The 137236-nt window shown below is 42.7% G+C and overlaps 21 protein-coding genes across 27 annotated transcripts in view; 10 read left to right on the top strand and 11 right to left on the bottom strand.

The window, feature by feature from the left end:
• Nucleotides 1–6583, top strand: part of LOC134192375 (MAU2 chromatid cohesion factor homolog) — a 7058-nt gene extending 475 nt beyond the window's left edge. The window contains exons 3-18 of the mRNA XM_062661115.1: nucleotides 1–93; nucleotides 204–298; nucleotides 357–384; nucleotides 444–593; nucleotides 657–812; nucleotides 864–954; nucleotides 1024–1121; nucleotides 1183–1260; nucleotides 4487–4552; nucleotides 4616–4693; nucleotides 4956–5080; nucleotides 5135–5246; nucleotides 5302–5392; nucleotides 5447–5530; nucleotides 5591–5634; nucleotides 5694–6583. The exon at nucleotides 1–93 is cut by the window's left edge and continues 3 nt beyond it. Of these exons, the coding sequence (XP_062517099.1) occupies nucleotides 1–93; nucleotides 204–298; nucleotides 357–384; nucleotides 444–593; nucleotides 657–812; nucleotides 864–954; nucleotides 1024–1121; nucleotides 1183–1260; nucleotides 4487–4552; nucleotides 4616–4693; nucleotides 4956–5080; nucleotides 5135–5246; nucleotides 5302–5392; nucleotides 5447–5530; nucleotides 5591–5634; nucleotides 5694–6413 (2109 nt within the window). The 3' untranslated portion in view covers nucleotides 6414–6583. The remainder of the gene's footprint in view (nucleotides 94–203; nucleotides 299–356; nucleotides 385–443; nucleotides 594–656; nucleotides 813–863; nucleotides 955–1023; nucleotides 1122–1182; nucleotides 1261–4486; nucleotides 4553–4615; nucleotides 4694–4955; nucleotides 5081–5134; nucleotides 5247–5301; nucleotides 5393–5446; nucleotides 5531–5590; nucleotides 5635–5693) is intronic.
• Nucleotides 6584–6750: 167 nt separating this feature from the next.
• Nucleotides 6751–8536, top strand: LOC134192376 (transcriptional repressor p66-alpha-like). Its single transcript, XM_062661116.1, has 2 exons — nucleotides 6751–7104; nucleotides 7159–8536. Exons 1-2 carry the CDS (start codon nucleotides 7031–7033, stop codon nucleotides 8294–8296), a joined length of 1212 nt encoding a protein of 403 aa, XP_062517100.1. The 5' UTR covers nucleotides 6751–7030; the 3' UTR covers nucleotides 8297–8536.
• Nucleotides 8537–10750: 2214 nt separating this feature from the next.
• Nucleotides 10751–15976, bottom strand: LOC134192003 (uncharacterized). 2 transcript variants are annotated; one of them, XM_062660669.1, is made up of 5 exons: nucleotides 15963–15976; nucleotides 15837–15904; nucleotides 15597–15729; nucleotides 14977–15082; nucleotides 10751–12697 (listed from the first exon to the last, which is right to left on the bottom strand). In XM_062660669.1, the coding sequence occupies exon 5, from the start codon at nucleotides 12298–12300 to the stop codon at nucleotides 10999–11001; it is 1302 nt and encodes a 433-aa protein (XP_062516653.1). In that variant the 5' UTR covers nucleotides 12301–12697; nucleotides 14977–15082; nucleotides 15597–15729; nucleotides 15837–15904; nucleotides 15963–15976; the 3' UTR covers nucleotides 10751–10998. The 2 variants fall into 2 exon arrangements, with proteins under 2 accessions (XP_062516653.1, XP_062516654.1); XM_062660670.1 differs by having other exon boundaries at nucleotides 14977–15729.
• A 385-nt stretch (nucleotides 15977–16361) lies between these two features.
• Nucleotides 16362–17799, bottom strand: LOC134192505 (uncharacterized). The gene is made up of 2 exons (XM_062661242.1): nucleotides 17604–17799; nucleotides 16362–17369 (listed from the first exon to the last, which is right to left on the bottom strand). The coding sequence occupies exons 1-2, from the start codon at nucleotides 17797–17799 to the stop codon at nucleotides 16540–16542; spliced, it is 1026 nt and encodes a 341-aa protein (XP_062517226.1). The 3' UTR covers nucleotides 16362–16539.
• A 3673-nt stretch (nucleotides 17800–21472) lies between these two features.
• On the bottom strand, nucleotides 21473–24891 carry LOC134192149 (uncharacterized). Its single transcript, XM_062660844.1, has 2 exons — nucleotides 23233–24891; nucleotides 21473–22951 (listed from the first exon to the last, which is right to left on the bottom strand). The coding sequence occupies exon 2, from the start codon at nucleotides 22910–22912 to the stop codon at nucleotides 21719–21721; it is 1194 nt and encodes a 397-aa protein (XP_062516828.1). The 5' UTR covers nucleotides 22913–22951; nucleotides 23233–24891; the 3' UTR covers nucleotides 21473–21718.
• Nucleotides 24892–25049: 158 nt separating this feature from the next.
• On the bottom strand, nucleotides 25050–41650 carry LOC134192147 (ras GTPase-activating-like protein IQGAP2). 2 transcript variants are annotated; one of them, XM_062660843.1, is made up of 29 exons: nucleotides 41086–41650; nucleotides 40865–40964; nucleotides 40498–40809; nucleotides 36240–36615; nucleotides 36068–36179; nucleotides 35226–35389; nucleotides 34988–35075; nucleotides 34764–34927; nucleotides 34468–34558; nucleotides 33826–34391; nucleotides 33600–33671; nucleotides 33474–33543; nucleotides 33331–33417; nucleotides 32865–33100; nucleotides 32532–32800; nucleotides 31986–32276; nucleotides 31065–31149; nucleotides 30899–31006; nucleotides 30175–30231; nucleotides 30049–30116; nucleotides 29809–29941; nucleotides 29194–29299; nucleotides 28818–29080; nucleotides 28555–28661; nucleotides 28153–28267; nucleotides 27812–27978; nucleotides 27480–27614; nucleotides 27197–27302; nucleotides 25050–25378 (listed from the first exon to the last, which is right to left on the bottom strand). In XM_062660843.1, the coding sequence occupies exons 1-29, from the start codon at nucleotides 41111–41113 to the stop codon at nucleotides 25265–25267; spliced, it is 4590 nt and encodes a 1529-aa protein (XP_062516827.1). In that variant the 5' UTR covers nucleotides 41114–41650; the 3' UTR covers nucleotides 25050–25264. The 2 variants fall into 2 exon arrangements, with proteins under 2 accessions (XP_062516827.1, XP_062516826.1); XM_062660842.1 differs by lacking the exon at nucleotides 41086–41650 and having other exon boundaries at nucleotides 40865–41040.
• Nucleotides 41651–43035: 1385 nt separating this feature from the next.
• Nucleotides 43036–58499, bottom strand: LOC134191860 (uncharacterized). 3 transcript variants are annotated; one of them, XM_062660490.1, is made up of 33 exons: nucleotides 57644–58499; nucleotides 57237–57584; nucleotides 56051–56275; nucleotides 55922–55999; nucleotides 55774–55856; nucleotides 55572–55717; nucleotides 55365–55513; nucleotides 55162–55305; nucleotides 53781–53941; nucleotides 53553–53709; nucleotides 53348–53494; nucleotides 52573–52661; nucleotides 52363–52510; nucleotides 52175–52298; nucleotides 52009–52115; nucleotides 51835–51948; nucleotides 50008–50448; nucleotides 48769–49058; nucleotides 48559–48703; nucleotides 48380–48493; nucleotides 47063–47257; nucleotides 46666–46979; nucleotides 46440–46612; nucleotides 46290–46385; nucleotides 46169–46229; nucleotides 45882–46029; nucleotides 45618–45822; nucleotides 45406–45561; nucleotides 45107–45259; nucleotides 44977–45046; nucleotides 44789–44914; nucleotides 43527–43674; nucleotides 43036–43453 (listed from the first exon to the last, which is right to left on the bottom strand). In XM_062660490.1, exons 1-33 carry the CDS (start codon nucleotides 57678–57680, stop codon nucleotides 43215–43217), a joined length of 5331 nt encoding a protein of 1776 aa, XP_062516474.1. In that variant the 5' UTR covers nucleotides 57681–58499; the 3' UTR covers nucleotides 43036–43214. The 3 variants fall into 3 exon arrangements, with proteins under 3 accessions (XP_062516474.1, XP_062516473.1, XP_062516472.1); XM_062660489.1 differs by having other exon boundaries at nucleotides 55922–56275; nucleotides 57644–57809; nucleotides 58216–58499; XM_062660488.1 differs by having other exon boundaries at nucleotides 55922–56275.
• A 1420-nt stretch (nucleotides 58500–59919) lies between these two features.
• LOC134191861 (uncharacterized) lies at nucleotides 59920–64956 on the top strand. The gene has a single exon (XM_062660491.1). The coding sequence runs from the start codon at nucleotides 59968–59970 to the stop codon at nucleotides 63166–63168; it is 3201 nt and encodes a 1066-aa protein (XP_062516475.1). The 5' UTR covers nucleotides 59920–59967; the 3' UTR covers nucleotides 63169–64956.
• A 5274-nt stretch (nucleotides 64957–70230) lies between these two features.
• Nucleotides 70231–72984, top strand: LOC134191851 (uncharacterized). Of its 2 annotated transcripts, XM_062660478.1 has the most exons (8): nucleotides 70231–70397; nucleotides 70456–70693; nucleotides 70764–70802; nucleotides 70992–71046; nucleotides 71463–71623; nucleotides 71683–71736; nucleotides 71797–71905; nucleotides 72791–72984. In XM_062660478.1, exons 1-8 carry the CDS (start codon nucleotides 70276–70278, stop codon nucleotides 72916–72918), a joined length of 906 nt encoding a protein of 301 aa, XP_062516462.1. In that variant the 5' UTR covers nucleotides 70231–70275; the 3' UTR covers nucleotides 72919–72984. The 2 variants fall into 2 exon arrangements, with proteins under 2 accessions (XP_062516462.1, XP_062516463.1); XM_062660479.1 differs by lacking the exon at nucleotides 70764–70802.
• On the bottom strand, nucleotides 72932–76417 carry LOC134191850 (uncharacterized). The gene is made up of 3 exons (XM_062660477.1): nucleotides 75187–76417; nucleotides 74893–75128; nucleotides 72932–73216 (listed from the first exon to the last, which is right to left on the bottom strand). The coding sequence occupies exons 1-3, from the start codon at nucleotides 76375–76377 to the stop codon at nucleotides 72988–72990; spliced, it is 1656 nt and encodes a 551-aa protein (XP_062516461.1). The 5' UTR covers nucleotides 76378–76417; the 3' UTR covers nucleotides 72932–72987.
• A 24-nt stretch (nucleotides 76418–76441) lies between these two features.
• On the top strand, nucleotides 76442–79150 carry LOC134191852 (nuclear receptor 2C2-associated protein-like). The gene is made up of 4 exons (XM_062660480.1): nucleotides 76442–76619; nucleotides 76682–76772; nucleotides 78008–78184; nucleotides 78247–79150. The coding sequence occupies exons 1-4, from the start codon at nucleotides 76459–76461 to the stop codon at nucleotides 78364–78366; spliced, it is 549 nt and encodes a 182-aa protein (XP_062516464.1). The 5' UTR covers nucleotides 76442–76458; the 3' UTR covers nucleotides 78367–79150.
• Nucleotides 79151–79327: 177 nt separating this feature from the next.
• Nucleotides 79328–80774, top strand: LOC134192278 (countin-1-like). Its single transcript, XM_062660999.1, has one exon. It carries the CDS (start codon nucleotides 79852–79854, stop codon nucleotides 80590–80592), a length of 741 nt encoding a protein of 246 aa, XP_062516983.1. The 5' UTR covers nucleotides 79328–79851; the 3' UTR covers nucleotides 80593–80774.
• A 241-nt stretch (nucleotides 80775–81015) lies between these two features.
• Nucleotides 81016–82838, top strand: LOC134192277 (uncharacterized). The gene is made up of 3 exons (XM_062660998.1): nucleotides 81016–81348; nucleotides 81604–81966; nucleotides 82079–82838. The coding sequence occupies exons 1-3, from the start codon at nucleotides 81108–81110 to the stop codon at nucleotides 82735–82737; spliced, it is 1263 nt and encodes a 420-aa protein (XP_062516982.1). The 5' UTR covers nucleotides 81016–81107; the 3' UTR covers nucleotides 82738–82838.
• A 980-nt stretch (nucleotides 82839–83818) lies between these two features.
• On the bottom strand, nucleotides 83819–97180 carry LOC134192504 (dmX-like protein 2). Its single transcript, XM_062661241.1, has 24 exons — nucleotides 97094–97180; nucleotides 96900–97031; nucleotides 96466–96528; nucleotides 96323–96401; nucleotides 95827–95977; nucleotides 95705–95771; nucleotides 95598–95637; nucleotides 95431–95542; nucleotides 91417–95326; nucleotides 91264–91361; nucleotides 88693–91126; nucleotides 87979–88234; nucleotides 87104–87302; nucleotides 86948–87050; nucleotides 86787–86888; nucleotides 86566–86717; nucleotides 86044–86146; nucleotides 85921–85981; nucleotides 85711–85835; nucleotides 85514–85588; nucleotides 85368–85459; nucleotides 84595–84647; nucleotides 84451–84540; nucleotides 83819–84391 (listed from the first exon to the last, which is right to left on the bottom strand). The coding sequence occupies exons 1-24, from the start codon at nucleotides 97178–97180 to the stop codon at nucleotides 84081–84083; spliced, it is 8895 nt and encodes a 2964-aa protein (XP_062517225.1). The 3' UTR covers nucleotides 83819–84080.
• A 43-nt stretch (nucleotides 97181–97223) lies between these two features.
• LOC134192324 (tRNA-uridine aminocarboxypropyltransferase 2-like) lies at nucleotides 97224–100017 on the top strand. Of its 2 annotated transcripts, none has more exons than XM_062661050.1 (7): nucleotides 97224–97341; nucleotides 97413–97503; nucleotides 99077–99171; nucleotides 99231–99298; nucleotides 99358–99491; nucleotides 99558–99686; nucleotides 99747–100017. In XM_062661050.1, exons 1-7 carry the CDS (start codon nucleotides 97253–97255, stop codon nucleotides 99930–99932), a joined length of 792 nt encoding a protein of 263 aa, XP_062517034.1. In that variant the 5' UTR covers nucleotides 97224–97252; the 3' UTR covers nucleotides 99933–100017. The 2 variants fall into 2 exon arrangements, with proteins under 2 accessions (XP_062517034.1, XP_062517035.1); XM_062661051.1 differs by having other exon boundaries at nucleotides 97232–97358.
• Nucleotides 100018–101077: 1060 nt separating this feature from the next.
• LOC134192325 (lysoplasmalogenase TMEM86A-like) lies at nucleotides 101078–102019 on the bottom strand. Its single transcript, XM_062661052.1, has one exon. It carries the CDS (start codon nucleotides 102011–102013, stop codon nucleotides 101261–101263), a length of 753 nt encoding a protein of 250 aa, XP_062517036.1. The 5' UTR covers nucleotides 102014–102019; the 3' UTR covers nucleotides 101078–101260.
• A 471-nt stretch (nucleotides 102020–102490) lies between these two features.
• Nucleotides 102491–103390, top strand: LOC134192315 (uncharacterized). Its single transcript, XM_062661036.1, has one exon. It carries the CDS (start codon nucleotides 102558–102560, stop codon nucleotides 103104–103106), a length of 549 nt encoding a protein of 182 aa, XP_062517020.1. The 5' UTR covers nucleotides 102491–102557; the 3' UTR covers nucleotides 103107–103390.
• A 1105-nt stretch (nucleotides 103391–104495) lies between these two features.
• Nucleotides 104496–105583, bottom strand: LOC134192130 (uncharacterized). Its single transcript, XM_062660822.1, has 4 exons — nucleotides 105274–105583; nucleotides 105182–105210; nucleotides 104959–105030; nucleotides 104496–104888 (listed from the first exon to the last, which is right to left on the bottom strand). Exons 1-4 carry the CDS (start codon nucleotides 105325–105327, stop codon nucleotides 104612–104614), a joined length of 432 nt encoding a protein of 143 aa, XP_062516806.1. The 5' UTR covers nucleotides 105328–105583; the 3' UTR covers nucleotides 104496–104611.
• A 1144-nt stretch (nucleotides 105584–106727) lies between these two features.
• On the top strand, nucleotides 106728–108443 carry LOC134192129 (uncharacterized). Its single transcript, XM_062660821.1, has one exon. It carries the CDS (start codon nucleotides 107244–107246, stop codon nucleotides 108282–108284), a length of 1041 nt encoding a protein of 346 aa, XP_062516805.1. The 5' UTR covers nucleotides 106728–107243; the 3' UTR covers nucleotides 108285–108443.
• A 3097-nt stretch (nucleotides 108444–111540) lies between these two features.
• LOC134192159 (solute carrier family 49 member A3-like) lies at nucleotides 111541–117449 on the bottom strand. Its single transcript, XM_062660857.1, has 9 exons — nucleotides 117257–117449; nucleotides 117036–117197; nucleotides 115133–115337; nucleotides 115001–115071; nucleotides 114556–114696; nucleotides 114383–114499; nucleotides 114167–114319; nucleotides 113946–114106; nucleotides 111541–112039 (listed from the first exon to the last, which is right to left on the bottom strand). Exons 1-9 carry the CDS (start codon nucleotides 117413–117415, stop codon nucleotides 111709–111711), a joined length of 1500 nt encoding a protein of 499 aa, XP_062516841.1. The 5' UTR covers nucleotides 117416–117449; the 3' UTR covers nucleotides 111541–111708.
• Nucleotides 117450–118299: 850 nt separating this feature from the next.
• LOC134191822 (protein patched homolog 1-like) lies at nucleotides 118300–124569 on the bottom strand. Its single transcript, XM_062660443.1, has 10 exons — nucleotides 124066–124569; nucleotides 122838–123114; nucleotides 122288–122359; nucleotides 122128–122215; nucleotides 121902–122065; nucleotides 121633–121833; nucleotides 121487–121576; nucleotides 120338–120571; nucleotides 118697–120274; nucleotides 118300–118637 (listed from the first exon to the last, which is right to left on the bottom strand). The coding sequence occupies exons 1-10, from the start codon at nucleotides 124524–124526 to the stop codon at nucleotides 118518–118520; spliced, it is 3285 nt and encodes a 1094-aa protein (XP_062516427.1). The 5' UTR covers nucleotides 124527–124569; the 3' UTR covers nucleotides 118300–118517.
• Nucleotides 124570–137236: the final 12667 nt, after the last annotated feature.

Raw genomic sequence — 137236 nt, 5'->3', positions numbered from 1 at the left:
AATTCCTCACTTGCTGAGTCTTTGTTAAGGAAAGGGCTAAGTGCATTGAAGGGCTTCCCCAGATCTCATTTCCAGCTTCTGTTTCAGCTGGCTGTAAGTGCAAGTACTGACTTTGTATATGTATTTATGTTCGTCTGTAGATAAGGTGTTGACTAATAAGCAATGAGGGCCAGGTTGACATCTATATTGTGTGTCTATCTCAGGAGTTGCTTTCATACAGAGGAGACTGTGTGGGCGTAGCTACTCTTTTGGCTAGTGGAGCGCAGTATGCTGCTCAAACAGGAACACAGCATTCGCAGTGAGTTTTATGTTTCTCGTGTTTTCGTATGTGACTCTACGTGTGTGGTGCGATGTAGGATCCTGCTGCTGTTGAATCAGGCAAAGGTTCCATTCTGACATGATAATATAAACTTTGGTTTAAAAATTCATGAATTGACTTTCAGTGGCTGATGTTGAGTTCTCAATACTCAGAAGCAAAACATGTTTTAGATGTTTGTGGCCAGCTTGTTGTCAATTATTCAGGATGCAGTCGTAATCGATTGGTCGCACTCTATCTTATCTTTGTAGTAATCCATTTACTGGAACTTGGGCATGTATGTTGTCTATTGTCTAGTGCCGGCCAGATGTAACTGTTAGTATTACTGACACTGTGGCAGGTGAAAGAGGCAAGAGTGCCTCTGAAGGAGCTACAGCACCGAGTAAAACTGATGGTGGAAAAGAAAAATGCCAGCGGCATGGGCTCTGATGCTGTCGTACGTGGAGAAATGCTTGATTGGATTTCTGATAAACAGTTGTTTGCTTTCGTATATTTGGTGAGATTGTGTCAAACTTTGTTGATACGAGTATGATTATGGTTATTGTAGATATGCATATTGCATTCGCTTATGGCTGGCTCAAGTGAGAAAGCCATTTCGTACGCTTCTCGGGCATTAAGTCTAATTGATCAAAACACAAGTTAGTTCTAACTCAATATCGTATCTATGGTTTTATTCAGTAACTGCTAGAATTGTCTGTATGTGTTAGGTGGTGACCCGCTGCTTGTTAGACTAAAGGCGAGCGTGCTGGAGAATGTGGTTGTGTGTCGACTGATTCAGGGCCAGTTTTCTACAGCAATTCAGGAGGTGCTCTAGTGTCGTATATCGGTTGTAGTTGTAGTTGCAGCAAAGATGTTGTGTTACTTAGGTGGAACAAATTATTGTCGTATGTAATAGTTGTTCCCCTGTGCTGAAATCCCACCAATCAACAATTCATAGTTTGCTGGTAAGTATTGTTCCTTCGGTCTTGTGTTGATCTACGGAATGTCTTGAACAGTACAGTACGGTGTGTACAGTACAGTACAGTACAGTACAGCAGTGTTCTAGCCAGGATATTTTGCCAACCGTCAATATGACGTCATCAAATATAATGACGTCATCAAATGTTTAATGCTGACATATTTGGTAGTAACATCATATTGTTACTTTACCTTTCCCTAGTTGTACTACGTAGAGTCTTATGCATGTATATTAGTTACTGCATGATTGGTAGACTATTCAATATAATAGCCACTCTGGACTTGCCGAGTAAACCTCATTGAACATAACCTTGTTGAACATAACACAGCTAGACATAATTATAATACACTAGATTATTACAATGACAAGTTGACTTAATTAACTTAAACCTGGGATTGTGAGCTGAGCTTTACAAGAGTAAGTTGTGCATATACGTTGGCTACTGTGACGTCAATAGTATTAATGATTAGTATAGGGATACTACTATGCCTTCTGACCATTTATTCTCCTTTTGACCATAACTAGCTAATACGCTACGTTTCTAGCGGTCTAGTGTAATCATGTGTAAAATCCATACAAAAAGCTTTGAGAATTTGTAGCTGCAAGCGTGCTTTGTGAGAGAGGATCAGCATGCTTTGTGAGGGAGGATCATTATGTTTTTATAACCATAATGATTTAGCGAATTGATACATCCATTTGAGTGGTTATGCTCTAAAGAGATCTGCAAAGGTACTTACTAAACCTGGGATTGAAGATACACAGTAATTAGTAGAACATCTGCTGCAACAACAGTCTGCAACACCTGCTGCAACAAAGAGACCACGCCCAAAGATTTTAGATGTTATGAGATTGTTCTTTAGGAATGTGGGGACCATCAAGACCAATAGAGGTAAATGGCTTTAAATCCACAATGGATCTTGAAGGAAGACGTCCCACACTACGTGTGGTAGGCTGTTCATTTTTTCCCCAACCGTCAAAAATTGCTGTTTTCCCTCCCCAAACGTCCCTTCCTTGTTCCAACCATCAAAACGACGGTGCAGACGGTACTGGCGAGAACACTGGTATAGTATGGTACACTACAGTACAGTGCAGTACAGTACAGTACAGTACAGTACAGTATAGTACAGTGTACAGTACAGTACAGTACTGTACAGTATCATACAGTATACAGTACAGTACAGTACTAGTACAGTACAGTACAGTACAGTACACTACAGTATGGTACAGTACACTACAGTACAGTACAGTACAGTACAGTACAGTACAGTGCAGTACTAGTACAGTACGGTACAGTATAGTATGGTACAGTACAGTACTAGTACAGTATGGTACAGTATAGTACACTACAGTACAGAACTACAGTATTTCCCGCCCAATTATCCGGTTGGGGCAACCAATTATCCGGTTGGGGCAACCAATTATCCGCTTCAGACAACCAATTATCCGGTTGGGGCAACCAATTATCTGATGTCGCTCTGGCAAGCTGTACACTTCGCGAATGAAACTCTCACCTTGCATCGCTGGTTAGTTGTTCAGTGCTTTGGGTCTCAGTCAGATTGATAGCATCATGGGAAACGCTATGACAATTAAGCTACTACACATATGAATGTGAGGATCCAGCTGCAGTGCGCTGCAACTGAACAGCTCTGCTGTCTTTCTTTCGCATCAGTCTCATTGATTTGAGAGAAAAGACCACTGCACCACCGACACTCTCAGCTTTGCGCCCTCATCCAATTCTGAGTGAAACAAATTCACAATCGCCTAGCAATCGACCTGGAGAGTTTAGAGCTACCTAGACTGTAGACGTAACATGTACTTTATCAACGTGTGTTTGAGTAGCGTGGTTGTTAATTCTGCTGAGTTCTACAGTACGTATTTTCTCTAATTTTGCTTGCATGTGCAGCTTTACGGTGAGTACATGTTAGTTAGAAAGCGCGTTGAGGCCTAGAGCACCTGCTAAGTCCTTTAGTGCGTCAGGACACAAATCTAGCAGAAGTTGCCGTCTGGCTGTGACAAGAGTCTGACCCTTGCTGCAACAACTGCAACTGCCCCATGTCTCTGTGTGGTCATCCGCGCTGGTGGGCAATAATTAATTACCAGACAATTACTGATGGTTTTTCCTCCGTGATTTAATTAATAGCGAAAACCAGTATTACCCTGTATACTGGTGCAGCAGTATGGCAACAACATCCGTCAGTAGGCGCTATTATTCCTTTAACCAGCGCTTCCATATATCTACACTTCTCATAATTGAAACCATGAGTCGGATAATTGGTTGCCCCAATCGGATAATTGATTGACTGAGTCGGATAATTGGTTGCCCCAACCGGATAATTGGGCGGGAAATACTGTAGTACAGTATAGTACAGTACAGTACAGTACAGTACAGTACAACCCCGATTATCCGGACTTTTTCGGCGGAAGCCATATTGTCGGGATAATTGAAACGATGCTGTAGTGGTTTAGTCATACATTGACAGTCAAGTACACAACGTACAAATAATTAATTAATTAATTAATATACAGCAATATATTAGATCAACAACAACTCAACGTGTTTACACATTTAACTGTTAGATATAAAAAGTCCTCTATGGTTACAATTTCGGAGTCAGTTCACACGTTTTCATGTTGGAACGATGTCACATGTGAAAGGCACGTGCTTTTTAGGTGGAAATAAATTTGTCCGGATAATCAAGGTTGTACTGTAACGTATATGATGTGTGTTAATAAATTTATCGAGATAACTACCGAGACACTAGATGATGAGTAGGCCGATGGAGGGATGGATAGACTGACAGATGAGTAGACTGACGGATAGATGGGCAGGTAGACTAATGGGTTGATGGCGAATTGGCAGACATTCACACAGAAGCTTAGAAATAGATCCCTACTAGAGTCCATGATTGTGATCGCTCATCACATCCTTTATCTCTTCAAACACCAAACTCATTCATATGTAACAATACTAACTGCTTGCTCGCACAATTAGTGACTGTAGTAATGGTAAAGGCCAGCATGTATGTATCAGACTCAGTGGCAAGGCATCACACAGCATGGGCATGAAACATATACTGAGCCTCTGCTGATCAAGTCACTGCATTGTTGGTACTTGTACTCGGGTAGTTTGGATGTAATGGGTTGGGTATTGTAACCTATAGGAAATGCTACGTGTATCAATATCAATATAAAATCTGAATAATTTATTTCAGGGCTTGTACTCGATGACATGTGGAAGTATAGAGTCAACGAATCACCAGTTCGCGATGGCACTACAGGTAGTGTACCATATGGTGGCATCTAATGATGATAAAATGAGAATGTCTGATGTCGGTCTGTAGACAGCCGATGCTGGACTCCAGATCTTTGTGTGGCTCAACCAAGCCCTTGTATCCTTATCGGCGGGAAACCATGCTCAGGTACACTTGAAACGGTGTGATTGGTTAATTTGCCTTTGAAAATGTACAATGTACCACATTGATGCCAACTTGATTTGTTGGTTGGGTTTGCTTTGTTGGTGTGTGTGTGTGTGTGTGTGTGTGTGTGTGTGTGTGTGTGTGTGTGTGTGTGTGTGTGTGTGTGGTGTGTGTGTGGTGTGTGTGTGTGTGTGTGTGTGTGTGTGTGTGTGTGTGTGTGTGTGTGTGGTGTGTGTATGTGTGTGACATTTCAGTATGGTTTTAGTTTCGTAGTATTCTGGAAAGTATTGCTGGCTCGTCGCTTCCCGAATTATCAATAAACCTGAAAACTGCCGTTTGCTTCATTCGAGGCGTCCACTCTCTTCTCGCAAGCAAACACACTGAAGCAAAGTTTGTTGAGAACGTTGGCCGACACATTAAATGTGTTCATGGTTGTTGTTTTAGGCGTTATCTCAGGGAAGCACTCTTATTGGCCAACGAACACGACTTGAACAGACTGACGACGTCGATACTTCTGTTGCTCGGACAAATGTTTCTTACGTTTGGCAGTGTGATGGTGTGTGGGTCGTGATGATTGTTTCGTCTGTCTGTTCAACGAGTGTTTGTTACAGGAGGCCAGCGACATGATCTTGCCGGCATTTCAGCTCGCTTCTAGAATTCCAGACATCCATCTGCAGTTGTGGTCTGCAAGGCAGATGGCAGGTGGAGTGTAATAGTCGGGGTTAGCGACTCCGTTTGTTAGAGAGTTTGTTGTAGGGCTGTACCATGTTCTTAATGACGAGCCGAAAATGATCGAAGCAAGCAGCAATCATGATCAATTTATGCAGACTATGTTGTCGGGTATGGGTATGCTAATGCACACACTGAGCCTCGGTGTCTCACTGCCGTTTGTGTGACTAGAAAAAGCGGCAGCTCAGCAGTCAAAGCACCATCGACTCATTCATGTTCGTGACTCGTGTCTCTATGTTACTCGTAATTGTTCTCATTTGTGTTCCTTGTCCAGTGGGCCGGAGGATCGGTCGACAACTGTGTGATTCCTTCCAGTGGTGGCCAGAGTCTTCATCACAGCCCTCGAAAGAGACCTCAGAGTAATGAATACAATCAATTTCGGTATCCAAAGAGAAGCAAGAGTGATGGACAAGTTGTGCAGCAGCAGCAGCAGCAGCAGCAGCAACAACAACAGCAGCAGCAGCAGCAGCAGCAGCAACAGCAACAGCAGCAACAGCAACAGCAGCAGCAGCAAGGTTTGTTGCGTTCGAGCCATGCTCGTCATTATGTTTCACAAATGTTGCCCGGTCTGCCTGTTCCTACTGTGACGACGATGCAGAGCCAGGGAGCTCAACCGAAACATCATCACAGTGTGGAGAATTTGCTTGCTTGCTCGAGTGAGAGCCAAACGACGATGCAACGTCTATCGAGACCGCTGACGCATTATGGCGATCCTCAACTGACTCATTCTCAGGGACACAACGTTGTATCCACGAGTCGAGTTGATCCTCACACTCAGACTTCCTATCTCTATCATCCTCCTCTTTCTCACTCGATGGTTCAATCGTCTATGACTGTGCCACAGCAGTATCAGCTGCTCGGTCATTCATATCAACACATGATGCAGCAACCTCTAACAAGACCCGTCTATAGTCAGTCTGCTGGTGTTCAGGGAGGAGGGATGCATGTGGAATCTCACCATCCTCACTATAATTTCAGGCACAGATTTAATTAATTTGGCAGCGAAAGCAGTAGAGGGAGTCGAATCATGAAATGATGTGAATTGAGGCGATTTGGGTGTAAATGTGTGAAAGTGAATAGAGAAATAGACAGAATAGAGAAAATAGCAGTCGAAATGATAGTTGCATCATCGCAATTTGTGATATCAATGATTTATACAATTAATTTGTCTCCTAATTCTTGACATCTGGGTGTTTACATAATTGTTGTCAGCTGACGTCACAAACAGGAAGAACAGGTTTGACCACCTTATCAGTCCAAACAGTTAGCTGTAAGAAAGCTGATTGGATAAGACGTTGTGACGTCACTTTACCATCCGGAGTCACAGAAAAGCCAGTTGGAGCCAGTTTCCCAGTCCTCACTGAACTACTGAAGGTAGGACGTTCACTTCACTTGATATTAACATCGGGACCCTTTCTAACCGAACAGCCACTGTGTCGTTGTCGAATTCGTTCTCGAAAATCGTTCGGAAGTGATCCAAAGAACGCGAGGCCCCCTTTACGGGACACCGGCTCCGTCAGAAGAGATTAGTGACGTCATCGCGACAGTCAGTCGTGTCGCCACGTGACCAGCAAACCGGCGCGGGAGACTCAACCTTCCGTCCCAACAGGGATGGCAGCCGCTCACGTTATCGTCAGCAGTTCGAGCGAAACGACGGAGCGTGTCGACATCTTCAACAAGAAAAGGTGAGGACCCCGTATGGAGACACACGTGTTCGTTACCCATTTCTCTCTTTCCAGTGCCGCCTCGATGACTGAAAATGCCGGCCTCGACAACAAGGACGTCGAGAGCTCTCTGGACGACACTGAGCTGCAGACGTTAGAAGAGCAGCTGCAGGCCGAAGAAGCGAAGCTGAGTGCACTGCGTCACAACGTGTCGAAGCTCCGCGAGAAGCGAAAACGGTTGTATCGAGTACAGCCGCCCCCACTGGTACATGCCGGGGGCGTCGCGCATACAACGTACTCATTGGCTGCCGGGAATAGCGACGTTCTACCTCCTCTGCCGCCGTTGAAGGCAAGCAGTATGAACCACGTGGCACAGCAGCCACGACTGGTGCAGAATCACGGATTGTCGTCGCATCATGTTGGTATGTCGACTGGCAATGTGAATCAGATCGATGAGGGACGGTCGTTGGTGCGGGGCGACTACGTTCAGATGTCGCATCCCGTTCTGTATCAGGATAGCAAGCAGTTGCAGGGGTCGGTTGGTGAGGAGCACGTGAGGTTGGCTAAACGGCGTTTGAAAGCGACGCAGGAGTCTGCCCGGCAGATGTTCATTCATCAAATTGAGAGGTCTCTGTCGGGCATCCCTGTGCCACGACCACCACCTGATCAGTGGCCTCTGTGTCCTTGGGCGGTTGGATCGCACTTCAATGCGCTTGTCGGGCTCGAATCGATTGTGACATTTATTCAGACCGGTAAATTGCCGGATCAGGAGTTTGCTAATCCGTCTCGTACACACATGAAGTGTTCAAGCTGTCATACCGACTTTTCGCCCGTTTGGCGGTTAGTTAGAGATTCCCAGAGGCCGTGTATAGTTTGCGAACGATGTGAGAATGTTCGTATAAAGCAAGCTCTTGGATCGCATTACTCTCGTCGTCTTCATAATGCATTCGCTCAAGCAGAGCAGCAAGAGAAAGACTTCGAAGCCCAAATGGAGCAACAGGTAATGGAAGAGGCGCAGCGTGTCAGACACGAGCAATACGTCTACAATCATAACGAGCAGATGGCTAGACAACACCAACGGCATTCAAACTCTACATTGCAGCATCAAGTACAAGATCCCGATGCCGATATGCTTCGACTAATGGTCCAACAGCAGAAAGACATCGAAAAGAGATTGACATTGACAGGTACCACGTCTCACATTACCGTATAGTTTTCACTGGAATTCTCGAGAAGTTGGGGTTGGGTTTATTGCGAACTCTAAGTCTATGACAGGTGGTAAAGAGCACAGAATTTAATTTGTGTGAAACTTGTGGCTTTATCACAGCAGACTTCATTACTCTTGCACATAGTCAGCAGCGTTTTTAGGAGATTTGTGCAAACAGAAATGGTGAAATAATTTATTATTACTATTGCTATTTTAATGTAGTCCTATTGTGTTGAATTCATATCACATTAGTGCATCTCCTGCTGCATGCTGGTGTAACTACGTTTACCACTAATGGCTTGATTTAGTCTAGTAACTAGAGTAGAATGGTAGTGCAAGATATAGGGTTGGGAGCTTTTAAAATATATGGAACCCAACAACAGCAGTGATAAGATAATCACAACCATTGCTTCTCTGGGGCTGCGGAAGCTCTTTAGATTGGTGTGTGTGTGTGTGTGTGTGTGCGTGTGTGTGTTTGTGTGTGTGTGTGTGTTTGTGTGTGTGTGTGAATTTCAGAACAGACTGCGGCTATTTTGTATGTTTGGTTTGTCATTGATTAGTCTTGACAGAAGTAGCCAGAGCGGCATGCATACAAATGATTATGACGTGTATCAAGCGAGTCAACTGCAACACCATCCAATATTATCATTTCTACTTGCAGGCAACAAAACTTTCAAAGTCTTGTCTTTGATCTTGTTTGGTGACACAAAGTTCCATTACAAAGCGTCCAGATTGGGGGGGGGATATGGAGGGACAATGCCCTCAATCTTGATATTGGAGGGTATCCCCCTCTTCCTGGTTTTTGCACCTGCTCCTGCTGTTACCATAGCATCAATGGTGTGATTGTTGATGTGAGGGGAGATGAGTTGACTTCTCCAATGTTTTTGGGATGGAAGTGCTTGTAAACGTAGGTGCCAGCGTTGTTATTGAGAAGCAAGATCTGCATTTGCTTTGTTGTTGCAAGGCTTTCACTTCAGTATGCTGCATGGTAGCCACCCTTTGAAGTACCAGCAGTGTAATAAACATTGACTTAAAAATTATGGTGCACTAACGTAATACATGCATGTGCTTCAACACATGCATAGGGAATTTCAGTAACATTAGTTGGTGGGTTCTAGACATGCAGCTTAATCTGATCAAGTTATTTATCTTCCGAATGGATCTGGACATGGAGACCTTGCCAAAATCATTTTCTGTCTTGGTAACTACTGCTACTGTCTCAGACACTAATTAATTGAAACTACATCTAACAGTGACTTCAAATCATGATATTTTTAATATGGTTCCTCTCCACTTTCATTACCCACCCACTACACTTACATTTCCCTACAGTTATAGAATTCAACTAGCTGAGTTATGTTGTCAGTCTTTCTAATTTGAAATTATAGTGCATTTTTCATTCCAAGATTGTACACATTTATTGTAACAATAGTTTCCTTGATACTACACTAGTCCAGCAATTAGTAGAAAGCACAAATTTTGTACAAGGTTTCACCCACTAGCAAATGTGGGAGTGTTTCTTTTATCTTAGCTAAGTAGACAGCTAGAGACAACTGAACTGCTCAAGTAAAAATCATTAATTAACTCACAACAATTTCTTATTGCTCACAACTACTTTTGTGGATAAACGAAAAGATGAATAGTATGACACCTAGAACTACCTACGTTTTCTTGCCTTACAGGCTGTACAGTTTCTCCTCAGTTTTCCAAATTCTTAGTTTTGCGTAGCTACAGACTGGAAAGCAGCAGGCCCATTTCTTTGCTGCAATCAAGCGGATAGTAGATGGCTGTGGCTATAAATAAAGCGGAAACGAAACGTGACGGACTCAACATGCAAAAATAAATTTGCTGAATGTAGGATTTGCATAAATAACAGTGTGCAGCGGGCGTCCGGTGCACGTGCGACGTTTTGCTTCGTTTTAGCTGACGCCAAGAATTGATTGTCTCTACGTTTCGCTTAACTTAACGTAAGTCCTACATTCTATACTTCTGTAGTGTACAGCCCAGGGGCGCGTTCGATTGGGCTCGTACAGTCTGGAAGACACGCCCCTATTTAACCTCTACCAGCAGGAGCTCCTATATCGAGCAGCAGAGTCGGTAGAGTTGGCTCTTTCGACTATAGCGGCAGAACTGTAGAAGTTGGAAGAGGAGTGTGCACACAGAGCCTCTTCTGGAAGAGGCTGGAAGAGCCCAATCGAAGGCCCCCCAAATGAATATGGTACAGAACACGCCCTACAGGCCCGGATAATGACGTAACAAGTGTCGCTAACCAATTCAAAACGCACTCAACATAGCTTAACGGCAAAGAAGTGCATGGGAACTTCTAAGAATACGATGACACACTGGCAAACATCAAACACGACAGGCTTTGCCCATTTCTATTTGAATGTTTGCGCAGGCGCAAGAACCAAGGGTAGGCATGCAATGGGGCAATAATTTTCTTGCCTCACTCGCATTACATGTACTCACAAAAATGATTTAATGAATAAGTGTGTGCCCCCAAACTTACACAATTTCTTACGCCTATGATATGTCAAGTCAAGTGTAAAAGTTTTAGTATAGCAATGTAGCAAACAAGTACTGTAGCTAGATATGAGTCTTCCTGTACGAGCAGACAATCACAAGAAACAAATCTAGACAATACAACTGTAAGTACCAATCAAATACAACTGTCACTTGACCAGACTGTCCCAGACATATGACTGTAGCTAAGGGTCAATGAGATCTGCAATCTCATGTTGGCCTTCTACATCTCGAAGTGTTGCACAGAACTTCCAGAAGGCATCGTCTCCTTTCTTCATCAGAATGTCTCTCAGCAATTCTGTTGCGATATCCTGCCCACTCTGTTTGCTGCCAGACAAACTGCTGAACTCGTTGCGATCAATTAACTTGTTGCTATAGAGCTTAGGAAGGATCTTTTTGGGAGACAAAGTTGTAATAATGTGATCAAAGTGAGGTCTTACTCTCTGCTCCCAAAAAGACTCGTGCTGTTGTGATACACGGTGTAATACAGTTACTGTACCAGATAACTTTGGTGTTCTTGCATCTGCAACAACATGTGGCTGCATCTGAGAATGCTTTTCATGTTGGATTTCTAATGGTTCGCATGTTTTCTGCCCTACAACTTTGTCGCGGAGATTCTCTTGCTTTTGAAAAAAGGTTGTCATGGATTTTTTCATTTCCTTGATGTTTTGGTTTGTTTCAGTTTCCACTTCAATTAATTTGTTGTTCTCCTCTTTCGCAGACGCCAATTCTTCAGTCAGCCATTGTACCTCAAGCCCACTTTTGTCTAGATCTGCCTGTGCCTTGTCACCTCGTGCTTTCTCTTTCTTCACCAATACCTTGAGGTCGCTGATTTCCGTTGCTTGTTGCTGAATTTGCCTTCTTGCACTTATTAGCTGAGACTGCAGGCTCGCACATTCATTTCTTGCTTTCTTAATTTCATGGCGAGCTTCGTTCGTCAGACTAGCAATTTCATCTTCTTTTTTCTTCAGCAAGGCATCTTGTTGAGAAATCTTCGTTTCAAGCTGTTCGACTTTCGAACGGTACTGGGTCACTAATTTGTCTTCAGTCGCAGATCTCCTCTGCAACACTGACATCACATGTTGGAAGTCATCGTCAAACGTCTTCAGTTCTGCTTCTAGCGTCAAGATGTCGTCTGTAACATTGCAGTCGTTTTCGTTGTGTTCAGTTACAACTGAGGCTCCATCAGCTTGATGTCGAAATGATTCAGCTACGCTTGTAGTGTCAATTGTCAAGTCGCTTGTGCTTGCTCCAAGTTCTGTTAGCGTTTGTACAGAAGTGAACGAAGCAGTCGCTCCATAAGCACCAGAATCCTTTTCTAACGACGTAGAAAGCTCAGTGAAGTCGTTTGTGCTTGCCGCAAATCCTGTTACTATTTTTGCCGGGGTGACCGGAATGTTGGGTCTACGCCTATGTAGAGGCCTTCTTCCTCTAAACGCCATAGAACGACTGAAATTTGTTTTCGAAGACTCTAAATGAGGCTCCATCTAGAAATGTTGAGATGAGAGGATTCAAAACTGAAACGGGAGTAAGGTGAAGTCGCCTAGACGTAGACATGCACCGCCTAGAGGTGCACAGTTGAGGTTTCACTTCTTACCACGGAACGAATTAATCATCACCCGCGACGCGGTTTCTTGTAGTAGCAAGCACTCCGTCGTACCTTCTCGGGAGTCCTTATCACGTTCCCCCGTATGTTTAGACAGTAGCCGCCAATTCGAAATCATAACAATCGTGCTGCATTACATATTCAACGCAAGCAATCCCGTTGTACGTTGTTTGCACGGCCTATGTCTTACTCTACTGTACTGTACCATGCAGATTTCTTTATTCATCTCTATGAGCAGCGGCTAGAATCAGGCAACTTGTAATCAAAAGTGGGCGGGCCTGGAAAAGTGTACAGTGTACTCGGTCCGTGACGGTCCGTGACGGTCCGTGACCCTTCCAGCCATTTCAATTTTCAAATTTTAATTTTTAATATTCAAGTTTCAATTTTTATTTTTCATTTTTCTTTTTTCAATTTTTTGTCAAAAAAGGTTTTCAATTATTTTGTTGAAAAAATTAATTCGGCAAGCAAATTTTTATTTTTAATTTTTGATTTTCAATTTTTTTATCTTTCATTTTTCTTTGTTCTATTTTCAAGTTTCTTTGATTACATTTGGTCAAGTTGAATGTCAAAAGAATTGAACGCGGAAAGAACGAAAAATGAACGCAGCAAGAATAAAAATTGAACGCAGCAAGAACGAAAAATGAAACAGCCTTGTGCGAATTACGCAGCAGGGGGAGTCTGGTGGAACACGTGCCCTAGTCATAGCTCAACGCAGGAGGGAGTCGTGTTTTTCATTCCAACACGTGCTGCTGATTGGAAGGGGCGGAGTAAATCTTCGACGACTGCCTTTTAGGACGATCTCTTGCAATTTCCGCTCGAGAAGGAATCTCCCTCTCCCCAAAAAAATAATCAATCTCAGGTGCGATCAGCCATTGCTGATGAGCACAGTACATATGCATGGTACAGTGTATATGAATTTATCTATTACCACATAGAATTCTAACAATTGCAACAGTCTAGCTAAATCTAAAACTCAACAAATTTAGTAACTATACTGAAACTCGTTCAAACTCTTCTAGGCTACTCTAGATTAACTACCATTTATACACGCAGTACACAGCAACTAAAAACAATGATGCCTGGTTTGCTGTTCTACACATGCGCGCGTACGTGCCTCCATCACCTCGGGAATTGAATCTTGAGCTTCCATCCTTGCGGATGGCTCTCTTGTCACTGCAGACCTGCTTAAGCCGGACGACGTCGTGTGCTGCTGGCCAAGTACCTCGGGTATAGCTATATAGCTCATGCAGACTCGGTTGACTCTGCGCCGTCATGATCGCACCGTCGCTGTGAACGAGGCTGCTACCTTAGACGCATGAGAAGACTGGCAGAAACGACAGCGAAGCTTCTCCCAGTGCCAAATATGCCACCGCTGTACAAGACCTCCAGCAAACATCACAACCTGCTGTCGGCAGTGGCTTGCAATTTGGTGTCAGCAGTGCGTAGAGCGGTGGCGAGTTACAAGTGGCCGACGTTGCCCTCTACAACATGAAGGTCCAGTGAGGACCACTCTGCGTGACTCTCCGTATACGTAGCTTGGACGAATTGACAAAGCTGGGCGAGCAAGTAAGTCATGTATTGCATACCCGAGGTACCTGGCCAGCATACGACGTCGTTCGGCTTACGGCAGGTCTGCAGTGACAAGAGAGCCATCCGCATGGACAGAAGCTCAAGATTCAAGTCCAGAGGTGATGGAGGCACGTACGTACGCGCGCATGTGTAGAACAGCAAACCAGGCATCATTGTTTTTTGTTGCTGTGTACTGCGTGTATAAATGGTAGTTAATCTAGAGTAGCCTAGAAGAGTTTCAACGAGTTTCAGTATAGTTACCAAATTTGTTGAGTTTTAGATTTAACTAGACTGTTGCAATTGTTAGAATTCTGTGTGGTAATAGATAAAGTTAGATAACATGCATATGTACTGTGCTCATCAGCAATGGCTGATCGAACCTGAGATTGATTATTTTTTGGGGAGAGGGAGATTCCCTTCTCGTTAGAGCGGAAATTGCAAGAGATCGCCTTAAAGCGCAGTCGTGGAAGATTCACTTCTCCCCTTCCAATCAGCAGCACGCGTTGGAATGAAAACCGACTCCCTCCTGCGTTGAGTTATGACTAGGGCACGCGTTCGACCAGACTCCCTGTTGCGTAATTCGCACAAGGCTATTTCATTTTTCGTTCTTGCTGCGTTCGTTTTTCGTTTTTGCTGCGTTCAATTTTCATTCTTGCTGTGTTCATTTTTCGTTTTTTCCGCGTTCAATTCTTTTGACATTCAACTCAACCAAATATAATCAAAGATAGAAACTTGAAAATAGAACAACGAAAATTGAAAAATGAAAAACGAAAATCAAAATTGAAAAATAAAATTTGCTTGCCGATTTAAGTTTTTTAGCAAAATGATTGAAAACCTTTGACAAAAAATTGAAAAATAAAATATAAAATAAAAATTGAAATTTAAAAATTAAAAATTGAAATTTGAAAATTGAAAATTGAAATGGCCGGAAGGGTCACGGACCAGTGATACTCAGTTTCTACACTCAGTGACTGTCTAAACGTTGTACCTCCAAATAATGTTTGAGCATCCGGAACGGATCCCAGATCTCGAAGGACGTCATGAATGGGATCATCTTGTTCAGCAGCAACTGCTGTCTCGTGTTCTAGTAACAGCTACATAGAAATTTAAAATAAAATTAAATAAATGCGACCATTGAAACACGCTTGCCAATTGCAGTGAAACAGAAGTACTAAAATGATCACTGCAACCTGTGTAGTAGACTATTGTTGTCATAGCTACCTGCTTGTTCTGCTTGCCACTACATTGTCACTTTCTTTGGTGTGCCTTTTGTTTGTCTGTCTGTCTGTTTGTTTGTCTGTCCTTCTGTCTGTCTGTTTGTCTGTCCTTCCATCTGCCTGCCTGTCTGCCTACCTGCCTCTCTGTCTGTCTGTCTGTCTGCTCACCTTTCTGTCTGTCTGTCTGTCCTTCCGTCTGTCTGTCTGTCTGCCCACCTCTCTGTCTGTCTGTCTGTCTGTCTGTCTGTCTCGTTTTACCTGACCAAGTGTTCATTAGCATGCTTGTCTGTCTGCCTCGGTATTTATTAGTTTACTGTATACCGAAAAGATCCGATAAGCTCAGAAACAGTTAATCAAAGTAACATGTTACAGTAGAGACATCATGCAATACCGAATGAGTTGAAATCATTTCTTTAACCGAGATGTAGATGGTCGGCTTTGTGAGTGTCACCACATCCGTATACTCATCAATACTGAAATGGATTTCAGCATCTTCCACTGTCGATGCTCGCAAGAAGAATGACCTAAACATTGTGATCAAACATTCATCATGGCAAACTATTTTAAAACTACCAACAATCACAAACGGTTTCCACATCAAATTACAAGTGTGTTTTGCAAACATACTAACTTAAATTTGACGAATGCTTCCTGGATGTATGGATTGATAGCTACTAGTGCTGCATTCTCGCCTTCAAACTAAATGACAATTTGGCTGTTGCTCATAAGCAATTAATTCAAGGCTAAGTTACCGTACCAATTTGTTAGCAGCCGTATACTGTAGAACTTCTGCAATAGAGCCAAGGTTTCGCCGCTAAAGACAACAACTATAAGTTGCAGAAAGCATGTACAATCAAATGGACAGACAGACAGACAGACAAACAAACTTTAGTTTCACATGTATTAGCTTTAAGTGAGGTTGTTTGTGTGTAAGTTAGTGTTAGAGGAATGTATCATGTCTTTGGATCAGAATTGTCTTTGTGTGATGCTTGGCTTTGATTGAACTTATCTATAGATTTGTCTGTCTATCCATCGTTTGTGTTTTTGTTGTTCTTATTGGTTTGTTTGTTTGTTGTTAGTGATTTTGTTTGTATGTGTATATATGTTATGTTTGAGTCGTCTTGTTTGTCTGTCTACTGCCTGTTTGTCAGTCTGTCTGTTTGTCTGTCCATCTGTCTGTCAAATTTTCATATATTTTTATACATCAAAGCTAATACAGGTGAAACTAAAGTAACAGCTAATGAACAACAAGTGTCACAACTACAATTACAATTACACAAATAACAATTAGCATTAAAAAGCTCCCCTACGGAGCCTACAAACCGAAATTTAGTTTACTGAATTGAAAGTTGAACAACATCTAAACTCTGGTCAGTATTCTGTCCATATGTTACCCTGATCATCTTTCTAGCCAACACCGAGGCATTGCAACGCTGAAGTTGTACTGACAAGCGTCTTCTCCAATGTGTTTTAAAATCTGAGGGATTGTTTCTTCCTTCTTCATCTCTATATAGTTTGGAAAGTTTATTGAGGAACGTTGATGCTTCTTCTCCCCACCCACCAAAGTGCTCGAAAACTAGTGGAATAAGGGTAGGAGTGTACCCTCCAGGCAACTGCTCTTGAGAATATTTGTTATGTTTGATGTCTTCTCTTCTTCTTGCTGCAGCTCCATCCGTAGTTGCTGCACTTCGCAGAATGTCCTGGCTCCAGGGGTGAGCAAGGGCCACATCAAGCTCGACATTTCCCCCACATGTTGAGTCAAACACAACAATGTCTGCTCTATTGTTGGATGTTGTATATCTATCTTTTGGTTCAATTTGATGCCGGCATTGTAGACTGCTCATGCATTCAGACCAGCACAAAACAACAGAATTGTGAGACCAAACTGAGCCTCCACCCATTTTGCATGTTAGTAAATGGTACCCTTCAACATCTAGTGACTTTCCACATTCACATTTAGTGGCCCAAGGTGGTAAAGACAAAGGTAGACCCAATCTGAGAGAAGCCGCCAAGACAAAATTGCCAGATGAAAGTGCAAACTTCTCTGAAGATGGAATGGAATCTAACCATGCTCCTGCTCCTTTACCTCTAATTGAACGCAATCGTGCTGCATCTCGGTTAGAACCAGTTTCAATCAACTGATCTGCTTTCGATTGTACAAGTTCTGTTGTTAGACGATGTTGCAACTTTTTTGTGTTAGGCAACAAATCCGACAACGTTGAAATATCTTTGAGATGGTGTTCTAAAGTTAGCCCAATATCACTCGCATGATTAGATGATGTCACTAAAGAGTTGACTTGATCTTGAAGAGCAGGAAAGCGATCAGGCAATAGCTTAAGAGAATGTGCCCAGCTGGCAACAAAAGCAAAGGGTGCCACTTCGTTTAGGGAAGTCATACCAAAACCTCCTAGTCTTACTGGCAATGTTGCTTGCTTCCACATATTTCCAGTGATGTCAACATTTCCTAGCAAACAAGAGAAGGTAGATTTTGTTTGCTTGTCGTGGATAGTAGCTGCCTGTGCCAGTGTTTCTGGACACGTTCCTCTTGCTAACTGATTTAGCCGTGTGGTATGACAGTATCTAAGAAGCAACATGGATGCTTGCACATTATCCAAGTCGACAAGCTGTCTACAAAGATCATTCCCTTTTTCTGCAATAGTGGAACATGCTCGTGCAACATATTCACGTTTCCCAATTGGTGTTCCTAGTATCACAATGCCTTCACTCGAAACAGGTATGGTATATTCAGAAGAGAAGGTGTCTTCTTTGTCGTATGAACAGTATATTTCACATTTTGTTTCCTGTATTTCCAATCCTATTTTGAAAAATTCAGGTTGAAGAGTGGAAAAAGCATCAAGGACATGTTTTGCTGGTCCAACTAAGAAAACACCATCAAGATAAGCTAGCACTCTTATTGCTTGGAAATTGCTTTGCAAATCAACCAGGGTTTGTTGTATGCCTAAAGAAAACAGAACTGGTCCTAGAGGATCTCCCTGATGGATGCCTTCTTGAGATGACTGTATGTATGTCTGTCTGTCTCTTTGTCTGTTTCTCTCTGTCTGTTCGTCTGTCCATCTGTTTCTCTGTCTGTCTGTCTGTCTGTTTCTGTCTGTGTGTCTGTCTGTCTGTCTGTCTGTCGTCTGTCTGTCTGTCTGTCTGTCTGTCTGTCTGTCTGTCTGTCTGTCTGTCTCTCTCTCTCTCCTGTTTGTCTGTCTGTCTGTCAATAATAGTATATTGTCTGTCTGTTTGTCTGTCTGTCTGTCTGTTAAACCTTCAAATATTTTTTTACATTAATGTCACACCTACAGCCGAATGCTGCTATCCTAACCTGATCAGGAGTAAGTCCCTTATCAGCAGACAACGACACAATATGTGCAAACAAAAATGGTGAAATAATTTATTATTACTATTGCTATTTCAATGCAGTCGTTCTATTGTGTTGAATTCATATCACATTAGTGCATCTCCTGCTGCATGCTCTTATAACTACGTTTACCACTAATGGCTTGATTTAGTCTAGTAACTAAAGTGGAATGGTAGAGCAAGATATAGGGTGGGAGCTTTTAAAATATGGAACACACAACAACAACAGCGGCAAGATAGAAATATCACAACCATTGCTTCTCTGGGGCAGTGGAAGCTCCTTTAGACTGGGAGGATGAGAATTTCGGAACAGACTGCCGCCATTTTGATTAACTGGATATGTTTGGTTTGTCATTGATTAGTCTTGACAGAAGTAGCCAGAGCAGCATGCACACAAATGATTATTTATGACAACGTGTATCAAGCGAGTCAACTGCAACACCATCCAAAATTATCATTTCTACGTGATCTTGTCTGGTGATCCAAAGTCCCATTACATAGCATCCAGATTGGGGGGATATGGTGGGACAATGCCCCAATCTCGATATTGGAGGGGTATACGCCCCTCCTTCCCCCCGGTTCCTCTGCCCCTGCTCGTGCTGTTACCATGGCATCAATGGTGTGATTATATGAACAATGGTATGATTTTTGATGTGAGGGGAGATGAGTTGACTTCCTCCAATGTTTTTGGGATGAGAAGTGCTTGTAAACGTAGGTGACAGCGTTGTTATTGTGAAGCAAGGTCTGTGTTTGCTTTGTTCTTGCAAGGATTTCACTTCAGTTCATGCTAGTGACCCTTCGAAGTACCAACATTGTAATAAACATTGACTTAAAAATCATGGTGCACTAACGTGATACATGCATGTGCTTCACACGTGCATAGGGAATTTCAGTAACATCAGTTGGTGGGTTTTATACATGCAGCTTAATATGACCAAGTTATTTATCTTCCAAATGGATCTAGACATGGAGACCTGCCAAGATCATTTCTGTCTTGGTAACTACTGTTACTGTCTCAGACACTAATTAATTGAAACTACATCTAACAGTGACTTCAAATCATGATATTTTTAAGATGGTTTCTCTCCACTTTCATTACCCACCTACTACACTTACATTTCCCTACAGTTATAGAATTCAACTAGCTGAGTTGTGTTGTCTGTCTTCCTAATTTGAACCTTGCTTAATTAAAATTATAGTGCATTTTTGTTACAAGATTGTACACATTCATTGTAACAATAGTTTCCTTGATACTACAGTAGTCCAACAACTAGTAGAAAGCACAAATTTTGTACAAGGTCTCACCCAGTTAGATGGCAAAGGTGGGAGAGTTTCTTTATGCTTAGGATCTAGACAGCTAGAGACAACTGAACTGCTCACGTAAAAATCATGAACTCACAACAATTTCTTATTGCTTACAACTACTTTTTGTGAATAAACGAAAAGATGAATAGCATGACACCTAGAACCATCTATGGGACTACGTTTCTTACCTGAAGAGTTTCTCCTCAGTCGGAAAGCTGCAATCAAGCGGATAGCAGATGGCTGTAGCTAGAAATAAAGCGGAAACGAAACGTGACGTACTCGACATGCAAAAACAAATTTGTTGAATGTAGAGATTTGCGTAATTACCAGTGAGAGCCTCGCCCCAGACGCGGTGTGGATTGCAGCCCCGGATGCGCTGCCATCACCACTATGTCTGGTATGGTACCGCCTTTCTGGGCGGGAGTAAGTATGTAATCAAATTTCTTCAGCGCGTGTGATACTAATGTTATTAGCTAGGAACTGAGCTTTCGATTGGACTTTGACGTTGTTCTAGCCTCTGTACTTGTCGATATTGCGATTTTAGGTCGCTGTCAAGCGTTAGTAAGAGATTGCAGCTACTCTAGAGAGTGGTGAAATGGAAGATCAGAAATGGCACTTGCAGTATGGCGCGCCATTTGTGCCGTAATTCGCTATTTCTACTTAAGTAGAAATAATTCTACTTAAGTGAAATTCAATTCTACTTAAGTGGAATTCATTTCCACTTAAGTGGAATTCATTTCTACTGAAGTAGAATTCATTTCCACTTAAGTAGAATTCATTTCTACTTAAGTAGTAATCAGTTGACTTCAGTAAAAATGATTCTACTTAAGTAGAATTCAGTGGTCTATTTTCACTAAAGTAGAATTCATTTCCACTTAAGTGGAATTCAATTCAACTGAAGTGGAAATAACAAATTTCACTTAAGTAGAAATGGATTTCTACTTCAGTAGAAGTGCTGATTTCTACTTCAGTAGAAATGAATTCCACTTAAGTGAAAATGAATTCCACTTAAGTAGAATTGAATTTCACTTAAGTAGAATTATTTCTACTTAAGTATTACGGCACAAATGCCGTGCCGTACACCATACCAGACATAGTGGTGATGGCAGCGCATCCGGGGCTGCAATCCACACTGCGTCTGGGCGAGGCTAGGCGGACGGCCGGTGCACGGTTTGCTTCGTTCTAACTGACGCCAAGAGTTGCTTGTCTCTACGTTTCGCTTAGCATACGTTAACGTAAGTCCTACATTCAAAAATCCGCGTCTAGACTTCTGTAGTGTAAAGTTAGACAGTACACGCGGAGCTCTACAGACCCGGATGATGACATAACAAGAGTCCTGGCCAAAAACGCACGTTACATAGCCTTAGCGGCAAAAAAGTGCATGGGAACACCCACTATTTCTGAGAATACGATGACACACTGTCAAACATCTAATACGACAGGCCTAGGCTTCGTCCATTTCTATCTAGATGTTTGTACGCAGGCGCAAGAACCAGGGAGAGCCAATGGGGCAACGCAGAGCCGTATACACGGCTCTGGGGCAACGTAGTTTTTAACCCCGTCTTCATGCCGCGCGGAGACAAGAGACTGCAATGGGGCAATGGGGCATTAAATTTTCCTGCCTCACTCGCGTTACATGTACTCCCAAAAGTTTAGTGTCTAGGTTTCCCTCCAAACAACTCTTGCGCCTATGATATGTCAAGTGCCATACTATAGCATAATGTAGCAAACATGCAAGTACAGTATACTCTAGATATAAGGACAGACAATCGCAAAAACAATTAAATCTAGACAATACAACTGCAAGTACCAATCAAATACAACTGTCACTTGACCAGACTGCCCTCAGACAGTTGGCCGAGGGTCAATGAAATCTGCAATCTCACGTTGGCCTTCTACATCTCGAAGTGTTGCACAGAACTTCCCGAAGGCGTCGTCTCCTTTCTTTATCAGAATGTCTCTCAACAATTCTGTTGCGATATCCTGCTCACTCTGTTTGCTGCCAGACAAACTGCTGAACTCGTTGTGATCAATTAACTTGTTGCTGTAGAGCTTAGGAAGGATCTTTTTGGGAGACAAAGCTCTAGTAATGCTATCGAAGTGAGGTCTTACTCTCTGCTCCCAAAGAGACTCGGTCTGTTGTGATAGTACACGGTGTACAGTTACTGTACCAGCTAGTCCTGGTGTTGTCGCGTCTGCAACAACAACGTGTGGTTGCATGATTTGTAATGATTCGTGTGTTTTCTGCTCTACAACTTTGTGGCGGAGATTCTCTTGCTTTTGAAAAAAGGTTGTCGTAAATTTTTTCATTTCTTCGATGTTTTGGTTCATTTCAGTTTCCACTTCAATTAATTTATTGTTCTCCTCTTTCGCGGACGCCAATTCTTCAGTCAGCCGTTGTACCTCAAGCCCACGTTTGTCTAGATCTGCCTGTGCCTTGTCACCTCGTGCTTTCTCTTTCTTCACCAATACCTTGAGGTCGCTGATTTCCGTTGCTTGTTGCTGAATTTGCTTTCTTGCAATTATTAGCTGAGACTGCAGGCTCGCACATTCATTTCTTGCTTTCTTAATTGCATGGCGAGCTTCGTTCCTCAGACGAGCAATTTCATCTTCTTTTTTCTTCAGCAAGGCATCTTGTTGAGAAATCTTCGTTTCAAGCTGTTCGACTTTCGAACGGTACTGGGTCACTAATTTGTCTTTAGTCGCAGATCTCCTCTGCAACACTGACATCATATGTTGGAGGTCATCGTCATACGTCTTCAGTTCTGCTTCTGTTGTCAAGATGTCGTCTGTAACATTGCAGTCTTTTTCGTTGTGTTCGGTTACAACCGAGGCTCCATCAGCTTGATGTCGAAATGACTCAGCTACGCTTGTAGTGTCAATTGTCAAGTCGCTTGTGCTTGCCGCGAGTTCTATTGTTGTTTGTGGCCGGCTGACCCCAGCGATCGATCTACTCACAGACCTTCCTTTGCCTAACGTTAGCAATGCAGAATGCTTAGGTCTTGTTCTCGAAGACTGTAAAGGATTAACAAATTCCATCTTTAGAGCTAGAGATGTTGAGATGAGAGGTATTCAAAACTGAAACGGAAATCAAGTACTCAAAACATCACTATAGCTAAATGCTGTCATTGTTTTCTTGCTCCATGCAGAGAAGCAGTGGGATATAGGTTGTAAGAGCTCTAGAACGCCTCTAGACCAGCTAGACGGCTAGGGCGACTACCGTCTAAATACACGCAAGACAACACATTAAGCATGCATGCCTGCATATATGTATATTATATATATTACAAACACTCACATTTCCGACAGGTTGCAAGCTGCACAAGCCTATCTAGACAAAGCAAACGCAGTTCACTTACCGTATAGCAGCCGTTTCCGTCCCTTTTATAGTAAAAGCAACTGCTGCTCTCACAGAGAAACTGAAATGGACGTACGTTGTGGGGACTGCCCACCCAAACTGGTTTGCCGCAATCTAGAGAGCTGCAACCTTGTACAAATAGCGGGAACGTCACACACTTGGAAGAAACGTGCACAATTCGTCAGTCAAGTTATTGAAACTCTTGAAGGCGTGGTCAAGATGTGTTATCCGGACAATTTTTGTTTGTGGGTGGGGTCGTGGCTCTACTGTCCATACACGCAGTTCATTAGCTGGAAGAAACCAGAAATCCTGATCAGAAAGAATTATTGAAATTACTTTTTTCGGACAGAAGTCTCATATGCATCCGGTCTAGCGAGACTTGTCCATTATCTAGCTACTAGGGCTTTGTGGGGTAGGTAACGTCATACGAATTTGCCCAGCTTCACGTGCCAGAAGGAAGATTGCGAGACAAACATGTATTCATTATAGCAGCTTGGAGTAATGCAAGTGAAGTAAAAAATTATTGGTTCAGAAGGGCCATGGCACCTTTTTGGGTTTACTACCCCAACTCACTATCTACGTAGTGTAAACGAGCCCCAGGCTACTTCGAATACTGATACTCTCATCGCTCCGACAACTTGAATTTTTGGCGAACACACTGCACCAAATCTATGTTCATTCACCCTATATGGGGATACATGCATGTACAACCATTCCTTGCTTGCAGTGCACAGGCGCAGGCAGGCAGGCAGATAGGTACGGATGCACGGACGCAAGCGCGCGCGCGCGCGCGCGCACACACACACACACACACACACACACACACACACACACACACACACACACACACTGCTTTTTTTCGCTACTCAATAATGAGTTCATGACTTCCATTCAGCAGTTGTTTACAATTTGTCTTTGATGAGCACATTCATGTGCAAAATGTCCAAATCTGAAACAACATACTCGATGACAGATATTACAAACATTCTTTGTACCAGTAGTCAAATTTTGTGGTGTATAGTTGTGCCGCATTAGTCTCTTTTCTTCAATTTTGTCAATTCTACCTTCCTCGTAATGATCTAAACCTAATATCATATTTTTCTTCCACATTAAACGGTCACATGCTATCATTTCCCAATTTTGTGATCAATATCAACATTCTGTAGATTGTGTCCTAGAGTGTCTTTGAACTTCAACTTCTGACCACCAGCTTTTTCTTGGTGCATGTAACAACGGACCTTATAGAACTTGCTTTGGTAAACGTCTCTCATCTATTCTTGCGACATGACCTACCCACTTTAGTTGTTGAGTCAACATGTAGTCAGTTCCTGTCATTTCAGCTCTTTGCAGAACTTCTATGTTTGTCACTCTTCCCGACCAATAAAGTTTCATTATTCGACGCAGACAGCGAAAAACACACACACACACACACACACACACACACACACACACACACACACACACACACACACACGCGCACGCACGCACGCACGCACGCATGCACACACGTGACACAAGCGCGCGCATGCAGGTTGGAAAATATCTGCAAGGACAGACACAGTTCAAGTCATAAGATCACTAAATTCAGTGTCACTATTTGCATATTCAAGTATTTCTACCTAAGAGACTGCTTATTAAATTTCAAACAAGTCAGTTTGCCACCACCACAGAACTAAGTCTGTAGTACACTCTCCAGCCACAAATCTTTGTTCCCAGATATCAACAAACGAGCCATCAACCTAACTGACAGTTTCCTATCCCGGCCAATTGATTATGACCTCAACCAAGTTGAAACATTTACCATAGCAACGACAGTAATACAACAAACGCTTTCAACGTTCACACATCAAAGCTTTGCTAAATGCATCAGGCAACCCTAAACCAAAGTTGGTGTAGAAACCAAAAAACTCACTGTTTGATACACTGGCATTACTGCACTACTGAGCGACTAACTTCTGATAGAAAATAACGCAAAAATCATGCACACAAGTCAATGCAGCGGCAGCACTTCACAATGGCTTACTACGTCCCTTTTACTTCCCATAGAATTTCTTGTTGATAAGAAAGATCAGCAGGTTCACGTTTATCTTAGCCTTGCCAAACATCTTCATGACGGTGACTCCCTCGTATTGCAACTGAAGTAGATCCTACACACAAACGTAACACGAGTTAGTTTCATGCTCATACTGGCAGTAGCAACTCAAGTGGGCACCGTTCGGGTATATTCTGAACAGATAGATTACATAGGTAAATGACATTTTTTCGCAAATTTACAGGCTGCAGGTCATGTAAAATGATGCCATGCTTCAATGCAGGACCGACGGAGCACTCCTGATGTTGGGTGACCAAGCTCTGCCCACAGTAAAGGTAAAATATCTAATTTATTTAATCACTTGAACCAACATTTCCGGAAGTTCTTGCCAGAAGCTGGTTTGCTGAAGTCCTGTTTTCAAAGTTGGGTAAGTCATGGCCCACCTAGACCACCTAGCCCACCCTGCTCCTACGGGCCCTATAATGTGATGTGGGCAAAAGCAATAAAATGACAACTACAAGTTGTCACACTATCTACTGCATGTGCTGGTTTGTAGGAACAGCACAGCAACAACAAAAACACAACACGTATTTGATTTTTTATTCCTAAGGCTATCAACTTGATTTATTGGTTCACAGGCCCGACCAACCTACTAGTAGAATCTTATCGCCAACAAAAAATAAAAATTACGTCATTAATTAAGTCACGTGGCTTAGGTAACCTATGCATCTCTCAAGCACATGGCTTCTTCCTTGTTTGCTTGGCCAAGTGTCACTATCAAAAAAAGTGAGAAGATTTAAGTGCCACACAAGATAGTCAAGTGTGAATAGGAAGCTTCATTTGGTGACTTGCTGCACAACATTTACTCTATGTCTACAGCTGCTACGACTAGTGTCAAAGGCAGTAAAGGTCTGTTACGTCCTAAAGTTTGTGCACGGTGCATGTGTCACATAGAATTTACATGAACAGCTGTTTTTGTTTTTCTACAAGCCGACCAAACGACCCTAAAACAGACTACAGTGGGCCCGTGAAACAACAAATCAAACTGACGTGGCCTAACAATGTCCATCAAATATATAATCAAAAACTGCTGATTCTGATCAAAGTTGACTGATTTGTTATTTAGTAATTTTACAAACTTGTCAGAGTGTAAGTACAAAAATTAAAAGAACATTTCGGCCACATGCGCTAGTACGTTGCGCCCCGCATACACACTTTAGATTGTTGGTTACCAACAATCAAATTGAAAGATTTGATGCATTTGCAGAACGAGATATGCTTAAATATGCTTTAAACTAATTGAATGATAAATTCTATAAGATGCGTCTGTAACTTGTTTGATCGGGACTCCAACTTCTGGAATACCTACCTTAGATCGCAATTTGCGAAGTGTGCTCTTTGGTTCAGTAGCTGAAACACTCATGCGCAACTTACTCATACTTATCAGGCGGGCAACGCTTTTATATCGTGATGCTGAAGAGGGTTTTCTCGCCATCACGTGTAACATCACGTGACATCAACAGCATGTCCGTGATTCCATGGAAGAGCGGTGGACGCTGAAACAGATCCGGACTGCGGATGTCGATACTGCTCGCCTCCTTATCCTTTAGTAGTGTTCATGTGCGATAGACCACGCATAAACAGCTGTTTTACCACACACCTAAGGGGGCCCTGTCGTAAAAACTGGACTCAACTGTAACTTTGCGTTGCAGTTCTGGTCACTTCCATCAGTCATGATCAGCGCATGCATCCATTGCTTTTTTGCCGCAATGTATGTTAGCGTGCGTCTCTGAAATGTTGCGTTACCACAAATCTCCAAAATGTCTCTTTAATGATAAATGTGTTGTACTACAGTCTACTAGTCTAGACTGTCTCTGCAACACATCTATCACTAACTACAATTAAGACCCCGCTTGTGTACATGGTACGATACCTGAAATACGAGTTCTACTTTCTCCATTGAGACTCCCAAGAATTTGGCTGAAACGTCAAACACCCCGACATCAGTTGCAGTGATTTCAAATGACACGTTCTTCAACCTACAGAGAAAGACCCAATGAGCAATACAAAACAACATTCACACCTACATACATCAACCGACAAAGTTACAATCGATACTAGTGCAACATAAGTTGATCAGATTGCCAGCAGTACTCAAAGTGTTTGCAAAAATCTAAATGAATTTAGTTGTACGTTGCCACAATTTCATTGCTTACTGGTGTGGTGGCAGTCCTTCTATGTCTTGTATCACTCCCTTGTCGTAAAGCTTCTGTCCGCTGTAACGAATCGACTTCCTAACAGCTTGCTGAGCATCGGAATGCTGTTTTGAAAATAATCGCCCACTTGCTTTCCTACACACAACACATCCAGACTTCAGGTAACAAATCATGTGACACACATAGCTGCTCAAGACATCTGTCTACTGGTGTGTGTGTGTGTGTGTGTGTGTGTGTGTGTGTGTGTGTGTGTGTGTGTGTGTGTGTGTGTGTGTGTGTGTGTGTGTGTGTGTGAACATAGATAGGGTTTAGTTTTAGAAACATGTTCTGACCCTTTCGCTTTCGCAAGGTTGGCAAGACACATCTTGATATACTGCTGATAGTAGTTGATTTGATCCTCAAAGAACTTCGCTTTCCCATTCAAATGACCAATTGTTTGATAAAGTCGTGCCAGTTCCCGCTTACGTTGCTGTCTGTAACGATGCTGATTACGAATATCCTACATGAACAGACATACCTGGTACATCACTATGGCAACAAACAACAACACGTACTTTAAATCATGACAACACAGTCATATGTATTAACTCTGACTGTAGATATCTACTATGATATGCTGCAAATTATTCACACAGCCGTGCTCAATTATCATAAACTACATACAAATACTCACCCTTGCAATTGCATTGACGATCTCTTGATAGTTATTTTCACTTGATACAAGGCCGTCGCCTTCTAATAGCCGTAAATTCCTTTGAATCTTTCTCTTCATTCCTTCTAATGGTAATCTAACATGACAAACAAACAATGGACACTGCAATAAATCTAGTAACTAAGCCATGTACCCTAGAACATCTCACAACTATTTCTACAACAATCTATTTGTGATGTATCCTAAAGCCATGACGCTGCTGAAGACTGTCACCCATGCACTCACGCACGCACACAAGCACACATGCACACACACACACACGTGCACACACACACATACACACACACACACACACACACACACACACACACACACACACATCTAGATACCTACCTAACTACAAAACACTAGCATTGAACTTACTGGGCATCTCCATGTACTGAATGCGATCTCTTCAAATCTGAATCTCTATGTTTAGCCTCATCCTGTCGCAAAGATCGTTTTTTGATTCGCTGCTGGTGTTCATCCTCCTATTAAACAGCAGCACACCATTACAGAACAACGACGAAACTCTGTCATTTAACACAAATAGTTCAAACAAGAACTTCAAGGATGTAACCAGATTACTTTGTGTGATGCATTTAGGTATTGTTTATTAGCACAACATATCTGTTGTGTTGACCAACCTGCTCTTCGGTAGCTGGTGTGTAAAGTATTGTGTTGAGATTGTCTCCCGTCTGAGTCCGTAATACATCGACAACGAGTCTCTTGGTACGCACAAACAGAGCCTTCATGTCAGTGTCGTCGTCTTCAAACCGTTCAAACTTGCTCGTCAGCGTTAGCGACATTTCCGTCTTCCCTTGTTCTTCCAATTTCGCTTGATTGACTCTAATCTGCTCCTCTGTCAAAGGCCGACCTCCTGCAGGAGGTTCTGCATACACAGGGTCCACTAAAATATAGTACATGTATGTGGTTACACAGACGAACACCAACATTTCAAATTCCAACTATACAGCAAGTGATACTCAGTTTCTACACTCAGTGACTGTCCAAATGTTGTACCTCCAAGTAATGTTTGAGCATCCGGAACGGGTCCCAGATCTCGAAGGACGTCATGAATGGGATCATCTTGTTCAGCAGCAACCGCTGTCTCGTGTTCTAGTAACAGCTACATAGAAATTTAAATTAAATTAAATAAATGCGACCATTGAAACACGCTTGCCAATTGCAGTGAAACAGAAGTACTAAAATGATCACTGTAACCTGTGTAGTAGACTATTGTTGTCATAGCTACCCGCTTGTTGTGTTTGCCACTACATTGTCACTTTCTTTGTGTGTGCCTTTTGTTTGTCTGTCTGTCTGGCTGTTTTCCTCCCGTCTATCTGTCTGTCTGTCCGTCCTTCTGTCTGTTTGTCTGTCCTTCCATCTGTCTGCCTGTCTGCCTACCTGCCTCTTTGTCTGTCTGTCTGCCTGCCTCTCTGTCTGTCTGTCTGTCTGTCTGTCTGCCTGCCTGCCTCTCTGTCTGCCTGCCTGTCTTGTTTTACCTGACCACGTGTCCACTAGCATGCTTGTCCGTCTGCCTTGGTATTTATTAGTTTACTGTATACCGAAAAGATCCGATAAGCTCAGAAACAGTTAATCAAAGTAACATGTTACAGTAGAGACATCATGCCATACCGAATGAGTTGAAATCATTTCTTTAACCGAGATGTAGATGGTTGGCTTTGTGAGTGTCACCACATCCGTATACTCATCAATACTGAAATGGATTTCAGCATCTTCCACTGTCGATGCTCGCAAGAAGAATGACCTAAACATTGTGATCAAACATTCATCATGGCAAACTATTTCAAAACTACCAACAATCACAAACGATTTCCACATCAAATTACAAGTGTGTTTTGCAAACATACTAACTTAAATTTGACGAATGCTTCCTGGATGTATGGATTGATAGCTACTAGTGCTGCATTCTCGCCTTCAAACTAAATGACAATTTGGCTGTTGCTCATAAGCAATTAATTCAAGGCTAAGTTACCGTACCAATTTGTTAGCAGCCGCATACTGTAGAACTTTTGCAATAGAGCCAAGGTTTCGCCGCTAAAGACAACAACTATAAGTTGCAGAAAGCATGTACAATCAAATGGACAGACAGACAAACTTTATTTTCACATGTATTAGCTTTAATGTACAAAATATTTGAAGATTTAACAGACAGACAGACAGACAGACAAATATACTACCATTGACAGACAGACAGACAAACAGACAGACAGACAGACAGACAGACAGACAGGAGGCAGGCAAGCAGAAACAGACAGACAAAGAGACAGAAACAGACAGACAGAGAGACAGAAACAGACAGACAGAGAGAGACAGAAACAGACAGACACAGAGACAGACGGACAGACAGAGAGACAGACACACGGACAGACAGAGAGACAAACAAACAGACAGATGGACAGACAGATGGACAGACAAACAGACACACTGACAAACAGGCAGTAGACAGACAAACAAGATGACTCAAACATAAATATATATCCACATACAAACAAAATCACCAACAAACAAACAAACAAACCAATAAGAACAACAAAACACAAACGATGGATAGACAGACAAATCTGTACATAAGTTCAATCAAAGCCAAGCATCACACAAAGACAATTCTGATCCAAAGACATGCTACATTCCTCTAACACTAACTTACACACAAACAACCTCACTTAATGTCACACCTACAGCTGAATGCTGCTATCCTAACCTGATCAGGAGTAAGTCCCTTATCAGCAGACAATGACACAATATCAAAAGCATCAGGAGCTACAATGGCTGGATTCATATACCGATAGTAGATAAGGTTTCCTACAACCTACAAAACGTTTATTGAGAAGAAAGTTCAAACATACATATACAACAGAGATATATACCTTGAGAATTTCATCTTCTGAGGCATCAGGAAATTTCTCAGCTAAAGCCAGTCGAAGTTGCATTGCAACGTATCTCATGCCATACCTGTTACACAGACGGCAGTGAACACAACCACATATGCATAACACTAAACAAACAAGATAAACAATAACAGAAAACTAAAAATTCAAGTGATGATTTAAATCATGCAAATTGTGCGACCAAAATACCATCGCACGAATTGAATTCGCACTGTGCATAGCATGCACATGCTGCATGATGTGTATTGCTATGATCCCAGACTGTCTCAATCGCTCAATATTACATGTAAGGCATTTTCTCCCCACACCAATAAATGAGTTTGAACAGACAGCAATCGTCTATGTATAATAAAGGCTTTCTTTCTTGTTGTAGTTGTTGTTAAGACAGTTATTGATTGGTCAATATAAAACGGTTACTAGTATATATGAGTAGATGTTCGAGCTGTCTTGATATCACACAAATTAAATCCACATAGCATTTTTGAAGCACTTGTTTGGGGAAAATTCACACAATAGTAGGATTGCACGAATTTCTGGTTTTACAGTAATCAACGTACAAAGAAGATGAAAGGTTAAATTAATGGAGATACAACAAAAACTAATTCGGAATCTACAAACAACTGACTGTCTGTCTGTCTGTTTGTCCATGTGTCTGTCTGTCTGTCTGTCTGTCTGTCTGTAAGTATGTGTGTCTGTCTGTCTGTCTGTCTGTCTGTATGTATGTATGTATGTATGTATGTACATATGTGTGTATGAGACAATCTCAAGCTACTTTCCCCTAAAACAATGCAGCGCACACTGTCTTTGTCAGGTACAACATCAGACACAAATGTCAATTGACAAGTTGATTGACCATACTAACTCATACGTCCATGCGTTTCTATAAGACGTCTGACTTACGGTATTTTGCTGACAGATTGCAGAATAGAATTTAGAAACTTAGTAACCACTCTCTTTAATGCCTGTATTGTGTCTGCCATCCTTTCTTTGACCTCAATGTGGGACAGAGCTTGGTCGTTCGATACTTCGTATGGAAGTTTTGATGGCTGACCGGTCTCTTGTTCCATCTGATTAATCCATGCTTTGTAAACATCAACTGGACTTGTGTGGATGACAAGTGAACGATCTCCAATGATGTCACTGACAAGCGGTTCTAGTAAATCTCGCAGTTGGCTTTGACCGCGTGCTCCTCTAACAAACACACAACAATGCTTACAGTATGTATACAACAGGCAATCCAGACTAGAAGGTGCACAACACTAGAAAGTGACTGGCTACACAATCAGCTTGATCTGACAACAAATTGTTTGCAAATGTGTGTGTGTGTGTGTGTGTGTGTGTGTGTGTGTGTGTGTGTGTGTGTGTGTGTGTGTGTGTGTGTGTGTTGCTTCAATCAATGCAAAATGTCTGGTATGCAAAAACAAACTGACAAAAAGACTTGCTAACCTGTTGAAGTGTACGACCATCTTTATCACAGTCGGATTGCCCGTAATGATTTCTTTCAACTCGTCTACTTTGCTTGCCACCTCTTCCTTCAGAGCCGTCTCAAACAACTTCAGCATCAGATATTCTTCTCGTTGATTACTGGCATAGTTAAACACTGTCAGAATAACATTCTCCATAAACTTTGTCGTCTTGCTCTGTGGCATCTCAAATATCAGTTTAGCAAAGTAATTCGGGTTTGTTTGCAGAAGATAGAACAGATGCTGATACGCCTGAAAAAGAAAGTAAGTGTTAATTAAACACTAACAAACACTTAAAAATTGCCAAACTCTTTACCTCCAATCTTTGCCTACTTTCCTTATCCAGGGTTTTTAATCCCTTCGGGTGGGTAATCTGAGACACATCGTCTCGTCTCCTCCTCTTTAACCGTCTTCCATGGTTCACTACATCTTGCAGCTCGAGTCGATTTCTCACCAAGAGTCCTATTTTGATGTCCATGACATTCAAGTCAGACTCCAGCTGTTGATTGCCACGTATCTCAGTCACCACTTGAGCCTTTAGTTTTTGCAACTCTTGACAAAACAAAAGAAAAACTTACTGCGCAATTTTCCGGGTTTGTAAATTTTTACAGACAAACAAAAATTACTTTTGGGTTTGTGTGTTACTTTAATGTTATTATACACAGCGAGTAATCAGATCATGCAAACAGCAAGTTCCACACGTTTTCTCTTATTTTAAAATTAACTATAGATGCTAAAGTCTTGCAGAAATATTCAATTAATTGACCTTGTTATATACTCACCGAGTTCCTCTGAGAAATCAATATCACTTTGTTCGAGAAGATGCAAAAAGCGCCGAACTGTTTCTACCGGTGGCTTGTCTGCACCCACTGTGAACAGCAAACAAGTTGCAAAGCGAATGATGTAAACCAGTTAGCGCTCTAACTCAGTTTCTTGTATAGCTGCCTTCCTCGATAGCCTCGAAACCAAGACTGGATCTTCACAACAGCTGCAACCTGTTCGAATAGAGCATTTGTATGTCTGAAAGTAAACGAAATCGAAGGCATCTCACATTGTCATTCATGTATTTGAGACGTCGTTGATATTGACGTCTGGCCAACCACCCTCTTACATATGATTGAATCTAAAACAGACACTACGATAACAAACAAAGCAACAATGTGATAATGTTGATACAAACATGATACAGCTCAACACTCTGCACACTAACAGTTTGTAACATTACAAACAAATCTTCACTACACACTGACTATTATCATCATGTCAGTTGGTCTTACCTTGATAATAGCAGCAAGGTTATCATGCATGTACTCTTTCCTGGCCTTGAACTTTTTTCGTTGTTTCTGTCCCTTCCAGTGTGCCTGGAGCTTGACAACACTCGCCTCTTGACCTCTCATGTAACGAAGCCGATCCTTAAATCGTCGCCGCAGAAGAACACCTCGTACGCGTGCCTGCAACTGAACAATTAGAGGCTCTTTCGACTTCAACAATGTCTCACGATCGAAATCGGCGGTAGCCATAGACACAATAGACTGAATTTCACTGTGTGATAAATCGGTTGTCGTTCCATCGTATCCTTCGGGCCTACTCCACGATGATTCTCCGGTTGTCGGATTGTGGTAGAACGAATGGCCTTCGGATGTTTGATATTCGCTCCAACTGGACGCCGAAACAACGCTGTCTACCTTCTCATCCTTTGCAGCTTTCAGTCGTTCTTGATACAAGTCGGCACATTCCTCGGTGATGTTTTTCACTTTCAGTGATTTGGAGCCAAGTGCAGCAAGTGTGGCTGCAGCGTCACCAGCATCTATAGCCGCGTTAACTGTAGCAACAGAAGTAGCAACTGCAAGCACACCAAACAAAAACAGATATCTAATGGTCAGCAACAAAAAACCAAAATTTGAAAATTTGGGTTATACATTGAAATGTGACGTCTGCGTGACTGTTTGCTCTGTTCACGCCGTCTTGAATTTCATGTTGATCAAGAGCAGCATCTTTGTCATCAAATATCTAGGTAAAATGTGAAATTCCTCAACTGCGTGCCACAACTGCCGACTACTTCAACACATGATCAAAACACGGTTACACTAGTGGTAACAACGAGCACTCAAACAACCTTGTGGAACACTAATTAAGTGCCCCATCCTAGTTATTACCAAAAGATATCAACTGCAAGCTCGTAAAGAGCTCAGTTATACAATAATCATATCATCACCTCTCTCTTGTTCGTTTTTGCTGCTGCAAGAACAGCCAAGTAATGTACTGCCTGTTTGTCTTGAACATCAGTCAGTCGTGCTCCCGGCAACTTGAGTGCAGTCAGAAGAGCAACCGAGTCATTCTTATCAATAGTTACATTGACAAATGCAACAGCAGCCGCCACTATCGAATCAACCATTAGAGATAAAACAGTGCACTCACTGAGCAAGATGGTATTATTACGCTCTCGATCCTCTTGAGCTAGAACGTTGAAAACAAGAAGAGCCGACTGTATTTCTTCATGAGTAAGAGCAACTTGCTGTTCAGCAGTCTATGATGGTACACACACATCGATTACGATTTTGCCACTTTGTTGCTAACTATGCAACTGTCACATAAATAACATGCTGGCTTTTGCATTGCTATCTTGTTTGTACCTATTACTTTGAATATTTTCAGTACAATAGTCAACAGATCTTACCGCCGATTTCTCAGCTTTCCGTGCCACTAATCCATCCATATAATAGTTGGCGTTAAGTTCTTCCACTTGAGCCAATGATGCATTAGGATTCAAAAAGGCGTCCATCAAAGCATCCAAGTCTTGGCAATCTATTGCTTCATTGATAGCATCGATAGCAACCTCAACTGTAACAGTACACAGATATTGAAACGGATGCACAATTTATCACATGACTTCAAGTTGTCTACGCTACACTTGCAATAGTTCTTATCAAAATGCTTTATACACCAAGTTGTCTAAACTACGCTTGCTTTAGTTCTGATCAAAATGCTCTATACATAAATCCAAACAGTCAAACAGATAGATGAGTACGTGGACAGACAGACAAATTGACAAATAGATAAGACAGACATATGGACAGACACAAGGACGAACAGACAGACAGACAGACAGACAGACAGACAGACAGACAGACAGACACAAGGACGGACAGACAGATAGACGAACAGACAGACAGACAGGCAGACAGACAGTACTTATGTATTTGTGTAATCTATTGTTGTAGTTGTGACACTTATTGTTCATTAGCTGTTACTTTAGTTTCCCATGTATTAGCTTTGATGTATAAAAATACATGAAAATTTGACAGACAGACAAACGGACAGACAGACAGATAGACAAATACACAGGCAGACAAACGGACAGACAGATGGACGAACATAAGGATGAATGGACAAACACAGAGAGAGAGACACACAGACAGACAGACAGACAGAAAGAGAACAAATGAAATCGGCCAAGCATACAAACAAACTGATGTGCTAAAACTATAGAAACAAAAATATTGTACTACTGGGTCTTACATCTTCGTTTTGCAACCTCCTGCTTCACCGTCTCATTGACACCTGACAACGCTTCCTGGATTTCTGCTTTCGTCAGTATATGGTCATAGACATCTCCATTCTCACCCTCCACCTAAACATTAGACAAAACTAATAAAACACTCTAACAGACAAATAGTACATACAACTTTACCTGTGATGCTGCCTTCAACGTTTCGGCTTTCTCTTCTTTAGCCGCTTTAGCTGCTGTTAAAAGCTCTTGATATCGTTCACTGTTTGAAGCTTCAATACCCAGCAACCCAGCAGCAGGATTGTTCAGAGCAAGCAGAGTCTCAGAAGCTACACCCTTGACTATAGCCTCATTGATGGCCAGAATAGCAGCGTGAACTGCTGCCTCATCAACACTGAGTTCGTTGGCTAATAGCCCACCTATTTTGCCAAACGCAGGCATTTGAATGCCATACTTTTCGAGCTCGCGTTGCATGGCGCTTATTTCTTCTTCTGTAAACTCGGCAATGCCGTGGAGATCCTGAATTTGAGGAGCCTTACCCAGCTTATACAAATAGATGCTGAAACAGAAACATAATAGGCCTAAACATTAGTTGATGTTGAAATAAATATTAGAAATTTTGCTCTTCCTATATAACAGTGTTCTCGCCAGTACGGTCAGTACTGTCAAAATGATGTTGGCAGAGGGAAGGAACGTTTGGAGTGGGGAAAACAGCATTTATTGACGGTTGGGACAGAATTGGAAAGCCGTAGCAAACATAGTGTGGGATCACGCATCTAAAAATATTAGTGGTCTTGATGGTCCCAAAGTTGCTACAGAACAATACATATTCTCATGTCATCTGGTAATGGTCTCGTTGTTGGTGTTTGAGGTGAATTCCTGTTGACCTTTCACACAAGAAGTGCTAATGAGTGACTGTGACTGCAGCAGGTGTTCTACTAATTACTGTTTATCTTCAATCTCATGTTTTGTACTGTACACCTTTGCTCTTTTAGGTCAGCTCATAATTCCGGTTTTAAGTCAACTTGTCATTGTAATAATCTACTGTATTATCTGTCTCTCTGTCTGTTATGTTGCATTTGATTCTAATACAACTAGAGAACAGATAAAATAATTTTATGATGTCATCTATATATATATATATATATATATATATATATATATATATATATATAAAAGGAGAGGTGTCTGTCTGTCTGTCTGTGTGTCCGTCTGTTGGAGCGTTTCTCAAAAACAGCGAGTCAGCTCTAAGCCAAATTTGGCTCACGCACGCCAAATTCATTCGGGTCGAAAGTGAGATTGTGGTCGTCTTCCTGACTTCTCCCACGACGACGCGATTTCCCGCCGATTGCACTTGCTTCCGCTCGCATGCGAATATCTCTGGAACGGCGCATCGTATCTCCACCGAATTTAGACTGCCCATTCCTGACGTTGAACGGTAGGCGCCGATCGTGTTGTTTATTGCGGGCGACGCTGGGAAACGGAAGATATTTTGCTGATATCCGAGTCTTGAAAAAATACGCCCACAGTCATTTGCCAGTCTACGACCATCAAAGAGCTGCCGTGTTTAATGCACCTGTTACCCAAAACGCCAGCAACATCTTCGAAGAGACGACGTTCAACGGGACTGTCGAAACAAGCGCGAAGAGCAAGATTCGAATTCATTCAGCACATCCAGGACCTATCTTATAATTACGTTATCAAGACGTCACAGATGTCAACGCACTTAGCCATTGTCTAATTTGAACTAAACGTACTGACAAAACATTACAGTCTACTGCGCCAAAACATTACAGTCTACTAGCTGCGCAATATCCGGGAGTACTATACAATTGCAAGTGTATACGCGGCATTTTTCGTTGTTTTTACAATGCCTCCGAAGAGACGGAAGAAAGTTGTTTCATCCGCAGCTGCAGCCAGTAAAAATGAAGACGTTTAGAAGAAGACGAAGTAGCGAGACGGCAATGTTTGGATGGAGACAGAGACAGAGCCAGTATATGCCCTGACCCCACGTGGTTTGGCTCGGGTTGCGCTGACAAGGGCATAAGTTAGTGTAATTGGTTTGTGCTGTGATTGGAACTGTTTTTGCACAGAGATGATAACCAACACTATACAGCAGAGAGTTTGGAAATCTACAAAGATCTCTCTATACAAACTGTACGTGACCTGGCTACACCCCCTCTACCTCTCCAACCACCAAATGCATTTTTAGATACTTTCTGCTATAATCTCTACCTATAAAGGCAACCTATCTCTCTGTTTGTCTGTCTGTCCTGTCTGTCTGTCATTAATAGCAAACAGTGTCTGCAAATCAATAATTTGTGTGATTAAACTATTACCCGGGCGAAGCCGGGCATTGGAGCTCGTTATCAAATATGTCAACATCAAACATTTGATGACGTCATTATATTTAATGACATCATATCGACGGTTGGCAAAAAATCCTGGCTAGAACACTGTATAATATGAGTGCACTGTGCATCATTCATGAAATATAAGATAATGTCAACCACGGTTGTTATTTACTTACTTCTAGGGGTCATCCATAATTATCAGCATTTAACTCAAGTGTACAAAGCATATGTTAGAAGAGGAAGTAATCTCTGTTGTATGGTCTAAAGGTGACAATGAAATGTCAGTTGCAGTGTGGAAAATAACGGTAGGACATCAAATGTGTTGTTTGTCCGACCAAATACTGCACAGTGTTGGGACGTGTTTGGACAAAACATCCACCTGTACGCTTAAATGATAGTGTAAACCTTGTCTCTTAGCACATGATGACCTTTCCAATGGTTTAACTGTTTATTTCATGAACTTAGGTGCCTCCTAGCATGCTTTATCCAGAGAAAACGTCAGCTGCCTTTAACGCCATTTCTCTCTTGGAAGTTGCTAATCAAAAATTACATGCAAATGGCTGCAGTAGGGCACCATACAAGTATGTCCTACCTAGGCTCAGTCTGTCCGAGCCAAAATAATTCAAAGCTATGCGTTCTTGGCATTTTTTGGTGAGAGCTGTTTGGATTAGTGAGGTTTGACTGTATTTCGTATTTGCTCTACTACAGCACAGACAAAAAGCACCACAGGAAAAGGAAAAATGTTACCACACCACACCCACTATAAAATCACATGACTCCATATATAGTCCCTTGTAACAGCACATTGACCACTTTGCAGCCAAAACCTTCTAAGAAATTCTCACAGCAAAACCACAAAAATTATCATCTGCTTTCATTGCAGCTGGAGTAATTTTAAACAAAGTCCCATTTACAGCAGATTCAAAGAACAACCTCAAATCACATCATTTCAAGCTGGACTTGTGGTTACAATCAAATACAAATAGTCATAGTGGGAAAGTAAGGTATCTGATCACTGTTGATCTTTGTTCATAAATTATCACCAATGATTGCATGCCATTTCCAATTAGTCAATAAGTTAATAGAAATCATTTTTCTACTCATGGTACTAAACAATTCCCACTAAAACACTAAACGAAGACCCTTTTAAATACTATTGGTTGAAGCCACATACCCAAAGACCTGGTATGCAAAAGAATCAACCATAACATCATGTGACACATGCACACACACACACACACACTCACACACACACACACACACACACACACACACACACACTCACACACAAACAAACAAAAACACACTCACACACAAAACAAACAAAACACACACACACACACACAAAACAAACAAAACACACACACACACACACACACACACACACACACACACACACACAAAAATGGCAAATGACAAATGGATAAAGGAGCTGCCGTTAAACGGTAATGACCCCAGCCAGATGGCTGGGTTCCTGTGCACTAAGTAGGAGCTATGGGCCACACACAAACACACACACACGCACGCACGCACGCACGCACGCACGCACACACACACACACACACACACACACACACACACTAATAAGTGACAAGAAAAACCAATGTTTATCAAACTCTCACTAGTGTCCTAGTCAACAAGTATCTCTATTCAAATTAACTTAACATGACTTTGTCTTAATAGTTTGGTTGGATCGTTAGCTAGAGTTGATGCCACAACTTCTCTTACAGTACAACACCTACAATACCCTTGCTACCACAGCTCAATCACCTTCATGCATTGTGAAACCAAATGATGTAACCATCCTATTTTACTGCAAATATCCCTCACAAAGTTTACATCACTATAACCCTGTCTCAGTCGACAAACTAACTCAGTCATCCCTTCGACCACTCAATTTGCCGCTCTCACGTACCCCAACACTCTGACTGCATGCATTACCTAGAGCCCAACGACGTGCCCAGAAATCCTACATGACAACTAGCATCCAACAAAGGAAAGCCCTACAATAAGCCCAATGTCGTAATATTCTTACTCGACAAACCACACCCTTACACACCCATCTTACGACTCTGCACTACACATACCTCAACGCATGGATGCAGTAGACACACTTTGGCATGTTCTTCCTATCGTAAATGTCCGTCGTCGTCGGAAAGAATATCTGCGGCATACCGACGGATGTCATAGCCGTCACCCAGTAGTTGATATTGTCCGTGTGCTTGAAGTGCAGGCCCTTCTTCTCGAATCGTGCGCCGTCCAGGTCGTAGACTCTCTTCAGCGGAACGCGCTCGGGCGCGAAGAAATTCGCCAGACGCGCCAGAATGACGCCGGTGCGAAGAGCCTCCTCCATTTCGGTCGTCGCGGGAAGTTCGTCTTTCAAACATGCTTCCATCCACCTAAACGCAGAGATTCCAGGCCAGAAGACACACCCACACGTTGTGGACAACTTACTGTTTCGCCTCTTCTAGCCGGCAGAGATACTCATACGCTATCTGCTCTTTCCTTTTCATGTCCATCTCGGCGCCTGAAGCACGCCCGGTGCCTGGTATCTCTAGCACAGATACAGAAGCACATCTTAAACGTCGACCGTCGGTCGTGGACGCCATGGACCAGAACATGCGTGCGCAGTAGGGATTACTCGCGAGTAACACTGCGCACTGTGTTGTTCTCACCTCCAACAAACCCCGAATCATCCGCCATGGCTCGATTTGCGAGGCAAGCGAACGCCGAGGTGTGGAAATTCGATGGACGTCCGACGAGCAAGAAAAGCAGCTCTCAACGACTCAAACAATCTCCGACAGTCGTGTGCCACCCAATAACGGCACGTATTTCCTGCAATTGAGCAGAAATCTCGCAGAACGTAGAAGAACGGTAAGGTGATAACCTCGGCAAATGACGTCACAGGATATAGCACGTTAGGTCCCTCCTACCAAGCAAACTCAATAACTCGATTTTTGGACAACGGACGCAACGGACTTAGAACTGACTGAACGAGTGGGGTTTCCTGGTTCTTGGTTCGTCTGTGTAAATATGCAAGCCACGTCAGTGCATGTTCCGGGGCGGTTGTTCGCACCGAATGAAGCAAGTTCCGGAGTTCCAATTAGGTCTATTACACGAGCGTTTGCTGGAGGCGTTAACCAGAACTGACAGAACAAAACGGACGAAGTCGGGAGAATGAGGTGGGCTGGAGAAACCGCTCATTGCAAGTCACGTGTCGTTTACACAGACTACAGTACGCACGTGACTATACACGGACTACATGTGAAGTAAATATTTATGAATCTGGTGCATAGTTACAAACATAGAAACATAGGTACAGACATACCGACAGACAGACCGGAAGTCAATTCAACCCGTTTAGAGTGAGCTTCTCGCGAAGCAGTCCACCACTTATTGTGGTGTCCTTTACGCTCGTAGCTTAATTATTTAAATATCTAATTCTTTTATTATTATTTATTTACAAATTTTAAATAGTTTAGTTTTGTGACGTAATTCAATTATATCAAGACAGACATTTTACTCCATTATTATGTCACATTGTGTGGCATTACGTAACTTTCTTCCCTCCATGACGGGCAAATAAGACCCTCACTCCGCCCTCGATTCCCCGTATTGTCAATCCTCGACGTCCCGCCAACCCACCTGTGCACATGATAATTATTGTAAAGGTGTTTGTCCGTGTGTCTGTCTGTTTGTGCGTTTCTCTGTAATTACCATTGAACGGTCTAACCTAAAGCTCGCAATATGAATTCGGATATAGTCGAAAAATCTTACTTTTATTCATGTCACTGGTAATTAAAATTAACTAGTTGTACGGCATCCGTAGGCGCCTCACATTCGTGAGTAACACGTCCAACGGAGTTTTCAGACCGTCTACCAAAACGCTAGTCTACACTAGGCCTCCCTTTGCTTTCGGTGGTCCGACCGCGCGAGGATAGCAACGGGAGAGAACATCACGTGATACAGTCCCGTTGCTATCCTCGCGCGGTCGGACCACCAAAAGCAAAGGAAGACCTAGTGTCGAGGCTACTGAAACGCCGAGTCCTAACTAGACAATACGTATTTGTTAAAACTCTAGCTGTCATGGAAGTAAACATGCAAACTACCTAGTAGTTCAGAGTACGTCAGCTCGATATCGGACCACGCCCCTTTCTGTTGTGCGACCCGGATTAGAAGCCTCGCTACGCTCGGCAATTAATTAAACGACACGCTCCATGTTCCGTACGCGTTACACACCGTCCGAGGTCAAGAATGGGATTTTTTGATATTTGGTGGAGATCCGATGCGCCGTTGTAGAGAAATTCGAGCGAGAGGGGAGACGGGTTCGATCAACAGGAAATCGCATCGTCCTGGAAGACAACGACTTCACTGTCTCCCTTGATCGGTTCAGCGTGCGCGAGCAAAATTCCGTGGAGCTGCGACCCGCTGTTTGGAGATACGCTTGTACACACAGGCACACACACACACACACACTCACACGCACACACACACACACTCACACGCACACACACGCACACACACACACCACACACACACACACACACACACACACACACACACACACACACACACACACACACACACCAGTCTCATTTATCTATACAGGTAGATTAGTTCGGTTGTTGCATAGCTGAAGCAAAAGACATGGGAAACTATTTATCTCTAAATTACTAATAGTCATTCAATTTCAATAGTGAGTAAAAGTCACATAAAGTATAGTGAACACATACAAGCATACAAACCACCTTCCTGGCATTACACTTTAGTCCTACAGAACTCAATAAGTAATGCAACTTGCTTACTACCCACACAGCTCAGTGAGTTGCTCTTTCAATTGTGCAAAGTCAGGCCGATCGTTTGGATCATACTGCCAACAGGCGTTCATTATTCTCCACACGTCTTCACAGCACGCTTGGTCGTTATAAATTCCTCGAGGCTGTTCCAGACGTTTTCCAGACTCGAGCATCATCACCAGGTCGGTCGTCGCAACACCCGCCCAAGGCATTGCACCTCCGCACCACATCTCCCACATAGTGACTCCTAAAGATTACAATACACTCGATGTGTTATGAATTTCTATAGTAATGTTATGCTAATATATTTATATTATTACCAAAACTCCACACGTCGCTTTTATTGCTGAATTTGAAGTAGAGAATAGACTCGGGGGCGACCCATCTGATGGGAATTTTGTCAGGACCCGATACTCTGTAGTACTCCTGGGTCATTCCTAATGCTTTTGACATGCCAAAATCACTGACCTGAAAATATATAGTCATTAGCCATTCAACAAGCATATTCCTGCCAGTTCACTGTACACTGAAACTGGGCTATTTGCTAAATAATTTGATCTTATAAATTTTACAAAAATTGTGTCTTGGTATAAATAGATTTTTATATTAACTAACTGTATATGCTACATAGCGTATAGGCCAAAGTCGAGTACACATTTGTCTGTCTGTCTGTCTGTCTGTCTGTCTGTTTGTCAAAGAACATTTATTGAAAACTTCAACGCTAATACAGAAAAGGCTACATATAACACTAGGAGTTCAAGATAAACGGCCATAGTGTTCATAGAAGAAAAACTCTAACGAACAGCCATCTGATGTTTGCAGCTATCATCTACAGAGTCATTACTATAAACTATTCTGTCAATCTTTATAGCTAAAACACTACTTTGCAACGTTGTCTGTCTGTCTGTCTGTCCGTCAATGGTAGTATATTTCATAAATTTGACACTAAAACATCCACATATCATAAACTAAAAGAATGTCCAGTGACCAACAAGGTCTATCTGTCTGTCTGTCTGTCTGTCGAATACGTATCTTTCCATATATTGGCAGAAAATCATGTGACTTCAAGTCATCAGAACTATTGAACAGGAGTTTAAGGTACAGGAGTTTGAATGTGTGAGCACTCAGACACACACACACACACACACACACACACACACACACACACACACACACACACACATTCATGCACGCACGCACGCACGCACACACCCACACACCCATACACCCACCCACCCATGCACCCACCCACACACCCACCCATGCACCCACCCACACACCCACCCATGCACACACGCACGCACTCATGCACGCACACGCACACACACACACACACACACACACACACACACACACACACACACACACACACACACACACACAGTCCTGTGCTCATACAATAGCAGTTGTTTGTTTCGGCTTTTTGTATTCATGGACAAAAAACAAACAAGAAGACCTCAACAAAGCAACTGCTCTATACACTTGAAATTCGAATAATTTCTACTCTCACAGTATATACATGCAATCTATTCTTTATTCAATTATTTAAATAGTTGTCAAGGATTATAAGACAAATGCTTACTTTGACTATATCAGAAGCTGCAACAAGGACATTTCGAGCCGCTAGATCTCTGTGTATAATACGAGCTTCTTCTAGGTATGCCATCCCAGAGGCAATTTGTTGTGCAAACATCTTCAGTTTTGAGTCCTTAATTAACATGAGCGCAACATCAAATCACAAGCTGCAGCTTTTAGACTTTTGACAATCACCTGCAATTGGTTGCGCTTCAAGTAATCCAGTAGATTGCCGAGTGGGATCAGCTCGGAGACAACCAACAGGCTGCATATTTCAATCCACATGTTGCAGACATCGCTGTCTATGATGACCCACGTCACTTACCTTTTTGTGCCTGGAGGTAGACTGATGCCTAGCATTTGAACAATATTTCTGTGCCGTAGTGAGACCATCATGGACGCTTCTTTCAAAAAAGCGTCTCGATCGTTTGGTCTGGCCTCTTGACTAATGCTCTTTACGGCTACTTCTTTGTTTGTCCTAGATGTTGAAATAGTAATGTGTGAGTGTGTGTGTGTGTGTGTGTGTGTGTGTGCGTGCGTGCGTGCGTGCGTGTGTGTGTGTGTGTGTGTGTGTGTGTGTGTGTGTGTGTGTGTGTGTGTGTGTGTGTCCACATGTCTGTGTACCCATCCGGTTGTTTCCACGATGCCTGCATCACAGAACCAAAAGCTCCTTCGCCGAGATCCTTTCCCATAGTCAGTGCACTATAATCAATCATCACCGGACCTGCCACTCCACGCGATCGCCTACTCTGAGTTGCAACATCAACATATTGCTCCGATCTACAACATCTCTATATACCATACCATCACCAATTCTCGGTCGCCAACACACATACCCTAGTTTCTGACTCAACTCTTCGAACGTGATGCGCTCGTGTGGATCAAATTTCCAGCAAGACTGCATGATCTTGTATACAGCGTCTGGACAACTATCAGGCTTTGCAAGGCATTTCCCAGCCTCCACATATGCAATAACATCTTGTGGCTGCAATCCATAATATGGACGAGCAGCGTAAGACATAATTTCCCACAGAGTGACACCTAGTTTGTTACCACCATTGTGCAACACGAACATGACTTAGTTAATGTAGCATTCATACCAAAACTCCACACGTCTGATAATGGCGTGAATTTGCCTTTGTTCCAGCATTCTGGAGCCATCCACTTTAGTGGTAACTTAGTCGTCTGGATGGTTGTGTAGTAGTCACGATCGGTTTCCAACGTACGAGACAGACCGAAATCGGCCACCTTGTAATTACAAAAAATGTTTGCTTAAAATCTTTACACACACAGTGACACACACACACACACACACACACACACACACACACACACACACACACACACACACACACACACACACACACCGACACAATGTGGCTCTTACCTTGACTACATTGGGAGAAAAAACGAGGACATTTCGTGCTGCCAGATCTCGATGAACTAAACTGTGTAAACAACAGACATCACCAGTAGAGCAATACAAGCATCAATGTATGCCATCAAACCGTTTTTTTGCCAAAAAATTCATGGCCCTAGCAATCTGTCCCGCATACTTCAACTGTTGATCCAAATGGACAGCGTCCATTGGAGTCAGTTCCATCCTGAACACCAAAGAAAATGATACAAACAAAGACATCAAAATGGAATCACCTTACCGAGGATTTCTCTTTCTCAAGTAGTCTTGCAAGGCACCATAGATTGCAAACTCAGTTACAATCAGCAGAGGTTGCTCGAGTGATACACCGAGCAAAGCGACCAGGTAGGGATGATCCAAGCTGCACATCACTGATGCCTCCCGCAGAAAGTCTTCCCTCGCGTTCATACTCACCTACAAACACGGTCACCCAACAAACATTTTCTGCCTCAACGTTTTTCTCATACTTCGGCTTTTAGAGCCTTGACAGCCACTTCGGCTCCATTGGTCTTCCACTTTCCTCTGTAAACGTTGCCGAATTCGCCTGATCCCATCAGCTCACCTAATTCCAAGTCCTGACGGCTTATGATTTGTGCCGATTGTGTGCCGGCTGCAAACTGTTTGATTGCGACGACGTCATCCAAGTCGATGTAACTGTCATTGATGTCGGCTGCTGGATTCTCCATTACTGTGAGGTATGCATCACTCCGATCGACTGGCTTTGTTTGAGACGTGTCACGAACATATCGGACTACTGAATCAGCACCTTGCTGATTTGAATCTGCAGAAATCGGCATGCCAAACAAACACTCATTGACTTCAATTCTTATCAAATAACAATTATGTGATCTTAAAACTGGAAACCTTGACTATGCTTGATGAGAAGCTCGTCACTGGTAACTGAGACTCGTTTTGGTGTATAAGGCTTGGATATGTCTTCTGAGCCATGGCTGTTACGTTGATAGTAGCAGCAGCATAGCAGTATACATACAACAACAACAAGGATAACAACGCCTCCAACACCAGCACCGATGTAGATCACAGTGTTTGAGTCAGAACCTATAAACAATAGCCAGGAAAATGAGTTAGCAGTGATAAGCATGCATGGACAGTACCCTATACCAAAAAACAAGCAAACCTGCTGGAATTCAATCTAGACTTGACCCAGTCTCACTCCGCCCTCGTCATTCCGCCGAGGATTAACAATCTGGGGAATGACGATGGTGGAGTGAGACTGGGTCGAGTTTAGCTGGGATCTGCCTGACCTGCCTGCCTGCCTGCCTTCTTAATCTTCCAGCTCGAGGCTATCTCACGTGATTACTGGAGGTGTGTATGCAACTCTAGCTACTCGTTTGGTGCGTCGGCTCTAGTTCACCAGTTAGATCGTCTCATTTCTATCTGCTATTTCTTTCTTTCTTCAACTTGCTCCTCTAGTCTCTCTCATGTAGCAGTGTGGAAAATAAGGAAATATTTTGGCTTGAACAAACTGAGTCTAAGTTCTTTCTAAACAAACACAGGTTCATTACAAACTTCTGGACCCAAAACCTTCCGGACCCAAAGTGAGAGCGAAACGACAAGTTGACTTAGTACAGCTATAGTACTTTCCAGCTGAGGATTTCTATGGATAAATCATGCTAGGAGGCACCTATGCTCATGAAATTAACACCATTGGAAAGCCCATCATGTGCTGAGAGAAAGACTCTACACTAGGAGTGGACGTTTTATCCAACACTCCAACACTGGTGTAGTATTTGGTTGGACAAACAACACAGTTGGTGGGACATTGTCCGATGTCCGACTACTATTTTCCACAGTTTGGTATCTACTGCTTACTGGAGGTGTGTTCGCAACTTTAGCTACTCGTTTGGCATGACTGCACTCGTCAACCAGTTGGATCATCGCGTTTCTTCTCGCTCATTTCTTCTTTCATCATCTTCCATCCTATGCAGCTGTCTGTTACCTTCTGTTCAATTGTGGTGATTTGGAAACTGTGTCTGTTTCGAGTTAGTTATTGTTGCAATTAGAAGAGACAGATACATTCAGTGCTTCACATATTGAAATAATTGAACTTGATTCATGAAGCACTACATTTTAATAAAAACTCCTGTATTCTAGAATGTTGAGATGTTGTATCCTAATAAAAACTTGCCTGCCTGTTTGCCTGTCTAAACCCAGTAGTACCTTTCTTAGGGGGTCTGGTGGTTGCTTTGCCAATTGGACTTCCTGGCAAACTGTTTGCTGTAGCACTTGTTGGAGGCATCGTATTAGTAGTGAAAGATGCCAGAGCATCAGACACTAGAAACAAACAAACAACACATCACATCAACATCTCAAGATTTGGCCACAAGATAAAACTCCACCATTGCATCCATAGAGTTCCATACGAAGTCCGGGACCTCTGCTCTTGCCCCAATCATCAGCAACCAACCGGAGGGCAACTGCTTCAATTGGGTATGGCAGCTTATTGTATACAATATCTTTTCCATTTACATTACCATCAAAAACCTGAAACGCAACAACAAAAATCTAACAAGCTGAACAAGGAATAGCAGTTATCTCTTGAAACACACCACGAGTTTCCCATTTCTGTTGTACGGTGTCAATCCACTGCTGACATAGAGCAAATGAAAACGAGATATCCAACGCTCTACAACTTCATCGACACCTTGTGTGGCCACTGCTGATATGATTACTGGAGAGGAGAAAGAGATCTCTACATAATAAGGTTCAGCTCCTATACTTGGTTTCCAGCCACTCATTGAGTTCAGTCTGAGGTCGGTGCTTGTGGGTACACTAGAAGAAGCTTTGATTTGACTGTCGGAAATTTGACCATCTTCTGGTCCAAGAGAGTCGTTGCACACTAAAATAAATGTATACATATCACAAAGTACGAAGGGCCTTTCACATGCATTTCAGAATGTTTGCATTTCTGGCAATAAAAATTAGAACAAGACTGACACAATCAGAACAGATGCAAATATGACAAGATAGAGGCATGTGTGCAATAAACCAGCCAACCACATAACACCATAAAAACAAATAGACACACAGATAGGCTAACAGGTATTGACATCAAGTAGACAGATAGACAAACATACAGATAGAAGACAGACAGAAAAACAGATAGACAGACAAATGACATTGACCGCACTGTAGATTGCTCTACCCAGTTTTTCAGCCACTAAGTTGGCTCTGAGTAGTCTGCATTGTTCTCTTTTAAGTGTTACATGTTTGTTTGTTTTTAAAATCTAGTCCTAGTAAACTCTTGTAGTTGCAGAACTTTATATAGTTACCTTGCTAGCATTGTATTATAGATGTATGTTTGAAATAAATGTTATTTGACAGACAAACAGACAGACAAACACACAGACAGACAGACAGACACACGGACAGACTGATAGACAGACAGACAGACAGACAGACACATGGAAAGACTGATAGACAGACAGACAGACAGACAGACAGACAGACAGACAGACTGATAGACAGACAGACATATAGACAGACAGACAGACAGAATAACACATAGACAGACAGACTGACTGACAGACAAACAGAGACAGACAGACAGACAGACAGACAGACAGAATGACACACAAACAGATAGACAGACGGACAGACACACAGAGACAGACAGATAGACCGTCACTGACAGATAGACAGAACAAAAACAGACAGACAGACACACGAACAGACAGACAGGTAAAAACAGAGACGAGAAAAAGACAAACAATCGTACAGAAAATAGAACAAGTCAAAAAGGTAAAAAAACCACAATCTTATTCCTCAAGTCACAAATTTTTGCTCACGATTTGTTAGAGTTATGCTAGCTGTGCCCCATGAGTACATAAACTGTGGCCGAGACACCACCACAACAGCATAACTCTCTGCTTGAAGAACTCCTACTGACAATAAGTCAACACCAACAGCAGCATTCCAGGCATTACTATCTGACGTGATTCCATTTGCCAGCTGTAAGCAATGACATGATTGACTATCAGGTGTACGAAATGAGTACATCAAATCATAGTGATCTCCTGTGTAGAACTCATTGACATTGATCCATGAAGCCACACCATTGTTTCCTATCCAAGTTATATTGACTGGCTGAGGGCTCCAGTATAGGAATATGTCCACCACAGAGTTGGGACCACCAGAAGCAGACATGTACTTCCAGGTCATTGACCCGCGTAACTTCTTTGCGACATAATCATATTCCAGTGCAGTTGGACGAATAAGTTCAAGACGACCTTCATTAGAATGACCATCAACACAACAAACGGTTAAAAATATTGTCAATAAATACCTTTTGTATAAATGGCAATCAGACAGACAGACAGACATACAGACAAACAGACAGACAGACAGACAGACAGACAGACAGACAACATCGTCTAACAATAGAATATGTACAATCAAAAGCAGATCAGTTGATTGAAACTGATTCTAAACGAGATGCAGCACAATTGCGTTCAATTAGAGGTAAAGGAGCAGGAGCATGGTTAGATTCCATTCCATCTTCAGAGAAGTTTGCACTTTCATCTGGCAACTTTGTTTTGGCAGCTTCTCTCAGATTGGGTCTACCTTTGTCTTTACCACCTTGGGCCACTAAATGTGAATGTGGAAAGTCACTAGATGTTGAAGGGTACCATTTACTAACATGCAAAGTGGGTGGAGGCCCAGTTTGGTCTCACAATTCTGTTGTTTTGTGCTGGTCTGAATGCCTGAGCAGTCTACAATGTCAACATCAAATTGAACCAAAAGATAGATATACCACATCCAACAATAGAGCAAACATTGTTGTGTTTGACTCAACATGCATATGTGGGGGAAATGTTGAGCTTGATGTGGCCCAGACATTCTGCGAAGTGCAGCAACTATGGATGGGGCCGCAGCAAGTAGGAGAGAAGACATCAAACATAGCAAATATTCTAAAGAGCAGTTGCCTGGAGGGTACACTCCTACCCTTATTCCACTAGTTTTCGAACACTTTGGTGGGTGGGGAGAAGAAGCATCAACGTTCCTCAATAAACTTTCCAATCTATATAGAGATGAAAAAGGAAGAAACAATTCCTCAGATTTTAAGACACATTGGAGAAGACGCTTGTCAGTACAACTTCAGCATTGCAATGCCTCGGTGTTGGCTAGAAAGATGATCAGAGTAACATATGGACAGAAAGCTGGACAGAGTCTAGATGTTGTTCAACTTTCAATTCAGTAAACTAAATTTTGGTTTGTAGGCTTCGTAGGGGAGCTTTTTAATGCTACTTGTTATTTGTGTAATTGTAATTGTAGTTGTGACACTTGTTGTTCAGTAGCTGCTACTTTAGTTTCACCTGTATTAGCTTTGATGTATAAAAATTTATGAAAATTTGATAGACAGACAGACAGACAGACAGACAGACAGACAGACAGACAGACAGACAGACAGACAGACAGACAGACAGACAGACACACACACACACACACACACACACACACACACACACACACACAACACAAGACACAGACACAGACACAGACACAGACACACACAGACACAGACAGACACAGACACACACACACACACACACACACACACACACACACACACACACACACACACACACACACACACATTGCATGTACATGCTCACCAGCGTGGATCCTAAATAAGTCACTAGTAGCTGGTGGCTTTCCCGGTACAAGTACCTCAACCTGCAACAACTCGTTGCCTGCAGACATCTCTCGACTCTCGAAGCCGTAGAATCCTGCAGACAAAAGCATAGATCACATAATGCCACCAAGCAGTCTGTTTCAAGTTTGCATACCACTGTTACGGTGACTCTGAGACAGCACTGAGCGTCCAATAGCCGTCGTTGTTGGAGACTGCATACTATTCATCTCGTACACAAGACTAATCCAAACCTCCAAGTCACTGTTCAAACAAAGAAAGTTATAAGACCAACAAATCATGCTAACTCAACAACGTCTGACCTCTCTGTATTGGCTGCATCCCATGAAACAAATCCTGCTACTGCACCAGTAGCACTGTTGACGAACCACTCGCGAGAAGCCCGTGGTGCCATCACACGAATAGCATTTTGAACCGAGACAGAACCTACACAACAACATGAAACACACTGTTGTATATTTGTCAAAATATGGTGGACCTAAAATGATACCATAAAATGCAAAACTGTACATGACGATGTCTCTATCATCTCGCACGTTGATACCCAAACAGTTGTGATTGCCTAGTCCATTAGTACCGCGGGCATCTAAGCACTTGAGCACTGTCCCATCACCAGAAATAACTGCAACCTGTGCTGTCTATGGAAAATGTACTAGAATAACCACTTCAATACACTAAGTATAAAGTAATGACTTCTTACTAATGGATCATAAACAAACTTTCTGGCAGGTTTGTCGCAGGCAGCAACTCTGAGTGAAAATGAATCAACACACAATGTGCTTGTGCCATCTGAATGAGATAAGACAGTGATTACAAATTAAGTAATAAACACACACACACACACACACACACACACACACACACACACACACACACACACACACACACACACACACACACATGCACACACACGCACACACACACACACCTTCAACCTTCAACAGCCCATCCACATGGATGATGGCAAAATGTAAAAAGCGTAAGAAAAAGGACAAGTAAATACGTCACAAATCTAAATAAATTGATGACATTTATGTCTTTTCTTGTCACTCTCTCGTGTGAATAAACGACCGCATCTGTCGCACTTGATTCCGGCCTTTGCTCATTCCCGGGGATTTAGGCGATTTTGTCCTCTGTTGCAATTGTGTTTTTTCCCTGTTTGTGACTTAAAACAGTTGCTTGCAGGTAGTGCACAGCAGACGCTGTTGGTCTTGACATCTGCTGGGATCGGCTCTGTCACAAGCCTTCTGACTACTTTGGGCATTTTCTAATTCTATTCTTGAAGTGACGATTGAGTTAATTTTGCTAGCACAGACGTCCTTCCACTTCTGCCTGTCCTGCGTAAGCTGAGACCAGGTGCTTGTTAGACCAACCATTTTAAGGTATTTTACAATCCCGTCTTTCCACCTTGCACACACACACACACACACACACACACACACACACACACTAGTAATGCATAGCAAAGTACAGACCTGACACTTGTAGTATGCGGTTGCGACTATATGTGAATTTCTGGGTTATCTTTGATGCATGGCATGTAGCTAGTTTGACTGCTTGAGAGACGACAGTCCAGCACAAACTGTATTCTGGTGTTCTCACACCAATATCACGTCCACCACCTAAACATCATAATAAAAATATCGCCATAAATCCACCAACGATTGCATCCTCGCTAACCTGGAAACCCTGCAGATATCCAATAATTGCAAATCGAAAATAACCCTGTTGTTAGTCTCATCATTGGCTTTGAGTTAAGGAACACCAGGCAGCGTGTTTTCATAGTAGAGCTTCCGGGTACCAAAGTAGCTTCTGTTCTGTTTTGGTAAACGACGTACTATAAACCACAATACAAATACTAGCGTCACACGTTGATGAGTTACTACAATACAAAAGAATTAGTCAAACTTGGCAACTCTTTGTTGAACAAGATCTGAAGTTTGTGTGAAAGATCTGGTCTTGGTCTTGAGCATTGCAGGGAGACACCTTCAATTCTACAGGTGAACTTGCTAATTTAAATCCAGATGGCTGTAGAGTTCGAAGACACATGCCACCTTGTGATGCTACACCTAGTGAGTACCAGATATATAACGTTAAATAATGGCTACTTGTCCAACTAGGTTTTGTCAAATTCCTGGAATGTTAATAGTCCAACTGTGTGATGACCTGCGTATCCTCTACCTGCTGGTGCATCAAATGATCTGTTCGTTTGTATATCGTATATATGTAAGCTGTCAGTCTATCCACTTGTCCACATCTTTGAGGTCTACAGTTTAAAAGTAAAACAAACAAATCTGTCTGTCTGTCTGTCTGTCTGTTTTTCTTATATTCATAAATCGACACTATAAACATCCACATATCATAAACTAAAAGAATGTCTAGCGACCACCAAGGCCACAAACAGTACACTAAACTATCTAGCTAACAACTGCTCAGAATACGAGTCAAACTCTACATGTCTACGACTAGAGAGTCTACTCAGTTTTCTTGCAATCGCTCTAGTGTTGCAACACTGAAGAGCAACTGAGAAGCACCGTCTCCAGAAACCTTTGAAGTCTCTGCTGTGTTTCTACCCATTTTCATCCACAGATAGCTCACACAACTCCTGAAGAAACTAGTGAGCTTGCCACCAGGCGCCTCAACGGCCAAAATGCTCAAAGACTAGTGAGATGCAGTTGGAGATATTGCCAAAGACATCTATTTCATTGTTGTATTTTGTCTGTCTGTCTGTCTGTCTGTCTGCATGTCTGCCTGTGAAAATACGTATATCTATAGATCAACATTAAAACATCCACACATCATAGACTAAAGAAATGTCCAGGGTCTGTCTGTCTGTCGTCTGTCTGTCTGTCATATTTCACCATTGAACACAAAAAGAAAATTTTACCAGAACACAAAAACCAAAATATTACAAGAACACTATAGGTACAAACTGCTCAGCTAAATGTCCATCTACTGAGACATACAGCTCGAACACACAAAGATAAAGGAACATAGATGTCCCTGTCTAGATTTAGTTGACTTGACTGTGACAGTAACTTCAGGAAGTGGTAAGGAAAGGCGGGTAGGCGAGTAGACGAGAATTTTGAACAGCATACGATAGAAATGTCTGTCTGTCTGTCTGTCTGTCTGTCTGTCTATCTGTCCATTGCATATTTAGCAGCTACCCACTTCGTCACCAATTTTCCTGCTTATGCATGTTATCTTCTTGAGTACCCTGGTCCCATCACATGGTATATACATGTATACATCCCATTATAATGTACATAACTAGAAATTTGATCCTTACCCACATATTTGATAAGATGGCTGACAGGATCGTATTCAAATCTTTGCTTAATATCAGTAGCATTACAACCCCTGATAATGACTGTGAGATTCACGCTATCGTAACTAAGACAAATTCCCTTGTCTGCCAATTGCAATAGATAACCTACAAACCAACACTGACACAAAAAGATGCTTAAAGCAACCAAATAAGATTAACAGTACCTGGCAACCACTCAAAAGCGTTACTAACAGCAAAATATTGAGATTGAGAGTACGATGAAGAACCAGCATTCTTAAAGGACCTTGACATGATGTGGACGTAAAAGAGGAACGACCGATCATACTCAAAGTCACTAGTCAGAAGTGGCAAACTGCAACAACAACAATGTCAATATCTGTCCAACAAGAAGTCAAGTATACACATCTTACTTGACAATCCAGCCTTTGACAGTTGGAGGAACAGCAGTCAAAACACGAAGCGAGTGCGAACCGTCATTCCAACAAAGATTAATGTCTAAGCCATAGACGGTATTCTGTAGAGCATTGTTGAAAGCACCAGGATCGTCTATTTTTATCTGCAAAAGACATCATATGCAAATGTCATTTTCAATCCAACTGAAAGCAGACAAACTGTAAGAGTTTCAAGGAAGTCGCCATCGTCCACATCTAAATATGAAGGTGGGCCAGCATGTGCAGAAATGCGTGTGAACCCCTCTATATACAACAATGTTAACAAATTAAATGTGAGCACAGCGATATTGCATCAGTAAGAAACAAACCACTATTTGATGCTGAAACAAGTTTGAGGTGGTCAGAAATTAGAGCTAATGGTTCCTCTTCAATTGTCAGCGCTACAACTCTGTAGTACTGGTTAAAATCAACAAAATTTTTATCCATGTAGAATGAACCTCTCCACTCAGTTTTTGCTGGAATTTCTAAATCAATTGTGGTTGCACTAGAATCTAGTGCTGCTTCTTTACTAAGGTCCCAATCTTGAGAAAGATATAATGAAACTCCTGATCGTCTGACGGAATTGTAGACATCAGAAACAATGATTGAAAGATTGTGAACATAGCCACATGGATCAATTAATGGTCTGCCTGAAGTGATAGTTACTGGCTTGGTAATAATAACTACAACAAAAATAAACAAATAATTTTATAGATTGGTACAAATAGATGACAAGTGATGTGCACATTTGCATCACACACACACACACACACACACACACACACACACACACACACACACACACACACACACACGCGCGCGCGCGCGCGCGCGAGTCTACTAGTAAGACTCTCAATGCATGATTTTAATTAAAATGCTTACCAAGACCTCATTTACTCAAGATGTTAACAGTTATCAGCAAAGTTTCTGATACTGTCACAAACACCAAATACTGCTCAAGGAGCCTCGTCCCCAGACTCTCTCGCGCTAGTCTTGGTATGACAATCTCGCGCCTGGAATTGTCATACGGGCACCGGACAAGACTAGCACGAGAGAGTCTGGGGACGAGGCTACTGCTCAAGCAGTTACCTAAGTGCATCAATCTAAACTCAAACTTGATCTATATAATATTTATATTGATGTAAGAATAATATTAATTAATATTGTCTGCACGTCACTGCCTAGCAGATTTCCCAAAATTCAACAAATCTGACCGATAAAAAGTTTTGCATTTTACTATTAAGTCCCTTGCTGCTTTTCAAACTAAATAGAAAAAGATTTCATTATCATTATATCATCTCAGCATCACACCTGTTAAAGTATTATCTTGACATAGTTAATTGAGTGTTGCTAAAAATTTATATTTTAGTAATTAAATGTGGAGAACACAGCAAATCTACTAAATAGTCGTATTACAGTGTGCAATTGATATGATAGCGTCAACATTTTATGTAGACAACCATGAACAGCGAAATTCTATTTCTATCATTAGTTGATATTTATATAATAAAAGAACTGCAATCTTGATAAATACACGAGACAGCCAGAAACCAGAGACGAGTACATGGGCAATATCAAGCACACAACAATTCACTAGCTAGTTGACATGTCAATTACTCAAAATGACTAGAACTGAAATCATACCAACATTCGGTAGAGCCACCTTCAGAGTCGAATCATTGCCAACTGTCGAACCAGCTCTTACCAAGCTTGCACTCCACATGTACTCACTGTCTGAGATGTCCAGCATGAACAGCACTGGTGAACTTGTCACATTGCCGCTTACGCGACGAAGCTCCAGCGGCAAAGGCAACATCGACCGTCGAATAGAAATAACAACTTGGTAGTCAGCACCAGGAGCTGCAGCCCATTGCACCAACCCGTACACGAGGCACACAGACGCCTGAGTACTCTCACAAACGGGAGTAAGAGCTGTCGGGCCTGTCAGATTAAGTGTCGGCGTCTGCGACGCGCATACGAGTATAACAACGGCTGCAACACGCAAAGCTAGACACCAAACGCGCTACAAAATCGCAGCCATTGTGCGGTACCGTAGATGACACAAACAGCGCAGACGGGACGCGGCATATTTAATCCCGTCAGCAGTGAGACGGAACACAAATATGGCACACGAGGTTGACAACTTGCACACGAGGTTGACAACTTGCACACAAAGACTCGCAGCGTTCGCTTTCTACTTTGTCCAGCAAACAGCAACTACAAATTAAATAATTTGCATAGCGGGCAGGGGCGTGCATTTTATCAAATTCCAAAGGTTGATGACACCGCTAAAGATAGCATATACACATGAAACTTAATGAATAAATAAGTTAGCTATTAGACACTAGAAAGTACGTCTAAAAGTGCCGGTCTTCACACACTAAATCGAGGCAAGAGACAATACTGTACTGTACACTAGCATCCATGCATGCGCACACCCACCGGGATGCTACAGAGCTACAAGGTCATTCACAATGACCGCGCATGCACTAGCTCTAGGTACTGTACCCATTCGCATGCACTGTAGGTACGTACCCATTCGCATGCACTGTAGGTACCCATTCGCATGTACTGTAGGTACTCATTCACATGCACTAGACCTAGTCGTCGTCGTTATCCTGACCTAACAGGAAGACAGATGTATATGAACGCCGGCATCTCCACGTACAAACATGAGAACAAAATCCACTGACGCCTCTCTAATTGCCCGTCTGACAAAACTTACTAAGAAATTGTGGTTTACTCCCACCTTGTTATCTATGTTGCTTTCATTGCAGGCAAGAGGATAGGCGTCCTTGTAGAATGGTCTGCCACATGTCCTACAGTGACCGGCTGGATCGAGTACAGGTATCAAGCTCAATGGCACTGGAGGCAGCAATTTTCCTTTGCCTGTATAGAGTTCTAAATACGAATCTAAGCATATCATTTTAGCTGTGTGTAATATATATGCGAGTAGAAGAACATATTAGCGTACATCTGGTCACCTCTGGTACCTTCCTGTTAGCAAGCTCAAGAAGGGATAGAACGCGGCACTTCTTTGACTTCTCGATAAGCCTTGCTAAGCCGTCGTTAGTCCGTTTTTCGGATGCAACGTTGCATCTATAAGAAAGCCACTGAACTACTCCAGTAAACCAGGCATGAAGCTATCCTTGCAAACACACACACACACACACACACACACACACACACACACACACACACACACACACACACACACACACACACACACTGACAAAATGACAAACAGCAAACAAGCAAGCTATTTAAATTAAAATATGCAGCTACAAACAGAGTATGTTCGATACGGTTTCTGCAATTTTTAGTGTAAAAATATTTCAATAGTCTAAATAATCTATTTGGCATTTGACAAACAGACAATCAGACAAACAACCAGACAGACAGACCAACCGACGGACAGACAAACAGACAAACTGACAGAAACAAAGCAACAAACAAACAGACAGACAAACAGAGACAGACAGACAGACATGCCTCGGTGTTGGCTAGAGAGATGATCAGAGTAACATATGGACAGAAAGCTAGCCAGAGTCTACATGTTGTTCAACTTTCAACTCAGTAAACTAAATTTTGGTTTGTAGGCTCCGTAGGGAAGCTTTTTAATGCTACTTGTTATTTGTGTAATTGTAATTGTAGTTGTGACACTTGTTGTTCATTAGCTGTTACTTTAGTTTCACCTGTATTAGCTTTGATGTATAAATATATATAAAAATTTGACAAACAGACAGACAGACAGACTGGAGACGACAATTTTCGATCAAGCTGCAGCAATGCAATTCAAGTGTGATCTCTAGGAAGATGGCAGTAATTTCAGTTGGACAAAAATCTTGCAGTGTCCTTGACGAATATCAATTTGTTTTAAACTCAGTGGTCAAATGTATTCTGACCCCCTATGGGGTCATCTGTTGTAGCCTTAAGTGTTTGTTGTTGATTTAGAGGAACTTGACTTAAAGACTAGCTTCTAAGCTCTTCATGAAAATTTCTTTGGATTTGAAATATATGTATTTGACAGACAGACAGACAGACAGACAGACCAGCTGCAGACAGAGACAGACCAGACAGACAGAGACGGGCAGACATACAGACAGGCAGACAGACCAAACACAGACAAACAAGACACAGACATACATACATACAGACAGACAGACAGACAGACAACAGACAGACAGACAACAGACAGACAGACAGACATTACATTGTAGTTTGCCTCCCTTTTGGGAGTGATTGCCAATAGCCTGTAATAGCGTTGATTTATTCAATACATGTATGGGCAGACAGACAAACAGACAGACAGACAGACAGACAGACAGACAGACCCGGATGTGGATGTGGACGACTGCAATTTCTTGCTCTCCCGATGTCTCAAAAAGAATACTGTCCATTTGCGTCGTGCCGTGTTTCTGGGACACTTCAACGTTTGTTATGTCATATTCGTTCGACTCATGGCGAGGAAGAGCTTCCGGCCGACTTCGTTAGCCGTTTGAATCTTTCACAGTGCGTTTGCTGCAAGAAATGGTTCCAGAAGCTAGCTCAGCATTCTCAGCAATGTAAGAAACGGCCGACGGGTCAACGCTGTCTTTCTTTGTCGTTGAAGGAGAGTACAACGTCTATGGCTACGCCCACTCATGATGACGACGTGGCGGTACCTGACGCTGTCGAGTCTACCGTTTTGTCCGTTGGGGAGTCAGAATCTATCACTACCCAGGAGCCTGTTTCTCAGGTTGGTTTTATTGTAGATACTGCATTGGGTAAAGAGGCGACCGCGTGGCAATATATACGGGACATTCCAGTCGGGGCCATTTTGTCTGCAGTTCCTCCTAGGACGGTTCAATGTATCAGTTCTGCAGCTCGAGCTCTATTTCAAGAATGTTGCGCTGTAGTATTTGACAAATTGGAACAAGATTCAGATGATGAATCTGCTTGGAAGCTTCTCTTTCTACTCCCCCGTATGTTATTATCTCCTAGCAACCTGACTAGAGGAGGAAAATCAAATACGTATCAGGTGAAAGCTGTTTTTCAAAAATTCCTTGCCTTTCAGTGGGATCAGCTGTTGCAGTTCAACCAAACAACAAGCAACAAACTAAAATCGGTTTTTTCAGGAGACACACAGGTGAAACAGGCGGCACAGAGGCTAGTCAAATGCGGAGAACTGTCACGAGCAGCTAGAGTTTTGACAAGTTCAGGTCTAGCACCAATAACAGATAATACAATCTCACAGCTATCCATGAAACATCCCTCTCGGGTCAAGGATGTGAAAGCGCTTTCAAGAGAAGACCTTAGCAGTGTAAATATTCCAACGTCTCAATTGTTAGAAACAATTCAAACTTCTCCCAGGGGCTCAAGTCCAGGACCATCTGGATGGAGGTTTGAACATTTTCGAGCTTTATCATCAAATACTACCACTCTAAGAAGTCTCAGCTACATCTGCTCCTTAATCGCCGCAGGTACATTGCCAGATTGTGCAGTCAGGCTACTGACTGCAGCTCGTCTTATAGCTTTGCCTAAGTCTAACAACGATGTTCGTCCAGTGGCTATAGGGGAGTGCTTGAGAAGACTTACGGCACGCGCTATTTGTGCTCTAAAAAAGAAAGAATTTTCCGAATTTTTCTCTCCTCTACAGTATGGTGTTGCTACGAAAGGCGGTGCAGAGCTCCTAGTTCACCAGATCCAAATACTTTTAGAAGCGAACAAGGATTGGGTTCTAGTAAAAACTGATGTGAAGAATGCTTTCAATTCCATCAATAGGTGTGTTATGATCGACCAAGTTCTGGCATCTTTTCCGGAGATCTCTAACCATGTCTTTAAGATGTATGCTGGCTTTGGGGATCTAATTATATACAAGGGCAATTCAACCACGACTCTATTATCTGAAGAGGGGGTCCACCAGGGTGATCCCCTGGGTCCGGTGCTGTTTTCTGTGGCAACTCATCGTAGCCTCCTCAACTTACAGTCAACACATGGAGATGTCGTAGTTTTGGCTTATCTGGACGATGTCTTCCTGTTGGGGCTGCCGGATCAAGCTATGGCAGCGTTCGAGGATCTCAAACACGCTTTCTCCAATATCGGTTTGGAAATTTCCAACAAGAAATGTGAGGTTTTTTCGCCACAATCAAGCGATGTCCTGATTAACGGACAAATTCCATCAATTCCGGTTACATCAACTGGAACAAAGATCTTAGGAATTCCAATCGGTTGCCCATCATTCGTTGAGAACCAGTGCACATCATTCGTTCAATCAGGGGATCTTTTATGTAATCAGCTGGCCAACCTTGAAGACCCACAAAGTGCAATGCTGCTCTTAAGACATTGCCATGTGCCAAGGATGACTCACCTAACAAGATCTGTAGCTCCACAGTATCTCAGCAGCGCCACATCTCTTCACGACCATCAGACAAGACAGACATTCGTTGAAATACTCAAGTATGGGCCAATCCAGGAAGATCGGTGGTTACAAGCTACCCTTCCAATCAGACACGGAGGCTTCGGAATGACCTCTATCAAGGAGATATGTCAACTAGCCTTCGTTTCGAGCTGGGCTCACACACTGTCAGCTTTACCCAAACGATTTCCAAACATGGAAAAGATATTGGATGATCTAGTTTTCCATCCTGATACGACAGGTTCTATTGGTTGCGACTTACAACGCGCCACTCCTCCTGACAAGTCTCTTATAGATTTACTTGACAATCCTAACAGACTGCAGCAAAAGTTAACACGCCAATATACTACATCAGTTGCTACTTACGTTGTGGAACACGCTCCTCTTCCGAGGGACTTGGCTCGTCTACGTTCACTACGAGGAAATGGTGCTGGCGCCTGGCTTACTGCAATCCCCGAATCGACAAATCTCGCATTTGAACCTTACGAATATCGTTTGGCGTGTTTGTTGAGGATGGGGTTGCAGCTGCCAGCTGTCAGCTGGATACAAGAGTGTAATTGTGGGTCGGTGTTGGACGATATGGGATATCACCTCCTCACTTGTAAAAAAGGCGGAGGACCGGTTTGGTCCCATGATTCAGTGGTGAGCAACTGGGACGACTGCCTGCGGCAATTGAAAATTCATCACAAAAGAGAGCCAAGAGACCGGTATAGTAACAGCAACAACCGGCCTGATATCGTGGTATTTGATGTCGGTACGGGGGCCAACACAGAGTTAGATGTTGCTCTGTCACATCCCTGGGCATCAGACATACTCTGTCAAGCAGCATTGAGAGATGGAGCAGCTGCAACGAGAAGAGAGGACAGGAAGTTTTCGAAATATAGTCAAATTAAGCTTCCTGGCATGGCATCTATGAAGTTTGTCCCTCTTGTTATGGAACATTTTGGCCGTTGGGGTGATGAAGCGACCAAGTACCTCCAGGAGCTTTCGCAAAGATCAACCGACGACGCAGGGAATCACAATTCTAAGGCATTTATGTGTTATTGGCGAAAACGCTTTTCGACAACGCTGCAGAAGTGCAATGCAAAGACGATCTGCAAGAAGATATTGACATTAACTTCCAATGACAATAGAAATATAGATATAGATGACTTCCTTACACAGTTTTTTATTCATTAGCTTAGTAGTTATGGCCAGAAAAGGCTTTAAAGCAGTAGCACAGCTTGTTAGCCATGAACATAGTTTGTAATAGTAGTCATGTATGAAAATATATTATATGACAGACAGACAGACAGACAGACAGACAGACAGACAGACAGACAGACAGACAGACAGACAGACAGACAGACAGACAAACTGACAGAAACAAACAAACAGACAGATAGACAGACAAATAGACAGACATACAGACATACAAACAGACAGGCAGACAGGCAGACAGACAGACAGGCAGGCAGGCAGACAGACAGACAAACTGACAGAAACAAACAAACAAACAGACAGACAGACAAACAGAGACAGAGAGACAGACAGACCAGACAGACAGACAGACAGACAGACAGACAGACAGACAGACAAACAGTATGCTGCAAGTTGGTGGTGTTTCATCATCCACTTCTGAAACAACAGCAACTCGCAAGACGGCATAGTTGAATGTTTTTCCCGTCTTGAAATGAAGCAGCAACAGTAGCTGTGTTCACACTGACAGACAGACAGACAGACAGACAGACAGACAGGCAGACAGACAGACAGACAGGCAGGCATTACATGTAGCCGCCCTATTGGGAGCAATTGCCAATAGCCTGTAATAGCGTTGATACATGTATGGGCAGGCAGACAAACAGATAGACAGATAGACAGACAGACAGACAAACAGACAGACAAAAAGAGACAGACAGACAGTATTGGCTTGGGTAGTATTTAGTCGCTTTGCTTAGATGGTGTATAATAGTTCCATGTTTGAAAATATATGTACTGACAGAGAGGCAGACAGACAGACAGAAAGGAAAGCAGTCGTCTGCAAACAGCTGGCTAGAAAGAAACAGCAGACAGAAACATCACAACCGCCCGAAACCATTCCCACTGGCCACACACTCACTTCACACTCAAGATAATTGAGTAGGCAATGTCAGTTTAGCAAATGGACGATCAAGACCAATATTCCCACAACTTTCAACAGACACTTGACATCAAATTTACATCAACAGTCAGCACTCAACGTAATTAGTAAAATAAACAGATAATATTTGTGTAATGTTTCAATTTGAATATATTTAGCATTTTATAAAACCATTATTTTTAATTACTACTGCAGATATAAAAAGAGACACAAAAAACACATACATAACCAGAAGTGCCATGAGAACAATGATTGACCTGCTCGTACTGATCGCTCTAAGACAAGGCAAAAAAAATAATGTTGCAGGAATCCATGAAAGCCTTGGGTTGTTGTCTAGAACAATAGTCTCGAGACTCCACAAACAATTCAAATCTAATAAACAATGCCCGTACAAACAAAAGAGCAACAATGTCTTTGATGGCGTACCATATGGTAAATAGCAGAGACAATTTCCACTAACAGAGAGTTCTGATAAATTTTCCAAACAAATTATTCCATTGGGTAAGACGGTGAGTTTGTTGTAGTCGACAGACAATAACTCTAAATTGGAGAAGTGTGTAATCGAAGCAGGCAAGGAGGTCAGCTCATTGTTTATCGCTGCTAGTGACTTTAGTTTTGTAAGAGCTCCAATGTCTACAACATCACAGTGCCACCAAAATTCTCAACACACACGCACACACACACACACACACAGTGACACGCACGCACACACACACACACACACAGTGACACGCACACACACACACACACACACACACACACACACAAATGCCAATTTTCTTGTTGAAGTTAAACCGATTAATGTGCACAACGTACCATCTGGAAGGCTCACAAGTCTGTTGTAATTAACACACAATTTCTTTAAATTTTTCAGTTTTGTTACAGAATCTGGTAGACTCCTCAACTTATTGTTGCCAACATTCAAATCACACAAACTTTCCAAATTTCCTATTTCTTAACACAAAAGCAGAACCATTACCATCAAAAATTTATAATAAGAAACAGATGAGAAAAACAGATGGCATACCAGATGGCAAAAATTCCAAAAGATTTGAATGTAAGTATCTAAACATTAAATTCCATTATTGAGATACTAGGATTGGTACTCTTGCCAAGTAGAGAATAACTAAATTAGTAAAGTGTTACAATTACGTCTGGAAAAAACTTAGCAAATGAAACTAAATACCAAATTGTCTAAAGTCTTCATACTCAACCCTCAGCAGCTATTCAAGTGGATAAATGTCGATTAAACTGTATATCCAAAATAGTGCCCCACGGGGTACTACTTTTTCATAGTTCTAAAACACGGGGCATTATTACAGCATGGGGCGCAATACGAGCATGGGACATTATTATTCATAATCTAATCTTACAGTCTTATGTATCCTGGCTACTTTTGCTTTCACTTGAGTCGTATTCCTGGTCGGTTGCATACGTTGAATCTTCATTGTCAGTCAGTGGTTCTATCTGAGTGTTCATTAAGCCATTTTGAGTTGAATACTACCCTAATGGGGCATTTAAATCGAGCATGGAGCATTACTACTGTATAACCGGTTACTTCTGCGGTATTAAATTTCTGCAATTTGAAAATTTAGAAACATGTTTTAATTACTGCAAATTAAATTTCTGCGTTCTAACCAGAAAGACAGTTACTGGTACAAACATGTACATGTGTCCAAACAGTGAGTTGCTGGGACTCCGGGGATAAGCCTAAATATCTGTGAATTCTATTTGTGCGTTCTGTGATTTCTTCGCAGAATTTGCAGAAACATAATCATCGCAGAAATAACCGGTTATATGGTATTTTATTGTAGGATCACCATGAGGCTTTATTTGAGCATGGGGCACTATTTGCAGAAATACTGTACCTCAGTAAACATGCTCATGCAGGCAGTCCCCAGTCTTTTACATCCAACTTTTCTGTTTTTTTCAAGCTTTTCTACTTTAAATAGCTTGCCTCGTTGGTTTCCACTCTAAACATGCAGAAGTATGAAAAGAAAAGCCTGGCTAGTAGAAATTAATTAATTAACTTATCCCTTGTTATCAATACAGTTACACCACTTAGCCTTTCGTTTAACACTGGAAATATAGCACAATAATCTAACTGACAGCAAAATGAAGACACCTCCAAGTTAGCAAAATTTACTCACAGACCATGCAGTAAACTATGTATAAGTCTTCATTTATATTATTTCTATCCTGCAATAATTGATATAGAAGTTTTGACTGGTTACTTACAGCTCAACCAGACTGGTGAGACAACCAATTTGTGGAGGCTACAAACACAAAACGGATATAGGTTAGTACGTACACACAAATGTACACATTCATGCATAAAAGAACGCGCGCATGCGCAAACGCTTTCACTTAGGTTTATTAGATTTGAAGACTCTTACCAATTTTGACAATAAATTTTGCTTGAGATAAAGGTTCTTTACTGTCTTTGCCAGAGCCGGCTGCCACAAATCATCTGGCAAGTACGTCAAATTCTGACAGTTGAAATGTAGAACAGAATGGCCAAGCTCAACCGCGTCCCTAATGACATCCTCACAAGAAGCCATCGAGACGACTGTAATATAGTGCACTATAATATAAACTCTATAGGCTAATCACGCATACTGCGTTCGAATACTAGTTCCAGTTCTAGAACTGGAACTGACAGAACTGTCCGAACTGTTGGAACTCTTGCTAGCAAACGAACGCTTAGAACTGTCAGCAAGTTGATCATGCGCAAAGGCTCATCCTTCCGGTAAGCGTCAATACGAAGTAGCATGACGTTTCTATTCCACTTGTTGTAGTCTGTTCGAACATCAGCAGTGCATTCGCTTTCGGTTTTTTGGAGCTGCTCGCGCCAAGAAGGTCACTGTAATCAGTCCCAAGTGTCGTTCTTCTGGTGTTCAGCAAGCCGATGGTCGCCACAAGTGTTCATTATAACAAACAAGAAGGTCCACAACGGCCTCAGCATCTGTACCCGTCATTTCACTTCGTCAACCTCCGAAATTTTGCATTTAGGGCGTGACAGTTTCAACAATTCCAGCTCGTTAGGCAGAACTGCTAGAACTGTTCGGACAGTTTTAGAACTGTCAGAACTACCAATCGAACGCTAGAGAACTTTTCTCCTCCCTACAATTCCAGTTCTAGAACTAGTATTCGAACGCACCCCTAGGGTTAAGTTAAGTAAGTTAATAAGTGTACCAGTACAGTTTTAGTGCTACTACAAAGCATGCGCAATGTAGTCTACTCGTACATCCCCTTTCCACAAAAATGCTCTAGCTGCATGAGCTAGCAGTAAAGTCTAGCCAACGTAATCCTTCACCTTCGGGCTTCAAACCGTCGGTTGTGAGCAAATGTCCAAGATAGGCAACTTTGCTTTGCGTAGACTTGACTCAATTCGATTCAATTGAACTTGAGCTTGTCAGCATTGATGCAGATTCCTTTGGATCGGCATTGCTGAAGTAGTCTGTGGAGTTTGCGGTCATGGTCTGCTGCATCATCCATGTTACTTCAAGAGCGTAACTAGCATTAAATTTTTACCAAGGCAAGTTTATATAAATTAATTAAGTAACCTCTAGGTTTCTTAGTCACGTGTGTGGCAAGTGCTTCACGTGCCGTGAACGTGCGCTAGCTAAGTGCGAGAACTATGGTGAAAGAGGACTTCTTCTGTTCGGTAACCGCGTGCAGAATGCCCGATCTTTTCTGTTATCTACTAACTGATACATCTAGCAAAATTTTTGCAACGCCACACCCATTTTATTTACCGAGGCAACTGCCTCGGCTGCCTCATGCCTAGTTACGCCACTGTACTTTCTATTCCAGTGATCATGATGTCATCTGTAATTGTGTAGCAACTGTGTAGCGCACTAGTTACTTAGCGTACGTTAGTTGACGTCATTAGGTAGCACCTATATAACTTGTGAATTTGCTAGACTAGCGTAGTATTGATCGTGTATCGTGTAGTACGTGTATTGTGTAGTACGGTGTATCGTCTACTTATATAGAGTTGAGTTCGAGTTCACTACTTGGTGTACGTAGCACTTGCGTCAGGCTTGATCAGTTGATCGTTCGAGTTTGTCCTATAAGACCAGTGCCTGCTTGGATTATATTACACGAGAGTGCAGTATAGCACGAATACGTCTAGACAGAAATACAACGTATTTTACAGAACGTTGCGTCTGGACGGTGCTACAATTGTATGCACTCTGGGCATTCCGTAGAGAAGGCCTAGTCGTGGCTGGAATACTTCCGGTGCAGATGAGATACCGAAGGGCATTCTCTTCTATTTGTAGCCGCTAAGCGTCTCAAATGTCGTTAGTAAGCTAGATTCTTCGTCTAGGTTAGCATGCCAGAATCCATTACTTACGTCGCAAACGCTGAACATCTTGGCTTGCGCTAGTTCAGGCCGAAAATCATCGATGGTGTGCATCCGATAGTGACTGCGTCTCGGTGCCTTGTTTTAGAGGCTTGGTATCGATGCACAAGCGGAGTTTTCCGTTTGGCTTCTTGACGGCGACGAGGCTAGATACCCACTCGGTTGGAATGTCCACTCGTTCTATCACGTCTAGTCGTTCCAGTCGCTGCAGTTCGTCTTTAAGCTGTGCTTGTATCAATAGGCACATTTTCCTTAGAGGCATTTTGACAGGTGGTACCGTGGGGTCGACATCTAGATGTCGCATTCCAGGCAGTCGACCGAGAGTGCTGCTATCGGAAGGCATCTGCGTATGTTGCAAGAAGTTGCTTTAGGTCAGGTGTGGTGTCCGTGGTTGTCTATGGTTTGCAAGAACCAGGTGTCGTCTGTTCTTGTTTGACAGTACGTACGTGATCGAGGTGTACACCAGTCGCTGCGTCGCTCAGGCTCGTAGACGCCTGGTTGTTGGTGGGAAAACATACACGTGCAAATGTAGACTCTAGGCGTTGTTTTTAAGTACCAAACCCGTAAAGCAAAGGAATAAACACCATGTACAGGACGGACGCATGATGGCGGAATTCTCGTAGCAGCTACACCAAACAAAGAGAGGTGGAGCCTCATGATGACATCACGTTCGTCTATTGGTCGGAATAGCTTCATTTGCATCTGCGCTAATTTAGTATAGTAGTTGTACGTGTACGGTATCCGCGTAGGCGCCTCGCGTTCGTGAGTAACACGTCCAACGGAGTTTTCAGACCGTCTACTGAAACGTCGAGTCCTAGCTAGACAATACGTATTTGTTGAAACCCTGTCATGGAAGTAAACATGCAAACTTTCTAGTAGTTTAGATTACGTCTAGAGGCCTGGTATAGGTAGTCGTCGTTTTGCGATCGTGACTAAGACAATTGAAATGTACAGTCTAGGTATGCACTCAGTTCCGTTGTAACGACAGTGGTATGGTATTTACTGACATAGAAATTGATATCGGCAAACATTGACTATCAACAGTGTTAGATGCAGCACAGTGTAGTAAAGGATTGATCATACTGTACTACAGTAGTACGGGACGTGTGAATACAATAGAAGTTGACTGTAGGTGGCATTCAACTCCTGAAGGTGTTTCTTGGTTGTCACGTAGACACAGTCCCGAGCTACGATATAAAAGGATGGGGCGATGCAAATTCATGAAGCGTTTTCGTCGCCGTTTACTACCTAAACGAATCGTTCTTAGACCCGTCTCTAGTCGGACACGGAAATGATTAAGGTAGGTCCTATCATGAACGTGGTTGTGGGGAGAAGAAATTTGAGATTTGTGTGTGTACACACACACACACACACACACACACACACACACACACACACACACACACACACACACACACCACACACACACACACACACACACACACACACCACACACACACACACACACACACACACACACACACACACACACACCACACACGCACGCACGCACGCACGCACACACACACGCACACACACACACACACACACACACACACACACACACACACACACGAAAAGCCCTCAGGCACTAGTCCATCTAATTCGTGAAGACTTTCGTAAATGACCACGCCCATTTCTGTTGTGCGACCCGGATTAGAAGCCTCGCTCCGCTCGGCAAATACGGTAGGTCGGTCGGTCATCGAACGACTACACCCTTAGCCCGGAAATCCGGGCTTTGGGTACGGACAGACTTTAGACAAATCCCCGGATATTATCACCCACAAATTTGAAGAGAATGGATAGGTTTTTCAAATCATTTCGACCGCCATCTGACGACGACATGGATGATCCATTTCGCGAATTTCGTGTTTTCTTCGGCGGTCTAGACGACGACGACGACAATCCAACGTCATCAGGGTTCCTACTTTTCCCTTTACGTCTGATGGGCTGCCGAGTTTATCAAACATTGTTTTAGACCTACGTTTGGAGGAGCATTTGGTTTCAGTAGAGATATGTTTCGCGAGATGGATGAGCTGATGCAAGAAATCATGACGAGTGGTCGAGGTGGCCGCTACCGACCTGGCATGCGTGAAGACGACCCGGACCGTAATTTTGGTAGCGACATGCGTAACCGAATGCTCAAGGATCCTAATGACCCGTTTTGGAGGCGAGAATATCGACCCACAGAGAAATCGGCAGAGAAACCGCCTGATGTATTAGAATCTCAGCATGTGCATGTCTGATGTGTGCGCGACCTGTCTTTGTTTTGTGTATCGTTTGCAGTCACCTCTAGGCAAACGATGGGGTGAATGGCCGTCTTTTGTAAGTAGGAACGCAACTGTTACTGCTTCGTCAAATTAAGTCTGCATGTATTAATTAAATTAAACTGAATGTTTGAAAGTCTGTCTATTGTACCATGATTGTACTGTTTGTCACTTTTTATTTATGTGCGTTTTGTCACGTGGTCAGTCTGTATATACTGTGTGCCAATCCTTCTACCTTTTATCTTAGCTGAAGAAGAAACGTTTTTTCCCTGACATCACAACTCAACCCAAAGGAGACACAGGTAGGGTGTTTGTTATTTTTTGAGAGATAGACAGACAGGTAGACAGGCAGACTGACAGGAGGCAAAATGTGGACGTTTTGTATGTTGTTCAACTTGTTACATGGGTGTGGTGTGAGTTCTATAGTTGGACAGACAGGTAGACAGACAGAGAGATGGCATGCAGGTAAGCAGTAATAGAAAGGTGTAAGCACGACAAAGTGAACACACACACACACACACACACACACACACACACACACACACACACACACACACACACACACACACACAGTGAGTATTTAATTTAGTAATAAATAATGTTTTTTGAAGTAAAGAGATTAGAATGTTATGCTAAGATGTTAGACAGACTGGACGTCTGTATCTCTGCGTGCACTCTTGTGTGTACGAGGTATTGCCAGATGTCAATTTTCTTGTAGACTTAGACGCATCTATTGCTGCTGATCCATCACAGCTCGACTACTTACTAAGACAGGAGCAAGAGAAAGATTCACCTGTGATGAACCAAGCAGATGGGTCTCTATCACACGATATGACCTACTCACACAGTAGTACAACATTTAGCATGTCCACTGATGGAGTGAGTAATTTTTTTGCTGTTACCTCTTACTCACCGTCTCAATCTTTCATGTTGTGAAGTCATATGAGAGGAGACAGACTACAAGAAGACGTGATGTTCATGGCAATGAAGAAGTCTGTAGTGCACATTGTTATTTGCATCGTATTGCAGTGTGTGATGTCAGTGTTTTGTAGGAAACAGTCATACAATCTGATGAGAATGAGACTCGTACAGTCACCACATATCGTCATTCCAACGGGGAAGAAGAGACAACAGAGATGATTAACCGCAACAGACCTGAAGGTATTGAAATAACTTGATGCTGTTTGTATGCATATTCTTGTATGCATGCATGTTAACATGTTTGGCACATGTAGTTACTGTCCATACAGATGCTGCATTATTGACAGACAGATCGACAGACAAACAGACAGACACATGCCAGACAGATGGACAGATGGACAGACAGACAGACAGTATTGGCTTGGGCAGTATTTAGTTGCTTTGCTTAGATGTTGTACAATAGTTCAATGTTTGAAAATATATGTAATATATGTATTGACAGACAGACATATGGACAGACAAACAGACAGACAGATGGACAGACAGACAAACAGAAAGATGGACAGACAAACAGACAGATGGGCAAACAGACAGATAAACAGATGGACAGACAGACAAACAAACAGACAGATGGACAGACAGACAGATGGACGGACAGACAGACAGACAGACAGATGAGCAGAGTTCAGTATAATGGTGACTCAGTTGGTGCCATTAGTAACTCTGTTAGCTTATTGTCAGCTGTTTGACTCTTAGTCGTACTTAGGACCTCTTGGGTCCTAGTTCTCTTAGAACTTGCTGACTTTTGGTGTAGACTGTAATAATGTCTTGTATAAGAAATATATGTATTGACACACAGACAGACAAAGACACAGACGAGCAGACAAGTCACTGTTGTTGTAGCAGCAGATCTGTTCAAGCATGACAAATCATTGCATTCTAAACTGACAAGATAGTCACTGAACGAATAAACAAACAAACACACAGTGACACATCTCTGCTTGGTTCACCCCTGTAGTGGCACGCTAGCACCTAGCCTGTCAGCAAAAGACTAAAATCGTTTGTTGACAAATTTCTCCTAAAACGATGTACCATGTGATAATACGGCTCAATCATTTCTTCTAGATTTTCTCTCTCCAATAGAAAGACGATACACTCACGAAGAGAATCCAGCGCACACACTGACAGACGACCTCAGTAACAAGCCATCAACAATACTCAGACGTTTCTGGAACAGTATTTGGTCATCATAATATGTTTTCATTAAATCACGTGATTAAAATTTCTGTAATGCGTATAACAGAATAACAAGAAATGCATCGTTATTGCTGTCTCACTGTGATTGCTTGCTGTGCGAGATGTTTCTTTACCGTTTCTATTGGTACTTCATGGCGGTGAAATATTCCTGCTGCTAGAGCTGCATCTGCGTTTGTTTTCTGGAAGACTTCAGAGAAATGAGCAGCACAACCCGCCCCACTTGATGCAATGACCGGAATATGCACTGCTGCCTTCACGTCAGCAATAAACTCAATGTCATATCCAGAATTGGTACTGTAGAAACAATGAAGTTTACTGTGCTTATTATTAATGAACTAGTCTCCAAGTCAGATTATCTGTCTGTCCATCCATCTGTCTGTTGTCTGTCTGTCTTTCTGTCTGTCCATCTGTCTCTGTCCATCTGTCTGCATGTCTGTCCATCTGTCTGTCTGTGTGTCTGTCCATCTGTCTTTCTATTGCCTGTCTGCCCATCTGTCTATCTATTGTCTGTCTGTCTGTCTTTCTGTCTGTCTGTCTGTGTCTGTCCATCTGTCTGGATAAGATCTCCAAATTCAAAAGACGTAAATGGAAAAAGCAGCAAAACAGACTTTAGAGATAGACGGAGAAAGCAAGTGTGTAGTTGTACAGTCTTGCAACTCTCGTGTGATTTTTAAAAAGTTGTCAAAGTTGTCTAAGTGCAATTTTGATGACTTTCTATATGATAAAGACGTTCAACATTTTGTTCATTGACTGTTATTGTTATGCATACGTAAAGTTAGTGATTGTTATTGGTACAGTAAGAGTCCAAATATAACAATCTGTCTGTCTGTCCATCTGTCTATCTATTGTCTGTCTGTCCATCTGTCTGTCTGTCCATCTGTCTGTCTGTCTGCCTGTCCATCTGTCTGCCTGTCCATCTGTCTATCTATTGCCTGCCTGTCCATCTGTCTATCTATTGTCTGTCTGTCTGTTTTCTGTCTGTCTGTCCATCTGTCTGTCTGTGTGTCTGTCTATCTGTCTGGATAAGATCTCCAAACTTTCAAAAGATGCAAATGGAAAAAGCAGCGAAATAAACTTTAGAGATAGATGGAGAAAGCAACTGTCTGTAGTTGTACAGTCTTGTAACTCTCGTGTGATTTTTAAAAAGTTGTCAAAGTTGTCTAAGTGCAATTTTGATGACTTTCTGTATGATAAAGACGTTCAACATTTTGTTCATTGACTGTTATTGCTATGCATACGTAAAGTTAGCGATTGTTATTGGTAGACTAAGAGTTCAAATATAACAATCTGTCTGTCTGTATGTCTGTCTGTCTGTCTGCCTGTCTATTGCCTGTCTGTCCATCTGTCTATCTATTGTCTGTCTGTCCATCTGTCTGTCTGTCCATCTGTCTGTTTGTCCATCTGTCTGTCTGTCTGTCCAATACATATATTTCATACATTGAAACTAGTACACTCACACTACACTGTAAAACAAACAAGCAAGCCCACAGGCCCTACGCTAAAACTAACTGCTAACACCTAAACAACTGAAACAAGTACGACTTAAAATTACATGAGTTACACTGAGCAAGTCTCGAAAGTTTTCTAGTAATTACTCTTGCATTACACCGTTGCAACGCAATGGAAATACAGCGCCGCCAGTATACAATGAAGTCAGTGCTGTTGTTCTGTCCATCTTCGTTGACTGAAAGGGTTGATAGATCACGTAATAGACTCTGAGCTCTTCCACCTATCTATCGTCTGTCTGTCTCCGTCTGTCTATCTGTCTGTCTGTCTGTCTGTCCATCTGTCTGTCTGTCTATCTATATTCTGTCAGTCTGTTGTCTGTTAATGACTTTGTTGTTTGCAAGGACTAGTTTGTATTAAAAATCCTAGCATATGGACAAGTAGAATCTGTATGAGAATAAATTATCTGTCTGTCTTTCTGTCTGATTGTCTGTCCAATTCAACTGTTGCTGTCTAGTTCCTACCCATCCTTGTCTATGCAGTTAAGCATGATCTCTCCAGCTCCAAGATCTTCACAAGCCTTTACCATTTCGTGAACATCGATATCACGGCTTTCCCTTCCTCCACTCACCGTGCACTGATACCAACAATACTCTTCAGCATTAGGACCTCTGTTAACAGTTCTAATAACACGATGTCTCACAACTTCAGTCGGAGAGGCAACATACACTCTCTTTGGATCAACAGATATAACAACAGCCTAAACAATATAAATAACTGGCTGTATGTTAATCAATAACCACACAATATAATTTCACTTGTTTTCCATACGTTGCTGCTATCATCTCAATCGATGTCTTTCCCGTCTTCTTTCCTCCACTCACAACATATTCCTCAGCCGCGTATACCGCATCGCTGCCAATAGATATCTTATCTGCTCCAGAACGAAAGTAAGCAGCAGCAACATCCAGTGCACTATAAAATCCAACATCAGACTTGCTGTCATTTGTCTTCGGTGCATGCATGTCTCTGATACCTCCACCAACGGTAAGAGGCACGAATATCTTCTCAGAAGCTTTCCTCAGTACTTCAAGCATTGGTAAATCCTGTAACGGACAATTTCGAAAACTCGTAATGTTTAGAAAGACGATCTCGTCGGCTCCTTCTTCGTAATATCTTGCCGCTAAGTCCACCGGTTTTCCAAGATTTCGAACTCGACCTCGATCGTTCGTCGCAACTCTCTCTCTCACATCATATTGATCACCCTTTGTAACGACCAAATCACCATTGTCGTTAGCTCGCACATCTAAACAGGCAACCACTCGTTTAGCCAACCGGGTGGGCTTCGTGACAGGACGTATGGGCATAAGATCACGAGGTACATCAACAACCGGGTCACAATCAACGAATCGCTGTAGTAGTGCTAAACCAATAGCTCCACTCTTTTCAGGATGGAACTGAGTCGCCACAACGTTGCCTCGTTGAACGACACTCACAAACTCACATCCGTAGTCCGAAGTGGCCAGCAGCCAATCAGAAGTGGCCTCGTCCACCACAGCCGCATATGAATGAACAAAGTAATACATCTCATCGGCATTTGTTTCGAGAAGAATTGTATTGTCTCTCCGCACGTTTACACCATTCCAACCCACGTGTGGAACAGCCAGTCCCTCACCTCTCAACAGTTTTACAGTTGATTGAATCAAACCGAGACCTTCTATGCCCGGCGACTCCTCACTGCCCGAAAATAAAGTCTGTAAGCCAACGCAGATGCCCAGAAACGGCCTGTTCGATTCTAGGTAAATTTTAAGTGCCTCCACAATTCCTGGAGATTGTTTTAGACCGTGCATGGCGCTGGCAAATGCTCCCACGCCTGGAAAGACCAATTTGTGAGCAGCTAGGATCTGCTGAGGAGTCTCGATGAATAAAACATCGTGATTAAGTGACTTCAGTGCATTGACAAGGCTGAGAATGTTACCAGCTCCGTAGTCAAGCACACTAACCAACATTGTCGATATAATAAAACAAATGTCGCAACATGGACGCTAAGCGCGCATGCGCAGTGTAAATTTTTGGGACTGCGAGGCACTATGAGCTCTGCTAGCGGCTCTCCTAGGACACAGAGCGGCTCTGCTATGACACAGGACGGCTCTGCTATGACACAGAGCGGCTCTGCTGTGACACAGAGCGGCTCTGCTGCGACACAGAGCGGCTCTGCTATGAAATCTTTAGTTGCCAGTGCAACAGTAAAGTGAGCGATTGTTTCATTAATCTGTGTTTGATTCGATCTAGTTGTTGCTGTATCTGTCGCAGAGTTAGTTCTGTTTGGAAACATAACCCGATGAAATCTGGCAAGTACTTCATGTTTGATGGAGAGGAAGAAACAGCTTGGAACTCTGCCCAGGCAGATCATAAATACTTGCTTGCTTGTTTGTTTGTGTCTGTCTTTCCGCGTGTTTGTTTGTTTGTTTGTTGTGCATCTGTTCGACTGTTGGTGCCACAGGAGTAGACATACTGTCTTAACATGTTGGATGTCTATCAGATCTGCATATGTTTATCAGATCTGCATACCACTATGTGCATGATTTGAATGGTTTGAATATGAGCAATAGGCTGTGACCCCATCAGATGCCTGAGATGAGTTCTAGAAATGAAACACCCGTTTGATGGGCTATGGTCCATTGCTTTTATTCAGCCCATTCAAATCGTAGTGCTTTCTACATAAACATGGGTAGTGAGGGAATAATTTATTCCGATTCGTATCGTGGTTTGCAAGCCAAAATTTATTGCTTGCAATTTGCTCTTCCATTTGTATTGCAAGAGTGTGATATGTCCAATGGCATGTGTTGCTTGTCTATGCACCATGCATCGTCTATGCACCATGCATCGTCTATGCACTGGCTTGCATTTATGTATATGCATCGTGCATTGTCTACACTCGGGCTTGCGTTTGGATCACACGCCCATGAGCTTGAGGCTATGTTGTAGTCTTGTGTAGCCAGACGCTTCTAAGGACGGGGAAGTGTGAGGAAGGTATGAGGGTGGGGAAGGGTCTGACTGTGTGACTGTCTTTGGGAACTTCCTCTTGCTCTCTCGAATGGCCAGTGGGTGTTTCTTGTTTTCCAATATTACATGTTGGTCAACATTTCAACTGTGCTGAAAGTGAGCAAGAATGTAGTGGCTTACAGAGCTTGTCTCAGTGGCGGCACAGTAAAACTGTTTGCTGTTAAAATTAAACTTCTTGTGGGATTGCTAATCAAAATTGTTGCTAGTCAACTTGAATAATACATCGCACAAGTCACTACATACAAAAATCGAAAGTAATCTTTTTCTCTTAGTTCATCATAACAACAGTACTGATGATGGCAACTTTGCACTTTCATGGGTAAAAGTAGGGGGAAATTGCTTTGTGAAAAATTCTAGTACATGAAGGTGATTGCACAACGCAGTTCTGTGATGGACAACCAACATGGGAATTGCATGAGAACTGGTAGAGTTTTCTGTGGACGCATGTTTCTCTATTTACTCGTGTACATGCTGTCTTAGTCAATCTGTCTCACCATCCATTGACTGGATTCAGCATGGCCTCCTCGCACATATAATTATAAACTTTTATTTATTACAATGTGTTAATATTAGGGCATTCCTCAATGGATCTCGTTTGAATTTGATCATCCTGTACATATCCACGAAGTTCATATGCAATTTCACGGTGGATTTGTAGGCAGTTTATGTCACATGACAGGCAAACAACGGGTTGGTGGAGAGCCAATAGATTTTGGAGACTTCTATCCAGAGGACAACAATGCTGAGCAGGTTTGTCTCAATTTTGACCAACCGTGCGGTTTATTGTTATTGTGAATAGTCGTTTTATGCAGATATTTGTGCTGTCAATAGCAGAGAAAATTACTAGGTTTCGAGTATTGTTTAGAAAGAGCACAGATTTCTATGGGCGCATCACTTTATACAAAGTGGACTTGCTAGGATTCACTTGCTAAGAACTAAAACATAACAGTTTGTTTGTTTGTTGCTCCGAGAGCATGCGCAAGCGTGAGCCATGATTCCTTCTGTGTTGCGTTGTCAGCATCACAATTAAATACAGTAATTAAAATTACTAGAGTAATTAATAAACGTCAGTGTGAGTTGTACATGTCAACAAAACGGAGGAATTGGCTATCTTTGCATCATCAAAAAGCGTTGAGAAATAGTATATAATTATTTGCTTTGACCGCACCTACGTGCACAGTGTACACTGTACATGTAGTACAGTGTAGATGTGTACCCATTCTGATGGTTGCTTGTACATGCGCGTGCTCACATTTTATACAGTTCCAACAGCTACGCACTACAATGGCGGCAGTGCGTGGGTTACAGAGAGCTTTAGTTTGTGTGTTTGTTAGTTATTTAGACAGTTCAGTAGATGTCACGTGGTTTTTAACAACCTTAATTAGTTGGCGCCCCAGATGCAGAATGGCGGCATCCGGGGCTGCACACTGCGTCTGGGGCGAGTGGTAGGTACAAATCGTTGTACTGGTATGCGCTGATACCGTCAAGGGAAACATGCACCCCACCGTTGCTAGGATCAACAGCACAACACGGCTGGTTTCAGTAACACGCAGATGCCTCTAGTAAACGGTAATGCACGTAGACTCCGTCTATTCACAGAACGGTTACTGACAGAACAAGTAAGAAGTAAGATTTACGTACTCACAGCTCAAAATGAACCGTAATTCCAACAATCAATGGCCTTGCATGATACCAATGACTTAGCATATCGGATATCATTGTTATTACGCCTCGGGAGAGTGGCAGCTCTAATACCTCGGCTTCCGAGGGGTATTAGCTGCCACTCCCTTCGGGTAACACAACGATATATAACCTCGACGTGCCCATACGATAACTAGTAAGTATATACGCACTCAAGACGCCTGTTCTAACAGATGCGATAGAGGAAAACGCTGCCAAATGGTATGGTACCACTGTCTTAGTCTCTAGACGTGAGGTTCATTTTAATTAATTGACATAGTTACATACATTCTGACCTCTAGACTGAACTCTGGCATCAAATAGAGCACGTGTCTACACACTCGTACTGTACCGACATAACAGTCTACCACAAAGTTACAATTAGACCGAGTCTATTAACGCGAATTTTTAAACTAGAGTAGATCTACCCATGAAAGTCACAATATTTGTTTCGAAAAATTGTTTAACAGTCTAGATTATCTAAGTAGATGGTCCATTCAGCCTGTATGTAATACAAAATATGAATAGAGAGGATGCATGCAAGGTACATGTATCGACTAATTAATTAACGGCTGTTGGGGTGCGATCGAGTGTTAGTTGGCTATTGAATCACGAGACGGATCCGACCGGTACCGCACACGCAAACAATGAATTGACACGTTATACTGTCGGTCACGCGGTCGGTCATACGTCCACACGTTGATCACACGCACCAGATCTCTCCACCGGCCTTCACGATGAAGACACTCATTGCAGTCCTCGTGCTCTTTTGCTTCTTTGCCGCATCAGATAGTACCAAACGCGACCCTCGACTGCATCTCGTCTCTCCACCGGTCGCCCCCAAACATGCTGACTTCGATCTGTGCAGTATCTGCTTTCAACTGAGCGGAGAGGGACTCACTGAGATACTCAACATCATTCTCAATGTTGGTCTGTTAGGGGGATGTAATGAACTGTGCAGTCTGATCAAGAGTCCAGAATTACTCCAAACTGCCTGCAACATTGTCTGTGACGTAGTTGGTATCAAGATATTTGTAGATGTTATCCAGCGTGTTGATCTAGATACCATCTACTTCTGTGAGCTGCTGAAACTTTGTAAAGTAAACGATCACGGTGATGCAGAAATCAGGTCACTCACTATCACACCGAACGACGGGCCAGCAGGAACTGTGTTTCAAATCAAGTTGGACTTCACAACAAGGAACGGAACGGGAACTGGAGAGTTGATAGTTGATGTTGATACAATCGATGGACTTCCAGTCACAGGTGGAGAACTGTTGGAATCGTTGGCTCCTGGTGCCTACAGTGTGTCAATGAATCTAAACACGGGAGCAGCTTGTCAGCAGGAGCCCTGTGAGTCGTGGCAGCCTGGCACATACAATGTGACTACAACCATGTGCAATGGTGAATGTGGCAGCAGTCATCCACACAGTCAGATTTATGCCAATGCGACAAGATCGTTCCAGATCACTCAATGAGAAAAGGAGACTGTTGTACTGTACTGTCGTAATTGGCAATGTCTGCATGTGATCAATAGCTGCTGATTTCGCTCCTTGTGTAATTGTTGATCGTTTCCTATCTCTCTAACTAAGCTGCTTGTAGGTCATTCTGTGCTACAGCTATATCAATTAGAGAGTTAACAATTGACACTTGTGTTGTTGCTTGTTGTCTGATGGACGAAACTTATCAATAGCATCAACTAGAATATATATATATATATATATATATATATACTTGAGTGTCTAGCTAGCCTTTTCCTCCCAGGAAGAGACGACCGGCTAGGCACTCAAGCCTATATAGACTGACACAGGAGTCTATGAGCTTAAAATTCCTACTTTTCATTCACCTTTATGCACAAAATTCCTTATACTTTGCTTGCAGTAGAGTAGGGCGCCCAACATGCAGCCTTCCAGCCACGTTGCATTGATAAGCTGGAGCTACCTAGAGACTTGTTTATTATCATGCTAATGATAAATACGCAATTTTGCTTGGCATGTTATCAGTTCCCAACACAACTCGTTGCGTATTGACGGAGACTGACACCCACACTGAGTCACGTGATCCTGAGTCTGCACATCCTATGACAAATATGATTACTGTGATTGCGCTACTGGGCGTGCTGGAGAGTTGCTTGTCGATTGCTCCATCTCTTCATCTGCTTGACCCTCTAGCAGCCAAGGAAACCGGAGCTCTCTGCCTCGATGGCAGCCCTCCAGGATACTATTTCAGACCAGGTGTGTAGACTACCCTCAATGCAAGCAAACCAGTAGCACAACTATAAGCCAACCGTGAATACTACTGTTGGTATAAATTAGTTACCTATGTCTGTAGAAACCATTAAACAAACAAACAAACAAAAAAATAAATAAATAAATAAATAAATAAGCAGACAGTGAGATTAATTAATTAATAGACAGAAAGTCAAACAAGTAAACAGTCAGGCAGGCACACACGTTAACAAATGACTGATAATATATACAATGAATTAGGATCTGACAATGCCAAGTGGCGAATTCACCTGCGAGGTGGTGGCTGGTGCTTTGACGAACGTTCTTGCCTGTCGAGATCTCAAACTTCTCTGGGAACCAGCAAATTCTGGCCAAAAGAGATAACAGATGCTGCCAATGGATTCATGAGTGACGACTCTAAGACAAACCCGGATTTTTCTCACTGGCAACTTGCTTTCATTGAATACTGTGATGGCTCATCCTATACAGGAAACAGAGAGGAACCAGTTCAAGTCAATGACACCATTCTTTATTTCAGAGGTCAACGAATTTTCGACGAACTTCTTAAAGACATGGATCGTCGCTACGGGCTACTCACAAACAGCACAGACGTAATACTAACAGGTTGATAACATGTTTGTCTAACAATCAATACATTAATTAAATAATGTTGATGTTGATATCAACGAGCTAGGTGGTTGCTTAGCTAACTATCATTTATAATTTATTGTTGTAGGTACATCGGCTGGAGGTTTAGCTACATACCTTCATGCAGACTACCTTCGATCGCTTCTTCCCACTACCACATCTTATGCAGTCTACCCTGACGCTGGATACTTCCTAGATCATAAGGATGTATCTGGATCGAATAAAATTCTTCAAGCCTTCATGAATGGTTATCGTTTATGGAATGGCACTGGAGGCACCAACCAAGCTTGCATTCGTGAAACATCACGCAGTGATGGCTGGAAATGTTTCTTTGCTCCCTATGTCTATAGATTCATACAAAACACAAGAGTGTTTGTCTTAAACTCTCTTTATGATTCTGCCCAAATTTCAGGAATTTTTCGTCTTGGTTGCAATCCAGACAAGCAAGGCAACTGCAGCAAGAAACAACTAGATGAACTCCAGCAATATCGGGATGACATGGTGAAAGCACTAGATCCCGTCATTAAGTCTCAAAGAGATGGCATTTTTGCAACTGCATGTTACCAACATGAAGAATCATGCCAAGACTTTGATTGGGACGGAGTCCATGTTAACAATGTCTCTCAACGTCAAGCGTTTGGTGACTGGTATTTCAACCGAACTCAACCGGCTCACAGCAAATACATCGATGTTCGCTGGCCAGACAACAAATCTTGCAAGTTAGGTATCATTCATGGTCCATGTTGACGAACTTGGACAATGTCTCATTGTTAGCATCAAGAGCAAGAAACAATGATTTGCTATGTTCATAATTAGTTCACATACAATAGCAAATTGAAGTCTTTGTCACGTGATTGTGTTGCTGGAGTGGCACGTGTGCAACCTTGTTTCTTGACACTAAAGTATGTTAAACCTGGTGTGTGTGTGTGTGTGTGTGTGTGTGTGTGTGTGTGTGTGTGTGTGTGTGTGTGTGTGTGTGTGTGTGTGTGTGTGTGTGTGTGCGTCCCATAGGGACGCTCCATCCTGGAGTGTCCCTATGGGACGGGAAGAGAGACACCTCCATCAGAAAGATAGCCAACCTACAAAGGATTTCCACCATGCTGACACAGAGACGTCTTCGGTTATTGCGGCACATCTTGCGCATGGATGAGTGTTGTCTACCAAGGAAGCTTTTGGTGTGTGCATCACCCCAAGGTAGACGTTCAGTCGGAGGCCAGAGAATGAGATGGAACGATTTGGTACTGAGGGATTTAAGGAATTGCAATCTTGATGGGGTTTGGAGGATATTAGCAGAAGATAGGAATGAGTGGAGGAATCAGATCTGGGCTGCCACACAGGAAGTAAATTTCAAGAAGGAAGAACAAGAGAAATACCGCAAGGATGAGCAGAAACGTCGCCGCGAAGCAAGGCAAACGACATCAGAGTTTGTACACTGCAGCTTTGATGGTTGTGGATTTACTGCTGTAAATCATGCCGGCCTTGTAAACCAGCAGAGACAGAAACATGGTCAGTCCCTGACTACTAGTCAATGTCAGTACTGTCACCAAACATTCCGCCAACAAGGCCTCCACAATCACGAGCGTTTTTGCTGTCAGAGAACATCCACTCCTCTGATATAGCCTATGGTGACCTTGGCCTGCATCGTTTCTCATTGAAATGAACGCAGCGTGAAAGTGTGTGGTGTGTGTGTGTGTGTGGTGTGTGTGTGTGTGTGTGTGTGTGTGTGTGTGTGTGTGTGTGTGTGTGTGTGTGTGTGTGTGTGTGTGTGTGTGTGTGTGTGTGTGTACATGTGCAAGGCAAAAACCTTGTTGGAGTGCATGCGTTTTTACTCTAGCTAAACCATCAACAGGACTGCCGTCTCTATCAACACCTACACACTAGGTAGGCAGATGTTATCACTATGTGATCCAGTTACTGCGTACAAACAACTTGATTTTCAGTAAAGACTTTGTTTTATAATTGAAAAGGGAAGAATATTTGAAAAATACAACTCCTGAATCAGTCACGGATCATTCTGTATGTTCATAAATTTTTTACACCACATCCCACATTACGTCTCCCGAGGGTCTACATAACTGATTGCCTATTTGCTATACATCCAATGTCCGCATTTTTATTGTCCCATCTGTTCCAGATGAGAACAAACGGCAGTCATGAGTCAAGTACAATTGAGTGACTCCACTCAATGCATCACCACGTAGAAATGAGCTTGAACCACGTCCATGCTCATTTTCAAACACATACTCTTCCTTGAAGCTCTTGAGATGAAAAACTTTAACATCACCATTGGCTGCTCCAGTCACAAAGAAACGCCCAGAGTCATGAATAACGAGACACTCCACAGAATCATTATGAGCACTGAACGACTGCAAGAGACAGCGTTGCCGAACGTCAAACAAACCTGCAAATTAAGAAGACGTCAACTTGACCATGTGAGTCTAACAGAGAAACAGATCGCACAGAGATCGCCTTTGCGTCCTCCTGACAAAAGCAGCTGTGATCCAGGTGCATAGGCTACAACAGATGCTCCACCATCATGACACAGAAAACCTGCATCATAGTTGGATGTTTAAAGCAATTCCCAATGACAAAAACTTAGTTAACCTTTGACAAGTGCTTTGGTTGGAGGCACTAACGTATCCCAAAGACCAACATTTCTGAAAAAAGGACAGAAATGGCATGCTGCAAATCAATCTTGGCACACACTTGTGCCAATTTGTCTAATTTTTGCAAATGTCTGTATGCTCCCTATCACACATGCCACTTGTCTGTCTGTCTGTCTGTCTGTCCGTCTGTCCGTCCGTCTGTCTGTCCATCTGTCTGTCAATACATATATTTCTTACACAAGACATTACACATTCTACAATACGCTAAAAGCCAGCAAGTTCTACGACAACTTGGATCCAAGAGGTCCTAATTACGACTAAGTCAACCAGGTAACAATAAGCTAACAGAGTTATGAATGGCACCAACTGAGTCACCACTATACTGGACTCTGCTCATCTTCTGCAGCAACACTGCTGCATCGCAATTGAGAATTGACTTCTCCATTGATTTTTGAACTCATCTTGTTTGCACTCAGTTGTCCATGTTGCTATTGATGAGAGCTGGTTGAGATATTTTTGGGCCTCTTGCCCCCATCATCGACCAAAGTGCTCCATCACCAGAGAAATGAAATTCCAAGCAGTTCCACAAGGACGTGCCTTTTTGCAAAGTCATATTTTTTCAGCATTTCTCTTCGAGTGTCTCTCTGTTTGTCTGTCTGTCTGTCCGTCTGTCCGTCTGTTTGTATACATGTCAGTCTATCTGTCTGTCTACCTGATTGACAGTACTGTTCTGCTCTGTGTGTTCTATACATGTAACACTGTTAACCATACCTTCCATTTGATGACACACCGGCTGCTGCAAGAAAGCTAGATGAGCTCACAAACAGAAAGTCATTCAATGATCTCTTGTAACAAGCTACAGTCTACAACCACCACAAGTTATCCAAACATTTGCATTGCAGTCTACCTGTCCTGACCTGGTACGCACTGTTTGATGCCATATTCACTCCACACTGAAACAAGTGCAGCTTCCCATCAGCTGCCACGCCATACTACAACACAACACACTCACACACCGACACACACACACACACACACACACACACACACACACACACACACACCAATGCCAACAGATGTTATCATCCTTAATTAAAATTATATGCAGTACTACCTTGTTGCCAAAATGATTGAAATGAACTCGACTGACTTTTGATCCAAGTCCTCTATGAACAGCAAGTACGTCTGGGTGGTTGCATTCCCACATACAAGCTACCCCACTAGAAGATCCAGTGATATCTTCAACAGCACCACAAAGCATTAGCAACTTATATAGTTAGTATCAGATAGCTGCTTAAACATGAAATTACTAATAGTCACTTACAATATGGAAGAGTTGGGTGAGCTTCCATTCGTCTCATTCCTTGGACAGAACGACGATGAAGCTGGAAAGACATTCAGAAAACGGAATACAACATAGTAAAAAGGAATGAATTATTATTATTACTGTAGATGCCATGGTTCCTGTTTGAAAACTGTGTCCAGGACTGGTTGCTCTTTTACCAGCACGAGCAGTGTGAACCACAATGAAACCATCATCATCTCCTGCTCTGTAAGAATATGAAATTGTTACAATTATAAAAGAACAAGCATGATTGCAAAATGCACATAGTGACACATGCACACACTCATGCACATGCACATGCATGCATGCGCGCATGTAAGTGCACACGCAATATCATCATGTACATCGTTGTGTGTGTATGCATGTACCGTGTGTGTGTGTGTGTGTGTGTGTGTGTGTGTGTGTGTGTGTGTGTGTGTGTGTGTGGTGTGTGTGGTGTGTGTGGTGTGTGTGGTGTGTGTGTGTGTGTGTGTGTGTGTGTGTGTGTGTGTGTGTGTGTGTGTGTGTGTGTGTGTGTGTGTGTGTGTGTGTGTGTGTGTGTGTGTGTGTGTGTGTGTGTGTGTGTGTGTAAACATGATAATTTATCAGTCACTCTTCTCTGCAGCATAACTGAATTCATCTTACATGTTCACATTACTGCCTTTGACAACCCGTACAGGATTAGGTTGGTGTCCTCCCTCTTCCAACCAAGCCAGAGGATCCAATGCCAACATCATACTCACATCAACCTCAGTGATCTCTTTCTGACTTGCCAGTATCAAACAGTTCGGGTTTGTCTGTAAGTAAAACACAATGTACAACATCCAACCACAATCATCTACCAATAAGTAATCAAACACACGCACCTTATTCAAGCAGAAGCAGTTCACTGTATCTGTCTCTTGATGTATGACTTTCGCTTGCAATGGCATCTCTTCCTCTTCAGCAACCAGGTCAATAGCACTTTTCTTCACACACAAATAACGCACACAATAAGAAAGACTGAGAGAGATACATGAGACCTAACCTCTGGTGGAAATATGTAATGTACAAAGACTTCATGTAAGTGATCCAGTCTAACTAGATATTGCCATAGTTGACTGGCAGCCAAGGCTGCTTGAGACTGTGATCTAACAATCCATGGCAAATGATCTACATTGTGCAAGCAGGAATAGCATATTACCTAAACGGTGAGTTTGACGGTTCAAGTAAAGACTTGTGTTTGAGCAGTGGAGGTTGTTCTGCTGACCGAAATTTAGGGTTGATGTCAATTAAATCACTAGGTGGATCTCCTAATTTGTTGAGCTTGGAAGTACATTGAGAATCCCAGTTCTCTACAGCACGAAATGCAGAGTGAAGAAGGGGAGATGTTCCGGCTAGATCTGCAAGTCACAGAAAAGGTTATAACTATAATGTAAACTATGTGAAATAGCACATTCCATAGTTGAAACTAATTGAATAATGTGCAAATAGAAAGAAAGACAATAAACAAAAGCAAGCAAGCAAAACATACTCATGTACACGTGATACAGTAGGCAGGGAGGCAACAAAAACATACATACAGACATACATGATGATGATGACGATGGAATGAGTAGTCGATACGACTAAGCTCAGTGATGACTTTGCCTTTGTCTCCATAAACCAATTTGTGCTGAGCAAGAGCGACCACATATATCATAGATGTAATTGCCACTCATTGATGACAGACACTACAGTTTTTTGCTTTCCCTATTTTGTTGTAATGCTTGCACGCATTTGTCTTCAAATTCTTGGTCAGAAACACATGCACACACACACACACACACACACACACACACACACACACACCAATGACTGAGACACAGAGAGTCAGATAAACAAGCAGGTGGATACAGTACACCTACGTAGCCACACAAGCCATGCACTCAGCAGACAGACAGTAACAGGTTGGCATGCTCACATAAGAGTACAAATAGTCATGTACAAAACTTGTTGAAATGGCAAAATCTCATGAGAAAAACTTGGCTCCTGCCTCACATGCTTTCATTCACATAAATACCTAAACCTGCTGCATACCTGCTATGTCTATTCCACATACTGGCACAAAAGTCTTGAGATGCCTCACCACTGTGCGAACAATACTCAAACGCATTAAACACCAAGCAAAACTTTCTGGGTCATCATGGATCTTTGGTGTGCCAGTTTTGTTATCTGTCTCATCTTCATCATCTTCATCATCTTCATCATCTTCATCATCTGAATCATTGGCATTATGTTTGTGAAATAAATTCAAGTCAAGAGTCAAATTCCCCTTGCTTAGCTTTTGGCGACTCTAATGATAAACATCGTATAATAAGTATCATCCTTGCAAATATAAATAAAGCCAACATCCTCTCACTCATCAGTTTGTGGTGTGTGTGTGTGTGTGTGTGTGTGTGTGTGTGTGTGTGTGTGTGTGTGTGTGTGTGTGTGTGTGTGTGTGTGTGCCCATCTAAACATCTGTCTGTCTATCTGTATTTTATTACACATCGCACATTTCCTTACAAGAGAAGCACACATTAGTTCTACAAAACATACACAGATGTGAAGTTCTTTACAAGTCCTCTCACTCTAATCTTGCACAAAGGGTGAACGATACACAGCTTGTCCGTCAGTTTGCTAATCACCGACCCACCCACCTATCTGTCCATCTGTGTGTCCCTCAGTTCATTCCACCCACCCGTCTATCAGCTTGTCCAGCAGACTGCCTGCGTAAACATCTTCTCAACTGCACAATACGAAACAACTTACCGGTGTAAGAAAATACTCTATGAGTGTAATTTGTGGTGATACAAACACCTCCTTTATGTCCATTTCTGGTGTCATCCTGCCACGACTCATAGATCTCCACTTGCCAAAAGGTGAGCCTCCACCAGTAGACCTCTCTGTTGATGACTCAAAACTACCATGGCTTGCAACAGGGTGAGACATTTTAGCACCGCCTCCAAACGTCCTGCCCCACATAAGAGCAGCAGGAGAGTTTAGTAGTAACAGCAATAGATCTTCAGCTTTATGTTCTGCTGCTGCTGCAGCCAACAAAGCAAGATATATAGCAACTGTTGCTTCACCAAGCAAAACAGAGAATGAGATTGAGAGAGGTTTCTCAGCCGATTCCAAAGCAGATGGCCATTCTTTCACACCTGGCCAGTTTGAAGGTATAGAGGTAGGTCGAGCAGGTAACTGAATGGCAGCCAGATCTCCTTCACTCACATGGGCACTTCTCTTTCGCCTTCCTCTAGTTGGACTGTTATCTGATTGAGCCCCTGTTGTTTGAGTACTTGCTAAATCACTGTTTGCTTCCTCTATCAGTTGTCGCACATACGAACGATGAGTTGGAGATCTAATTCGAAGATCGTTATTGTCTGCCTGATGCCAAGCTCTCCTAGCTGATGTACACTGCAGGACACACACTGACAACATTGAGGTGAGATTCTTCATCACATCAAGTTGCTGCAAAGGCAGGGTTGAAGATGGCAACTCATTACACATGGTAACATGCTGAATAAGATCATCAGTAATTGTCTTAACTATATGAAATGGACTGATATGCAACGGCAAGAGATTAAAAGCAGAAAGACTAAGAGGTGGCATTTCTGAGATTTGTTGACGAGGAAGTTTCGTATGTGATTGCAAAGCCACGACATCTTGCAGAAGAATAATGCTCTCCATCTCAAGAGACAACAAGCCACTGCCAGCAGCTCCATGGAGACTGCAGTAATGTGCGAGTAGGTAAAGCATGTGAACTAGTAACTGCATATTCTTAAAGCGATTAAAATCGGATTTTTCTTTGACCGCTTCACCTTCTCCAGTCAATCTGCAGTAATCTTGTAATATATTGAGCTCAGTCATCAGGGTATTGCTGAACAGAATACGCAGTGCAGAACCAGATCTGGCATCACACATAATCCCTTTTGACCTATGATATTCTATGTCTGAGATTTCAGCATCGCGTAGAGCCTGTATGGGCAAGCTCCGAAACTGATCAATCATCAGTGCAATACAGCAATGGAATTTCATTTGCACAGCAACTGCCAAAGCAACAGGACTACATGCATATGCACCACACTTCTTGTTGCCATCTTTATGCTGATTGCTCAATCCCACTCTGTTTAAGCCAATCTCAGTTTCATCAGCATCCAAACGAGATTGAACTTCTTGACTCAATTCAAATGAATCCATCTCTTCCAACTCCCTTGCTAATGGCTGACTCCAGTCAAAGGCAACGCTCTTCTGTGGAGAACCAACCTCAGATACTGGCCGACTCCAATCAAATGCATCACTTCTGTCTTCAGATGCCACAAAAGGAACGGTTTTATTAGATGTGAGACCATTGGGCTCATCAGATAGAGCCTCATCAAGATGTAGGTTTGTATCCACTTGGCTATCACATTGTTGAGGAGTTTCTAGCTCAACTTCATCTTCTACAACAGCTGGTAAATGACTTAAAAAGTCAAAAGCCAACATTGGGCAACCAGCAGTTAAAAGGTTGTATGAAGCACTAAAGAGAAGATGCCTTTCGGCATCAACAGAATCATCTCTTCCAACACCAGACTGCTGCTGACCCTGACTTCTCACTTCTGGCAAATTCAAAGAAACATTTTTCAACTGTGTGTTTCTATCAGATGCTACTTCAATGAGAAGTCCACTAGAAATATTGAGAGACATTTTGTCGGCATGTTCACGGTGTAACAGGAAAGGATGCTTCTTCAAATAATGATAAAAGTTGTACACAGCAGGAGACAACGAATCATTCATCATGTCATGTCCCGGCTGTTTGTACCTCTCAACAAGCGTATCCAATGCAGCGGAATACTCTTTCAGCATCCAAAGAGCCATGCTCCTTAGGAAGACATCATCAGAAGCTTTTTCTGGTTGAGCTGTCGGTTTGAGATCAGATACACGACCAAGAACATATTTGTTCAAGATATGTTTAACCATTGGGCCACGATCTGTATCACCTTCATGCATTCTGGAAATAACAAGCGCTAGCTGGATATCATTTAGCTGATGAATGCACACTTCTACTGCATCAAAGAGTGAGCCACTGAGTAGAAAAAAAGCAGCTGCTTGTTCAAAGCGCTGTTTGCTTAACAAAGCAAATGCATTTTTCAGAGCTGCCCGATGCCACCTGTCCTCACTGAAATCATGACCAAAGAATTGAGTCATCCGTGTATCCCTCACAGTCCTATCAAGCAACAAACCGAGTCATACAATCAACACGAGCAAATGCAGCAGACAAACAACAAACACACAACAAACAGGAAAGCAAACAAACTATACAACAACAGACAAACAAACCAAGATTCATAATGACTGACACACCTAAAAAGTCCTGCCAACAACGTCTTTTTCTTCATTGCAAGATAGAACAAAGCAGCATCAAGAGGTTGCTGAGCTTTCTGAAACTGGGCTTTTGCTAACTACAAAAAACCTCACTATCAAATCACAAATCCAAGACACCAATTTACAACATACTTTTTCAACACATCTTCTCAACCGATCATCACTTCGCACCCACCAGCCAATTCCGACAGCCCTCAGATCAGCCCAAGACAAATTCAACCTTTGAAGAGCAGGAACCATACTCAACAGTTCTTCTTCAGACTCTGAGTGGAAAGCCCACGCAAAGTCGGATGATGCAAGACCTTGCTTTGCTGCCTTGCTCCTCATTGTTGGAGGAAGAGACTTGAGCAAACACTGATAGAAGTGTAGAGACAGCAGGCAGCGCAGTCCACAGTCATCAACACTGCTTGTGTCTTTACCAGATGCCTGCGCGTAGCCTGCACCTGCAGCTGATGATAAAAGAGGCAATGGATTACTCGATTCACCCTTAAAACTGCCCTGAGTTGACGCAACTGTTTCAGCTACAGCAAGAAGTCGAATTTGATCAACATTAGAGAGACCAGGAAGTTGAAATCGTGTCAGCTGATTGGCGAGCCACTTTGAATGTTGGGGTGAGAAATGTCCAGGTTTTATAGGGTCAATATCATCTTGTTCTTCTTCACCTTCACACATGCCATCGATAAACTCATCAGTCAGTGAAGGTCGTGAAAAAAGACTCTCATATTGACCATCTCCAATAAATCTTCCATCTGAGGTTGTTGTACTGGAATTGTTATTGGTTGTGTTTACTTCTTGAGTCTGAAAGTTTGTATGATCGCTAAGTACGAGATCAGTAAGCGAGAGTGGGGTAATAGATTCAATACATTCATATGTTTGAGCTTTCTCTCCAGGACAAACTGTAAGACTAAGTACTTTTCCCAATGATCCAAGCCGTGGACGAGGCAAATTGGTGCCACTTAACTTGCGTTGTCTACTTTCATCTCCAAGAGTTCTCTCTCTCAGACATACAACAAGATTTCCTAAGATAGCTCGTACTCGTTGCAACTTGCCCGCACTCAACAACTGCAGAAGTTGGTCGGGATGATACTGAATGAGCATGGGAGTCATAGCAGCTGCCTGCTCAAACATACTTCCATCGTATGCCATAGAATGAGTGTCCTTCTGTCTTGGTACCTTGGATAAAACAGAAAGTACAGATATGGTATTAGACTTAGCCTCTTTTGTCCACTGAGACAAAACTTGCAGCTCTGACTGTGAAGCAAGAATGAGAGTGCCAGTGCCCGTCCAGGCCAATCCAAGAGATGAGCTATGCACATTGTCACTATCCAGTTCAATAAACCTCAAACAATCCCAACTCTCTGAGTGAAATCTGGTTTCTGCACTGTTTTCTGATGAACGTTTGTTGTCTCTGAAACATTCAGCTAGCAGCATGATGCCACGCTGAGTGGCCACAGCTAAGACAAAACTTCCATCCTCAACGGACACCCAATCCAAAGCAAGCCGAGGTTTCTTCTCAGTTAAACTTCCTTTGATCTTGTCAACAGTAATCAAATCAGCTAACATCCATGATGCACCTCCGGTACTGCGACATTGCCAAATTGATACAACAACGTCGGAGCAGTCAGATTTTGTACAACGATGGCCACAAGCCAAAAGAGCACAACAAGGGCTACTTACTGCAACAGCTTCACAACTGACAGTTCCATTCACATTGATGCTTGCATTTGATTTGATGCCACTCAACTTGTCTGGCCACTCCTTCCACTCAAAATATCGATCTTTGCTGTCGTCCCTTCTACTACACAGCTGACATGTCCAAGACATGACTTGACCATCAGAGAAAAGAGTAGTGATAAGGTAGAGAGCAGGCTTAGAAACAAGTTCATAGAAAAATGCCTGCTTCTTGTTTGCTATCGTTGTAACGTGCTCCAAGGTCACCCCACTGGGAAGGTTCAATTCCTGAGCACCCAAGTACACAGACTCAACATTAGGAATTGGAATGGTGCCGTCAGAAGAACTTTGTGTAGCAGCGGGTTGAGCAGCAGACTCTCCGGTTGACTCCTGCTTGTCAGACTTCTCTTCAGGCTTAGCATATGGACTCACTTGAACGTACCACATGTGAAACCGAATAAGTCGGTCGCCGAGATGTGCTTGTGAGCGCTGCAATGCACTGCTAATAGCAACAATGTAGAACTCCTGAGATCCAATAACGGATTTTGTAAGAATACTGTTTTTCATTCTTGCTTGATTTTGTAGTGCACGATGCACATTCGGTGAAAAACTGCTACTACAAAAGACATGAAGAAATACAATGGATGAAAATCGAAAGAGGCGACTGCTTGTTTCATCAAGAAGGCCTAGCTTAATAATGCAGCCTGGACGATGACCAGACTGAGTAGAAATAACAGTCGCAACATCAGCTAGACTGACAACTGCAGGCTTCTCTTCATCACCCATATCTAGATCGCTGTCAGTTGATGACATCGACAAACTCGTTGATCGGTAGTGCTTGACTTCTTCCTTCTTTATCCAGTGAGAGTGATATAACAGATTAGCAGCATCTACCAATGCCAAGTGAAAATACAACATCGAACTACCGTCTTCATTTGCCAAGAACAAGCTCCCACACAAACGATTGCTTAGATCGTCACACGAAGGCACAGCAGCAGGTATCCAAGCAATTGATGTAAAAGCACTCAACTGACCAGAACTGACTACCGCCAGCTGATCAAGTGCACTGTGCTGAGCTAAAGAACCGACACTCCTGGTCTCCCATAAAATAAGTTCACTTGTTTTGCTTTGAATGTCTGACAAACTATCAACTAACTGAAATTCTTCACTGCCTGACATGCTAAAACTCAATGACAGGTCTTCTATGTGAGCTGCAGTTAAAACAATTGGCAACGTAGGGTGAACAACTAACTTGGTGGTTCCAAACCGATGCCCAGCAGAGCGACGACGATGAACAACACAACAAATGCGCAATGGATCGTCTCCAAGCTCAACATGCCACAAATTAATTGATCCATCCAAATGCCGAGAAAAGAGAGACAACCATGGGTATGGCGACGAGCAATAAGCTTCCTCCATTGAGCTACGAAAACTAAGTTGCTGAAGAGAGGAAAATGCACTGCTTCGAGCAAGTGACACGTTGGAAGCATGATGACCCAGCTCACGTGTGCTACTCTTTCGAAGAGGTGAGAACTGAGCAACAGGATGACCAACTGAAAAAGCTTCAATGTGTGAGAGAAGAATAAGCTCTGGCGACATGGAATATGCATCTTCCAAAGGAAAACTAAACGGCAACCGAGATGAGAAGCTAACATGGACGAGGCGTAGGGACGGCATAAGATCATCAAGATGATCAAGCTGCCACAGCAACAATGAGCCATCAGTTGGATAAACAGCAAACACCATATCAGATGTCCGACGCCAATCTTTCAGTACATTTCCTATTGATTGTCTAAGCGAAGCTCCTTCTTGTTCCTCACGAATGCTTGCTCGTGTTGATCCATATTTCACATCGCTCTGTTTTAATGCTTGAAGTGCTGCTTCCCTTGCTGGAGATATAGCTCCTTTTCTTTGTGTTGGCACTGTCAATGTCTTCAAAGGAACAGAAGATGGTGCACAACTCACACCACTACCATCACTAACATCTACTTCCAACTGTACAGACTCATAATCAGCTGCAGTTAATGAATCAAATGATGATCTAGACACACTTGCATTGCCAGTCAGTCTGTCTTCAAAATAGCTGCTAAGATTTCTCTCAATCACAGCATTGTACATCCAAGTTTTGTTGTTGAGCCAGTGAATAGTAAGGGGAACATCTTGACCACGACTCACATCAGGTAATAGAGGAATGTCATTATCAGGATCAATAATCGCTGCAATGTGAAATTTGAAATCGGCACCGATAGCAAAGCTGCTGTCTACATCAATAGATTGGTGGGTGTGCTGGGGGTCAAGATTAGGTGTTTGAGCCCAGATGCGGCAAATATTGTCCTCACACGAAGTTAGCAGAACGTTGGGCAGAACACCACTGGAAACAAACAAAGTTAGACAGAGCACAAAATCTCGATACCACAGGATGTTCAGTGTCCATGCAGAAGAAGCCAACAAAAGGCAAACACAACTACATAATACCCTGGCAATAGATGACTCTTCTCCCTCCAGGACAAGTTGATGACAGGCATAGGATGTGCAAGGTACACAAAATCATATGCAATTGGCATGTCTTTCGAGTTGCCACTTAATTCTAAATACAAGATTTTTACCACAACCAGCAATAATGGTAACCAAGTCAACCATACCCCAAGTCTTTTTGTACCACACTTTCAGTAGTTTATCATTCTGCAGCATAGAAACAGTCATATAAACCTTACGAAACTGAGAAATACAATAAATATATTCAGTTTACTTCTCCCAAAGAGGCAAACAAGAGACTGTCAGGAGAAAATCGAATGTACAGAATGGGAGACATCACACTGACAGAAATCAGTCTATTGGCTGATTGCAATGTAAGACTACCAAACTGCCAACCTTGTCTTCCAGACTTCATCCCAACACAGAGGAGCTTCTTCTCTCCCAGTTATTCCTTGGATAGACACTGTGATGACGTCATCATTTGAGGTATCCACAGATGATACCCATAGACTAATGCCTCGACAACTTCCAATAAGAAGGCTATCACCTGTTTCGAACCAAAACAAACACAAACTCTTGAATTCATTACAAATATAAGAATCACTGAAAACATAAGACGGCTATTTACACGGTAACGTTTAGTGTTACTGCTATGCACCAAAACAATAACCAATCAATGTTTAATAGAAGACATAACACAACTGCTTTACTCAAACCTCATGCAACAATAAGCACCTTGTGTGTGTGTGTGTGTGTGTGTGTGTGTGTGTGTGTGTGTGTGTGTGTGTGTGTGTGTGTGTGTGTGTGTGTGTGACGCATGTGCACCATACATCCAATACTCAACTTTGCAATTAAATTGTCAGTGACACTAACAACTAAACATTAACATTACCTTTATAGTTAAAACACAAACTTGAGACTACATCTTTGGGTTCCAAAACTGCTTGGATCGCCCACTTCAATCCATTGCTCTAATACACAATACACAGCAGTTCACTAATACACACAGCTAACATTCGTTACCATCATCTATACCCTTTCTATAATTGTCTCATATGGAGAAAGAAGATACACTTTACTAGACCAAGACGCTGCAATCTAAAATTCATAAAAACTTTATAAAACACAAACCAATAAAACGAATAACTTTACGTGTAGGTTAAGTGATTTTGTGTGTTAGTTATGTCATTTGCCTACATGTGTGTGTGTGTGTGTGTGTGTGTGTGTGTGTGTGTGTGTGTGTGTGTGTGTGTGTGTGTGTGTGTGTGTGTGTGTGTGTGTGTTTTATGTTGCCCAGCTTTGGTGTGATAAAAATAAATAATTATTATTATAAGAACTAATTGATATAAAATTAATACTGTCATTATTCGAACAAATCACGTGTATTGTTGCGTAGCCTTCGCTACATTCTGCATTTAATATTTACTAATACATCGGCAAATACATGTATGTATCAAATTCAAACATACCAAGCCAGTCACGTGACTTCCAGTAACACAGTCTACAAGGGAAGTGTACTGAGAGACGTCTGTCGTGTGAATAGTCTGCACTTTCTGCAAGAGGCGATCCAAAACAACGACTCTGCATCCCGACGCGTAAACCTAACACCCAACACAATCACTGACGTCGACAAATGGTTTCTTTTCTTGCGATTTCTTCTTACAATGTAATCTTCCTCTTCGAATGACACTGTAGAAAAGCAGCAAGTGCCACGATTGACGGCTCCAGTGAGTACTTGGTGACAGCGCATCTTGATGTGCAAGTCACGAGGTCGTGCGACATACGGGAAACCCGGCAGGTGGTAGGGTAGGGTATACATTGTATGGATTTGTGGAATGATGAGCACGTCAAAGGATTGGCTGATCTGCCCGTTGAGGCGTCAAGTAAACGAAAGAACTGTAAACGATGCAAGTAGGTCGATGCGACTGGTAATAAATTAATTAGCGAATTAGTTTCGAATCGAAATTAATTGTGTTGTTCAGGAGGCCGGAGTCGGTTTGTTTGTGCGAATTTTTGCCGGAGAGACCACTAGATATTCGCATGACTGTCTGCATATTGCAGCATCCCAACGAGGTACTGCATAGTTTCGACTTGAGTTTGCAGTTGAGATAGAATGCATATGAGCCTTTTTGTTTTATGATCGTCTGCTCTTTGCTGCTGTTGTTGTCATTTATTACTGATATTTTGATTTGTTGTTTGAAAAAATTGAAAGATTTGACCTTGCATTATTTGCACCTGCAGATGTGTAGAAAGTCTGGTCTGGCCTAGCGCGCGCTAATGGAGAGTGATGTAAGGCACATTGTTAGGTAGGCGTAGAATTGAGTACTGCCATGAGTAAAAATATATTAATTATTTAATCAGTTATACTCTTAAAACTGAAATTATTTCCGTTGAGCATCTGGCAAAAGTGCATTTTTCTAAAACTGGTTTGGCCATGACCAGACTGACATTACACCCATGATTTGTAGTTTAAGGAATATAAATTTAATATCAATTTCTATTTTTCTGTAAAATGACTTCTAAAGTCTGCACATTGTGTACTTGCCACGTCTGCTTTATCTGTACCATTAGGGGGCATGGGGAGGCACTGATGTCTCCAGTTTTGGAGAGTGTGTCTACTAGATTTTTTATAGAATCACTGAAGTGTCATGATGGTGTTTGAATGTGGTGTGTGTGTGTGTGTGTGTGTGTGTGTGTGTGTGTGTGTGTGTGTGTGTGTGTGTGTGTGTGTGTGTGTGTGTGTGTGTGTGTGTGTGTGTGTGTGTGTGTGTGTGTGTGTGTGTGTGTGTGTGTGTGTGTGTGTGTGTGTGTGTGTGTGTGTGTGTGTGTGTGTGTGTGTGTGTGTGTGTGTGTGTGTGTGTGTGTGTGTGTGTGTGTGTGTGTGTGTGTGTGTGTGTGTGTGTGTGTGTGTGTGTGTGTGTGTGTGTGTGTGTGTGTGTGTGTGTGTGTGTGTGTGTGTGTGTGTGTGTGTGTGTGTGTGTGTGTGTGTGTGTGTGTGTGTGTGTGTGTGTGTGTGTGTGTGTGTGTGTGTGTGTGTGTGTGTGTGTGTGTGTGTGTGTGTGTGTGTGTGTGTGTGTGTGTGTGTGTGTGTGTGTGTGTGTGTGTGTGTGTGTGTGTGTGTGTGTGTGTGTGTGTGTGTGTGTGTGTGTGTGTGTGTGTGTGTGTGTGTGTGTGTGTGTGTGTGTGTGTGTGTGTGTGTGTGTGTGTGTGTGTGTGTGTGTGTGTGTGTGTGTGTGTGTGTGTGTGTGTGTGTGTGTGTGTGTGTGTGTGTGTGTGTGTGTGTGTGTGTGTGTGTGTGTGTGTGTGTGTGTGTGTGTGTGTGTGTGTGTGTGTGTGTGTGTGTGTGTGTGTGTGTGTGTGTGTGTGTGTGTGTGTGTGTGTGTGTGTGTGTGTGTGTGTGTGTGTGTGTGTGTGTGTGTGTGTGTGTGTGTGTGTGTGTGTGTGTGTGTGTGTGTGTGTGTGTGTGTGTGTGTGTGTGTGTGTGTGTGTGTGTGTGTGTGTGTGTGTGTGTGTGTGTGTGTGTGTGTGTGTGTGTGTGTGTGTGATTAGTGCATTCAGAATTTGGAAACTGGTTGCTAGATCGTGTCCTCCAGGGTTGGTGTCCATGCTACGTGCCTGTTTCGTAATGTTGTCTTAATTTCTAAAGGAGTCACGAAGTCTCACTACAGTTCCTCTGCTCAGTGCGTCCTTACCACGTGACAAGTGTATTATCCACAGAGGAAAACGGTTTCCTCCCTCAAAGTCAGTGACATAGTTGACATTAATCAGCCAACTTGTTACTCACATTTATTGTTATCAAGGTATCCACACTTGGATGCAATATTAGAGAAACCAGAGAGAGCCATACTATTGTATCCTGGTAGAGAAGGTATAGAGTCGACCGCTTTTGAACTACCGTGTATCTCAGTGTTACTACTCTTACTCTAGCTGTAGATCTTAGTCAGTTGGTTGTTGACGATGAGTACAGACGGACAATCGACACACTGGTTGTGCTGGATGGAACATGGAGACAAGCGAGCAGCATTTTCAACACAAATCCGAGACTCCATGTTTTACAGTTGGTAAATAATTAATTCATATTATTATTTTATGAAAGCATTGACTTTGAAAACTACTTCAACGAACAGGTGAAACTTTCAGTTTCAACCACTAGTACGTATGTCATTCGAACACAACCAAGTGACAACTGCTGGTCAACAGTAGAGTCTGTGGCTTTAGCTTTGTCAATTCTAGAATCAAATTCTGACATTCACAAAGTACGATCCCAACTACGATTATTTCTTTCTGATTTGTTTGATTTATATAAATTTATTTAGACCTTTGAATTGCCACTCAAAGCGTTGTGTGACTTTCAGCTGAAGCATGGGGCGGTAGTTCATCAGAGCAAAGAGGCCACAAGGAAGGAGCAGGAAAGACAACTCAAACAGAGGTGTGAACATCAAATTGATGTTAGAATAGGTGGAACGTCTGCAACAATTACTGAATTAAGTTTAGATACATGAACGTGCATAGGAGGCATTTTATATCATGACACGGTTTTGGAATAGATTGCAGAGAAGTTAGCTGTTTTTGATTAAAATGTTTTGAGCTGGTAGGATTCAGGGTCGTGTGTGTGTGTGTGTGTGTGTGTGTGTGTGTGTGTGTGTGTGTGTGTGTGTGTGTGTGTGTGTGTGTTTGTGTGTCTTTATATGTGTCATGTGTCTTTGAGATTGGTTCACATGACTTTGGGAGTTTAATCTTTATTTGAAATAGAAGCCAAATGTATGGTGCTATGCTAAACATGTCAACTAAATATCTTGATTATCAACTCCAAATTAAAACAAACAAACAGATTATTTATATATTAATAATATATTAATATTATGTACTAATATTATGCAAGAAAAATGTCAGTTTAGGGATAACTTTGTAAATATCTGTAACATATAGTATAATTTCCTTACAGATGCAATCACTATTAGTGCTTCAATAAACAGCATTCATCAATGCATATTGTAACCCCAGAATCAGTCATGCCACTAATCTAAAAAATTTAGTCCATGAATACAGCTACAATACCAACCTGCTTTGAAACAATGCAGCTGTACTGTAGCTTTAGCATGTGAACAGTCAACTGAGTCTACAGTGCAAAAAATATTTTTAGTAATGCGTCAGCAGGGCCGTAGCAAGCATTCCAGCAGATGCCGGACAATTTATCTGAAAGTTGATTTTCGCTAATCGACAATTGGAGCAAACTTCCGAAATAGGGGATGGCTGGTGAAATATATTATAACCCCAGATATTTTATACGTATCTTTAGACTCGTTTTGCCTTTGATGTTATCGAATTCTCTCGTTTTCGAGACGAGAAGCCTGGAACGTTGAGGGCAATGAGACTGGCACTTGACCTACAACATCCGGGATGTTGTCTAGTAGATATCTGACACCACATCAAAGCATGCCCATGCATGATCAATGAAGACGTTAACTGTGGAGCAATCCAATAACTAGATATTTAAATAATTTTCATACGTCTCATTAATAAATTCTTAATTAATTAATTAATTAATTAATTTAATATTAACTAATGTATATAAATAATTGATTTGCCAGACCATTTTTCGAAGCTTCCTACGGCCCATCTCAGTGGTCAGTGTTACCATGACGCTATGATATTTTCTTGTTTGCACATGGACTCAACCAAGTACATGTATCATTAATATACACCTGTAGTTATAAAATTCTCACAAGCCACTAAACCTAATTTGAAATCTGGTCACCAAATTAGGCTAAACAATCATGACCTACTTAGACCAACGAAACATGACCACTAATGATAGTTTTGACTTCTGTCATGGACTAGTAATAAATGTATTGTCTGATTGAACAAGTGTTTCCTTAACTTCACCTCTTAGACAGCTGAAGTCAGACCGATAGACAGTCAGAGCGAGACCAAGTTGTGCCAAGTAATATGTTGCCATCACCCAGTGAGTCCGATCAGGAATCTCCACGACGATAATATGTATTACTATGATCAAATCAGATAGGACAAACGACAGAGCTCCGATGAGACCGGTAGTTCCCAAAACATCACACACATAGGATACGTTTGCTATGTGTGCACAGAATGCAGCCACTCTCCAACACATGCCGAACAGGATGAACAAATAAATGTAAGTCCCAATGTCTAGGTGACTAGTCTTTGCACGAGCTTTCATAATAGCGTAAAAAACAAAAGCAGACCAGGCAGTGAGACTAACACAAAGCATATCCCATCTCCATGGATCAAACCCGAATGCCATCATAGAGACTATCTGAGCTATTGCAAACAGCACGGTTCCGAGGACTGCTGTCCACATCGCTGGCTTGATAAAAATACCGTCTGCACAAGTAGATAATATCAATGACCACAAGATTCCTCGTTGAAATTGTAAGTCAACGTGAGATTGATGAGAGTAGACAAGAAGACAGAGAGAGATGATAGGTAAACATTTGAAGACGACAGAACGAAAGTTTGCTGCCTGGTGTTCGACCCAGTAGAAGAGGTAGAAGGAAGATGAGACGACGAAAAGTAGGAGAGAGATGACAGCCGAAATGTCAGTCATAGCACTACTAGGAGTGTAGGAAGTGATCCCGTGGGCGGGCTATTTAGCGCGCGCGTGCCGCTCCCTCGATCCGGGGAATGACGGGGCGGAGTGAGACTGGTTGAGTCTAGACTGGTGCTAGGTTTTGTTTCATTCTATTATCTATAAGGAAATCCTACGAAAGAGCGTGCAGGCGCGCGCACACAGTGACACACACACACACACACACACACACACACACACACACACACACACACACACACACACACACACACACACACAGCGGTAAAATGCTCACACATTATCTATACTAGCACATTGATTCTGCCGACTCCCACAAATATTATCATGTGACTATACTGTACGGTCATTAACGTAACGCGCGTTAAGACTGACCCGTACGCGATCACACGGCTTCACCATTAATTAATCACGATCACGATGTCTTTAGATATTAATCCGATGTTTAATTAATGTTAACTAATGCTATCACACGGTTGTACATATTCTATTGTCACTAGCGACCGCTTTGTGTCAGAGCCCAAGTGCACCACATCTCGCCACGATGAGACTCTCCCAACTACACTTGCTGTTTCTAGTCTCTATCCTATTGCACTGTTTCAGCGAAGAAGCAACGACGGAAAGGAAGCGGAGACCGCGACCAGTAACCGACACCCCGAAAAACGTCACTCAGCCAAAGTTGGAGTCAGTCATCAAGACTAAAAGCAACACGTCACATACAAACAGCAAACCCGAGCAAGCAGCCGCCTGTGTTGAATCTACCAGAGTCTGCCACAAGGTTTCTCAGCGAATCAACCTCGGAGACGTCGTTCCAGGGTCGAGGCTCGTCATCATTAGCCCCAAGTTTGCTCAAGTCGGTCTATGCGTCGGCTCGTGCTCGTATAGCAAACACGGTAGCTTGGCTTACAAACGCAATCTTCGGAGTTTATTCCTGGCACGAAGAATCGCCTCGGTGTCGCGCCGAAGAGGCGACGTTGGCGGTTGTGTACCGACTCGACTCGGAAGCATTGATGCAGAGATATTCGTCGACGGAATGGTGGTTCCGTACGTTCTCCACAATATGACGGTGGAGGAGTGCGGATGCCTGTTGTAGTATAGTTAGTTTCAACAGAAGCCAAAACGAGTAAGGGAGGATTGCAGCTCTCTAGCTGTGCGTGTGTGTGTTGATGTTTGCCATGCCAGGCATACATATGAGACACTGACCAGTAGCGTCAATCTACGGTAGTTACATAGTAGAGTGCACTCGTCTAGACAAATAAAACTGTTGCAGGTTGTTGAATGCTAAAACTAATGATTATTCAGCCAGAACACTATTGAACATGTGCTCTAGTAACGCAAATGACGTCTAAGTTAATTAATCAAGACGATATGAGACAATACCTGTACTTGGTGTACTTAGCTTTTGCGCTTAAATTTACAGAAACGAACCCTGGCAAACGCGGTTTTGCTGGAGCCTCCAAACTATTTAATATACTTAACCCTTTATGGTTGCACAAGTAATCATTAGTGCTGCGCTCCGTTCATTCTCTGCGGTAAGAGAAATCGATTGACATAGTCACTAAAGCCCATGACTCAAGCAAATTGACTAGACCTAAACGTCAGATGGACGACTACGGCTAGCAGCTCGAATTCGACTCTATCTTATCAATTGGTACATGCTATCACACATCGACGTGTCGTTGCATGCAAGGCTACTCGTATGTCACCGATTTTTCATAGTTTCAAGTGCTAAAGCTTAATCGATGGCTCTTTACACCATATCAGCATATCTATAGTTATTATCTTTTCCACAACTTGCACCTTTGTTTGGAGAACACGCCGCGACTAGTCGTAACCGTCTAGTGTCATTACCGATGACAATGTAGCTAAATAAATAGAAACTAATAACGACAATAGAAACTAATAATGACAACATTGATGAGGTTGTCACGTGATAAACGTCTATTTAGTCGCCTAATGCCTGTACTACAGTAGTAGTCTTCAATGCGTGCAGTCAATCGGTGACAGCGGTGGTGCAACAAACATGCGCGCGCAATCTAGATGACCGGACGTCCAAGTCTATAGATCAGCTAGACACGAACATTTTTCGGTTCCAAACTGTTCAGGTAACCTCCAATGTGAAACAGCAACTCTGATGACATAATGCTCACGTTCAATTATTAATTAACTACACACATCGTTTCCTAGAGATGCAGTTTAACCTCCAAGCCAACCGACTGCAACGCTACATGTATGTCAACAGCCAAATCGATTGCAATTAGAGTATTAGTTGCTATTAAAGTATTAGTTGCTCTAGCATTAGCACTCTCCAGCAGCTATTACTACAGTGTACATGACTTTATTGGTATTAGCTACAATACTTGGTTCTAAACAGACTTCGGATGCGTACAGAATGACCTAGACCGCGGTACCTCATCAATGAACGTCACCAACACACTGTACATGCAGCTACCGGGTCGACGAGCCTCAATAGCTACGAGAACGTCAACAGTGACACGCATGTACAGCTTTATAGAAATTATACACAGCGAACACAACAGAAACTACAATCGCCAACTGCTCTAAGACTATCTATACATCTCGTCTATACCCTATACTCTAGTACGCAGGACACGGAGTACCCGGATACGCAACAGTGTCAAACTGCGGTTCGGAATAGTGGTTGTTAAATGGAGGTGGCTTGAGGTCGTTGACGCGTGACATCCCGTCGTATCCAGCATACCCACCGTTGACGGTGCCGGTCACAATCACAGTCGCCACCGGCATATTTCTCACCATGGTGGTACCGACTCTTCGAAGATACACATGCCGACGCCAAGCACCCACTCCAGCAGCGATTGCAATTATAACGATAATAGCGAATACGATTGCAAACCTGTTCAAAACACGACGGTCTCTTCACGCGCTCTGGATGAACGGCTCTCAACGAGCGAATGAAAGCTCACCAAGCCCACCATGTCAATGCAGAGTCACAGCTGCAACAGCCGGTGATGCTCTCACAACAACATTCAAGACAGCTGGAAAGAAATCGAGGTCGATGACTTGTCGACTAGTATTTTATCTAGATTTCTAAATGCGCGCTGTCAGTCTGGAATGGACGAATACCTTTTCCCCTACGTTCTGTCAATACACGTGTTATCTGTGTATGAAAAAGAGAGCTAGACTTACTAGTGTCCACCGCAGTTTGATGATGCATCCTGAAAAGAGAATTTGAGCGACTAGGAGGCGTTCACGTAAAGGGAATCGAGGAACCAGCTTACCGCGTTTGTGAGAAATATGATTATGACGACAGAAAAGAGACCGATGGACCACATTGCCGCATGCGTAGCCTTCTTCTTGCTCGTTGCAGAGCAACTTCTCAGTGTAGATGTAGTCTCGTCCGGGACGCAGAGTCGATCCCAATATCACGTGACAATTTAATCATTCATTGATTCCAAACCATGTATTACAAAAACGTGACTGCATAGGGTAAGTACTTACCTCAACTCTGTACACAGTCTTTCCTCAATTTTCCCGAGACTAATGTGTTGGTGCTGCAGCAAGAAAGGTTTCTAGTGTAGCACAAATGTTGAGAACCATAGAAAGATTGACATTAACATTCAAGTCTTACACAAGAGCTCATACAAGTTAATCAGTTTAATATTTTGCAAAATACTGTAACTGTACATGTACTCATATATGTGTGTGTGTGTGTGTGTGTGTGTGTGTGTGTGTGTGTGTGTGTGTGTGTGTGTGTGTGTGTGTGTGTGTGTGTGTGTGTGTGTGTGTGTGTGTGTGTGTGTGTTATGGCCCTTTGACCTTGGAGCTGCCCACACAGTTTGTCAAAAACAGTGATAGCAGAGCCCTCGGTAACACCTGTGAATTCAATACACGCGCTCCAGCACACACACTCACAGACAGACAGACAGATAGACAGACACACACACACACACACACACACACACACACACACACACACACACACACACACACACACACACCCACACACACACACACACACACAGACAGACACAGACACAGACACAGACACAGACACAGACACAGACACAGACACAGACACACACACACACACACACACACACACACACACACACACACACACACACACACACACTGACTACGAGCTTTGAACGTGAATCAGTACTTAGGCCACGCCCGCATTAACTGATCATGAACGCCGCCATTTCGAAGCGTCGCCTCGCGCGACGGTGCCTAGTTTCTACTACACATTATTGTTATTATTTTTCCGCTTATTCTGTCTACTCTACCATCGTACAAACCAGAAAGGTCACAAGATGCCAGCCGAGAGGCCACAGCCCCACGGTTGCCACTCGCACGCAGCGCATGGCATTCAAACTACAAACTACACACACACACACACACACACACCCACACGCACGCACGCACACCCACACGCACGCACGCACACCCACACGCACGCACACACACACACACACACACACACACACACACACACACACACACACACACACCACGTATACAGGTACACCACTACCGTATATACAACTAAATTAGCACATCAACGTCTTAACCACACTTCCTTACCGACGCGTTCCCAACTAACACAAATACGACGGTTTTATCTTCGTGTCATTCCGGTAACCACGCCCATGCAAAACCGGTGACGCACCGGCAATCGAATTCAGAGCTGAAACTAGCATGTCCAATAAATAGTCTACACGTAATGCTAATAGAAAAATGGTGGAAGACAATTACCGGTAACGCACTCAAACACTCGAGAGGGCGTCACTTCCTAGATATCCATTATCTCCGTTAGACTTTGCCTCCGTTGCGCCGCCGACGCGGGCTCGCCAAGTCTGCATTTCAGCGTGTATTCTTGTGCTCTTTCTCTCTCTCTGCTTCCTCTGTGTTGACAGTGAAACGAATGTGCACGTGGGTGTGATAAACGCGCGAGCCGAACGACAGAACGTGCATGCTGTACCGGTATTGTCATTGTGTAAGTACGCGGTCACAAGGTCACGGGTGAAACTGTGCAGCTAAAGGCGTGCGGCACGACTCTTCAGTAAAGTTGACAACTTGACAGTCCACAAGGTCATAACTGAAGCTCCCTCCGAATAACTTTTTTTAGTAGTTAATTAGTGTTTATATTTACACAGTAAGTACGTGGTGAAATGCTCATTCATATCTATACATTGCATATACCACGATATGCTATTTCAGATTGTTGATCGGCGGGTGATTGTGTCGCATGTCTCTACACTGCGAATCTGACGACTGCTGCGATGCTCGAATTGCCCATCTCAAACATCAGTTTGAGAGCGCTCGCGCGATGCTCCGTCAGATGGAGCGTCTTCCCGAATTGTCGACTCTGCTCGGAGCGTCAGAGCGGGCAAAATCGTCGAAGTGCGGGAACACGAGACTATTGGGAGGTGAAAATGGTGCTGAAAAGAAGGAGTCAAAGACAAACCAAACTGACAAAACCACGAGAACGACAAGCTGTGAAGTCGAGAAGACATCAACTTCATCACTTAACTTCCCACCGACCTCGTCTGTCACTGTGAGAGACAGCAGAGCTGCGAAAGCAAACAGCGGTGGCGAATCAGACAACGGACACGTGACGCAAACAAAATGTCCGACCCTATCTCATTCGACAAGAGAAAACGATTCGCCGTCTCGCGTCCGTTATTCGAAGAAGTCGAAACTAAATCTCGTGACGAAATCAAAGCAAGAAAAGGAAATTGATTTTACTATGTCGGTGTCAAAGAAAGTGAAGACGGAGAGGTTAACGGACGTCGTAATGGCGAAAACGCAAACAGTGGAAGGGAAGAAAGTCCACAAGCCATACAAACAAATGGAAGCCACAGTTGTAGACAGTTACGACAAAAAGGTCTGGACAAATAAGGAAGCAGCAAAGGGTCCACCCAGGTCGACAATGTCAGGCCTGACGACCCATTGGTTATCACAGTTTCCTGCACATGATGGAAGGCTCGTCTACAATCAACTGTTAGGTGCCCGTCTTCCAGTCGACTTTGCTAGAGTGTGTCCTGCTGTGCAGACTTCCCAATTAGTCTACGGTCCCACACTGGTTGGTAGAGACGGGTTACCCTACAGATACGTATGGACGACGCCATCTTGGATGACTCACTATCCTGATTATGCAATGACACTTGACAACACCAACTTTCGTTTCCGTCATCCCATACACAATCACGGTCACTTGACAGGTGGTTTTCCTAGCAACATATCAACAGACATGTTACAAAGGCAGCCCAATCTCAAAACTGAGTAAGTGCAACATCCTGGCTTCTTTCTGGAGGTGGCACTCCATTATATCAAGACGAAGTCAGTTAATATTAATTATAAATTCTCGTTTAGAATGACATTCAATCAGATTGAATACAATCTTAGATTTGCTTCTTATAGTAACGAAGAAACTGTACCATAATATTACAGACGTTTCTACTTTCTAATCCCACAAGCCACAATACAACAGTGGACTATCTAATCTACTAGCCTCACCTCAGACACAGTGTGGATTGCAGTGTGGATTTTTATTGCAGTCAGACAGTTGTGCTGCAATCAGACTGCAATCCACACTGAGTCTGGGGTAAAGCTACTGTCTACTGTGCCATTCTGACTCTACTTCCAATTAGATTTAATCATTTACACAATAACTGGTTTATCACGTGATTCTTTCTACACTTGTATGCTGCTTATTGCCAAGAACGACAGTTCTTAATTAAAACCACAAGTCAGAGTTCTAGCCAGAAAATTGTGACAGTAGGCAAGTTATAGTACTGACCACACCCACTGATAACCATTGCATGTACCATCATGTAATAATAATAACAATAATAAGAACAATAATAAATATTAATTTGTACTATTTTCTGTTGATTAAATATATTATATTTTCAAACTGAAACAGTGATAACACTCCATGGCAATAGTCCTAAAATGAGTAAATGAGATCATATACCCAACCGCTTAGCCTTGAACTTCCAGACCAGAGAGCACGCGAACTACTGTCCACTGGATTTACGAAATTAGCTTTCTACCACATGAGAAGAAATATCTGAAATGGGACACTGTCTGTGTATTGATGTATACTTAACACCATTTACGTTAGTACAATTAACAATAAAGATTTACAGAGCACTCCAGGAGACTGACCTCTCTATACTTGGCCAGGTCAATGTGAAATGGAGAGTACATTCCATTGTCCCCAGGCATCTTTTATGCAATATTTAGTTTTTGCTAAGTAACAGCAGAGCATGATACACACACTCCTTTGTGTACAGTCTTCTTGTACTTGGAAAGAAAATTAATACTCACACTACACATTGCTGCACACAACCATAGTTTGAGCTTTACAGCCGGCATAGCCAGCTCTCTGGCTAGAATAATCATAGTTTAAGCCCTCCATCCGGCATTTTGCCGGTTGTGACTAGAACTCAGATGTCACACAAAAATTCAAACTATTGATCTTTTAACTTCCACTCACATTGACTAAACAGAGTCTGAACCAGGTAAACCAGGTTTTAGAGTACATGTATCTAAGAAGAAACGTGTATTCAAAACCAACTGGAAATTTGAGTCTAATGGATTATGCATCGCTCAACCCAGAAGGAAAGCTTTATTGAGGTCATTGGGTTACGAAGCTGTAACACTTTAGAATTCATTGTTTGGAGAACTATGAAACAGTAACTCCTAATTGATTTTTCAAATATAAACTACGGTACTTAAAGTCTTATATCCGTAAAGTATTAGTATATATGGTCTTACTTTTTTCTACGTATCAGGGGTGTTGTTACTGGGGCAACGAAGCCAGTTTGGCTCCAGACAATGATGCTTCAGAAGGCTCCAAGTTAACTGTGAAACTAATTGAATGTGTCCCTGTGCTGGAGTCCAGTCTGTCAATGCCATGTCAGAGTCTGAACTCTGGGTCCTGCCAGTACAAGAATTATGCTATCAGTGATCTGTCTATACAAGGCTACACGGAAGATGATGGCTGAAGGTAACATAGTAGCACGTGTACGCCATACTGTAAGCCAGTTGTGTCCAGAGCTGAACTTAGTGCACAGCATGCCTCCGGGTGTCCAAGGACTTTGGCTCCACGTACAGTGGGCAGCAACACCCTAATTTGGCTCCAAAATTGACAACCAGCTGCAACCCTGCGTATACTTATATACAGGGCGTTTCGAAGACCAACCTGTATTAAGGTTCATCCCCTGTCTAATTCAGGGATACTGTTATGATGACTACAGAGGCAAAGTTGGCTCCAAAGTCTGAAAGAGCCACCGTTTAGCTCTGGGATGGTCCAAAACTTTAAGTACCATATTGTTGTTATTGCCCTGCAAGACTAATACTAGCCTTGGAGTGGTAGATTCCTTGATATTACTGTATATATATATATATATATATATATATATATATATATATATATATAAATCTGGAATCTACATTCACGTTGGCTTAGAGCACTAAATACCTCAATGCCACACCCACATATAAGACTACCTGCAGCCTTGTACATACAGGCGCCTATCTGGTGCATTTTATGGGTTGGTTCTTTAGTTGTCTGGTGGACCTCCGGCCTGTCAGTTCAACATGCTTTATATTAATGAATCTATCTATTAACTATCAGGTCTATTGAAACACATTGGTAAATATGCATAGTATATATGTAATACTGATATTACACACAGTGGCGTAGAAATGGGGCGGGCATTACAGCCCGACCAGATTTTGTACATGAACTTTCACCAGACGACGATTGTGGTAACTTCCGGTTTAGATATGATTACTATATATGTAATATATTTTTTGACAATTTAAACACTTTGATAGTAGACATGAACTTTGGTCTTCAGTCTACGTAGTCAACAAATTTACAATTTAATACAGTTTCAATAAGTACTGTACGTTAGGGCATCAACGCCATTCTTGTGTGCTCATGTGTTTAACCACGTTGCACGAGTTCTTTCTAGCGTGTGCTATTTTGCCGTCTAGTAGCACACGTTAGGCCTGACCACTTTTACACCCCTGCAGTAGACATTACATGCCAAGGAATCTTGCATGGAGTCGATCTATAAATCTGCTTACATCGATCTAACTACATTTGGAATGTAGGATCCAGACCAGCATTTCAGCAGTTACACGGAACAGCTTCTACTTATCTGGTGTAAATACTGCATGCAGATTGGTCGTATACTCGAGTTAGGATCAAAACTCCGACTTATGTTTGTCGGTTCGTTCACACCCCTGATAAGTACGCGCCTGAAATGAAAGTGACGACGACAAAGTGGTTGCCATTTGGACCAAACACAATACTGCTCCAAGACTAGACCATTTTGACAGGAAAATTACCGCATTTTTAGCAGGTGTAAATAGATAGATAGAAAGTACATACACAGTCACACAAATCGGAGGTGCTCGAGCGTTCTTTGAGTAAGATATACTCAGTCAGTCACGTGACTTTACAAACTCAAAGATCTCGTTTCTGGCTCATAGCTGAAACTAACATATACAACAGCGACACCATATCCAATCAACTGATTCTAAATTCACACTTGGTACTAATACTAATATACACATATAGTAAAATCAATCAATCTAAGATTAAATCTCAGATTAAAAGCAAAATTCCATAAATAAGTTTAAATACAAAATCAAATACCCGTCTGTAGTCACAACTAATCGCCAAACAGCTTTCAATTAACAGTGTCGTCTACGCCTTCACTAGACTCGTTAGTCATCACACTGACTTCATATTCGCGTTCAATCCGTCGATAATGCGGCCAGAAAAACAGAATTGTACCTATGGCTAAGAATGCTGTTATTCCACATAACATCCAGGAATAATTTATCATGTCCGAAACAGTGTCCTGTGCAGTACTTGGAGTCGGAGTCATTCTAGTTGTTGTAGAAATTGTCGGATTGGGCTTGGACGAGCAAGTATTGTTTGGAGCGTGTATTTGATTGAGCTGAGTAACAAGACCAGGAACTTGACCGATGAAGACTAATATTATGCCCATAATCTGCCTAAAACGCACACATTTGAAAAAAGCTACAAGCGAACACACGTGCCCTCAAATGTATGTGCACATTAATTAGTTATTTAATTAAGAGAGTTTAGAGTTGACCATCAATGTAATGACAACACAATATACTACAGGGTCGTCCAAATATCGACAATTTTCACGAGTGTACCAAGTGCACACTTTTCTGATGCCTCCCTCCCAAAAGCGTACGCAATACTATTAGTGCACAATGCAATAGCTTGACCATGGCTCCATCTATTAAAGTGTTGATGAGTAGACTTCAATGTTACTGCATTGATAGAGTTCTTCATTCATTCTAGTTGACCCACTTGAATGATCGAGGTTTTCAATCATTCAAGTGGACAAAGGCGAAAACATTGAGAGAGTCGCGGTAGAGACAGCTGGGCTCTTTATGGATGAACGGTTGCTGTTGTTCAAGAACGTAACTGGAATAGGCTGCCGCGATCGTACACGTTTGCAAATCCAGTACGTACGAGTGACTAGCACGGGAACGATGCATGATGCAATTCCAGCCATGAAAAACAGAGAAATTAGCACCAGCCATTTACTACCAATCAACATTTCATAACCGTACAGAGGCCATAACCCTCTCCCCCTAGCGTGCGATTTGTACGTTCATGAAATTGTCGATAACTTTGAATGACCCCTACCACAGATTTTCTGAAATAACCTAAGCATTCAGCATTGCAAGACACAAAATTCTCTCCAGTGTCTGGAGATAATGACAGCCTGAGCTCATTGCAAGGACTTGAGCTGTTGAACCCAAATAGCTAGCAGACACTTAAAACCAATACAACCAACATGACCTACCCGACATTCAAATTGTGTGCTTTGCCATGCAAAATAGATTCCAAGAATGTTATCAACTTCTGCTTTAGGGTATGAAAAATAAGTAAACGTACTGTAAATCAATAAATGTTTGTACCTACAAATGTTTGTATACTTCCCTCACACGTCTCAAACACGTGCATGGATGTGACAACGAGGCTCAATCGACATCCGAGTAGGTCTGCCAACATACCGTTTCTACGAATAGTAGCCGTGGCCTCTATTTAATAACAAGGTTACGAAACAGCGACCTCTAAACAAGAGCGGCTTGTATTAGAGAGCGGCCTCTTTATAGATCTCTACTCCACATCGTGACATGTTGGTACTTGAATGCCACATTTCTTTCTGTTAACATAATTGGACACTTGAAGGTGCCAACTGCGGCAGGTTTAGCTGTAAATGGCACGACTACTGGACGGCCAGTAACGGACTAGTGCAGCTTCAATTCGAGAACGGCCTCTATTTTCAATAAATCTCTTCAGCTGTGACTTCTAAACGAGGGCGACCACTATTCGAAGAAATACGATACCTACTTCATTCTCAATATGTCAGTCTCTGATTTCTTGGCTTGCAAAAGGCAATTCGTTGACAGCTAGTGTATGCAGGACGCTACCCTGAGCCGATAAAGCCATTTCTGCCCAACACATACCATGAAGACGATCATTCAGACAGCATCCCATGTGCATTCGTATGAACATTTGGGCTACAAATGTGCATGGATATTTGTACTACAAAAGTTAGAAAGCGATTTAGGTTAGTAAATTATTTGCAATTTACGAAACTGATTTACAGTATGAGTATGTATGTGCATGCCAGTTTGTTCTTGATGTGTAAGATACAAAACAGGACATTAAGCCTGTGCATCAAACCATGTCAGTATGGTACTCCAATAACCCAATAAATTTGAATCTCCACATCAAGCTGCGCCCCACCAGCTCTGATTGCTTTAACAGACAGTGACGGATGGGTACAGGCATTACAACATGGGCTACCATTTCCCAATCATTGAATGACAAAACAGCAGTGTCTACATATATACACATAGCCTACGCTCTTACCCCATCGTCCAAAGAAGACCTGCTGCGGTGGCTTCGGACATGTGCGGGAACGTGCACTCAACACTCAACTCCATGCTAACCGGCAACATGGCAAGAGCAAAAAATCCAAACACTGACATGGCAGCAGCAATCTGCACCTCCTCGTTTTCGTAGCGTATCGCCTACTCATTTTCACATAGACATCAAAATCGTGAACGCTCATGAACATCTGTTAGACTTACAGCAGTAAACCAGATGAGAGCTCCGGTTGCAAATACGTAGCTCACTTTCATTATTTCCTTGTACTTCCGAGTATGGTCGACAATAATGCCAGCTATGAGAGCACCGGGGATACCAAATAGAATGAGGAGAGCTCCACATAATCCAGCAAATCCCTGACAAGATGTACAGATTTCACAACTTGTTGTTATGTGTCTGGATAGAAAGACAAAGATTACCTCTGAGTAACCTCTTGTGCACACAAGCTGCTCAATAAATGTCTGAAGAGCATTGAACAGACCAACTCCGAATCCCCAACCAATCATTAACATAACATACCATTTGAATTTCCAAAACTTTGTGCACACAAAGAAAATAAGAGAGATAGACATACAATCGGTCAGTATCTCACCTGCCTGAGTCCCTTCCAAAAGCTTGTCTTTTCATCGGATGCTGATGTCGAAGGTGGAGTTTTTGGCTTGGAACCCCAGATACAGAAAACAATTGTCGTCATTATCACCCCAGCACCAGCAGGAATTGCATAGACCCATAACTGAAACAGTAGAGTATTAGCAAGCACATACTACGTATACGTCACACCGCCAACTAAATGTGTGTGTGTGTGTGTGTGTGTGTGTGTATGTATGTGTGTGTGTGTGTGTGTGTGTGTGTGTGTGTGTGTGTGTGTGTGTGTGTGTGTGTGTGTGTGTGTGTGTGTGTGTGTGTGTGTGTGTGTGTGTGTGTGTGTGTGTGTGTGTGTGTGTGTGTGTGTGTGTGTGTGTGTGTGTGTGTGTGTGTGTGTGTTGAATCCGATTCACCATTACTAAACAGTACACACACCACTGCTGTTTGCTTACCACGTCCATCCTAGAAGGAGAACTCAAATGTGGTGAAACTGCTGTAGCAATCGCAATGCCCACAGGATTCGCTGCAAATTTTGATGAGAACACTAAAGTCCACTAACAAGTATGACATACAACATTGCTCACCGATGGAAGCAACCATGTTAGCCGTTGCACGTTCTGTCTCGCCAAACCACAAGGCAGTCAGTTTTGTCGGTGCAAACAGAATGAAGGGCTGTGCGGCGGCACATAAAATTTGCCCTGTCATCAAGACAGAATAATAGTGGTGGCCAAATGCACTGAAATATCGAACGATGGCTCCGACTCCATTCAACCATGCACCAACAAGTAACTACACAACAAGACAAAAATCACTGACAGCGCTACATCATGTCTGCGCGGTTGTTTAGAATTGGCAAAGTTCTCTCACTTTACACACAACATGCTCTCACTCTGATTAAATAATGCATTCCAAGAAGAATGTCACCATGGCTTCATTACCCAATAAACGGTGTACACTCAAACCTCCCTAATCCGGACAGTATGGGACTAGCCGCTGTCTGGATTCTAGAAATGTCCAGAAGATATAGCTCATGCGCATAATATCCTTGGAATCCCAGACCATTTTCAATGTAAGGTTTGGTGATATACCAGTTTTGCATTCAGTATCCATGTACAGTACACAGTTGTACTACACTGTAATGTACATGTGTACTTTGTACTACAGTTACATACGTTACATACGCATTCTCCTACTCATTGGCACGTGATAGTCAAAACGGCTTGAGAATTGAATGTCTATGCGGGGAGTTTCTTGCCAAAGTGCAGAGCCATAGAGTGGTTACCCTCGGAGCCCCAAGACTTGATATGTGCTGGGTAAAAGTGTCCGGTCTAGGGAGGTGTCTGTGTCTTGGAGGTCTAGATTAGGGAGGTTTGACTGTATATGCAATTAAAGTGTCAAACGGTGTTCCCCACAATCGGTTCGTTGTCAAATATATACAGCATGGTATGGTATTACCATGCCTAAAAGTGCATGCGCCTATCTGTGAAATCAGGCACTTTCAGGATTAGGCAAGTTCATAGAGATAAAAGCGCATGTGCCCCTGAACAACTAAAATTCGTCTCATTGAGTGTTGCATTGTGATTGACTGGGAATATGTTCAGACTACCAAACCTACTACTAGTATACGTAGCTTTTGTCTAAAATATTGTCAAATCGCTATGTGATCATGTCATCAGTAACGTCGGTCTCGGAGTCCCCGTCGTCATCGTTATCATCAATGCCACTGAAACTGAACTCTTTTTTCAGATATGGAAATCTTCTCTAGAATCTGATGTAATCAAAAGCATCCATAACAAAAAGTAAGTCCTACAAGTGTGACCATTTCCATCTCTTAAAATCACTGACCAACTATCGTCTATTATATCTCTTAATTGACTGATTAATTGTTTTCATTGATATAGAAAATATCGATCTTCCAGATTTAGTTAATACAAGAGTTATTTACAAATAATGGAAAACCATTTACATATTAAAATAGAACTAAAAACAATTGCCCTACAGTCTTTTGAAAAAATTCTCTGCATTTACGTCTTATTGGTAAGAGACATTCTGTTATGGTTGTACCAATAGCCCGTTCACACGAGCACTTGTAACAGGGCCAACATGAATCAGCACCCTGTTGGCTCGCAGGGTTGTGTTAACGCAGGTCGAGTTGAGCAAAGCCAAGTCGCACTGGAATGACCCGCCTCAGACTGCCATCCCAGTTTGGCTTGGCTCGACTCAACTCGCATTCAGTGTGAACGGCAGCCAACTGCCAAACCGTAGTCTGGCGTAGCTAGACCCTCACTCCCGGCGTAGCCAGACTTTCTCAGGAATGTACACGTGACCCTAGCTAGCGTGCGCAGCAAGAGACACACCCACTAAGTGAGCTGGCTCGCCTGAACTCTGTGAAGAGGGGGCAAGATCATCCCTCTAGCACGGTTTGGGTTTTGTCTCGGCTCGGTTTGTAAAAGAGCTCGTGTGAAAAGGCTATCAGACACATCTTACCCCTGTCCGCAGTCCCCATGTGTCGAGCACCCACGCTCCAACGAAACCACCCGGTATGCAGACGACGAAGAAGATGAGCGACAAGAGATTAACAAGGAGGTCAGAGTCGAGACTATAGAACGACTTCACGCTGGGTGCAATCGCCGCGAACGTAATCCACAACTAGAAACAGAACAATCTCATTCCAATCGCACAAGAACGTGCAACGCAAAGTGACATGCCATTCCGTTTGATGTGTTTAGCAGCGCAAGTACGGCGAGGATAACGAATCTGGCAGGATAGAGCTTATAGGCTGGCCGCGGCCGCTGTCCCGACAACGAGGCTTGAAAGTTTGAAGTCTCTGCAGTCTCCAACAGCGTTTTCTTCTCATCGGTACTCATGACGGTCAGAGGAATTTCAGCCTCTGAACCTTGTGAGTCGTGGGCAGCCAGGTTGATTGTACGCATGCGCTTATCCCAAAAATTAGACAGACCCGTGTAACGCAGCGGCAGAAGGAGTTTCTGCGTACGGGCCTGTAATACATGCTACTGCACGTATGTAGTAATAACAAATTGCAAACGCGAGAGTTAGTAGCCAGACTCTGCCTTTTTAGATGTGTTTGGTTTACGCTAGCACGTGGTCGAGCACGTGATTACACGGGCGCGCGAGAAGAGGACTGGGATACAGAGCTAGAGTCAGCATTGACAGAACTGCTTTCGATAGATACCTAGCATCTACGTGTTCTTTTAATTTATGCATATCTGCAAATTATTTGTCCGAGTTCATATTAATTAATTTTAGTGTCGTAGAAATTTAGCTCCAGCACCAGATCTAAGGGGGCGACAAGAAGAAACCAACAATCATAAAACATTACAGCATAGGATACGCGAAAAGTGTTGCCAACACTTAGAGGTGAGAGGCCACACTAGACGTCAATGACATTGATTAATAATTAATTTCTTAGTGCTAGAAGAAACTGCGTACAGCATTTCATTTCATCTAGTTTATGTTATGGAACGATTTCCATACATTGGGAACAGAATAACTCAAACGTAGGCAGACCCGTTCTCAAGCCCAATTGTTCCAGTATTCACATTGATACCGTCAGTGTCACTGTCGCACAGTGCCAACATACATAGTACAGTACAGGAAACACAAACGACATAAATTACGAGCCAAATTCAATCAACTAGACACTCTATAGTCTTACTTAGTGAATTAAATTGATCATAACATATTCAAGTGCAGTCTAGATACGTAGACGAGCCAGTAAACTACACAAAGGTAGAGTGGAATATTTTACAAGTTTAATAATAAGAATTAACGGTTAGTGTTACATACGAAAAACCCAGGAAAAGTTTTATACCGCGAGAAAATGAAATATGCTAAGTATCTCAATCCCGTAAATAGTTTAATCAGCGATTAGCTACCCAACCCAGTCACCAGCTCCACCTGCCGCATATCATTTGCTAATTCGGGACAACGCGGGTTCCGGTCACTTACTTACACAGGACTTGCCATTTGTGTACGTATCGCCTCAATATCGTCGGAGCCATCCGGTGATGTCGCTCCGTTACTGTTTTTAGCTCCGTTAGACTTCGAGACGTTCTCCTTAGGAACCACCTGTCCAAAGAAAAAGCTTTTCCTAAAAAGTCACTCAAAAAGTAATCGAAATAACAAACCTGAGGCGGCGGACCCAAGAACGATAACAGAACTGGCAACAGCACGAGCCCATTAAACGTTCCCAGCACGAGAAGAGCGAGAAACACCAAAAAGAAGTATCTCACTATGAACTCGAACTCGGAAAACGCCAACATGAGGACACCCAAGAACGTACTGACCGAGCCATTGAATATCGGTATGAAACGATACATGAGCGCGTAGTGAACCCGCTTGTTACGTGTCCCGGCTATCTTCACAAACATGAGACACAGAGGAGCGGTGAATTCCACACTGGCGCCGACAGACACGATGACTGCAACGCATGGAATGGCAGAAAACTGAATGTTTGCCAAACCTAGAAATCCGTACACCTCGAAAGCGGTCAACGCGAGCATGAACACCATGATTACTCCCGTCCAAACGCTGAGAAGTAGAACGGACGTGGCGATGAGACAAGCGACGAGGATGAGACCGACGGCCAAGAAGAGATTCTCTCTCAAATTGATATACTGCTCGTAGTAGGTAAATGACGTACCGCGCGGATACGACGACATGCCGTTCTGCTTTCCTGTCTTAATCACCGCACGCGTGTCTTTGATTAAGGCGATGTCCTCGGTCGACGTCTTCACGCCCGACGCGTACATGGGCATCTGGGCGTACACGAGCGGTTTGGACTTAGGTACAGGACCCAACCGTGCCAGACCGAGGTGCCAGTCAGGAGGCACAGGCCGGAATGACGGCCGTGACGTCTGAGGAAAGACCAAGTCCAGATTCACCCAGAGAGTGAGGTAAGAGTAGAATAGGTCTGAAGGAATGACGTCGACCATTGCATTGGTATCGTTGTAAGTATCTAATACTTGCCACGGCTCCATAGGATTACGGCCGAGTGACAATATAATACCACCAATGAATGAAGATAGATGTGGTAATTCATCAATGTATCTTCTCTCTACTCCCTTGAAGTAATCGATCATCTTGCGCAGCCAGAACGGCTCGGACACATCAGTCTGGTTCTCGTTCTTGTTCGTCAAGATCCACGGAACTTGAGAGAAGTTGCGATGGTACTTCAGAGCAGCAACCTGCCATTCGGGCGACGTGAAATCGTTGCTGTCGTCATGTACAATAGTGACCGAACTGAAGGAGAAATACTTGATGTTGTTGACGATCACGTCGTGTTCCCGTGTTCCAGATGGAACAACTTCGGTCAAGTCAAGACCATCCTTCACTGTGGTGACGAAGTACCCACTGAGTCCGACCAAAACCAGTGAGATACATATGACAATGACTTGCACAGCCGGATGGAGAATAAACGGCGAGTAATAATCGCGTACAAAACGATCTCCCAACGTTGTTCCCTCGTCACGGTCCTCTTGCTTTTCCGACACCTCAATGGTCATCTGCACAGTGCTTTCCGTCTTATTGAATTGAGCAGACGAGTCATGGCTGACCGGATCCTCATAACGCAGACACGATGCAGTATTCGCACCACAGCACAGCACATCACATAACTCCTGTCGAACACGTCCAGCGTCGATACAAAGATAAGCAGGAAAGGCGAACAGAAGCACGAAGTAGTTGATAATAATACATATTCCAATCTAAAATTTCAAAACAACAAATCACACCAAAATGAGATGTGCATGCACTGTATTGAATTCTACCTGTAGAGCCAATTCTCTCATGGCAGGAATCGGAATGATGGCGGCGAGAAAAAATCCGGCAGCATTGGTGACGGAAGTCAGTGTGATGCTGTGTCCCACTTTTTCCAAGCAACGTCGGGAGACTTCAGGTAGGGGTAACTGGTTACCATTAGGGCCATCGAAGACGTGAAAGAAGGCATGAGCCAAAACAAACATATCATCGACTCCAAGCGCAAGCACCAAAAACGGCAAAACCTAATCAATAATATTCTATCAAATACCTGAATTAATTAATTAATTACCAAAATCAACAAATGGCGCTGCTGTCCGACCAGATCCCCGTATGTTACAAGAAATGTTAGCCCCACTACAACACTTCAATGTTTTGAGAAAATGTACTAGATGTTTGCTCCAGTAATTTTTGATCCTGTTTGCTTGAAACTAAATACTGACTGCACTATAACCACACTGTACTGTGCCCGTTGTGCCAAATGTGCCTACCCACACCACAGATATGCAGCAATGTATGAGCGAATCTAAACCTATGCGGTCTAGCGCGCGTTGCATGGGCGTGGCCTAGAGAATGAGTAGTCTTGCGTAGCCAGACCATCTTCGCCATCATACATAGCTAGACAATGTACTTTCTCTGCATGTGCATTACAGTTTGCTACAGTAATATACTTTCAAAATATATTACTTATTTAATTAACACCAAGACCGGAAGTGGCAGTTTTTGTGACACCAACCAAAGTCAACGTTTTGAAACCCATGGTCGCACAGGCTGTGTGCCATCCTATGGTCCTGATATGGCAACCCATTTCAGAGTGATACTCAATAATTAAGTATCACACACTGTCATACGACCTTGATTACTCAAACTTTTTCATCTCACACCCTCACATGATCTCGATTACTCAAACTTTTCACAAAAGTTGTGACAGTCACAAATCACGGTTTCAGCACAAATTACCTACTAATAAATCTTGATAGAACTGACTGCCTGCATAATGTCTCACAACAGCGTACCATCAGGGCGCCTTGCATAAACAATAACCTTAATTTCCAAATACAAATTCATAATACTGATATTTATAGCTGCCCATTGAACAATCACAATTGCTTCACAGATTGCAAACGTAACTCACACAACCTCAAAACGTGTATCCATACCTGTGTGGTCGTTGGGTTGAAAGGCAAGCCACACAATGCTGAAAGTCCCAATCCGGCCAGAACGGCACAGATGACAAGAAAAACACCGACCTACAAACGGAATCAATCCACCATCGTAGTCATGTGATAAGCAACACAGAACTTACAAGTCCAACATTGACTCTAGATTTGACAGCAGACTTAAGATTGATAAACGCCACGCCGGCGAACAGAGCCATGAGAAGATAACCAACAATCAACAACACTTCGTTGCCAGACGAGAACCGTTTGATCACATCTTCAGTAGTATCAGCACTCCATGCATGTACATCAGTCAGATTATGCATACCCTCAGAATCATACACAACCTATCAGATCGAGATCATGACGGTATACATATAATTCCCATTCGCACACACCAGGAAAACCCACTGACCTTCAAAAACTCTTTCCTCCACTCACTCAAAAGGTCCTCTGCCTCGTCGAGTGTAATATTACGATCCAATTTCAGTCTCACGGTGTCCACTACGTCTTGTGCACCTCTGAGAGTAAAAAGCGTTTGAACAGCTGGAGAAGGCCCACCTGATTTCCACTCATCACCTATGTCACACAATTCAAATACAAAACGAAATCAAATTACATAGCAAACACGACAGCTGTACCTGAAATGATTAACTCTGAATGCCAGACATTTGCAAACATTTTACAATCAGCTTGAAGAGCCTTTGTGATATTAAGAGGTGGCAGGTTCTAACAACAAAAATGAGAAATACACTGTAGTGGTCAACATATTTTCCTATAATGCAATGTATATGCACTCACCAGTTCTTGACAACCTGGACTGTTGGAATCCAGGCACGGTTTACCCACATATGTGTGAATAAGAGCTAAAGTCTAGTAAGACAGAAACTATCACAAAAGCTGAACACTGCTGTCTCTATCTTTTACATTCTGCTTCCTGTACAGACCCGTCCAAACAGTCTGTCTGTCGTGGTATTGTCTGTCCTGGTAACTCTCTGTTTATCTGCCAATTGTCTGTCTCACTGAGTATCTTAACCAACCAGACCGACAGGTAATTTCATTTGTCTACAGTAAGGAAGTGTTGTTGTTATGTGTCAATATCTGCAAACTACAAGTGTCAAGAGAGTGTACAGCACATTGTAGTCATTACAGACAAAGCATAAACTAAAGCCTATTGATATCAACTAAGTATGGTGCAGTGCTATGTTGATCCAGAATCAATCACACCTTCACATATTCACTCTTCCAAATTGCTGTCTGTCATCACCCTATGTGACTACGTGTCTATCTGCGGCTTTGCCCACTAGTTCACACTGAAGGTTTTTTTAGTTACAATATCTTACCAACATACCTCTTTAAGAGAATCATCGATCACTGTACCAGACTGATTAAAGATCTGGAATAGACCAAGCAAGTTGAGATTAGCCCAGTTCAGAGGAAAAGTTGCATTTGTTCCTGGAAGAGGATACTGAAACGGTTCTCGGTGATGAACAAATGCTCCTTCCCAAAAGCAATCCAACACAGTAGGAGTAGTACAAGGAAGCAATGCTACGATCATCTTGTCAAGGTCAGGATATTGAATAGTTTGTGGTGCTTTGGGAATGTAACATAAGTCTTGATAGCCCCATCTATCAAATAAACACAATACAAAAACGTTACACACAAAACCCACCAAACAAGTCATCAATCGTTCCGATACAATTTAGATGTCTTACAAGCAACTACACTACACTGGTGAGAATACAAACTTGCACTAACAGTCACATAGGGATTCTAACCACAACTCAAGAAGGACAAAAAGTGCCACTAAGACCAGGTACGTATTCCTAGTCACCAACTATATATAATTCTGGTCACAACATAGACAACCACAATTTGACATCCTGTAAACAGACTAGGCATCCCACTGAAAGTGACACTAAACTAGCAGATCTAAAAGTGCAGTACATTCATTGGGCATATAAGATCATCTTTATGCTATATGTCTCATACTGCATTGGAATGACAGAGGGCAGAGTGTACCCACAATAAAAAGATGGATACAACAGATGTCATCCTGGTTGACAATAAATTTCTTACCAAGGAGACACCAGTCTGACCCATGACCCTAAATCACACCCTTGCACTTTACAAGGAAAAACCTATAACCTAACAATAACAAGCAAAACGCCATCTCAAGTATGCTACAGACCTACAGCTTGACGCGTCCTTGACCGTCTCTGTTCAATTCTAATAGGCCACGCCCAGTTACCAGTTTCTTGACCAATGGCTTTCCACATCAACGTCAAATCCCGTCTTCAGTAACAGCCTCAACTTGTAGGGAATCGATTCACGTCCAGAAGCTCCAGTGATGCCCTCAAGCAATAAAAACGTCATGTGGCAAGGAAGACCAACCAGATAGCGCACGTACTACTCTCATTTACACTAACATTCTATCAACCACACAAGGAGCCTAAATGGTGCAGTATGCCAGCCCACCCAGAACATATTTAGTAGCAAGATACAGTAACCATGACTATAATCCCAAATTGGACAACATAAGGGTCCACACTAGAGGAATAAACAAACCAACAACGCACCGTTTGCCTCCAAACGTGACGTTCACGTCCTGCGCGACGCGTGTCACCAAATCGAGATGCTCGAGAAGAGCCTGGCGCGTGATAGCGCTCCCGCCGTCCTTCCCGACCTGAATCAAGAGCTCAGTCGACGCCTCCGTTCCCTCTCCCAGCACCGATTTCGTGTAGTCGAGCTCCTTCTCCAACCGTCCGCCTTGCTCGACCCACAACTCTGCCTGATCCGTCTCAAATCTCGCTCTCAGCAGTCCAAGCGACAGTCCCACACAACCCACAACGACAAGCAATACCACAAGCCGCGGGAACCGACCGAGAAACTCTCCCAGAGAGCCGAACGACCTTTCGATTCCTGAGCGAAACGTTAGTCGCCAAGTGGCTCCAGTCGCATTGCCCTTCTCAATCTGCTCGAGGGCATATTTCGCGTTGGCGAAACGTACTTCGATTGGGTCTTTCTCGGACACATCCATGTCGACGATCTATGCTCGCGCCTGTGCACACAATGAAGCAAGATCGACTTGCAATCGCTAATCAAGGAATACTGTGTACAATTACGACACGCCCTAATTTAATTGATATTGACCGATTACGGAAGTGATGTACTATCGTGAATGGCACGTTTCTGCGAATGTCATCGCGCGCAGTACGGGTTCAAGTTGATCGTGTATGAAATCATGCTCTTAGTCATCAGACTTACGACAATCAAGAAAGTGTAGTGCACGCTTTGTTGTGTCAAGCTGGTGTCAAGATTCTTGGAACTAGAGGTGATGTCGTAGATAGCATCGACGAAATCGACACTACAGTACACGTACGTATGTTGTAGAATGGTTTCCAAGATGTATTGATGGCGTTATAATATTTCAATGACGTCATCAGTACTTGGTCTAGGGTAATGACCCGTGACATCACTATGTTGTACCACAGTTCGTGCAACTTTGCGGTCTCCTGGGCGTGTAAACTAGTAATCAAATTTACACGTGTAAGTTGTTGCGTAGTACACATGGAGGACTTCCATTGTTCAATAGAGGAAGCATTAGAAACGTCCGTCTAGGACGTCTAGACACTGAACTCGACTTAATAAATAAAAAAATTGGGTTGTTGGTATGGCAACTGATGTTGAAGGGCGACGAAGGTCGATGGGGCGTGATCGTGATTGCTTCCATGTCTGAAAATAGGTACCGTTACGTACTACCGGACATTTGTAAGACAGTACAACTACTTGAATCACTTTCGTTGAACACAGTCACGTGATGGCGGTGATTTGTAGTGGCAAAGGGCAAATATACATCCGGATCTAATACTGTTCATTTTTATTATCTAACTAGCTCACCATCCCGTTCTCCGCACGGGCAAATTAGCTATTAATATTACTAATGGTTAGTAAATTTCTCTAGATATCTCATTCACCCCGTTCTGTAATTTTTTATGAAGTGTATCTCTGAAGAATTCTCATGAAGAATTTCGTTCAGAGTTGTATTCCGTTCAATGATATCCTGTTCTGAGATTATATTGCTAGTTAACAATCAATAATCCAATCAACGGGATTTTAAACGTGACGCTCGGTTACATTTTTTGTCTTCAACGTGATGTTAACTAATTGCCGAGCATAGCGAGGCTTCTAAATCCGGGTCGCACAACAGAAAGGGGCGTGGTCCTATATGGCGAACTCTCGCTAGATTAGGAGTTATTATTCAGGACCTACTTCAAAAAATGGTTTCCGTGTCCGACTACAGATCAGTCTAGGAACGATTCGTGCAAGTGACCAAACGGCGAAGAGAAAGCCTCACAAAGTTTCGTCGCCCCATCCTTTTGTAAAGGGGCCTGCTGGGGACACGTACATGCCCCTCAATTTGCAATTGGGTACTAATTTGATCCTAGCAGTTTACAGATTACAACCAATATTTTCAAATTTAGGTTTAGCCAGATACCTGCATGGTGTCAATGATTCACGGCTTTGCCTAGTGCAAAACAGTCATTTCAATTTCTTGTTTGCACTATTGTCTTAGACTGTGCTGACGATTGCAAGGCTGATCCGAATACTTCAAGCAAAAGATCTAGACTTGGCTGCTGCAATAGATTTGGTTGATACCACCAGAGACACTCTTCAGAATAGGAGGAACGACTCGGCATCATGGAAGCCTAGGATTGCATGGTATCACCGGCGTAGCGTCGGGAGGGAGGCTGGAGGAGGCTATAGAGCCCAAACATTTTGGGCGTGTCACTTCGCTTCATGCAGAACTATAATTTTAAGTTCCTAACAGTGACAATCCGCTTAATCTCAGAGTAGTATGTTGACGACCGACGTTAACTATATTTCTGTGACAATACACATCGTCATTTCAGTATGATAAAACTAGTGTCGAGAAGTCGTGGACACTTAGAGTGCGCATGACCATCAATTATTTGAGACGTCGCTATCTGGCAATGGCAGAGTCAAAGAAGACCGCATCAAAAGGGCATGCAGAAGCCTATCCATCGATTCTTTTTCAAGTAATTCTAGTTAATTACGGTAGACAACTCGATTGACCGGAGAATGGAATCTCCTGAGGCTCCGCTATAAATAGCTACCTAATGATTTGCTTGCACTCCGCTGTACTTTCTCCACGGGTTTATTCTATTTATTAATTAAAAAACTATAGCTAGACCTATATTGCTCGCTAGATTACGAAATGCTAAAATTGGTCGACGTCGTTTGCACTGAATTGGTCTTCTAGATTCTATTGTCATCGAGATACCATTTAATTTTGACGATCGCAGCGAGCCATGAAAACCTTTTTGGCACGGACGGTAACAGCGTTTCCACTCTTTTATACGCACACTGACGATACTCAGTCCCACAGCTTATTTGTAACCTGAAATTGATAATAATTTACTTAGATGTCTACAAACTGCAAGCAAGAAAAGTAGAAAATGGGCGTGGCTCTGCATGTAAGAAACGGTCGTGGTTTGCGGCCTAATTTAGAACCCCCCCCAAACTTGAGGACCACTGTACGCCGGTGATGGTATTGTACGTATATCTACTTTAGATAGATGTCTAGAGGGTGAAAGACAGCGGTCTTCTATTGACATCACTTCTAGACCACGTCGCAGATTTAGACAACCTACCACTACACCGATGCATGAGTATTTCCTGTAATGGAACAACTGCAGGACTCGGCACAAAGTAATGAAGACTCTAGAGACTCGATAACTATTATCACATTTCCCTTTACAACACACCCACTGGATCAGGTGATAAGAGAATTCAACCGACGTTTTCAGTCGAAGTCGGTCTTGATGACGGCAACTGAGGTAATTAACCTCGACCTCCCAGACTCGTGTAGCGCCGATTCTCGAGATGTACTGTACCACCTCTTCTCAATATTGCGGATGGTCCTAGGATCAGCATTAGTGTTCAGTTTCTTACATGCATATCTATTTAATTACAGCTCTATCAACGAAGACATCTCATGCATATCTGCTGTCTAACAAAGACTACTGTATAGAAACGACGAGTTGTAGTGCGCTCTTCACGCAAACTCACGTTCCTACACGTCGTGGTTTGTATTCTGTATCTGTCAACGGCAGTAACGACACCTAGTAGAGTTAATTAACGTTTGTTCGAACCGATGCTTCGACATCTACACTAGTGTGGTACACGGTGATTGCAGGTAAAAAGATTGATGTATTCTAAGTCAGCAATATGTTATATAACCACTGATATGCTAACGTGCGCTAAGACGTAAAACTATTATAATACCACATTACATCACTTTCCCTCAGACGAAGGGCTAAAGTCCGAGTCTACAATATAACCATTCATATATTGTGGGCGAGATCTTTGACGTTGAGATCTTCTGAGTACTTGAGGAGCTTCAGTACTTGAGTTAGAATCTGATTCAACGGGATACGGTAACTCTTCCGGATTATCCTCAGAGTCTGTGGAAATATCTGAGAGAATCTCTCTCTGTTGATTTACATTTGTTTTAGTATCCAAAAGATCCCTCTGTTGGTTTACATCTGTTCTAATATCTAGTTACGTTGTACATATGGTTTTATTCTATCATGATGGAGAGTCACATCCTTCCTCCCATATGGTCGACGAACCTTGTATACTATGTCGGATATCTTTTTAACAACTTTATGAGGTCCCGTCCATCGTGGACAGAAAGAACGAGATACTTGTTTCCCTCCACTAGGACGTGTAATCCACACTAGATCTCCAACACTGTATGGGGTGAAGTGCAACTTTGATTTGTTGTACTGTCTCTGTCTTTCATTTGACCTATGACTGTAGTTTTTCTTTACCTTTTGGTATATGTCAGGAACAGATGTCAAACCGTTCTCTACATAAGCCATTGGTGATGTCGTCTTGTGTTCTGTTACCCTGCACACAGAATCTGCTGCAGCTTGTAACAACGTTCTAGGCATCTCTTTGAAAATAACTCTATATGGAATGTCTCCAATCGACTCATGGTACGACGTATTATAGGCCAGTTGGACTTGTGTCAAATGGTTTTGCCATGTTGTATGGTTAGAATCTATCACCTTTGCTAGCATTTCTCCCAATGTCCTATTGAAACGTTCTACCGCACCATTTGCTTGGGAGTGATATGCCGTTGACTTAGTATGTCGTATTCCATGTTGACTACAAAATTGCTCAAAAGCTCGACTTGTGAAACATGTTCCATTGTCGGAATGAACTAATTCTGGCAGTCCATATCTACCAATCCATTCTTGAATCTTGCAACTTACTTCTTGAGATGTATCCGGAGTTGTGTCTGCCGTTGCAACGGGCACAATTCCACATATTTGGAAAATGCATCCTGAATAACTAAGATAAATTGTAGTCCCTTGTCGGTCGAGGTAACGGTCCTTTAATGTCTATTTCGACTCTCTCAAACGGTTTCTCTGTTAGCTATAGGGCGTTCTTTCAATGGAGATCGCGCTCTTTGATGTGGTGGCATCCTTTCCCCACATGTATGGCAAGATTTGGTGTAATCCATTACATCTCTGTTTACAGTGCTCCACCAAAATCGATCCAATGTCCGAGTCAATGTCTTCTTGACACCCTGATGTCCTGAGAAGGCATCATGCGCCAGCCGAAGTACTTCAGGTATCAGAGCAATAGGTACGACAATCTGCGAATGCCCTTGAGATGATGTTCTATGTAATATTCCATCTTTAGATAGCGTTAACTTCTCCCGTAGTAAACATTGTAATTGTAGTTGTTCTGAATGATCCAAACTCGATTGCTTCGATGTATCTCCACTAACATGGCTAGATGCCGCTGATAGCACAAGATCTCTTCTCTGGAAGTCCTTGAAAGTGTTTGTCGTCCCACAATCGCTCAACATACAAACTTTTGGTGAGCTTCCTTGAGGCGAAAACAATGAAACGCGGGGCTTGTTATATTGTCTTCCTGAGTAAACTGTTCTTCGTCATTACCAAATCCAAGACGACTGAGAGCATCCGCCACTCTATTTTGATCTCCTTTTATGTATTCAGTAGTGAAACAGTATTCTTGTAATTCCACTATCCATCTGGCACGACGGCCCCACGGGTCTTTGGCAGTAGAAGATTATTGGAGTGGAAAATGATCAGTCCGCAGCAAAAATTTTGTACCACACAAATGGTGTCGAAAGTGACGAGTTGCCATAACGACTGCAAGAAATTCTCTATCATATGTAGAGTATCGTCTCTCTGTCTTAGACAGAACTCTACTAGAATATGCAATCGGCCGTAGTCCTTCTGAACTTTCTTGTGCCAGTTCTGCACCAATCCCTACAGTTGATGCATCTGTAGTCAAAACAAATGGTTTATCTGCCACGGGATGAGCCAAGATCGGTGCTGTAGACAGTTTTCGCTTCAAAGTATTAAATGCATCTTGACAATGAGTTGACCACTGAAATTTCTGTTCTCCAGCTAACATAGATGTCAAAAGTGTTGCAATTGTAGCATACCGTGGAATAAATCGACGATAAAAACCAGTGATGCCCAAGAAAACCTTCACCTCCTTGACAGTAGTGGGTGTAGGTATTTTTTCAATAGCAGCAACCTTCTCTAGATCAGGATTAATTCCTTCTGCACTAATACGCAATCCACAGAATATTTTCTGAGTTGTAACAAATTGACGTTTCTTCGCATTAAGTCGGAGTCCGTGTTTGTGAAGAGTTGTAAATGCTTGTTCCAACCGATCCAAATGTAATTGAAATGTATCTGAAACTATACAGAGATCATCCATATAGAGGACTAGCTGAATAGGTATTAAGTGTCCCAGAACTAGTGACATCATTCGACAAAACGTTGCTGGAGCTCCCTTCAACCCAAAGGGCATTCTGTTGAATTCATACAAACCTAAAGGTGTCCGGAACGCTGTCTTTTTCTGATCCTTTTCCACGATTGGCACTTGAAAATATCCTCTTGCCAAGTCCAAGATGCTAAAAAATTTTGCTCCTGATAGTGACTCAATCACCTCTTGAAGATTTCCAGTTGGTATTGCTGTGTCTTTAGTTTTACCATTTAACTGTCTGTAGTCTACGCATAAACGAAGACTTCCATCACTCTTTCTAACTGGACATAGAGGTGCCGCATATCCAGAAGTAGATGGTCGAATTATCTTATCTCGCCGTAATCGTCTCATCTCATCTTCAACCTCAGCTTTCCATATTGTAGGTAGACGTCGAGGGCGGCAAGCTATTGGAGTTTTGGTAGTAAGCGGAATCGTATGTTCAACATCCACTGAATACCCTTCATTGCCTGGATAAGCGAACACGTCCCGATGACGTTTTTAGAAGATTCTCCAATTGTTGTTTCTCATCAGAGCTCAATGACTCACCCAGATCTATGTCAACCATTGGGTTGTAAATATCGGTACCCTTTCCAACTGGTCTTCGATCCACCTCATCCAACGCAGTTGCTTCAGTAAACTTCGCCAAACTCTGTTCTTTATGTATTACTACAGGTTCTGTGCAGACATTCATAACTCTCACCGGAACATCTCTCCCTTTTCCTCCAACACAATAGGTAGCACATCCCAAAAGTCCTGAACGTTCAGATAACTCATCCACTACTTCCACAATTTCTGTCCATTCACTAGTAACATTGGCGTGTATATTTCCCCAAATGGTAGTTTCTTGCCCAGGCCCGACTAGTACACTGCTTGGCGAATACACCCGACCAAACTTCAATAAACGCACTTCAGACCTTGTTGGTTCTGATTTGACTGGTTGGAATGTTGTCACTTCTTCCCCTTTCAAGAACAACTTTCCATTAGCGACATCTATCTGGACCTCAAGGGTCGACAGAACATCAGTGCCCAAAACCCACAGTCGATTCCTTTCACAACGTAAAATGAACTGTATACCTTTTGAGATCCCAACTGAAACGACGTAACTACAGTTCCCTCACACTGTAAGGTAGTACCATCAACCATTATTGGTTGTCGAACAATATTCCTTCTAACTGTCATGTGGTTCATCTGAACAACATCAAGTGGTATCAAGCTGATGTCTGCTCCTGTATGCACCAAAAAGAAAGAGGTTGCCAGTCAATATTAGCGGTAACCATAATTAGACCGTGAAGAGCCGTGGCTAAATTAGTGATCTGACCTCCTGTCTTTGATGCAGGAAATGCAGCAGTACAGTTTCTGGCAACATGCCCCGGTCTCAAACATCGATGACAATCGTGAAAATGAGGACAACTAGACCGGAGGTGTTCAATATCACCACAAATATAACATCTCTTACCAAGCATTGGGTCTCGAGGTTGCAGATACTTCCTTCTAGGTGTCCACCTCCGACCGCCACTGCGACCACGCATCGACTGCACTGTCGCTTGGGTGTCTAAACTGTCGTTGCCAAAGCGGTAACTGACTGACGAGTAGATGACATATCGTTGTAGATTTCCATGTCACATCCGGAAACTTGATTGACTGCTGAAGCCAGTAAACTGCTTTGATTGACTGGACTTGTATTTGTTGGAGCCGGTCTGACTGAGGGAATTCCGGCTAATCGAAGTTGGCTGACTTCCTCAGCTAATTCTTTGACAACTTTAGCATTAGTAGTCTTGTCTCTTCTCAACAGAATTTGGAATTCTCTTGGTAGACCGTCTAGAAAGGCGTCTCTGGCCAAAGTAATCGCGGACCCACTATCAAACCCCGGGTACGCTAGCCGTACTAACCTGTCAATGTCGTGCGCGAACGCCGCTGGAGGTTCTTCAAACTGTTTCCATTTTCTGCCACCCAACTCCTCCACCGCGAGCCGCCTATCTATTGCCCCACCGAGGAACTCCTTCTCTAGTGAAACCACGATAACATCAAAATCTTGCTTTTCCTCACTGTCCAGACGTCGATAGTTTTCAAAGGCCGCCCCTTCTAATCGGGATGCTAGGGCGAGTGCCTTCTTTTCTCCCTCAAAACCTTTGAGTGCTGTACAGACAGTAATACGGTCTAGAAAAGAAAGTAAGTTTCCAGTTCCATCGGAAACCTGAGGCGCATCACGTTGCATTCTAAGATCCCAGTCCTGTCACCAATGTGGTACACGGTGATTGCAGGTCAAAAGACTGATGTATTCTAAGTAAGCGATGTGTTATATAACCACTGATATGCTAACGTGCGCTAAGACGTAAAACTATTATATTACTACATTACACTAGCCCGCCAGCAGAACGCTCAACGACTTCATGATCACGTGACACGTCTACTAGACAAAGTCTTGCGGTGAATCCAAGGCGAAGTTTGTCGCGATTTCGCGGCAAGTCACATCGAATCCGGACGATTGAGTCACAGCGGATGCGCGCATCGCGAATTTTCATCGCGAATTCGCGGCTCCACGCGCGACTACCTAGCAGCTACTCGCAGCGGATTCATGGCGACCAGATACATGCCGATCGCGTCCGCGGCGCCTCCTATCGTCCCGTTTGCGTTCCTTACTAACACACAAATGATAAAACCGTAGCTACTGTAAACACGTGCACAAAGGTACCCGTGCAGCGGGATGCGACATGATGTTTTAGCGGGACATGTCTTTGTCGTTCTTGTATTACGGCCGTAATTGGAAAGGTATGCATTTATGCAACTGAACACTCATGCTGGTCCTAGGACCAACCGCAATATTTATTGAGAAGAGGCGGTACTATCCCAGACCCACGGGGAGGACTATTTTGAATCGGCGCTACACGTGTCTGGGAAGTCAAGGCTATGAGGTAGTATGTCTCTTGGAACATTACAGTGGCGACGGAACTGGGGGGGCCGTGGGGGCACGTGCCCCCACAAAATGCTCTCCGTTATCTTAGGGTTAGGGTAACCCTAACCCTAACCCTAACCCTAAGGCATAGAGTTAGCAGTGTTCTTGGATTTCTATGGCCTGACAAACCGTTGTGCCCCCCCACTCAGCAGAGGCTTCCTTCGCCTATGCATGATTATATGATCTTAATCATGAAATGTACGATATCTACAGAACAAACGGGAAGAACAACCTCTTTGTGACGTAATAAATCTTCTTTGCCAGTCTACGAGGCTTTCGTAGACCTGCTCAGAAATGACAGAATTTCACAAATTGTATTGGCATATATATATATATATATATATAAAGGTAAGCAGTCCCATGGGAGCAGCCATTTTGAATTCTTGTTTCGTAATTGCTCGCAAACCGCTGTTCCTTTCTGCTCCTCCTTTAGTTAGCACATGACCTTCTCCACTTTTGAAAGCAAACTGTGCTCTTCGCGGTAGGCGGTGCCCTGTACTTTGCTTTGCGCTGGCGCTTTTGAAAATCGTGACGTCACGAAAAGTTTGTTCCCTATGCGCTCGCAAACCGCTGCACTTCTTTGCTTTTCCAGTAGCATGCGGCCTTTTCTTACTCTGGAACAGCAACTGGTGACGTTTTCAGTACTCTGTGTCGTATACGTATGCGTTATTTGCGTTCATCTGTAGTTCTTGATGCCATTCTATGGCTGTACTCATTGCGTCACCTATTGTGACGTCGCACATTTATTGTGGCGTCAGAAACGCTCCGCTCTTCGCGTAGAACCACCGCTTCAGAGTGACATATCCGGGGAACGGCAGGGATGCGCTTGCATACTTTCACGTTTGACACAGTAAAAAGAACCTAAAAAAGGGAAAGTAAGGGTGACCTAAAAAGGATCTAGAAAAGGAAAATAAGGGTGACGTCCACCTCTTAGTGGGGTTTCAGGCAACCTAGAAACATGCCTGGGTATAGCCTCGTCCCCAGACTTTCTCGTGCTAGTCTTGTCCGGTGCCCGTATGACAAATCCAGGCGCGTGAGAGTCTGGGATCATCCCGCCTACTTTCTGCCATATCTCCTTACTAAACACTCACTAAGTGTCACCCCAACGTCATCACTGTCACCCCAACGTCATCACTGTCACCCCAACGTCATCAAGTGTCTCGTAACTTCAAAATCAAATTAGCATTAGCACTAATCCAATAGACTAGAGTGGGATCTATCTGTGTATCCATCCATCGCAATTTGGCAAGCTCTGGGCATGCCGGCCGCGTCCGGTGTACACAGAACGTGCATGGCAAAGTTTCCACGGTCGCTGAGCACGTCTACATAATTTGTAGGTACGCGTGATCATGAGAGCGCACGGTTTGAATCTATCTGCTTGAAAATCACATGCGTAAACACATGCACTGACTGAGCTCTTTTATGTTACATTACTGTTACGTGTGATCGTGTAATCGCAGTCAGCCGTTCTTGTAACTAGCAACGTATCGCGTTAGAAGTTGAACACGTGACTGTCAAGACTGTCAAATATCTTATCATTGTAAATTACTCGACTCTTCTACTGAAGCGACGATCTACTACTGCTAGTAGTAAATGATGTCATTTGACTTCCTCCCATAACGTGTGCATTCTTAATCAGTTATTGGAAACCGCTGTACCGGATAGCACAATGTCAGTGACAATGACATCATATTTGAGAACATTTCAGATCATGACTTCCCAGTACTCTAGCAACTACTATATAGTAACTACTAACAATTCCTATAAACTGAACATATCTGGGTAAGGATATAGATATAAGCAAGTGTATTGAAGTGCTTGCTCACTTCTGTTGGTTACCAACTACAGTGTATACTTTAGTCTGACTATTCAGCTCTCACTGCCCAGTGTCTCTGTTGTCCTGCCGTGGCCATGGAACATTCATCGACAGATCCCTCTGATGAAGTCAATTTACGTTATGTCAAGCTGTAAGAGGCAAATACTCTGTGCTATACAAAATCCTCTGCTAACTATTGTAGCCAAACTAACAGTTTGACACTGTTGTAGGCTTCACGAGAATTTTGAGATTGGAACTGAGTCAGACAGAGTGTTGACAAAAGATGTTCTTGACTGCATGAACGTTGCCCTAGAGTCTGCTGGAGAGGCTGCAATATCTTCCAGCGATATCGGAAAACTCATACACGTTGCCTTTGGCTCAGCAAATAAAGTACACAGAAAAAATGTCAGAGTTCAAGAAAGCCGATCGTACATGTATTGTGGCATTAGAAAGAAGACCGACCATACCGCCAAGCGTCCTCGTCTGTCACCAACAAGTGAACTGATAGCAGACTTGGAATATGAATTGAAACTTGAAAGACAGATCAAGCAAGACTTGGACCTTCAACTGCAGCACGAAAAGCAAATCAGGCAAGACTTAGAGCTTCAATTGCACCGGGAGAAGCAGGTCAAACAGGATTTGGAGCATCAATTGCAGCACCAAATGCAGCAAATTCAGCCTATACCATGGGACAGAGTACGAGCTGAGATAGACTCAGAGCTGGCTAACCTGCAGCAAGCCAGAGGAGCACTGTCCATTGGTCCAATTGAAGAATCAGATCCAACTACTTTGTCTGACTTCAGCTTCAGTCAACTGTATGACCAATTGTTGCAGTATGCACCAAACACCACGTTGCTGTTGTCAACTATAGGTGGCAGTAGAGACTTCACAAGAACAGTCACCAATTTAAAAGACATACACTGTCTGACTGCCATTGCTGTACTTGCAAAAAAATAGTGACCATGTAAAGGGTTTCCAACTTCTACTGAGCTTGATTTTGATTGCTAGGGCAACAAGCAAATCAGTCATAACAACACTCAATCACATTGGCATTTGTCTTTCATACAGTCAGACTATAAGATACGTAGAAAATGCAGCCAGGGCAATAGACAAAAGAAGAGAGCTGCAACGTGGTTATTGGATTGCTGCCTATGACATAAACATTAACAAACAGGTGAGACATGAAAGATTTGCAAGACATGCAGAAGCCTGGAACTTTACAAGTCGTTTAGCTTTCAAAGTTTCCAAACTACTACCACTCGAATATTACAGCACTGCCGGCATTCCACAATGCAAAAGAGTGGATCTATCTGTCGACGACATCCTACCCAATGATGAAGATGACAGAGATTTCAATAAATCTGCACAGAAGAAGGTGGAAACAATGCTCATAACAAAGTTCAAATGCTTCAGTCACCTTACATCAACATCATACTACTCGAACCAAAGGAAACATGCTACAAAGTCTGTCATCCATTCAATTTCAGTGATTGATGTTGATGAGAGTTGTATAGACAACAATGTCACAATACTTGAAGAATTCCAGAAAATGTTGGCAATAGATAATACAATTCAGCAATGTGTCGTTGGAGACCAAGCTACCTGTAGAGCAATCCGTGGAGCTTGACGCAGAAGAGTAGCTGATGTCCCCAATGCCCGTCTTCGATGGGCAAAAGAAAACCCAGGAGATTTCCATTTTATGTGGGAGTGTTTGAAAGTAATCTATCTTACATTTTGGGAGTCACCAGAGCATCCTGGCTCATTGGCCAATCTAAGCAACCTGACTAATAGAACCAATGTCACAATAGCTGCTAAGAAGTTCAGCAAGCAGATGAATTTCTGCGACATGCACTAGAAGCCCACTTGACTGTATGTCTGCTAACATTTCTAAACATCTTTAGTGTATCAGCAAACATTTCATCTGATCAAAGCACAGTGACTGAACTACGGCTGCACCAAACAGCTGAGAGATCTGCAAACCAAGTGCTATCAGCCCCAACTGATGAAGACAAAAAGACGCTGACCATATGTACAACTTCCATCGGTCATTCTTACAAATGGCGTTGCTGTATGAAGACCTCAGAGATGCCATAAACACGAGGCTGGTCCGCGAATTATACAGCATTGGAGAATGTGGCTA

This window comes from Corticium candelabrum, chromosome 16, assembly GCF_963422355.1.
Source record: "Corticium candelabrum chromosome 16, ooCorCand1.1, whole genome shotgun sequence".
Taxonomy (NCBI): Eukaryota; Metazoa; Porifera; class Homoscleromorpha; order Homosclerophorida; family Plakinidae; genus Corticium; species Corticium candelabrum.
Note: the sequence above shows the minus strand (reverse complement) of the source record. Positions and strands in the feature narration are given on the sequence as shown.

What these genes read in the sequence shown, in the direction of transcription:
- LOC134192325 (XM_062661052.1), bottom strand. Translation starts at nt 102,013, where the DNA reads ATGACTGACATTTCGGCTGTCATCTCTCTCCTACTTTTCGTCGTCTCA.
- LOC134192505 (XM_062661242.1), bottom strand. Translation starts at nt 17,799, where the DNA reads ATGTTGCTTCTTAGATACTGTCATACCACACGGCTAAATCAGTTAGCA. An exon ending in AGTAAGACTAGGAGGTTTTG is followed by an intron (nt 17,370 to 17,603) that starts GTATGACTTCCC and finishes GTCTAACAACAG; the next exon opens with AACTTGTACAATCGAAAGCA.
- LOC134191860 (XM_062660488.1), bottom strand. Translation starts at nt 57,680, where the DNA reads ATGCCGCGTCCCGTCTGCGCTGTTTGTGTCATCTACG. An exon ending in GTTCAACAAAGAGTTGCCAA is followed by an intron (nt 53,710 to 53,780) that starts GTTTGACTAATT and finishes TGTGGTTTATAG; the next exon opens with TACGTCGTTTACCAAAACAG. An exon ending in GAGTTGAGTCAGAAACTAGG is followed by an intron (nt 45,562 to 45,617) that starts GTATGTGTGTTG and finishes GAGATGTTGTAG; the next exon opens with ATCGGAGCAATATGTTGATG.
- LOC134192003 (XM_062660670.1), bottom strand. Translation starts at nt 12,300, where the DNA reads ATGGAGCCTCATTTAGAGTCTTCGAAAACAAATTTCAGTCGTTCTATG.
- LOC134192278 (XM_062660999.1), top strand. Translation starts at nt 79,852, where the DNA reads ATGAAGACACTCATTGCAGTCCTCGTGCTCTTTTGCTTCTTTGCCGCA.
- LOC134191822 (XM_062660443.1), bottom strand. Translation starts at nt 124,526, where the DNA reads ATGGATGTGTCCGAGAAAGACCCAATCGAAGTACGTTTCGCCAACGCG. An exon ending in GGAGGAAAGAGTTTTTGAAG is followed by an intron (nt 121,834 to 121,901) that starts GTCAGTGGGTTT and finishes TCGATCTGATAG; the next exon opens with GTTGTGTATGATTCTGAGGG. An exon ending in TCTTGGGTCCGCCGCCTCAG is followed by an intron (nt 118,638 to 118,696) that starts GTTTGTTATTTC and finishes TTCTTTGGACAG; the next exon opens with GTGGTTCCTAAGGAGAACGT.
- LOC134192159 (XM_062660857.1), bottom strand. Translation starts at nt 117,415, where the DNA reads ATGAGTACCGATGAGAAGAAAACGCTGTTGGAGACTGCAGAGACTTCA. An exon ending in CATGGGGACTGCGGACAGGG is followed by an intron (nt 115,338 to 117,035) that starts GTAAGATGTGTC and finishes CTTGTTGTGTAG; the next exon opens with TTACTTGTTGGTGCATGGTT. An exon ending in TTTGGAAGGGACTCAGGCAG is followed by an intron (nt 114,500 to 114,555) that starts GTGAGATACTGA and finishes GTGTGCACAAAG; the next exon opens with TTTTGGAAATTCAAATGGTA.
- LOC134192315 (XM_062661036.1), top strand. Translation starts at nt 102,558, where the DNA reads ATGAGACTCTCCCAACTACACTTGCTGTTTCTAGTCTCTATCCTATTG.
- LOC134191861 (XM_062660491.1), top strand. Translation starts at nt 59,968, where the DNA reads ATGTCTCAAAAAGAATACTGTCCATTTGCGTCGTGCCGTGTTTCTGGG.
- LOC134191851 (XM_062660478.1), top strand. Translation starts at nt 70,276, where the DNA reads ATGGATAGGTTTTTCAAATCATTTCGACCGCCATCTGACGACGACATG. An exon ending in TTAGCATGTCCACTGATGGA is followed by an intron (nt 71,624 to 71,682) that starts GTGAGTAATTTT and finishes CATGTTGTGAAG; the next exon opens with TCATATGAGAGGAGACAGAC. An exon ending in TAACCGCAACAGACCTGAAG is followed by an intron (nt 71,906 to 72,790) that starts GTATTGAAATAA and finishes CATTTCTTCTAG; the next exon opens with ATTTTCTCTCTCCAATAGAA.
- LOC134192376 (XM_062661116.1), top strand. Translation starts at nt 7,031, where the DNA reads ATGGCAGCCGCTCACGTTATCGTCAGCAGTTCGAGCGAAACGACGGAG. An exon ending in GACATCTTCAACAAGAAAAG is followed by an intron (nt 7,105 to 7,158) that starts GTGAGGACCCCG and finishes CTCTCTTTCCAG; the next exon opens with TGCCGCCTCGATGACTGAAA.
- LOC134192504 (XM_062661241.1), bottom strand. Translation starts at nt 97,180, where the DNA reads ATGCGCTGTCACCAAGTACTCACTGGAGCCGTCAATCGTGGCACTTGC. An exon ending in ATGAGACAATTATAGAAAGG is followed by an intron (nt 96,402 to 96,465) that starts GTATAGATGATG and finishes ATTGTGTATTAG; the next exon opens with AGCAATGGATTGAAGTGGGC. An exon ending in TCAATCATTTTGGCAACAAG is followed by an intron (nt 85,589 to 85,710) that starts GTAGTACTGCAT and finishes GTTGTGTTGTAG; the next exon opens with TATGGCGTGGCAGCTGATGG.
- LOC134191850 (XM_062660477.1), bottom strand. Translation starts at nt 76,377, where the DNA reads ATGTTGGTTAGTGTGCTTGACTACGGAGCTGGTAACATTCTCAGCCTT. An exon ending in CAGCAACGTATGGAAAACAA is followed by an intron (nt 75,129 to 75,186) that starts GTGAAATTATAT and finishes TATATTGTTTAG; the next exon opens with GCTGTTGTTATATCTGTTGA. An exon ending in AACTGCATAGACAAGGATGG is followed by an intron (nt 73,217 to 74,892) that starts GTAGGAACTAGA and finishes TTGTTTCTACAG; the next exon opens with TACCAATTCTGGATATGACA.
- LOC134192147 (XM_062660842.1), bottom strand. Translation starts at nt 41,031, where the DNA reads ATGTTCTGGTCCATGGCGTCCACGACCGACGGTCGACGTTTAAGATGT. An exon ending in CAGAAGATGAAATTCTCAAG is followed by an intron (nt 31,007 to 31,064) that starts GTATATATCTCT and finishes AACGTTTTGTAG; the next exon opens with GTTGTAGGAAACCTTATCTA. An exon ending in AAGTAGAACTCGTATTTCAG is followed by an intron (nt 25,379 to 27,196) that starts GTATCGTACCAT and finishes GTTTGTGTGTAG; the next exon opens with GATCTACTTCAGTTGCAATA.
- LOC134192149 (XM_062660844.1), bottom strand. Translation starts at nt 22,912, where the DNA reads ATGGAATTTGTTAATCCTTTACAGTCTTCGAGAACAAGACCTAAGCAT.
- LOC134192324 (XM_062661050.1), top strand. Translation starts at nt 97,253, where the DNA reads ATGGATTTGTGGAATGATGAGCACGTCAAAGGATTGGCTGATCTGCCC. An exon ending in ATTGTATCCTGGTAGAGAAG is followed by an intron (nt 99,299 to 99,357) that starts GTATAGAGTCGA and finishes CTCTTACTCTAG; the next exon opens with CTGTAGATCTTAGTCAGTTG. An exon ending in CAAATTCTGACATTCACAAA is followed by an intron (nt 99,687 to 99,746) that starts GTACGATCCCAA and finishes AAATTTATTTAG; the next exon opens with ACCTTTGAATTGCCACTCAA.
- LOC134192277 (XM_062660998.1), top strand. Translation starts at nt 81,108, where the DNA reads ATGTTATCAGTTCCCAACACAACTCGTTGCGTATTGACGGAGACTGAC. An exon ending in AGGATACTATTTCAGACCAG is followed by an intron (nt 81,349 to 81,603) that starts GTGTGTAGACTA and finishes ACAATGAATTAG; the next exon opens with GATCTGACAATGCCAAGTGG. An exon ending in CACAGACGTAATACTAACAG is followed by an intron (nt 81,967 to 82,078) that starts GTTGATAACATG and finishes TTATTGTTGTAG; the next exon opens with GTACATCGGCTGGAGGTTTA.
- LOC134192130 (XM_062660822.1), bottom strand. Translation starts at nt 105,327, where the DNA reads ATGTGGTCCATCGGTCTCTTTTCTGTCGTCATAATCATATTTCTCACA. An exon ending in TCATATTTCTCACAAACGCG is followed by an intron (nt 105,211 to 105,273) that starts GTAAGCTGGTTC and finishes TTCTCTTTTCAG; the next exon opens with GATGCATCATCAAACTGCGG. An exon ending in GCATTGACATGGTGGGCTTG is followed by an intron (nt 104,889 to 104,958) that starts GTGAGCTTTCAT and finishes TGTTTTGAACAG; the next exon opens with GTTTGCAATCGTATTCGCTA.
- LOC134192129 (XM_062660821.1), top strand. Translation starts at nt 107,244, where the DNA reads ATGTCTCTACACTGCGAATCTGACGACTGCTGCGATGCTCGAATTGCC.
- LOC134191852 (XM_062660480.1), top strand. Translation starts at nt 76,459, where the DNA reads ATGAGCTCTGCTAGCGGCTCTCCTAGGACACAGAGCGGCTCTGCTATG. An exon ending in GTTGCCAGTGCAACAGTAAA is followed by an intron (nt 76,620 to 76,681) that starts GTGAGCGATTGT and finishes TATCTGTCGCAG; the next exon opens with AGTTAGTTCTGTTTGGAAAC. An exon ending in AGGACAACAATGCTGAGCAG is followed by an intron (nt 78,185 to 78,246) that starts GTTTGTCTCAAT and finishes CGTTTTATGCAG; the next exon opens with ATATTTGTGCTGTCAATAGC.